Source organism: Esox lucius, chromosome 20 (assembly GCF_011004845.1).
Source record: "Esox lucius isolate fEsoLuc1 chromosome 20, fEsoLuc1.pri, whole genome shotgun sequence".
NCBI classification, from domain to species: Eukaryota; Metazoa; Chordata; class Actinopteri; order Esociformes; family Esocidae; genus Esox; species Esox lucius.
This window is the reverse complement of record NC_047588.1, coordinates 14,915,438-15,037,333: the sequence shown is the minus strand read 5'-3', so window position 1 is coordinate 15,037,333 and position 121,896 is coordinate 14,915,438. Positions and strand designations below refer to the sequence as shown.

General features: G+C 40.6%; 6 protein-coding genes across 23 annotated transcripts; 4 read left to right on the top strand and 2 right to left on the bottom strand.

Annotated features, from left to right (window-relative positions):
* The first annotated feature begins 12,621 nt into the window (after positions 1-12,621).
* On the top strand, positions 12,622-15,076 carry s100a1 (S100 calcium binding protein A1). 3 transcript variants are annotated; one of them, XM_010901591.4, is made up of 3 exons: positions 12,622-12,824; positions 14,256-14,413; positions 14,676-15,076. In XM_010901591.4, exons 2-3 carry the CDS (start codon positions 14,273-14,275, stop codon positions 14,823-14,825), a joined length of 291 nt encoding a protein of 96 aa, XP_010899893.1. In that variant the 5' UTR covers positions 12,622-12,824; positions 14,256-14,272; the 3' UTR covers positions 14,826-15,076. The 3 variants fall into 3 exon arrangements, with proteins under 3 accessions (XP_010899893.1, XP_010899894.1, XP_010899895.1); XM_010901592.4 differs by having other exon boundaries at positions 12,622-12,882; XM_010901593.5 differs by lacking the exon at positions 12,622-12,824 and adding an exon at positions 13,014-13,147.
* A 3,883-nt stretch (positions 15,077-18,959) lies between these two features.
* Positions 18,960-30,309, bottom strand: rrnad1 (ribosomal RNA adenine dimethylase domain containing 1). 9 transcript variants are annotated; one of them, XM_010901589.5, is made up of 9 exons: positions 30,252-30,309; positions 29,236-29,382; positions 27,321-27,439; positions 27,019-27,235; positions 22,296-22,358; positions 20,852-20,986; positions 19,806-20,719; positions 19,407-19,591; positions 18,960-19,278 (listed from the first exon to the last, which is right to left on the bottom strand). In XM_010901589.5, exons 2-9 carry the CDS (start codon positions 29,335-29,337, stop codon positions 19,166-19,168), a joined length of 1,848 nt encoding a protein of 615 aa, XP_010899891.2. In that variant the 5' UTR covers positions 29,338-29,382; positions 30,252-30,309; the 3' UTR covers positions 18,960-19,165. The 9 variants fall into 9 exon arrangements, with proteins under 9 accessions (XP_010899891.2, XP_019896880.2, XP_019896879.2 ...); XM_020041321.3 differs by having other exon boundaries at positions 29,236-29,359; positions 30,242-30,256; XM_020041320.3 differs by lacking the exon at positions 30,252-30,309 and adding an exon at positions 29,751-30,212 and having other exon boundaries at positions 29,236-29,359.
* On the top strand, positions 30,285-38,084 carry isg20l2 (interferon stimulated exonuclease gene 20-like 2). The gene is made up of 4 exons (XM_010901590.4): positions 30,285-30,367; positions 35,370-36,234; positions 37,197-37,397; positions 37,553-38,084. The coding sequence occupies exons 2-4, from the start codon at positions 35,530-35,532 to the stop codon at positions 37,664-37,666; spliced, it is 1,020 nt and encodes a 339-aa protein (XP_010899892.1). The 5' UTR covers positions 30,285-30,367; positions 35,370-35,529; the 3' UTR covers positions 37,667-38,084.
* A 14,331-nt stretch (positions 38,085-52,415) lies between these two features.
* On the top strand, positions 52,416-76,937 carry bcan (brevican). 8 transcript variants are annotated; one of them, XM_010901581.4, is made up of 17 exons: positions 52,416-52,921; positions 53,318-53,442; positions 54,681-54,774; positions 55,365-55,456; positions 60,518-60,597; positions 60,971-61,357; positions 65,587-65,761; positions 65,989-66,116; positions 66,194-66,487; positions 66,617-67,399; positions 67,663-68,799; positions 70,938-71,045; positions 71,184-71,342; positions 75,278-75,360; positions 75,598-75,742; positions 75,834-76,016; positions 76,181-76,937. In XM_010901581.4, the coding sequence occupies exons 4-17, from the start codon at positions 55,434-55,436 to the stop codon at positions 76,309-76,311; spliced, it is 3,816 nt and encodes a 1,271-aa protein (XP_010899883.2). In that variant the 5' UTR covers positions 52,416-52,921; positions 53,318-53,442; positions 54,681-54,774; positions 55,365-55,433; the 3' UTR covers positions 76,312-76,937. The 8 variants fall into 8 exon arrangements, with proteins under 8 accessions (XP_010899883.2, XP_019897107.2, XP_019897106.2 ...); XM_020041548.3 differs by lacking the exon at positions 53,318-53,442 and having other exon boundaries at positions 52,416-52,788; XM_020041547.3 differs by lacking the exon at positions 53,318-53,442.
* A 98-nt stretch (positions 76,938-77,035) lies between these two features.
* On the bottom strand, positions 77,036-82,571 carry hapln2 (hyaluronan and proteoglycan link protein 2). Its single transcript, XM_010901578.3, has 6 exons — positions 82,261-82,571; positions 82,046-82,150; positions 81,603-81,959; positions 81,365-81,481; positions 79,894-80,076; positions 77,036-79,385 (listed from the first exon to the last, which is right to left on the bottom strand). The coding sequence occupies exons 2-6, from the start codon at positions 82,122-82,124 to the stop codon at positions 79,108-79,110; spliced, it is 1,014 nt and encodes a 337-aa protein (XP_010899880.1). The 5' UTR covers positions 82,125-82,150; positions 82,261-82,571; the 3' UTR covers positions 77,036-79,107.
* A 13,599-nt stretch (positions 82,572-96,170) lies between these two features.
* rhbg (Rh family, B glycoprotein) lies at positions 96,171-115,690 on the top strand. The gene is made up of 10 exons (XM_010901577.5): positions 96,171-96,532; positions 102,604-102,790; positions 105,208-105,358; positions 105,642-105,789; positions 106,209-106,375; positions 108,987-109,124; positions 110,031-110,164; positions 110,381-110,502; positions 111,227-111,300; positions 111,714-115,690. The coding sequence occupies exons 1-10, from the start codon at positions 96,346-96,348 to the stop codon at positions 111,789-111,791; spliced, it is 1,386 nt and encodes a 461-aa protein (XP_010899879.2). The 5' UTR covers positions 96,171-96,345; the 3' UTR covers positions 111,792-115,690.
* The last annotated feature ends 6,206 nt before the right edge of the window (positions 115,691-121,896 follow it).

Here is a 121,896-nt window from a genome sequence, read left to right as displayed (position 1 = left end):
AAATCTCTGGGAGAATGAAATCACGTCACCATCACACCACCAATATTCCCAACAGTGGTTTGGGGGTGGTTGGGGGTTTGGGGGATGTTGCAAGATTGGAGAAGGATCCATCTGGAAATAAGCATAATGGGAGGAGCTAATATCATTGTATAACCATACTGCATGAAATACTGTGTATTTCGGAGGTTTGGAAGTCGGTTGTTCTGGAGACCAACATGGATTGGTTGCTCTGAAGATCAGCACGGCTTTATGACGTCAATAAAGTCTACTTTTTAATTCACAAACTCCTGAATTGTTTGAAAATGTTGGCTGGAAAAAGGGGAAACATTTTCCACAGCAACACCAGCACCAACACAAGATCTATATGGTCTAACACCCATATACAGTTCTATCCTTCCTTGATTTTAGCTGCCTCCGTGCCCTCCAACCTACCCAGTGAGCAATCGATGGCGGCCTGCCAGCTTTTGCTGCTTTTCTCCTGATCTCAATTTGCATAAGCTAATTTGCATCTTAGGCGGCTTTCCACCAGCGGCCCGACTGCTTTACGCTGGCAGCTAGCCGCCAAAGAGAGGATGTGCGCTGTGATCTGCTGTATATGCTTGTGTTGCCATTTTCTTCCAGCAGAGATGCTATATTTGTATCCTTTTTATTCTTGAACTGATTATTTGTATTAACTTTATTTTAATATTGTTAAATCTTAGTTTACAGAACTTTGGTCAACATTAGTAAATATAATTTTCCCCCCCGAACTAATGGCTCAACTACTCGCCTATAGCCTCGACTTTAATTGCTTCATGGGGGACAGGTCTTTACTGTGTTTAAACACCACCGTGTCTGTAGATGGCACTGTAGTGAATGTGAATTGCACGTAAGGCAAAACAATCACCATTTTGCAAGCTTGGAATCCCACGTTCTAGTAAAACTGGATCATTTTAGTGACTTGGTTTTTTAAGACTCGTTCAGGGAAAGGTAAATCAATTTTTCAAAGGGAGTTAGGTATATGCTCTGAATTGGACAATAAAACATGTGGATTATGACATTGTTTTACTACAATGTGATGTACTTCTGAAACAAACAAAAATAATTTTGGACATTGGACTGAAGATTATTGAACGGCGAGTCACCTACGTAGCAATGGTGAGTTCTGTTCTGCGTTATTATAAATAACTAAGTGTTTATCAATTCCAAGTACGCTAAGAACGTACTTGTGTCCTTGAGAAGAACCTTCTTGCCAAGCGTCCTTGCGAGAATGGTCTTGCAAGAACGCGAGGACACAGAACACACCCACCTAGATTGAGATGCATGTGTACTTAGCTATTGCACAATACCGTATGCTTTTCCTGCTCTCCATACATCTTGAAATTAATTCTGGGATATCAGATGCGTTCTCGCTGAACAAGTAACCAACCCATACAGCCTCGATAAAAAAGCTGCCGTTTTTTTAAACCTCTTTTCTAAACATTGCTTTCAAGTCATGACGTTTTCTATAGTTCTGTTCCCGGAGGAGGATGACTTTGTGGCAGTAGTTCCACGCCTGTGGCTCAAAAGTGGACTTTTCTACTGGCCACCGCAAAGCATCACCAGCAGGAAGTCCTTCAGCCACGACAAGTTTGCCAGAACTTGTTCACCACCTGAAGACACCTGGGAGGTTGTCCCTTACAAGCTCATCAAGCATACAGGTGAATTTGAAAACGTAATAACAATTAAAAAATTGGAATGAAAATATGTTTTGCAGGGTAAATGCTTACAAAACCTTAACTTTTCCTCGACACGTGAGAGACCGGATGTGTGTATTGCCAGAGGAGCGAAAATCGTTCTAGTGTGGGCCCCTACTACCCCAAGGACGCTCATCTAAACCACAATACCCTGTGGATTGCAGCCCTGGAGGTATGTGAATTACACGTTGATCTCATAATTACTGCAATGTTTACTTGGTTCCACCATATTTACCTGTTCACCAACTTATGTTTATTTTTAGGATGGAGCAAGCACAGTACACCAAGGCACCAGAGAGGTACTCCACGCCACCATGTGGAGGACTGCTACATAGCTATGTTTGGGCTCATTCACTTAACCCAGATGCTTAACTTGTTATTAAAGCTTGTTATTAAATGTTGCTTCCAATTTTATTTGTCAATTTAAATTTATTTTTAAGGGCAAGAAGGCAGAGGTTGGGGTACCTTTTAGCTCTGCACATGAAGGTAAGAATGAACATTTTGGCAGACACTGTGATTTGAGTTCTGATAGTAAAATAACCAGATATTTAGGACTGAATAATTAACTCTGTCTTTACTTTCAGAAAATTTGGAGAAGATCAAGCGACTGACTGAAGAGAAGGTCGAGCTGAGGGCACAGCTGGCTCTACAATCAGGTAAAAACAGGACTATAGTTACTCTAGCATCTTGTCTTCATGAAACTGCATTTGTCTGAACACGTGCCCTTTACTAAAATGCATTACTGTACAGCCTTTCAGAAATGACATGTATATGGCAGTTTTGTTTATTTCACAATTAAGCTATTGATATTTCATTGGGCTGTTTAGCTTCTGATAAACGTCTGACTGAAGAGAATGTCAAGCTGAGGGCACAGGTGGCTCTACAATTAGGTAAAAACAAGAATATAGTTGAGCTAGCATGTTGCTCAACTAAATTTCATTTGTCTTGAATGTCATGCAATACTCAAAATCATGTCAGACCATTTAAGCACAATATCTGATTGCTGTATTACAGGAACCATAAGGAAGAATCCTTCCAACCGGGATGCCACTGATGAGGCTGTCCAGAACCAGGTGCCCAGGTACCACAAAGGGGCAGTTGAACATGCAGGTGGGAGAAGATGTTGCGGCGGTACAAGGGACCTGCCATGAATATGAATGACATCTCCAGCACAACCAATATTGCTGCTAATCTACAGTACTTTTTATATATATGTTTTTTTTAAATGTTTTTTTAACTGCTGCTATGTACAGTGTTATGTGTATGATTGCATTATACTCTTAATATATTTAAAGCTGTGTGTGAATGTTCTTAATTCTGACTGTAGGCAGGAACATCATAAAGACAGGTTTATAACTGATAATTGAACGCAGACTATAATAATTAATATTGTTAGTTGATTACTGATGCCATGAAGAAAATATGAAAACAAGCACGGAGCCGCTGCCTTTGCCGGAGTAAAAAGAATCATGGACGATTAACAATTGGTTTTATACTTTGGAAAATGTCACACTGCAACTGTACCACTGGCCTGAAAACATTCATGCCTGCCCAAGATTTTAAACCTTCCTTCACAGGTTTCCTGTATCTTGGACTATTATCATTATCAATCTCTGATCCTCAATACTTATTTACTTTTCCACTTCTCTGACCATCATTGTACTTCTTGTACCCACTTCTCTTCTCCCACATTTCACTTCTCTTTCCCTGCTTTCCACCTCTCCTATCCTTCGTTTCACGTGCCTTGTCCTTCGTCTCATTTGCTTTGTCCCTCGTTTCACTGTCTGGACTGTGGTACTGTTTCTGTCCCTATTCTATTAGTTAGTTACTCATTTTCTGGGTTGTTTCCGTGGTATGAATGTATCTAATTTCTCACTGGTCATTTTCCTGTCCCATACTTTTCCCCAAATTTTCCCTTTAATTTCTACAACACCTTTTTCTCTAATAGTTGTTGGATGGGCCATAACAAAATAGTTACATTTTAGTTTTGACTTCCCGCTCCATTTAGACCTTATGTGTAACATCCAAATACATGGCAAAGTCTGAATTTAACTGGGAAGTTACTCCCTAGTCTTCTCCCTTCACATGGCACATTGTCCTTTTGTTGTTATTGTCAGTTGACGTTTTGACCCAAAGGCCTCTGCCTTAGTCTTGGTGTTGTAAATACTTTAACAGAAACTCAGTCCCATCTTCTTTTGTAGTGAGCCACTCTGTGCCTAGGATCTGTTGCTGTTCTGCCTCACCTTTGATGAGTTCCAAACATAACAAGGTCAGGCCTTCCGCCATCTCCCCCAAAGAAATGTTCATGAATCAGGTTCTGGAACTAAGAAAGTGCCAAAGGGAAAAATTGCAACATTACATTACCAACATTACAGTGAGAAGAGATTGAGATTGTGTAAGGAAGACCAGGTCCGTAACCTTGTGAACAAGACTATCTAATGCTGCAATAAATAATTGAATTACTCTCTCCCTTGACAACCGGGTATGCGATTATTATTGGAAAAGAGCTGAGCCATGTGCGACTGGATTACTGCAGGCAGCAGCGCATGTTTTTGACCCTGATGAAACCAGTGATACTTTGACTCATAAGCAGTGTGACCAAAAGTGTGCCTTGATACAACCCAGCAATACATTATAATGGGCATATCAAACACTCCTATTATAAACCAGGTACCATCAACAGAATAGTAAAAAAAACATTCCTGTTGTAAAGTTATACAACCCAACTCTCAGACAATCAATATTTAAGACTCAAGCACTTCAACCAGTCAGCACTCAGGAGCCAAACTATCTGGTTAACAGCTGTGTAAGTACATTGATGTTACATTCGTAACGTGACGTTTCCGTTGCCGGGGACAACACGGAGAAGTCAAAACAGTGGCTCTGTGAGGTGTTTAGATCAGTGTTAGTATTGGTGCATGTTGCTGGCTGGAAAGCACCAGTGGGCGTAGCCAAGGCCCAGTGAGACACGGGTGCTGGCCGTCTTAAATGGAAAGTCTGAGCCTTTGGTGTAAAACACTGGGGTGAGTCTCAGTGAAAAGTAAAGCCTTGTTATAGTGGCCCTCGGGTCCGTGGGGTGGTGTGTCATCTCTACTTACCTTGATAATTTCTTCGTAGGTGAGGAACATGTTGTATTTGTCCTGGTTGTGGTGCCATCCTCTGACATGATCACATAGTGTTTCAGTTCTAACACATTGACACATGGCATATTTGTGGGAAAAATGCATTAAGGCTGGCCTGTGGCACCCCTTGTGGAGGAATCGGGTCAGGTATCTGTGTGGATAATATACCTGGTCTGTATTTTTATTGTGCCTTAAATGTAACGCACACATGAAGTGTATGCATCCATAAGTATTACACATGAATTGTAGGTATTGATAGGTTTTACACTGGTCAGATATTTTGTCTGCCATGTTGTTATATATCTCTTATTCCTTACAACCCTATAGGGAGGCACATATGAGACACCTGTCAGGTCAATCAGAATACTGGTTTATTTTAAGGACATTTTTATAGTGGTCATTAGAGTTAGCATAAAGGGCTAAAAGGCTTTGTGAAGTCATTGTTCAGTCGACTTTTGATAGCACATTTTTACAGTAACTAGTTTCATTATCAGCCCTGTTCAGAAGTATGGCCTAGAGTCTGAATATTAACTGGCGAGTAATTCCGATGTACGGTTCAGGAGAATAAGAGTTGTAAATGCATTTATTACCATTAGCTTGTGTTGAAAATTGACAGATTTCTGTCAGCTGCCATTTTGCCGTCTTTTGAGATATCAACCAACAAATGCACCTGGTCTTATATCTGGATGCACAATTAATATGAAGTGCATGGGTTATTGTTTCAATAAAGAATTGCACACATGCACATTGTGCATACATATATTGTACAGTAGTCAGCCATTTTGTCCACCATTTTGCAAGTTATCTCTTATTCCTGAAACAATTTAAAGGAGGCATGTATAAGACCAAAGGACAAGTCAATTGGATTTAGAAGATTTTTATACCTTTGGACAATTTTCATTATTCTACCGGAGAAACCCTAATTATGTTAAAAAAAATTCTCAGGATATAGGCTACTTATTAAACTGGCAACATTTACAAGTCACCAGTAGATGACACCCTTTTACATTTACTGGCGACTTAAGGCTTAGAGTTGAGGATTAGGCTAAAATGTATAGTCGGGCACAGTTAGAAATGTAATTACTTTTAGGATTTCTTTTGTACTTTTAGGAAATATGGTTACTTTCTGTTATTGTGAAATGAGAAGGCTGTTGAAAGTCCCTACCATAGACTGGAAAAGGCTGGTCATCCCTGTCACTCACCTTCACTGTCCTGTGGTCATTATTGTAGTCACTAAGATATGCTTTGTTCATCTTACCATTTTCAACATTTACAACAATATAAAATATTTCACAAAATAAGCATATTTTCATTGTAAATATGTGATGCATTTCATTTTCACTTCAACATTATAGAATATTTTCTTTAGCTCAATAACAAAAATGTTTTATCACACTTTGTAATACAACAAAATGTTCAAGAGGGTGAATAGGTATGCAATCCACTGTGACTCAAATGCTCAAAATGCTTTTTTTATTCAGTATACAGCAATACATGGTATCATATTGTTTCTTTTGGAATTCGGCCATAGTGGATATCTTCTGAGGGAAAGTTTATCTTCTGAGGGAAAGTTTATCTTCTGAGGGAAAGTTTATCCACCAACAATCCACTGGACTACCCGAATAATCAAAACAAGTTCAACTAACAGACTGAAGTAGTATAGAATATTTACAATGAAGGTGTGTTATTTATCTTTGTGTACCATAAGAGACATTCATTGCATGAAGAGCAATGAACAAACATACAAAAAAGCTGGGTTCAATAATGTGGGATGGACCAGCATGTACCAGCTGGTTTACCAGCATATCAACATCACCAGCATTAACTGGCCACCAGGGTCCAGTTGCTCAAAAGTTACCCACCTGTGCGTGGCTGTGGTCCAGTGGTAACACTCCTAGCTCCATGCACATATGTGGCTCCCCCAGGAGACCAGGGTTGCTTACCTGTCTTCATTATTCACCTTTGTGTCTCAACTTTACCCATCTCCCTCTGATTCCTACTGTCAATAAAAACCTTCCAAAGATAAAACTGAGGGGAGAGTTTCCAAAAATATTTATCCATCAAGAGTACACCTATTGGGTGGGGAGCATAGAAACGCATAAAAAAAAACCCGAATTCATTCTTTAATCGGAGAACGAGACAATTTAGTTAATGATTGCATACATTGTATGAGATTCTCACAGTTGGTTCTCATGCTTCCCTGCACAGTAAGAAGAGATGTCGGCTTCAGTTTCCCACATGAAAGGGAAAGGTGAGTGCTATTTTTCCGGGTCACTCAGGTCGACATTTAAAGTGAGATTACCTCTCAAACACTTGCACTCCACAGAGTCTGCTTTTGTGGCATTGACAAAGCCAGTCTATTGGCTTCCAAAAGATATATTTTGTCTAATCTAGAGAAGGAAATTAGGACAAGGTTTTATGTAAAGTAAAAGGAATAGGAAGTAAAAATGTATGAATGAAGTCTATATACTGATGATACAGTTACCACATTGTTACATGCAGACTTCACCTGTGCCAGTGCATAATATAAACCACGGCTCATCAGACATTATCACTTATTCTGCAAATATAAATGTAAATGTTAGTATTTGTCTTATCTTCCACAGCCCTAGTAACATTAACATGTCTTGAATAAGTACATATGGGTGGACGCAGCACGTCTGTGTGGATGGCTCATTTATTGGTAGCAGCTTATTTGAATGCAGGTGATATATGATGTGGGATGTAGGAGACCAATTCTATGCCACGTCAGCTTATCTTTGGTGCTCAACAAGGGACGACGGTGGAAGAGAGAAATCAGGGAACATACTAGGCTTGCCTTATATCTCAGACTATATTCCCATATTTCTGGGATCCTGTGTGATTATATGCCTAAAAAGCCTGGTTTGAATACAATTGCTTATGAAGAGACAGCTGTTGGACATCCACTCCACAAACATTGGACAGTGTTGAGCCAATTTACACCACACTCTCGCAAAATTCACGAACTGTCAGAATAAAGTGATCAGGGTTACAATCCAAACCGCAATACTCCAGCTAGAGCTTTATAGCTTTATAATTTTTCTCATTGTTTGTTTTGATTTGTGATTGTGTAATGATGAGCAACACACTCAAATAGGTTTGTCAGTTGCTAATGCTTTCCTTTGGATAATTTGTCCCATATTTCCTTCCAAAAAACAGCTGAGCACAAGGAGAGTGTGTTTCAACTAGATTTGAACATTACAAGTGAAGTTACTGGGGCTTGCTTCAATGCTTTCAAAATATGTTGCAGGTGATAGAGAAAGACTTCAAAGTAGAATAGCAGAAAAGTACAGAAAAAGACACAAAAGGACCACTGACGCTATAGTCTCTATGTTGAATGGTTCAAAAGATACTGTTAGAGGGTTATTCATTCTTGTCCACCTGGTTATGCAGGTGTTTCTGATTCAGGACACAGTCCATCTGTACTTATTGACCTGTTAGTCATCTGAACATGTAAAAACATTGATATGGCTCAACAAGGTCATATAGCAAATCTTCAAATCTTCACCCGGCAAAGCCAAAAGAAGACAGTCCACCTCTCTGAATCCTGCTCCTCTCTACGTTTCTTCCTATATGTATCAACCCTAATAGGAAATGTTTCCTAGCAACTAAGCATCAGTTCTTATTGCTTGCTATTTGGGGTTTCAGGCTGGTTATCTCTATACGCATCTTGACAACTGATGATGTAAAAAAGGCTTATACTACAATTCATTTAATTTGATTTGACATTAGACCGTGGCACTGTGCAGTGAAGCACTGGCCATTATTGTTGTTATTAGTATATTACATTTCGTTATATCCAATTTGTGATCAAGGAGCTCCTTGATCACAGCAACTCTCAGTGGACTGGGGCAGTCAATGTCAAGATATGTGTTGGTTATTCTGGTTATTATCAAGCTGCTGGCTCAACCAAGTAGTCTACAGAAACATAAGGAACATAAGGATAGTTGTGAGAAACATGGTGGGGGAAAACTGAGGTAAGGCAAGGAAAAAAACTGAGATTTATTGAAATTCAAGGTTATGTCGCAGCGTGAGTTAGGCTATCAACCATTGCTTATTTTAGCGTTTCAGCTGGCTCAAGTTGGGGTAAAAATCCTGCTTTGGAAAGGCAACTCAATTACATTTTCGTCATCTTTTTTTCTTATGTATAATCTGTAAAGTGTTTTTGTTTCTGGAATCAAACTAGAAGAGGTGTTGGGATCATGAGCATTTTTAAACAAAAGATGACACAGACTCAGCTTTAATAACCTTATCAATAAACATGAAGTAGTTTAAATGTTTGCAATGTTATAACGCTTAACAAGCTGGACAGTACAGGTGCTGGTCATAAAATTAGAATATCATCAAAAAGTTGATTTATTTCAGTAATTCCATTCAAAAAGTGAAACTTGAATATTGTGAAAAGGTTCAATATTGAAGACACCTGGTGCCACACTCTAATCAGCTAATTAACCCAAAACACCTGCAAAGGCCTTTAAAAGGTCTCTCAGTCTAGTTCTGTAGGCAACACAATCATGGGGAAGACTGCTGACTTGACAGCTGTCCAAAAGACGACCATTGACACCTTGCACAAGGAGGGCAAGACACAAAAGGTCATAGCTCAAGAGGCTGGCTGTGCACAGAGCTCTGTGTCCAAGCACATTAATAGAGAGGCGAAGGGAAGGAAAAGATTTGGTAGAAAAAAGTGTACAAGCAATAGGGATAACCGCACCCTAGAGAGGATTGTGAAACAAAACCCATTTGTGGGGGAGATTCACAAAGAGTGGACTGCAGCTGGAGTCAGTGCTTCAAGAACCACCACGCACAGACGTATGCAAGACATGGGTTTCAGCTGTCGCATTCCTTGTGTCAAGCCACTCTTGAACAAGACACAGTGTCAGAAGCGTCTCGCCTGGGCTAAAGACAAAAAGGACCAGACTGCTGCTGAGTTATGTTCTCTGATGAAAGTACATTTTGCATTTCCTTTGGAAATCAAGGTCCCAGAGTCTGGAGGAAGAGAGGAGAGGCACAGAATCCACGTTGCTTGAAGTCCAGTGTAATGTTTCCACAGTCAGTGATGGTTTGGGGTGCCATGTCATCTGCTGGTGTTGGTCCACTGAGTTTTCTGAGGTCCAAGGTCAACGCAGCCGTCTACCAGGAAGTTTTAGAGCACTTCAAGCTTCCTGCTGCTGACCAAATTTATGGAGATTTTATTTTCCAACAGGACTTGGCACCTGCACATAGTGCCAAAGCTACCAGTACCTGGTTTAAGGACCATGGTATCCCTGTTCTTAATTGTCCAGCAAACTTGCCTGACCCTAACCCTACAGAAAATCTATGCGGTATTGTGAAGAGGAAGATGCGATACGCCAGACCCAACAATGCAGAAGAGCTGAAGGCCACTATCAGAGTAACCTGAGCAGTGCCACAGACTGATCGACTCCATGCCACACTGCATTGCTGCAGTAATTCAGGCAAAAGGAGCTCCAACTAAGTATTTAGTGCTGTACATGCTCATACTTTTCATGTTCATACTTTTCAGTTTGACAACATTTCTAAAAATCCTTTTTTTGTATTGGTCTTAAGTCATATTCAAATTTTCTGAGATACTAAAATTGGGATTTTCATTAGTTGTCAATTATAATCATCACAATTAAAAGAAATAAACATTTGAAATACACTCACCTAAAGGATTATTAGGAACACCTGTTCAATTTCTCATTAATGCAATTATCTAATCAACCAATCACATGGCAGTTGCTACAATGCATTTAGGGGTGTGGTCCTGGTCAAGACAATCTCCTGAACTCCAAACTGAATGTCAGAATGGGAAAGAAAGGTGATTTAAGAAATGTTAAGCGTGGCATGGTTGTTGGTGCCAGATGGGCCGGTCTGAGTATTTCACAATCTGCTCAGTTACTGGGATTTTTACGCACAACCATTTCTAGGGTTTACAAAGAATGGTGTGAAAAGGGAAAAACATCCAGTATGCGGCAGTCCTGTGGGCGAAAATGCCTTGTTGATGCTAGAGGTCAGAGGAGAATGGGCCGACTGAGTCAAGCTGATAGAAGAGCAACTTTGACTGAAATAACCACTTGTTACAACCGAGGTATGCAGCAAAGCATTTGTGAAGCCACAACACGCACAACCTTGAGGCGGATGGGCTACAACAGCAGAAGACCCCACCTGGTACCACTCATCACCACTACAAATAGGAAAAAGAGGCTACAATTTGCACAAGCTCACCAAAATTGGACAGTTGAAGACTGGAAGAATGTTGCCTGGTCTGATGAGTCTCGATTTCTGTTGAGACATTCAGATGGTAGAGTCAGAATTTGGTGTAAACAGAATGAGAACATGGATCCATCATGCCTTGTTACCACTGTACAGGCTGGTGGTGGTGGTGTAATGGTGTGGGGGATGTTTTCTTGGCACACTTTAGGCCCCTTAGTGCCAATTGGGCATTGTTTAAATGCCACAGCCTACCTGAGCACTGTTTCTGACCATGTCCATCCCTTTATGACCACCATGTACCCATCCTCTGATGGCTACTTCCAGCAGGATAATGCAACATGTCACAAAGCTCGAATCATTTCAAATTGGTTTCTTGAACATGACAATGAGTTCACTGTACTGAAATGTACAGTCACCAGATCTCAACCCAATAGAGCATCTTTGGGATGTGGTGGAACGGGAGCTTCGTGCCCTGGATGTGCATCCCACAAATCTCCATCAACTACAAGATGCTATCCTATCAATATGGGCCAACATTTCTAAAGAATGTTTTCAGCACCTTGTTGAATCAATGCCACGTAGAATTAAGGCAGTTCTGAAGGCGAAAGGGGGTCAAACACAGTTTTAGTATGGTGTTCCTAATAATCCTTTTGGTGAGTGTCTATCAGTCTGTGTGTAATGAATGAATATAATATACAAGTTTCACTTTTTGAATGGAATTACTGAAATAAGCAGATGACATGGCACCCCAAACGATCACTGACTGTGGAAACGTTACACTGGACTTCAAGCAACGTGGATTTAGTGCTTCTCCTCTCTTTCTCCAGACTCGGGACCTTGAGTTCCAAAGGAAATGCAAAATGTACTTTAATCAGAGAACATAACTCAGCAGCAGTCCAGTCCTTTGTCTTTATCCCAGACGAGACACTTCTGACGCTGTCTCTTGTTCAAGAGTGGCTTGACACAAGGAATGCGACAGCTGAAACCCATGTCTTGCATACGTCTGTGCGTAGTGGTTCTTGAAGTACTGACTCCAGCTGCAGTCCACTCTTTGTGAATCTCCCCCACATTTTTGAATGGGTTTTGTTTCACAATCCTCTCTAGGGTGCGGTTATCCCTATTGCTTGTATACTTCCTTCCCTTCGCCTCTCTATTAATGTACTTGGACACAGAGCTCTGTTAACAGCCAGCCTCTTTAGCTATGACCTTTTGTGTCTTGCCCTCCCTGTGCAAGGTGTCAATGGTCGTCTTTTGGACAGCTGTCAAGTCAGCAGCCTTCCCCATGATTGTGTTGCCTATCGAACTAGACTGAGAGACCTTTTAAAGGCCTTTGCAGGTGTTTTGGGTTAATTAGCTGATTAGAGTGTGGCACCAGGTGTCTTCAATATTGAACCTTTTCACAATATTCAAGTTTCACTTTTGAATGGAATTACTGAAATAAATCAACTTTTTGATGATATTCTAATTTTATGACCAGCACCTGTATATTAGCTGTGAGAAATGTATTTGGTGTAGAAACGTGGTATTTCCCATTTTCCCATTTCCAACATTTCCAACTGAAACCTATATGAAAGATGTTTTATGATTCACCTTCATGTACATGCTTATGCTTATCTCGTCATTTATTTGCAGTATCTGTGGTAACATTTACATACCAGAACAGTTTCGCACTCTCAATTCATTAGTTTTGTCATTTGCATCCGTGATGTTGGTTTCACCGGAGGGAGGCGTCCATTTCAATTCTGTCACACAGGTGAGACGCATAAAACAGGTCAGAACCACCTCTTCTCAGTTTTGTCATCTACGTTGAGGTGAGTAGTGGTTCTTGTGTTCAGTACACTTTTTACACGATAACTTGTACTTATTCCCATTGAGTATATTTAGGGCTACTGTTATATTAGCCAGGTTTCCATTGAGCAGGGTTTATTTTACGAAAGCAGAAATGTGCCATGGAAACGATGTCGGAGAAGATGGTTCTGGTGGTCTTTTGATTGGAAGTGTAGGCTATTTTTTTAAGTGTTTGATCAAGGAATCGCATGGGCATCACCTGGCAATAACACCACTCCGCATTTAATTGTAAGGGCCTAATCCATTGTTGGCTAATCAACTAAAGTTTAGTTTTTAATACTAGTATTCTTGATACTCAAAAATGCCTGAATGGCTTAACATTGGCATTTTGTTTCACAAAATATAAGTGATGTAAATGTACATTATCTGTATTGCATCAGTGTAAGTTACACAATAGTTGTGACAATCAATTGTGTAATTTCCTAACTATCCATGCTAGCCATCTAAAACATTTCTCGTGTGTTTGGGGCATACATGATGTGGTCTCAACTGCGCAGTAGGCTATTACATGATGGAAACACACGTTTCTCAAATTAATGGAAACGCTTTTGTTTGGCGTTACTTAAATATTTCTGTTGCATGTTGTGTGGGCTGCCAGTCAAGCAATAACGTTAAACAATTAAAAAAATGTACGCTTGAATCCAAATCGTTAACATTATTTTATACGGATTTTGTTGGTGTTTGCGCATTATTTCATTGCCTAATTTGAGCCGTCCGGTTCAGAGTAGCTGCACTCATCACATGCGCACATTTTTGATGTGTCTCTGGTGATGAGTATCCTCCAGTCGTGCAGGGCTGAAACTTTTTTTTTTTCCTTTTTCTCCCTGCTACTTTATTTCACACACCTGGTGTCCCAGGACTGAATATGTCCCTGACGAGTAGTGTTTCAGTCCTAGTGGGCAGTTAAACAGCTTTGCTCTATGGCTTGAAAATGAGAAATCCTATTGAACATTCCAACTTTGCTCACTGTTTTGAGCTGAGGCTGTTGTGCTGTAGGCAATGAACAGGGCATCTCACAAGCAGTGAGGTATACTTTACCAATTAAAAACTTAATGCAGTCTCCTTTCACCTCATGAAACTCCTCCCACCAGATTAGCCTGGCCCAGATGATTAACTCACCCAATGGTTACACTGTTGGGTTGTTTTAGTTTTTTCTTACCTCTGCAATCAAAATGACTTTAATTCAAGTTGTTTGAGCCTAATGATAACATTTTAAACTATCTATAATCAGTTCCTGTACCTCAGTCTAGGTCTAGACCCACAACTTGGTGTACACTGACAGTGTAATTTCCAAATGGACAAGAACCACACATAAAATGGTTTGCATTTTTCCAAGGCACTGCAGTAAAGAAAATGGTTTCCCAACTCGAGAGTGCAATGGAGGGGCTAATTCGAGTTTTCCACTCGTACTCCTCCAAAGAAGGGGACAAGTACAAACTGAGCAAAGTCGAGCTGAAGAATCTGTTGCAAGGTGAACTGAGTGACTTCCTGGCGGTGAGTCCTATTTCTGCCCAGAGGGATGGGGTTTCAGTATGAAGGTACTTCTGGATGTACACTGCCACAACATAAAACATGAATTTTAACATTGACAATTGGGACTCAGTCTTTGAGAGAGCGTTATTTTGGATACATTGTAATAGAACGGAAATGGTGCCCGTCTTAAACATTTCAGATCTGAATGTTTTCAGTATAATGGTGTGATCTTCCTTTTGTGCAGTTTTGCCAATTTAATGAACTATTTCAATTTCACCTGCAGGCAAGTAAGGACCCTATGGTAGTGGAGAAAATCATGAACGATCTGGATGAGAACAGAGATGGTGAGGTGGACTTCCAGGAGTTTGTTATCCTGGTTGCTGCTCTGACAGTGGCCTGTAACGAGTTCTTTGTTGAAGCACTGAAAGAATGAGTGACACGTCTGGGACTTGACCTTCCTGTTTGTCATTCACTGTCAAGAAAACAAACAGCCTTTAATTTAAATTGTGTAACTCATGACTATCATTTTGCTACTTGTTGACTGAAGGATGCTTCATTATATAGGCATGTAATGGTTGTAAAATGATTGCATTTAATCCTGTGAGGGTGTGGAGATCTCAGTGTAGAAACTTGTTTATTTGGCTCTGGTCAGATCAATAAAGATGACATGTGATTTTCATCCTTGCTGTGTTTCCAGGACAATTTTCTGTAATTTCTTTTGCATGTGAGATTTGAAGCCATCAGGTGGAAGAACATTTTTTACCTTGTTGATGACTGCAAGAAGCATTGTCACACTGTGGTACTGGTTAAATTGGTAAACATTTTCACCTGGCCTAAATTGCTACCACACTTGTTTTTGCACAGTGGATCCACACAATTTACAAAATAACTAAATATACTCTGCAGATGTGTCATTCTTAATTACAACTGCTAGTTAGTGTACAAAATGAACATTTGGGCAAATCAAATGTAGGTGATTGGACTTAAGACACAATGTGCTGGTGAAACAAATTTTTATATAGCTAGACAAGATAAACCTTGAGTCAAGTCCATAAGTGAAACTACTTCAGATCCAGTCTTCATTAAAAGCAAGTGGGAGAACTACTTAAGGCTTGACACTACACACATTGGCAACTTAATACTAGTCTGGATGCCTTTAATTATGTAACGGTCACTTGTCCTGCAGTCATTTGTGTTAAATACCCCCTGTAACACTAACCTATGCAATGTGTGGTGCAGAGATTGTAACATTGAAGCCTTTCTGTTGGTTTGAATTTGACTAATGTACAAAAAATGCTAATTATGTAGATGAGCGACAGCTGGCAATTTTAAACACTTGGGCCTGTAATACAGAGGGCTTCAGAAGGCTGAATAAATCAAACTGCAAATAGAATGTTTCAGGTTACGATGCTGTGACCTACGTACACCTGGGGGAGGGAACCCAACAACCCACCATGTGATCTCTCTGTGGAGTGGTGGGAAAAGGTATGGGGTCATAGTGTAATCAAGTATGACACAAGCACTGTTACTTTATTCCAAACAAATGGGGAATAGGGGCTGGATGGAACCAAATCAAAGAAACCCCTCTCCTATCTTACCTGCCTATCCACTACTTGCCTAACTTCAAGTGCCAAACGGCATGCTAACTAAAATACAGAAGGTGGTCTGCCCAGGGGCCTGTTGCACAAAACCAGGATAAGGGATTAAGCCGGGATATCCAAGTTATTCTGGATTAATTTATCTTTGACTTGGTTGCACATTTCACTGATAAACACAATTGCGTCAAAGGTTTTACTTGTGTAGTTGTAATGATTACATTTTGTATTCTCAGGTGAATTCTTTGCTGTTCTGCTGGGATACATGGGTTATGCCTGTGAGACATAACTTCTCACTCCCCTTGCAGACCCTCAGACAGCAGCACAACAAGGATACAATCTTGCCCATGCAAGAACAAGGACCCGAATTGAGATGGCATTTGGCCTTCTCAGGTCACGATTTCAGTGTCTCCACCACCTGAGGGTCACCCCTGACAGGGCCTGTGACATTACTGTAGCCTGCACGGTCCAACACAATATTGCCTGTCTGAGAAAGGAAAGGGGTCCAGCAGTGGCACCAGGAGATTGAGTGGGACAATGCAGCTATATTCCCAGATGACATTAATGGCAGGCTGTTCAGAGACCAATACATTATTTCAGATGAGTGATTTCATTGTCTTGTCCTTCTCCAATAAAGGATTGTTTGTGTTTCTCCTTAATTAGGCCTAATGTTTTATTCGATATTATAATAGCTTACTTTGGTTTCATAACCTCAATTTTCATCTCACCTCACTGAGCTAATAACTTTGCATAGTGTAGTGTACATTCATCACACAGGGAACACCACAATGCTTCTTAAGCTTTTTATTTTAGTGCTGTCACTTGTCAGTTTGGAGCTTGGGAGAGAGAAAGAAAAACATGATTAATACATTGTTTTACAGATGAGCTAACAGTGGGGATTGAAGTCACTTATTTTCTAGTTCCTGGATTTTCCTCAGTGTTCTATTCTTGATTTCCAAGGTCCAGATCCTGGAGAGTCCTTTTACTTACAGCAATCTGTGCATCTGCCAGCTCTATTTACTTGTTCAGATGTCATGTATACCTACATCTTAGTTTGTGAATTCTGTAAACCACCCATTGATTAGCACAGCAGGAATTGTGCATAATTCAGATTTCCATTAGGCCATACTTACTATGTTGCCAGGCTGGCTGTCATACTGTACTGCGTCTGGATCCTGTTACATACAGATCCTTCCATCACAGGCCTTCCTTGGTTCAAATCAAGGGACATTTCCTCAGCTGGGGGGGAAGTCTGCAGCTAATAAGCATATTAAAAGCAATTAAAACAGTGTACAACTTTTCTAGAAAGAAGATATTTTTAAATCCTTACGCATTCAGTCGGCCCGATATTGTCTGCCAGGCTTTTTCTCTCAGTTTAATAACAGCCGCCGTATTTCCTTTTCTGCATATTATATGCTTTACCTCCTCATAACTTTCCATAATTAGTTGCTGCTCCTCGGGTGAAAAATATGCCGCACGCGTCTTCTCCATCTCTGAATCTGTGATCGATACCGTGGTCTATTTAAGAACGCCGTGGACGTGCACTTATCCTGAATATCTACACCTGGCTTGACGTCGCTTCACCTTCTCATCCTGGCTCGGCAAACGTGCAACCGATTGAGCCGCGATGAGCGGATCACGCTAAGTCAAGCTGTGCTTTTTCAGTTATCCTGGATTTCTTCATTCTACTTTTGTGCAACAGGCCCCTGGTCTTACCTAATGTGTATAAATAACAATACAGGTAATGTATACCCACAGTTCCTTGCCTACACACTCCCAATGTGCTCCCCTTCCCCCCAGATGCAATTGAAAAAAGGTATTACACAAATATAGCAGTAGGTAACAATAAACAACACTACTTCCTATTTTTTCCTATGACACCTAACACAAAGCTCACACAGATAGTAACCGCAAACAACACAGGATACAAGGGGGAGTTGATAAAGGACACTGGCTTTTATCAGGCTGGGGAAGGAGAGGGTGGCTGCAGGAACCCAGCTGGGGGGGGGGCTAGAGCTCCAATCAGTGGCAGGGCCAAACAATCAGCTGCTCCAGGGATCCTGAAACAGACACAGAAACAAAGCCCACACACATACGAACACACAGCAACACAGAAACAAAGCCCGCACACATACGAACACACAGCAACACAGAAACAAAGCCCGCACACATACGAACACACAGCAACACAGAAACAAAGCCTGCACACATACGAACACACAGCAACACAGAAACAAAGCCCACACACATACAAACACACAGCAACACAGAAACAAAGCCCGCACACATACGAACACACAGCAACACAGAAACAAAGCCCGCACACATACGAACACACAGCAACACAGAAACAAAGCCCGCACACATACGAACACACAGCAACACAGAAACAAAGCCCACACACATACAAACACACAGCAACACAGAAACAAAGCCTGCACACATACGAACACACCGCAACACAGAAACAAAGCCTGCACACATACGAACACACAGCAACACAGAAACAAAGCCTGCACACATACGAACACACAGCAACACAGAAACAAAGCCCGCACACATACAAACACACAGCAACACAGAAACAAAGCCTGCACACATACAAACACACCGCAACACAGAAACAAAGCCTGCACACATACAAACACACCGCAACACAGAAACACAGCCTGCACACATACAAACACACCGCAACACAGAAACTGGGGAACATAACTAATTCAGTTTTCCTCTAATAATTACTCACTAATTACTACAGCTGATAGGCTCAAACAAATTATGATCCCAATTGGTCTACTTGTTTAATGCCACCAATGTCCACAGGAGCATGCTGTCATAATCTAGACTGATCACCATTTAGTTAGACTGATCACCATTTAAGATACTTGTGATTAGAGCTATTTTACAGTGATGTATGTGTCAATCCCTGATAATGAACAACGCCTTGAAAAAACAACAGTCATGAAACGTGCTTTGAAAATAACTATCCTTTATTTCTGACAAATTGGGACAGAAAAGGGGTACATTCTCTTTTTAAAATGCTTGTCCAAACATATGAAAAAGCAATTGCATTAAAAATGTCTTATGTAATGAAATAATTTACATTTAAACTCAATTTGTTGAGCATTAATGAGGAACTGAGTGAACAACAGGACTTGTGGTTTTATAGAATCCTTGGTTAAGAGAGCGTCCTCTCAGTCTCTTTGTCCCTTGTGGGCTTCATAGCCATCAGCACGAGGTTACGGGGAGAGAAGGCAGGGTCAAAGAGTGGCACCAGTTGACTGTCTAGACCTACACCAGAGAGAGAGAGAGTCGTTAAATGGTTTGGTGAAACAAGCTATAACATCTTTCATATGAATACAATAACACAAGCTGAGCCCATAAACAGTCTTTCTCTATGTGTCCATCAATTTCTCCACCTTTTTCCTGCAGGTACAGCATCCTGTCCAGTAGTACCAGTGTCTCCACCACCGGTGCCAGAAGCAGAGCCAGGCTGAAGTAGACCACCACACGGCCCTCCTGCCTCAGCATGGCCTCCACTCTGTCCGCGTCCAGGGGAAGGTCAGGGGGCAGGCCGACGCGAGGCAGACCCAGACGGGCATACCTGAGTACATGGAGGTCGGGGAGGGGTATATGATGAGGGACCGTCTTTCTAATACCAAGCGAGGAACTAGCCTTTTCATTCTAAAAATTGTACCGGCAAAATTATTCATTACACACAAGAACAAAAGGAATAAGAAAAGGATTGTTTTCCTCATAACAAAGAGAACTGCTGCCTGATGAGACCATAGGAGTTATAGACTATTGGAAACACTCACTCTGTAAATGAAAGTAGATGTGCTTTCTTTATTGTCTGCACTCCCACCCTGCGCAGCTCCGGCTGGGCCTCCCGGATGACCGTCTCCAGGGCTGCACGATAACAGTGTGTCCTCAGCGAGGCACTTTCCTCCCGCAGCCGCTGCATATACTCCTCTATGGCGTGACAGGCCCCCTCCCGCGCCTTATAAGACAGCTGGTGTCCTGGCAACCCCTGGACCCAGGAGCTCATTGGATAACCGTACTCAGAGTGAAACGTCTCATTGGTGGCCAGAGGATTGATGGGAGGGGCTATGAGGCCGGGGGGGTTCGGGTTCTCGCTGGTGGTGATCTTCATGTAGCAGCACGCCACTGACGTAATGCCACGCACGTGAGGGCAGCTGGAAAAGTGGCGAAGGAGGGTGGCACTGAGGTCCCCGCAGGCATGGAGGCCCGTTAGGACAAAATCTGGACATGCCTGCCCATTATCCGCCGGGCACACGACCCCTCCTGTAGACAAACTCCCTCGGCAAACTGGGTAGGCATATGGATCCTGTCCAGCTTCATTCTTGCACAGACGTTTTGGAAGAGAGAGAGCACCGGGTTGGGCTGCCAGAGATACGGCTATTTCCGGGGGGGATGTAGGGTTGTCACCATTAAAACCAGTCGTTTTGATATTGTCTTTGAGTGGCAGACTGGCAGACCGGCCGATGTCTGCGGTGGACTCAGTCTGGCCTGTGTGCTGCTGTAGCTGGTCAACTACTGTCACAGGCTCCCGTTGTCTCTTTTTACTGACTCCAGGCATCTGACCATCACAGCAAAATGTACCACTTCCTACTTGTTTGACAAAGTCTTCCCATGATGCTTTTGGGTTCACCCAGCCAGCCACATGGCAGGGGGAGGGGCCAGATGTAGAAAGCTGAGATCCATTCTGAAACTGTCAGCAGTAAATAAATTATTGCATTGCTAACTAACAATACACACCAAATTGCTTAACTCCCATCTGGATGGTCTGAGACAATTAAAAAAAGTTTTATGCACTCCACTACAGAGCAATATGGAGCTTTACCTTTTGCCTCTCTTTCTCCAGTGTCCAAAGAAGCTGTCCATCAAATTTGGATGCCATTGAAACTAGAGTAGGATCAGCCTCAATTCCAGTCACAGAAAGGCCAAGCCCAAATGACAAGAAACGAGTCAAATGACCCTGGGAACAACAGCAGTTTTAGATAAAACAATAATGAACATAAATTAAAATTTTTCATAACCTACATGTTAAAGATGTACTATGTTTTAGTTGGACAATGTACATAATGCAGGAGATGGATTTTCATTGAGGACCAAAAGCAACACCAAATGTCAGATAGGACCTAACGTGTTCAGATCATGACTTCTGTACAGCGCCACAGCAAAAACTGTCTGGCTTGTTTTCAAATCTTAATTACCCTTTGTTGTCCAACAGTTACAGTAAATATCACTTTGACAAATTAAATGTTTACACTAATATTTCTGATATTGTTTTAATGTTTATGTCTTTGAATTGTGGAATGGGCAATAGCTCCCATGAGCAGAAGCCATATAATGGAAACAAAACATTTATCAGTTGGTGGCAGAGCTGACAACATTTTGGTTGAGAACCTCATGAACAGATTTTTGTGAGTAGCTTGCAAATTGTGCATTAATTTGAAAGGCAACATAAAAAAATGCTTTAACGTATTTAAATATTAGAGTACTATTAAGAGTATTTGTATGTAGGCTACATGAAAAATAGAACACATAAGTAAATATAGTACTCAAAAAAATTAAGAGAACACGTAATCATCACTGTATAACACCAAGTCAATTAAACTTCAGTCTCAAGAGCATGGAGGAAACCAGGAGACCAGGAGACAGGCCGTTACACGAGGAGAGCTGGACATGACCGTAGAAGGGCATTAGCCCAGCAGCAGGACCGGTAACTGTCAGAAACAGACTCCATGAGGGTCCTGGCACCCTGACTGCTTGTTAGGTACAGAGTTGAAATCCTCAGACCCATCGCCAGACCTTATGCTGGGGCAGTGGTCCCTGGGTTCCTCAGGGTGCAGGACAATGCCCAGCCTCATGTGGCCAGACTGTAGGCAGTTTCTGGATTTCGAAGGCATTGAAGCCATTGACTGACCCTCACGTTCCCCAGACCTGAATCCAATTGAGAACCTATGGAACGTTATGTATCGTGTTTCCGATGCCGCCAAGTAGTGCCATAGACTGCCCAAGTAGTTGCCATAGGTTCCATTGACCGTTGTTATGTCATTTTGTTCTCAACAAGTTACACAATGTACAGTAAAGATTTTGATCCTTAATATATGCCCATCTTTGTGTTCCCTTAATTTTTTTGAGCTCTGTAGCAGAAACTGTTGACCTGGTTTATACAGGTTGATGAGATGTGTCATTCCAGACTTCACCCACCCTATTATTGAACACATTATTAGATTTAAGTGCAATATTGTACAATGAATCTGGATAGATCATTAGATTACCTGTCCTGAACCCACATCCACCACACTATTGCAGTCTGTCAGGTCACAAAGACGCCTCACCAACTGGGGAAATAAATAATCACCATCAACAAGCAAGTCAAGCTTACTCTAACCCTTTACAGAGGATGCAAATTAAGTTAACCAAACAAATTCATGTAATGACAGAAAATATACACTACAGTTGTGGTCAAGTTTGCATATCCTGGCAGAAATTATGACATTTTTGCATTGATTTTGAAAATATAACTGATCATGTAAAAAAAAATCTTATTTAAGGATAGTGATCATACAAAGCCATTTATTATCACATAGTTGGCTCCTTTTTAAATCATAATGATCACAGAAATCACCCAAATGGCCCTGATCAATGTTTGGCCTTGTTAAGAGACACACAAGGTGAATCACACAGCTTAAAATGGCAATTAAAGGTGAATTTCCCACATCTGTGGCTTTTTAAATTGCAATTAGTATCTGTGCATAAATAGTCAATCAGTTTTTAGCTCACACGTAGATGCACTGAGCAGGCTAGATACTGAGCCATGGGGAGCAGAAAAGAACCGTCAAAAGACCTGCGTAACAATGTAATGTAACTTTATAAAGATGGAAAAGGATATAAAAAGATATCCAAAGCCTTGCAAATGCCAGTCAGTACTGTTCAATCTTAAACGTGAGGTTCATGCAAGACGACCAAAGACTTTCCATGACCTGGAGGCATTTTGCCAAGGCGAATGGGCAGCTATGCTACGCCACCTGCGAGAATTCAGGGCTTCATAGACAACTACTACAAAACACTGCATGCTGTCATTGATGCTAAAGGGGGCAATACACCGTATTAAGAGCTAAGGGAATGCAGACTTTTGAACAGGGGTCAGTTCAAGTTTTTCTTTGTTGTTTTGTTTTATGATTGTGCCATTCTGTTATAACCTACAGTTAAATATGAATCCCATAAGAAATAAAAGGCGTGTTTTGCCTGCTCATATATTTGACCAATTCTCCAAGTGTATGCAAACTTTTGAGCACAACTGTATATTTATTGGCAAACAGTTAAATGTGATTAAGTCTATTAATAGTTTATAGCAAGGGTCTTTAACCCTTGAAGCCAGCTCCACTATGTATATTTCATTGCAATCTCCAAATCAGTAGGGATATGAAATTAATTAACCCGAGTGTAAACAGGTGTGGTTTTTGGAATGACTGTTTTGAAACTGTGTGAATAGAAGTTTAATGAAATCCGTTCACTTTGAGGGCGGTCACTAGGAGTTTGAAACACGCATGCAAAAGGAAATTAGAAAGAGCAGGTTTGTCAAGACAGTCAACAAATAGAGCTAGTTATTTGATAATAGTCATAGAACAGTAATTTGAGTTATACAGAAAACAATTTCTAATGTTGGATAGCTAGTTATTTGAGAGACATACAAATGAGTAGGTAATTTGAGAAGGAGACAACATAATTATTAAGAGTGATGCTTAGCTAAGTTCTTGGAAAGGGCAATGGAGAATAGCGGGGAAAGGAGTTGGCTCCATTGTTTGGGAACATTTCGACCTGGAATCCCCTAATAAGGTAATGTGCTAAATCAATAGGCTATTATTACTGAATTAGATGTGCCATATTTGGTTCAAATGGGGTTTGAGCAAATACTTCATTCTGTAGGTTTTAGCCTACTGTCTTGTCTTAGGTCCAGTGCTTGCGGTAACCTGAATATCATTTTGCATACAACAATAACATCACAATTGAGGCATCTTAGGTCTAAGCACCCACATTCGTATTAATCCTGTAGATCTTGGACCGGTTTTTCCATTTATCTTTTGTATTTACATTATGAGCATACATCATGCAAACTAAATTGCATTATGTTCTTTTCTCTTATCATATTCGGGTCCAGAAAACAAGATCTGGGTTTGGCCCATGCAAGGATGATTTTCATGGATTCCCAAACATTTTCTGTTGGTTAAGGATCAAGGATTCAGGGCTTTGGTTAAACCTCTGGACCCCATACATCTTACCAAGTGCAAAGACCAGGAAATTACTGGAAAAGTGAGTAGCATGGTCACAGATGGCGCATCAAATATGGTGGCCTGTGTAAATTCTTTACAAATCAGACATGTACACTGCTTTGCACACACACTCAACGTGGTGGTAAAGAAGGACATGGATTCAATCCCTGAACAGGAGGACATCCATACTCAAGACACAAGACTGTGTTACTTCAGGTCCAGCACCATAGCCAAGGACAAGCTGCCAGAAATTGTGGTGGCCTCAACAGAACACATATAAGAAGTTGATTCACAATGGAACAGCACCTTCTCCAGGTTCCAACATCTGTATGAGCAGAGAGAGCCAGTAGGAGCCATCCTCCCCACTCTCAAAACATCCTCCCCACTCTGTATTTCTAAATCAGAATTTCAAGGCCTTTGTTGCTGAAGTGTTGCCACAAGCACGTTCCCTAACACTGTAACAAAAGTCATATTACACTTCATCTCTCCCATGTAGTACAAGTTTTCTGTCCACCAAAATAGCCATGCTTCATCAACTTCAGTATCCATTTCAGTCAAAACATTTCTATGAATTCGCTTAACCACCTAGGTAGTATTAGTACTATGTTAATTAATATATACACACATTAATGTATTTGTAACTGAAGGCCACACTATATTTGAACAGTCTATATGAGAACAGAAGTTGTGGATACATTGGGTGGAATTGTTTTTTAATGTTATTTATGTAGTCATTATACACATTGCTAAGGTCTGTGTCCAGGCCCTCTGCAATCTGTCATGCCTAAAAAGGTCTACACAGGAACATCCTAAAGTTAATACTATTCTTGAAGCTTCAGTACTTGGGCGGCTTAGATGCAAGGTGGACCAAGGTGGACCAGTTTAAACACACAAACTGGAGTTTGTTTCCCACGCAAGCCACCCTTGACTCCCATTCGGACATTGAAACATGTGCTTCCTCCGTTCTGGATTACATCAACATCTGCATCAACTATGTCACCCCACAAACAAATAAAGCCCTTCCCCAATCAGAAATTGTGGATGAACAGAGAGGTCCGACAACTGCTAAAGGCACGCATCGCTGCTTTCAGATCCAGCGCTGTGGAGGCCTAGAGCTCATCCCGAGCCAACTGGAAAAGGCGCATCAAGATGGCTAAAAACGACCACAAATGCAGATTGAGGAGCACTTCAACAACAAACCCTGATGCAAAAAATTTGAAGAAGCAGAGGAATATATAAAGAGATACTTTTGGTCTACCCTGCTGCAAAACTGGGTTGAACAGGTTGATATGGTTACTATGGTTGCAATATCTCAAGTTTGGTACGAGATATTCACATACTTTTTAGCTACATGAATCGGAAAAACTATAGGTACATAAAGCTGTTTGTGTCTGGTTCAGAAAGTACTTTATATTGGAGCGTTTTTTGAAAAATAGGGGGAAATCCTGTTGCTATGGTTACTCTGGTTGCAGTATCTCCTGTTTGGAAAGAGATATTTACATATTCTTTTCTGATTTAAATAGCTGAGAAGTAGAGGAATATATTAAATATATTTTTTGTCCATCTTACTGGGAAAGTGGATTAATCAGCAGCAGTTTGGAAATATTGCTAAAAAACTGGTTGCTATAGTTACTGCAGTTGTAAAATCTTGTTTGGTAAAAGTGAGTGAAATGTTTTTCACAATAATATTTTTTGAGTGAATCTTCAATCTTTTCAATTTTCTGTAAGTAGTTCAGAAAGGTGTAAAAGTAGATGGTTTGGGAGAACTTTTACTTAGAATGCTGGAGTGTGAACAATGGAACCTTCAAATTTCTGAAGAAATCCCATTCATGTCAATGAAGTTTCAAAAGTTTAATATTGTTAAAAGATTATAAAAAAGTTGTAAACAAGCAACTTAATCCAGACCAGTCTACATGTTTTTAAAGTTTCAATGAAGTGTCTGTCTTAAACGGTGTAGGAGGATTAGGGTTCTAAAGAAAAATAATAAGTAGTATGTCGAAGAAATAACCTGGGGTGTTTTGCTGCGCAAGTCCCAGTAATAAAAATATATATGTCAAAGAACTAACCTTGGGCTATTTGCAGTGCAGGCCCCAGTAAATATCTAAAACTGGAGTAAAATAACTGTAACAAACAAGGAATGGCGGGACGCTCGAGCAGTGGCACTTCTGCGCATGCAGAGTTTACAATGTGTACGCCTTCTGGTATTGTGGGCAGAAATGCTGGGATTGGGAAATTCTGATGTTTCTTTAAAGATCTTCTACTGACCCCAGGAATGTGACAAATATTCAATATGTGGCTTTCGGTGTGGTGGAAAGTAATGACATTGTAAGCAAGGTATAGTCGTAGCAATGAAAACGGGAGTTTAACTTTTCCGGTTGTAGTTAGGTAAGATCGTTACCAAACTGGTACGTCAATTGTTACATTGTCAGTACGTTGTGTAATTACGTTGCTGCGACATCCTGAGCAGGTAACAAAGATTACAAAATGTGGATATGCAATTACCTTCAGATAATATTGCCACAATGTTGTGAGAAGGTAATGTCATGACGTTACCAATCCATTCCATTGTGGTTGGTCGTGGTACGTAAAGTGTTTGCTGGGTAGGAGCCTACAACTGAAAAGTGTATCTGAATATGTATTAGGGGAAATGTTGTATATTCACATCCATATAAAGTTCTATTCATGCAAAAAAGTATATACATATGAAAAGTAGTATGAACATCCATACTGTGCCCAGCCTCTGGATCTCATGCTGTTTCTTGGGTTTTACATGTTTCCTGAATATGTGTCCAAGCAGTGAGCTCTGACTCTGGTTCTCCAGGAACTCCTCTGACTTCACTGTATCCACATCATGTCCCCGCTTTCTTTGGGGTTTCCTGGGGAATGCCAGAGCATGCGCTGTAGCCCGGAAAGACAATAGCGAGAGAGGCCATACACAGGAGTAGCTGAAATAAAAATAAAATGTTATCTTCAATATTTTACAATAGAATAAAACTCAAACATTAACAAATACCCAAGGATTACGAATACCTTCTATTCACATTCCATCTGTCCAACAGGAGGTCAGCTATTTGTGGGGGTGTCAGGTCACTGATGACCTGTTGCCATTTGACAGGCAATGTGTCCCATAGATTCTCACTGAAAAATTCCTAGAGAGGGACAAATCCTAATCAGTTACCATGAAGTAAAAGAGTACAAAAAAAATCACAATTTAATCCAGGGATCAATGCTTCAATAGCAGCATTTTCAGACAGCCCTATTCTGATCTTCTTGGTATTTATAGAATTAGAACCACCCTCCTTCACAAAGTATGTTACACATTACACTCTTTGAACTTAATGTTGTAATGGTGCTGCTAGTGGTAACAAGCAAGTAGAGACAGAATACATAACCTACACAAAAATATATAATTATTGACATAGCGCTAAAAATAGAGATGAGCAATGAATATAATACATGTACTTCAGGTTAATGTACATATCTGAGGTATGAAAATACTATATCTAGATGCAGGGAGATGAATAGTGTTTAGTGCAGCCATTTCATTTATAGTGTGGAGGGGGTCTTATTGTGGTGAGCATAGTCTTATTAGTCTCTCTGGGATAGATGCTGACATGCAGAGGGCCAGTCTGGGAAAATAAAAATGTTGGATGGCAGGATTTTTTGGGTCATGTTTGACCTCTACTGCTTGCCTGCCTGGGGATCATTTTTGGAACACGGTAGGGAGGTGCCAATGAGGATCCTTCCTGTTTGCTTCCTTTCCTTGGAATCAGGCACAACCTCAGTGGAGGGAGGGTGGCAGCCACTGACCAATTCAGCAGACCAGACCAGGTATTACAGTTTACAACCACACCTGACAAGGTCCAAAACCAGGCAGTAATGGAAGAGGTAAGGATGGACTCGGTCTGGCTTTACGCATCAATCTTACCCTCACTGGGAGGTAGTGTATTTCAGCTGCTGCACAGCACACGTCAACTGATGTGCCTTTCTGGTGTTTGCTGTAATGAGCTTGTGAGAGCTGATGGTCACTAGGAAGCTGTTAACCAAACTAACAACTTGAGCATTCATTCTTGTGGGAGTTTCCTGATAACTACCACCTCCACGGTTTTGTCGGTGTTCCACAACTTGTACTCCGCACCATCAGTGAAGAGACGAACCAGCGTTTTGACAATTGCAAACCTGAGTATATTGAAAGATATGGTTGTTGATGTAGAGTAAGGGAGAGAGTGATTCAGTGCCATGAGTGCCAAAAGTCTGAAATATCCTTACCAATTGTCACATATTGCATCCTGTTGATCAGGTAATCACTCACAAATTAACCTGTTTAGCTGACTATATAGTGCAGTATATATTGGAGAGTATATATTGCAGTAGTTCTCAAATGGTGGTGTTGAATGCAAAGTTCACAAACTATCTTGGCATGTGTTTTTTAATTGCAAAGATGTTTGAGGATCTAGGGAAATGCCATGTTGACAGCATTGTCCACAGACCTCTTGGCTCTTTAGGTAACTGCAGTAGGTGAAAGGAGACAGTGGTGGAATTGAGAAGAGACAGGAAAAGGTGCTCTAACATTTTCATAGTGAATTAGGTGGGGGCTAAAGGTCTGTAGCTTTTCAGGAAGGACACCTGTTTTTTGGGGGGAATGTTAAGATGATTAAGCGCCTGAAACAGATTGAGCACACTTTTCTAGTAACAGACAGATGTGATGGGTCAAAAGACCAATTAGTAGAGAGAAAATATCACAATGGGGCTGCCTGTACAAACCTTTTATATACAGTCTATGGTACAAACACAGCCAATGAGAATTGATCTGACTGGTAGCTTATACATACAGTGATTTCAACTTTCCCATAGATGCTGAAATTAAAGTCGCTACACCCAATGGCTATGGATTGGGGTAGATGCTAAAAATAGTTAACGGTGGACTTAACACTTTGATACGTACAATTATGTAGGAATCGGAGATGTGTTTGTATGTTGACAGAAAATGTGTAAGATTTCTTGCCAACTCTCTTTGCTGCTCTGCTGAAAGTGTCGGTAAGGACATCCTTAGACTGTCACACCGGCATCTGCTTAAAAAACAGTTTACTCCCTGTGAACATCAAACATCAACATTAGGTTATTTCAACTTTGTTAAACAGTTTCGGTATGTTGACCTAGCTAGCTATGAAACTGAAGCGCATTTTCATCAATGTATGGACCACTAAACACATGCTGGATGGTGAGGCCATACACAGTGCATTCACACATTCGGTCTTCCATTCGTCCGAGTTAGCCCTTCCCCAATGTACTGTCTGTAGCTAGTTTTGTGGTTAGCCGGCAACAGTAGCATATCAAAAAAAGCTATGCTTATTTCTAAGGTATGTGATAAATAACTCGGCATCATAGTTTAGGTCACCATCTGGAAGGATGTCAGCGACATTTGACAACTTACAAAAAGACAACAGCTGCACTAATTACCAATGGAGCTGCGTTGTAGCTATTAAGGTGGTTCGAAGCCACGGACTGATGGTTCGAAGACTACCTTCACCCGATATTTACAGTAGCACGCGAAAAATAACGGACTCAAGTGAAAGACCCGAATCCGTTCCACCCCAACTGTACACGTCATCAAGTTGTTTACTGGTCGCATCCCAACAGATACATTTTGAAAGGAGATGGAGGGACTTTTCCTATTCCTTTTACAATTTCATGTCCCAATAAATTGTGGACATGTTGTCATACGGAGTCTCACGCGTGCCAAGCTAATCGACACGAAATCCCATGTAGAAACGAAAAGCAATTGTCGCGCATGTTATTTATAAATAAGTAATGTTACAGTTAAATGGTACTACAAAGAACAGATTAGAGGTATCGCGAAGGCTATTTTGTCAAATCTCTGCTGAGCGGGAGGGTTACGTTACATTAAAGTGTTTGTATTAAAATCTCCTACATATTATAACACATCTGACCTTAACTCACCGTCACAACCGGTCACAACCACCAATGATGACCCCTGAACCGGAAGTATTCAACTTTTGTTCAATACATTGGTGACAGGGCTGCTAAGGAAGTGGGGAGCATGGCGCTCTCTTAAGGTCAGTATTTATTTAGTTGTATAACACTGGTTTATGCGTGCAAATGCCAGTATAAAATATGAATGCAGACGTCCAGTTAGGTCTGAAGAAAACTTTCCATCCTAGCTAATATATTAATCGCTGTTTGAAAAAGCTTAGCATCAGGACTAGGAAGCATTACTGTACACTAGCTAATTAACTAGCAAGCTAAAAAGCCAACATTAAGTGATTGGCAGAACGACGCTCCACCGAAACAGTGACACCATTGAAAGATTTGTGTCGAGGATATATGAAACGCTTGAAGCATTTACTCGACAGTGACATCTGCTGGAAGTTTTTCTATGTCGAGTGGTTCTGTTACTTGGACAGACTATCGAACCTACGTTTTCGCCTATATTCGTCCAAAACTGTTTAATAGGCTCTGTGCACAAGCGTATGAACGAACTTCCGCTTTAGCCAGATGTCGGCATATCATTTTCCGGTTTACTTAAGGCGATCTCCCGCGTCGCGCAAAATTTCAGTTTTTAGATGTCTCCAAGACCTGCCTAAAATAAGCATTAGTGATGTCCATCGAATTGTTGATGCCTGGTCCCCTGCTCCAACAAGCAAGCGGAACAAGGGATTCAAACTCTACCAAACTCTACGTATGAAGTTATATGCACAGCTACTAGGGTAAGTAGTTTACTGTGGTATGCCGGCCGGCTATCGGCTAAGTGTAGTATTAGGCAGGAAAATAAAACGCATAAAAATTCACCCTAGCCTCAAAAACGGCAAAAGAACGCTGGCTGAGCTGGAACGCTAGCGCGTCCCCATAGCAAGTGAATTGCAACGAACATTCGTTCGGCCTTTTTCTAACCTGAATGAAGCTTAAAATTCAGTAGCCTCAAAAGCACCAAAACAGGTTTACTTCCTCTTTTATTTTATTACCTTAACCTCATTTCCATAGACTGTAAAAAAAAAATGGACAACGCCCCTTCGCTCTTTTCCATTGGTGAAAACTGAAGCCGCCAGTGTCCCGATATGGCGCTGACATCTTGGACTTGCGTCTGCGCAGATAGCGATCTTGGGACCAGTTCTGCGCAGTAGTTATGCGCAGTAGCGAGCAGGAAGTAAAGCCGTGAAATCAACGGCCGCACCCCTGTGCCCCGCCCTCACTCTCCCTCGCAGAATGCGCATACCGTAATCAATCGCAAGCACACGGGGCACTGTTTTGGAAGTGGAGTCCTGCTCCTGTGAACTCTGTCTGCTCCGTTCCACTCCAACCTCATTAAAATACGATATTTTATAGCCTAACTTACATAATGTTTAACCTTAATTTAGAATAGGCCTAATACAAAAATAATTGGTAACTTCTAGCTAACGATCACCTGCTAGCTATTAACATGGCTATTAACGAGGCTTGTTGTCTTTTAGCTAACGTTACCTAGCCCATTACATTTATTTACTAATTAAATAGCTTATAAATGTAACTTACCGAAAAAAATTCTAAGATCGATTGGAAATGCCAGATCGGTTAGCACAATCTACTGCAGAACAACCCATTATGTCTGTGTGAAATTATATCAATTATAGAAATTTAGAGATTCAATTTAAAGCTCCAATCTCCTTAGTCCTCCGAAGATCGCGAAAAAAGCCTGTTGGCGCTTCAGTGGCTCCTCGGCTCAGATAGCTGTCAATCACGACGTCACACCACTGTTTTTAGAGCATTAAATAACTAACTAAAAACCAACTTATTTTAAAAACAAACTCTTGAATTTACATTAGCGTGATACAAATAACAGTAAATGACAGAAACCAGCTTCGGAAAAAATATATTTGAAGGGTAATTTAATTGTTTAGTTGGTCTCGCGTCCCATTGAATAACATGGGAGGCGGGGTTTATGACCTATACTGGGACCACTCACCAGGGGGCGATTGAGACGTTTTGGCTTCACTTTTCAGGGCTTGTGCGGCACGCTTGTTCATTTCACAACAAAACTGAAAAATAACAACTGGCATAGGAAGTAAACATCTGGTCCTATATGGTATTAATTACGTGGAAGTATATAAAAAAATTGCCTTTTCTGACTATTTCTAGTCTAGCGTTTGAAGTCATTGAATGGCGCAAGCCATATTTTATTAAAAAGAAGACATTCTCCTGATTAAAATGATGCCCCACTTGTACATTGAAACTTAAATGAGTCACTTAGATTATATTTCTTTTTTTTCTCTCCATACAAAAGCATCACTCATCTTTGTTGTGAGTTCACTAATGCGGATGAGTATTAGTAAGTAAACCGGAAACTGCAATACCGACTTCTAGACAAAAGCGGAAGTTCGTCACTACGCTGGTGCACAGAGTCTATTAGCTATACTTTATTTAGGATTTGTGCACGACCTTGGAAATGGAAACGTATTCTTTCAGTATATTTCCACAATTACGTTTTCACTGATACGCCTCGGAATCATGCCAAATACTTAAAAACATTTATAAATTGTGCCTATTGTGCATTTGAAAAAATACATGCCAATACTTATGTCATGCAATAAATTGCAAATGAATTACTTAAAAATCATACAATGTGATTTTCTGGATTTTTGTGTTAGATTCCGTCACTCACAGTTGAAGAGTACCTATGATAAAAATCTGACTTCTACATTCTTTGTAAGTGGGAAAACCTGCAAAATCGGCAGTGTATCACATACTTGTTCTCCTCACTATACGTTATAGGAAGCCTAAAAAAAAAAAAAAGGAAAAAAAGGAAAAAGCCATACAGTTATAGATGTAGATGTAAATTTTATTTTGCAATGTTTTTGTGAGCTGTGTGATCTTAGCTCGTGGGACTACGGATGGAAATTAGCCCTTGGCTATAATCCGGCATTTTTACATGCATGTACTCCATGTCTTGTTCATTAACATGCACTGTCCCAATCAAATAAAAGTAACATATTATTTGCTATTTGTGGTGGAAGAAAACTTGAGAAACGTTACTCAGTTTAATACAGTGGTTAATGGTGTCTAACGAAATATTTAAACTTGATGTAATGTTAATGCTTAACAAAATTATATATTGTCAAGAGGCTATACCAACATCCGGCAAATGTATAGCTCGGTGATCTAGTGTTTAAAGACAGCCTTTCACGTGGGCGACCCGGGTTTGAATCTCGGGATAGCAACAACAATCAACACTTTTTTTACGGGCTGCCTGGACTAGGCTTGCCTGGTTTCTTGTTTTGGCACCGAGCCTCAGAACACTTTGTCTTGAGGCAGTATGGGGCATGAGAGCTGAGCAGCCCATCACTACCAACAATAAACGAAAGCTAGCTCGAAGTCTCCTTTAAAGTGGAAATAAGACGTCTGGTTTATTTCTAAATATACAACTTGACATTTTGCTGGCAAAGGTTTACAATACACTGATTACACATACTGTATATATGTGTCTGAAAGACCTAACACAATACAGGTGCTGGTCATAAAATTAGAATATCATCAAAAAGTTGATTTATTTCAGTAATTCCATTCAAAAAGTGAAACTTGTATATTATATTCATTCATTACACACAGACTGATATTTCAAATGTTTATTCCTTTTAATTGTGATGATTATAACTGACCACTAATGAAAATCCCAAATTCAGTATCTCAGAAAATTAGAATATTACTTAAGACCAATACAAAAAAAAGTTTTTTTTGAAATGTTTGAAAAAGAAATCTGCATCTCCATAAAGTTGGTCAGCAGCAGGAAGCTCTTAAACGTCCTGGTAGACGGCTGTGTTGACCTTGGACCTCAGAAAACACAGTGGACCAACACCAACAGATGACATGGCATCCCAAACCATCACTGACTGTGGAAACTTTACACTGGCCTTCAAGCAAAGTGGATTCTGTGCCTCTCTTCTCTTTCTCCAGACTCTGGGACCTGCGGTTATCCCTATTGCTTGTACACTTTTTTTCTACCAAATCTTTTCCTTCCCTTCACCTCTCTATTAATGTGCTTGGACACAGAGCTCTGTGAACAGCCAGCCTCTTTAGCAATGACCTTTTGTGTCTTGACCTCCTTGTGCAAGGTGTCAATGGTCGTCTTTTGGACAGTTTTCAAGTCAGCAGTCTTCCCCATGATTGTGTTGCCTACAAAACTAGACTGAGAGAGCTTTTAAAGGCCTTTGCAGGTGTTTTGGGTTAATTAGCTGATTAGAGTGTGGCACCAGGTGTCTTCAATTTTGAACCTTTTCACATTATTCAAATTTTCTGAGAAACTGAATTTGGGTTTTTCATTAGTTCTCAGTTATAATCATAAAAATTAAAAGAAATAAACACTTGAAATATATCAGTCTGTGTGGAATGAATGTATACATTATACAAATGTCACCTTTTGAATGGAATTACTGAAATAAATCAACTTTTTGATGATATTCTAATTTTATGACCAGCACCTGTATATTTTTGCATGGTCACTAGCAGGGAAGGGTTTTGTATAACGAGTAGTAGGAGCAGCTGGCCAACTTAATCTCCAGAATTATTTTTTACAGACAAATTAAAGGAGATACATTTAAATAAGGCCTTTATGCACTTCATTAACCAGACTTTAATATCCCTGCTCTGTGTAGTTCCCGAAGGACTGTTCTTGCTGACACAGTCTGACCACGTCCTACATTGACATTCTCAGTCACCTGGAGATGCTCTTCTGTTTTTCCTTACATATCACCGTAATGCACAAACAGGAATGTGTGGTTTAGACCACAACTTCCGGCCCTGTTTATTGATGTCTTTCCCATAGATCTAAATGCAGATGTATCTGTAGTCACTGTTCCTATTGTTACACAAGCCAGTTGAGCAGGCTTTGTGTCTGAAGCTCCTGGCCCCATAAAGAACCCTCTTTTAAACTCACTTTAATTTTGTCATGCTGTACATCTGTATGGAAGCATCTGTCTTTTTGTTCCTGCACTCATTTATAAAAAACAATGTCCTATAATTTGTCACCCATCTGTATATATTCCTGAGATATTTGTTGCTTGGTTAACTGATGTTAATCTTTTTGTACAGGTGTCAACACTACTTATGTGATGTCAATACAATCTGGTCAAAACAAATATATTTTAACCAAGTCTTGTGCAGACAATAATGCTATGTCCTGTTGAAGGGACATCACTAGTTTTAGTCGAAGACAATACCCAGCCACAGCTGAGGAAAATTCCCCTACAACATGTCAGACATAATGTTAAACCTTGACACTTCTGGCAGCACTGGAACCTGTAAGGACTCATTAGGAAACAACAAACACAAGGTGTTCATCAAAAGGCGACGCTACTTGGAGAAAAAGGGTTACCTCAACAAGAAGCAGAACCAGCAAAATCACAGAAAGAGAAATACCCACCACGGGCCATCTCCATGGCATGATGGGGCCAGTCACTCAGCTCAAAACAGCACCACACACAAAATCTCTGCTCGGTCGCAAAACTCACACAGCAAAAGCTCAAATGGCGTACTTAGTTCAGAGCATGCTACAGCCTCTCATCCCAAGTTGGTATCTTCTGCAAGCAGCTCCTCATCCTTGACCATCACTGTGAAGAGTTCTTGCAGTCCTGGGCAAAATACTGCAACCTCCCCTCAGGGGGAACAATCCCCACCCTCCAAGACTGTTGCCTTTTCTGCCCCAATACTGGGTAGTTCAGACCCTCTTTGTAACCCACTGAAGTACCTTGCCATGGACTGTGAGATGGTCGGGACCGGCCCTAAGGGTCGCAACAGTGAGCTTGCGCGTTGTAGTATTGTCTCCTATAATGGAGACGTTGTGTATGACCGGTACATCAAACCCACCAACCCTGTCACTGACTACCGGACCCGTTGGAGTGGCATCTCCTGGCATCAGCTGGTCAAGGCCATGCCATTTCAACACGCCAGGAAAGAGGTATGCAGTTGCCTGTTGGAGAATTTTGCAGAAATGTTTCTCTCCGTGTAACTTTAAACTAGAGTTATAATCCTTAATTTATAAAAAGAACAAAGTCATCATCAGTTTGGTAAAAAGCTGAGGGTTGGATCGGGAATTCAGAGACAAAGCTATGGATTCAAAGACTGTTGTGACATTTGCTGAAATTGTGTATATATTCTCTTTTTTAATTTGTAACTTTTCCCTAGGGGATAAATAAATTCCAGGCATAATTTACAGATGTTTTCAGCTACTCAACTACATGTAAAACAGACTACATTCTATGTTGGATTAATGGTTGACTTAGTGCAAAAGAAAACGGTCAAATGTATTTTTCCATTCATCAAATAGCAGGTGCACCATGCATTTGTTGGATGTTGGAATTATGTTGTGAGTAGACAAACCAAGGTAGCCAACAGAACCACCTTTTAAAGTGCTTGTTTGACAACCTAATTCCACCCTGTTCCTGGGGAGCGATTGTCCTGAAATTAGTAGAATCAGGTTTACTAGATGAGCCTTCTACAGAACCTTTAGGACATAAGTTCTCCAGGAGCAGGATAGGGCAGCCCGGATTTTAATGAAATCCCTATGACTGGTTGATGTCACACTGCAATGTAATACAGCTATTCCAAATCTTGAATAGGCCCATGGGTGTCATAGGCTACTAAAATAATAGGAGTTATGTAATTCAGTGATTATCCTCCAAAGAAAGAAAGGTAATCTACTTTCACCCTGAGAAAAACAGGCTTTTATTTAGTTTTCTTGATTAGGTAAGACAGTTTATCTAAGGTCATTTAGCTTTAATATATTATATACAGTGTGTCATTAATATAATATCCAGAAAGTGATAGCAACTCATTAAGTTATGAGATTATTCTGTTTTGATGTTCACTCTATTAACATTGCTATGATATTGTTTGATCATTTGTTTATTTCCCCTGTAGATACTGAAGATCCTGGCAGGGAAGGTTGTGATTGGGCATGCTGTCCACAATGATTTTAAGTCCCTAAGTTACAGTCACCCTGCTGTATTGACTCGGGACACCTCCCGCATCCCCCTTCTCAACCAAAAGGCCGGCTTCCTAGAGAACGAAGTTGCTTCTCTGAAGAGACTCACCAAGGCCCTGTTCAACCGCAACATCCAGGTGAGAAGAGACTACTGACTGAATCAGGATTGTTTGGATTATAAACGGTCAGAGGTGTCCTTTCTTGTCTCTGCAAAAGTAATAGGCTAATAAACCTGTTACTGCAAATCCTTGTGTTATTTTCTAGTAACAAGTGTTCCCCTTTGTTTATTTAGACTGGGAAGAAAGGGCACTCATCTGTGGAGGATGCAAAAGCCACCATGGAACTATACAAAGTTGTGGAGGTGGATTGGGAGAGGACCTTGGCATCCAAACAACAAAGCCAGTGAGAGTGTATGGACTGAACTGTTATGGATGCTTCTTGTTCATGGTTGTTTGACATTCAGATTGAAAATTCTATTGGGTCTTCCACTGTTCATCACAGCCATTTTGGTCTCTTTTTGTACTTTGTTTTAAAAACAGTTGCTTTGGGCTTGCATTTGATGATTTTATGGTAGCCTCTGCCACAAGAGGGCTGTTTATTTCAGACATTTCAATTTTTAACCTTCAATGAACTGAAAATTAAGCATAGAATTGTCTCAAGTTCATTTCAGACATTTCAATTCTTTGTTAAAATGAGCATATCTCAGTAGATCCTGTACATGTCAACTTTTAAGGGAGAAAATACATAGAGGGAATTTCTTTTAAACATGCATTGTAGTGGCAAAAATTGAGAGAAAAAAATAAATAACAGTTGCAAAGTATTAAGCCTGCATCCCTTTTATGTATTTATTTTTCTGTCACAGGTATGTTTGTCTTTAGACTTTAAATTGAAAAGATGTTTCCAGTGTCTTTCCAAAGGGCTGTTGGGAAAGTAGATTGTGGACCAAGATACCATTCAACACAATGATAGACTGTCTACTGCACCAGTAGTCAATTAAACACCATGCCTTGACAAATAACCAAATTAGTTGTGATGTTCCACTAGTAGGCATATATTTTTCAAGAAACAATAACAATTTTCTGTTTCAACATTTGATATACTGTCTTTGTAGTGTTTTCTATTGAATATAGCATTTAAATTATTTCCACATCACTGCATTCAGTTTCTCTTTCATTTTACACAGCGTCCCAAAGTTTTTGGAAATGGGACTGTATCATTTCCCTGACCTGACACAGACACTAAAGGCAAGGCTTGGTGTGTTTAGTGAGTCTGGTTTGTGAGGGATAGCTGTATAATTTATGTGCTAGTTTCAAATTCGCAGCAGAGAAATACAACTGACTTGCTCTTTACAACAGACACTGCCAGAGGCTACACCAAGGGGGAACAGTGTTGAGAATGCAATCTTCCTAGACCAGGGGTATCCAAACAGTTCCACTGAGGGCCGAGTGTCTGCAGGTTTAGTTTTTTCCTATAAATTGGTTCCCACTTCACACCTAAACAACCAGGTGATGGTAGAAACTAACCAATTAGTGACCTAATTAGTCAATCAAGTACAAAGTGAGAGCGAAAACCTGCAATCCTAGACACAACCAGATAACAGAGGGTGTATTTAACTCATGGTCCAGAACTCACCTGGGCAGGAGAGGGTAGAACTGGGGCCTCTCTTAATGGGCCCTACAGCGCTGAAGTATAACTCTACAGTCCACTCTGTGAAAAGGTTCAGCAGCAACAACCTAAATAAATGTGATTTACAGTGCTGCATTGGTATTAGAGCAGTCAAAAAAAACAGTAGACCATTTCTAAATAGTGACAACATTTTTAGAATATGCAAAGTATAACATGTCAGTAAACACCAAGAAATATTAATACAGTGAACACTAAGAAAATCCTTTTAAAACATCAGTATGTCTGTGGCCTTGTAATTCTTTCAAGTGATCCTTTGGTCAGTTCTTACAGGATTTGCCATATCTCTTGTTTTGGCTTTTACTGCGTTTTCTGTTTTCAACTTGCCCACAGTGTATTCAAATGTCTTCATGAGATTTCTTCTACCTCAAATATATATAACTTACAAGAATTTGTTGTGCATTTGTATTATGGATTTTCCTGAAACATGGCATTGGTGACTTTCACATCTGCAAAGGCACAATTAATGCTGAACAATACAGTGCGGTCAGGAATTAGTTGTACAAAAATAGTGTATGAAACATCTAGGAATTGCAACCATTGTCCCCTTTATTTCAGGGGCTCAAATGTAATTGGACAAATTAACACAATCAGATATAAAATGTTCATTTTTAATACTTTGTTGAGACTCCTTTGCAGGCAATGACTGCTTGAAGTCTGGAAGGCATGGACATCCCCAAACCTCCTTTGTTGTGCTTTGCCTTTACTGGAGCTGTCTTCAGTTGTTTGTTCGTGGGTCTTTCTGCCTTACGTTTTGTCTTCAGCAAGTGAAATGCATGCTCAATTGGGTTGAGATCAGATGATTGACTCTGCCATCTCAGAATATTCCACTTTTTTGCCTGAAAAACTCCTGGGTTGCATGTTTTGGGTCATTGTCCATCTGTAAAGTGAAGCGCCGTCCAATCAACTTAGCTGAATTTGGCTGAATCTGAGCAGACAATATATTCCTATACACTTCAGAATTCATCCAGCTGCTTCTATCTTCTGTCACATCATCAATAAACACTAATGACCCAGTGCCATTGGAAGCCATGTATGCCCATGCCATAATAGTAGCTCCAACATGTTTTACAGATGATGTGGTATACTTAGGATCATTTCTGGTAGAATCCATGATTCTCTCGTCTTTTCACTTGATGAAAAAGTTAGTTATAGTTGCCTTTATTGATATCAATGTTATTGTATCAATGTCATTCACAAATGAAAGAAAAAATGCTTAAACTGAGAAAATGTATCACTTTAAGGGAAAAATAAGTTGATTTTAAATTTCATGGCATCAACACATCTCAAAATAGTTGGGACAAAGCCATGTTTACCACTGTGTGGTATCCCCTCTTCTTTTTATAACAGACTGCAAACGTCTGGGGACTGAGGAGACAAGTTGCTCAAGTTTATAAATAGGAATATTGTACCATTCTTGTCTAATACAGGCTTCTAGTTGCTCAACTGTCTTAGGTCTTCTTTGTCGCACCTTCCTCTTTATGATGCAACAAATGTTTTCTATGGGTGAAAGATCTGGACTGTAGGCTGGCCATTTCAGTACCCGGATCCTTCTTCTATGCAGCCATGACATTGTAATTGATGCAGTATGTGGTCTGGCATTGTCATGTTGGAAAATGCAAGGTCTTCCCTGAAAGAGACGACGTCTGGATGGGAACATATGTTGTTCTAGAACTTGGATATAACTGTCAGCATTGATGGTGCCTTTCCAGATGTGTAGGCTGCCCATGCCACACGCACTCATGCAACCCCATACCATCAGAGATGCAGGCTTCTGAACTGAGCACTGATAACAACTTGGGTTGTCCTTGTCCTCTTTAGTCTGGATGACATGGCGTCCCAGTTTTCCTAAATGAACTTCAAATTTTGATTTGTCTGACCACTTTGCCACAGTCCATTTTAAATGATCCTTGGCCCAGAGAAAACGCCTGCGCTTTTGGATCCTAACCCTAACCCATTCCTTTTTTACTCACAATTTGTACAGTGTCCCAACTTTTTTGGAATCGGGTTTGTATATAGTTTTGCCATGAAAGAAAAAAATATGTTCTTATGCCATGAAATAAAATAGCTCTTGCAGAATTGCTAGCAATTGCTCAATTCCATTGACTATTCCAGTAAGTTAGTAGATACCGGGAAAGCTTATACGCTAATACGCTGTAAAAAGGCCAGTGGCAAACGCCACACATAGACGCTATTTATGGTGAAGCTGAACTTAGTAAGAAACGTTAGTCAGTTTAACACTATCAATGTCGTTCACAAATGGCCAATTAACTATTCAAAAAGGGATTATTCAGGATATGGACAAGAGGCTATACTGACACCTGACAAATGTGCAGGTCTGTGGTGTAGTGGTAAATGACATCCTGCTTCACGGGGGTGACCTGGGTTCGAATCTTGAGGTGGTAACGCTTTCTATTGCGGACCGGCTGAACAAGGCTTGCCTGGTTTCTTGTTCTTCAAATCATCCTGGTACAGGTTGATCTTAGTTTCATCTGTCCAAAGAATGCTGTTCCAGAACTGGGCTGGCTTTTTTTGTTGATGATGTTTTTAGAAGTCTAATCTGGCCTTTCTAATCTTAAGGCTTATGAATGGTTTGCACCTTGTGGTGAACCTTCTGTATTTGTTCTCATGAAGTCTTCTCTTTATAGTAGACTTGGATAATTATATGCCTACCTCCTGGCGAGTGTTCTTCACTTGGCTGGATGTTGTGAAGGGGTTTTTCTTTACAATGGAAAGGATCCTATGGTCTTCTGTGGACGTCCAGGCATTTTTGTGTTGCAGAGGTCACCAGTGTGCTCTTTTTTCCTCACAATGTGCCAAACTGCTGATTTGGCCACTTCTAATGTTCCTGCTATCTCTCTGATGGAATGCTATCTCTCTTGATGAAGAAATTATGAAGGAATAGCCCACACCTGTACATGAAACAGCTTTTGAGTCAATTGTCCAATTACTTTCGGTCCCTTGAAAATGAGGGGGCTACGTTATAAAGGGCTGTAATTCCTAAACCCTTCTTCCAATTTGGATGTGAATACCCTGAAATTAAACCTGAGAGACTGCACTTTAAGCCCATATTCATTATTTAACTGTAACTGAATATATTGTGGTAAACAGCCAAAAAAACAAAACTTGTGTCAGTGTCCAACTTCTGTACCTAACTGTATACAGATTTTGGTGCAATATATGCTGCCATCCAGACATCGTCTTTTTCAGAGAAAGCCTTGCTTATTTCAGCAAGACGATGCCAAACCACATTCTGCACGTATTACAACTGCATGGCTCCATAGTAAAATAGTCCAGGTGTTAAACTGTCCTGCCTGCAGTCCAGACCTGTCACTCATTGAAAACATTTGGCACATTATGAAATGAAAAATACGACAACGCCGACACTGAACTGTTGAGCAGTTGAAATCCAAAATCAATCAATCAAGAATGGGAAAACATCTCACTTTCAAAACTACAGCAATTGGTCTCCTCAGTTCCCAAATGCTTACAGAGTGTTGTTAAAAGAAGAGGTGATGTAACACAGTGGTTAACATGCCCCTGTCCCAACTTTTTTTAAACATGTTCCTGGCATCAAATTCAAAATGGGCATGTATTTTTCCAAAAACAGTAACATTTCTCAGTTTCAACATTTGATATGTTGTCTTAGTACTATTTTCTATTATATATGAGGATAAATTATATGCACATCATTGCACTCTGTTTTTATTTGCGTTTTATGCACCCTCAACATTTGTGGGAACATTGTTGTAAACGCAGGTAACATTTCTATACTCTTGTGTCCCTTTCTAGACATTTCTTTTATTGTAGTGTCATTTTCCTGCCTTAATTTGAAGTTCTTCACACAATCATAATTTACTTATTTCTATTTCTTCTTATGGAACACTGTGAGTTCAGACCAAAGCCAAGCAACACCAAACTCTGTATGGATTTCACCCATGGTATCCGTGTGCTTCTCACTCAGCATCAGGTGGTAGACTGATTGAAGGCCCTGCAATAGACTAATTACCTATCCATGGTTACAGTAATTAGAGAGGGTCCTGCTACTTGGGTTCATTCTGGAACACACAAGCCAAGACATGGATACTTGTTCTATTATTAGTGTCACTACTTGATCTAAATCCATCTTTTTTTCTCATCTCACTGGCAATAGTTATTTTGAATTGATACTCCAACCTTTCTTTTGAATACTCCTACTCTTCCCACTTGGATCCTATTTTCCAAAAACTGGTACAGTGTAGAAAGTAAAGATAAAATCCCTCGGAAAAGCCCCATTCACATGACATTTTTGGAGCTTCTTCTGAAAGGTTTCACTGGGTCAGCTAGATCCTCACAGAGAATCTTTCTGTTCTGGTATCCTCAAAGCTAGAAACCATAAACCACAGTATGGACACTGTGCCAGGACACCTAACAACTAAATCCAAGACATTACACCTTCTTGCCAGTTTGTAGGCTTACCACCGATTATGAGGGCACACCGCTCCATGCCAATCATCCCGGCTGCCACCCATTCACTGGTTATGTGGACCTTTTTGGTTTGCTAATGTGGAAATGTCTCATACATAGTCAATTTTCCTTTGACTTGATTGAGCCCGTTCTGCCACGAAAGGCCTGTAGGTGGCATTGCAATAGGTAACTGCATTATGTTGAGAAATGTTGTATTGGGTGTGTTAAGTATTGTAAATACCACCCTTTCAATTATGTTATATTTTCCTGTGTTATATAGTGGGACTTAAATATATTTCATTGGGATTTTTTTGCGGTTGAGCTACAATACACAAAATATTTTATAATTTGAAAGTGGAAATTAAAGCTAGTGACTAACTCTTCAGGAAACATACATTGGTTACATAGACTGTGTGAAATAATAGAGGCTGGCATAATTTTTATTATACTTTTCCATTGTCTCAATATAAGTCTAGATCTGAATATTCTGTTTTAAATTAGCTTTTTGAAATCTTTTTAAAGCCTCATAAAGACCTTCAGTGATTAAACATTACACAATAAGACAATCAGACATGGAAAGTTTTTAAGCACTGTCAAGGTAATAATAATGCTTTGTATTTCCTAGGCAATATTTTTAGGATTTCACCTCGGTCACAAAAACGTGTCTAAATAATTGTACGTCTGGAGGATTACCAAGGAAATCAAAAGCACACCACAATTCTATTTTAAAGATGTTTGTGCCCAAAGTTTCCTTTTAGTTCAAGGTACAGTATATGGATCTTTAATTAATAGAGCCAATGCAGCTCTCCTAGTCAGCTTTCTGTCATCCCTGTCACCAGGAATGCAGCCCAATAGAGACTTCCCTCCCTGTGGGTTCTCAGTACCTGTGTTGACCATCTGCCCCATGCCTATATGTTAAATTCCTCCACAGCCTGCCATTCTGCCGCAACTGTCAGCTGAGCACAGCTACGTACAAAGCTGCATTCACCCTCCCCTTCAAGGTTTCTCACTCAGCACTACTGTTAGACTACACCTTCTCCGTCCTGTCTGTTTCCACCATTGGTCCTTTGAAATATTTCTGGGTTGCCAGTGTCCCCCCTCTGTCCACATGTCGTGAGCCTATCAGACATGAATCATCACACTGACTTCTGCAGTCTGTCTACTAGACAGCAAGGTACTGATCCCAAATATACTATTGGGGAAGACCTGGTGACTGCATACGCCACTCAGGTGAACTGAATTTGACCAGAAATGTTGTATCCGCTCTTCAGGTGTATAGGGAAAGGTGAATACTGTAGAGGACCACAACTGATGACTTGTGACATGGTTATTTTCTGCAGAGATTTTTTCAGAAACACTGAACACATGCAACCACTTCTGAAGAAAAAAAGTGTTTTTGTACAGTGACATTTAAGCAAAGTGGGATTAAGATAGGTGTAAGCAATCCATACACAAGAGCAATAAAATTATAAGACATCTTTAAAATGTATTTAAGCCTTAGATCAGCGGTTTGCACCAGGATGGAAACTTTAAGTAAAATGAATGATAAGAAATGTTCTATTTTACTTACAATGGATATAAAAAGTCCACACACCCCTGTTAAAATGCCAGGTTTTTGTGATGTAAAAGAATGAGACAAAGATAAATCATGTCAGAACCTTTTCCACTTTTAATGTGACCTATAATGTGAACAATTCAATTGAAAAATGTAAAATAAAAACCTTATTGCATAAGTGTGCACACCCTCTTATAACTGGGGATGTGGCTGTGTTCAGAATTAACCAATCACATTCAAACTCATGTTTAATAAGAGTCATTACACACCTGCCATCATTTAAAGTGACTCTGATTAATAAAAAATAAAGTTCAGCTGTTCTAGTAGGATTTTCCAGATTTTTTTTTTGTTGGATCTCAGAGCAAAAGCCATGGTCTGCCGAGAGCTTCCAAAGCATCATAGGAATCTCATTGTTGAAAGGTATCAGTCAGGAGACAAAATTATTTCCAAAGCATTAGATATACCATGGAACACAGTGAAGAAATGTGGAGAAAACATCAAGTGGAGAAAATATGGCACAACAGAGACATTACCAAGAACTGACAGTCATCATCAAGTGGAGAAAATATGGCACAACAGAGACATTACCAAGAACTGGACGCCTATGTGTTATGGTCTGATGAAACCAAGGTTGAACTTTTTGGCCATAATTCCAAAAGGTATGTTTGGCGCAAAAACAACACTGCACATCACCCAAAGAACACCATACCCACAGTAAAGCATGGAGGTGGCAGCATCATGCTTTGGGGCTGTTTTTCTTCAGCTGGAATTGGGGCCTTAGTCAGGGGCGAGGGAATTATGAACAGTTCCAAATACCAGGAAATGTTGGCACAAAACCTTCAGGCGTCCATTAGAAAGCAGAAGATGAAGAGGAAGTTCACCTTTCAGCATGACAACGACCCAAAGCAGACATCCAAATCCACAAAAGCATGTTTTCACCAGAACAAGAATAACGTTTTGGAGTGGCCCAGCCAGAGCCCAGACCTGAATCCAATTAAACATCTGTGGGGTGATCTGAAGAGGGCTGTGCACAGGAGATGTCCTCGCAATCTGACACATTTGGAGCGCTTTTGCAAAGAACAATGGGCAAATATTGCCACGTCAAGATGTGCCATGCTAATAGACTCCTACCCAACTGAGTTCTGTAACAAAATCAATAGGTGCTTCAACAAAGTATAAGTTTAAGGGTGTGCACAGTTATGCAACCAGGTTATTGTGAGTTTTTTATTTTTCCCCCTCAAAGATTTCAGTTTGATTTTCAATTGAATTGTTCAAGTTATACATCAAATTGTCACACCCTGATGTGTTTCACCTGTTGTCTTGTCCCCACCCCTCACCAGGTGTTCCCGGTTCCCTATTAGCCCTGTGTATTTAAACCCTGTTCTCTGTTCGGCAGTTGCCAGATCGTCTTGTCTCGTACTGTCGTTTCCAGCGTTCTATGTGTGCTTCTTCCATTCTACCCGTCCTTCCATTCCCTGGATTACGACCCTTGCCTGTTTTTCGGATTACGAGCCTGCCTGCCCTCCCCTGTACCTCCGACCATCTGATCTTCCAATAACGACCCCTGTCTGTCCACCACTACGAGCCTGCCCACTCCCTGTTTGTTCAATAAACACTTTGGACCGCCCTCCTCTGCCTCTGTGTCCGCATTTGGGTCCCCACTCGTTCACCGTCGTGTCACACATTAAAGGTGAAAAAGTTCTGTCATGATTTATCTTTGTCTCATTCTTTTACATCACAAGAACTTGACATTTTAAAAGGGGTGTGTAGACTTTTTATATACACTGTACATCTTTTTCATAAAATAAAGACTCCACATTGCACTTAAAAATACAGTCTTACTAAAGTATTAAAACCCCTGACTAATTCTCTCATATTACTGAGAATATATAAAAACATCCTCAGTAATATGACAGAATTATTGAATATTATAAATAATACATTAGAATTTTGTTTTGTTAGATATTTTAAAAAACTGAAATGCAAAATCAATTATTTTAAAGTGATTGTAAGAATAACTTTTTTTTTATATGTTGCTTGGATTAGCTTTCAGAATCACAGTCCCATCTTTTGCTGCAATAAGTGCTTTAATTCTTTCTAGGCTAGATATTTTCCAGCTGTGCACAGTTATGGAGTGATTTTGACCCATTATTGGCAGATTTGCTCCAGGTTGTTGAGGTTGGATAGACAATACCTTTGGAAAGCAAATTTTAAATAGTGTCACAAATTAGGCTTTTGACTAGGCCGGTGTAGAACATTCCCCGTTAGTCCTTGAAAAACCCCAACGTTGCTTTGGTTATGTGCTTGGGATTGGTGTCCTAATGAAAGATGAATTTTCTTCTGATTTCTTTCCTTCTCTTGCAGTATTTCCCTGTGATTTGCTCCATCCATTCTTCCTACAATATTGACAAGATGTCCAATAATGAGAACCATCCCCACAGCATGATGCTGCTACCACCATACTTTACTGTAGTGATGGTTTGTCTTGAGGGTAGAATGTTAGGTTGGTGCCACGCACAGCACTTACATTTTGGTCCAGAAATCTTGGTCTCATTTGATCTATATCCACTCACATGATTTCTGGCAAACTCCCAATGGTGCTGTTTGAGTAAAGGCTCATTTTTCCCCGCTGTCCCGTACAGGCCAGTGTTATGCAGAGCTCTTGATATGGTTGACTGCTGCCCCATTACTCCACTCCCAGACACTGAACTCTGTAGCTCTTTTACAGTGATTGTTGGCCATTATCTGGCATCTCTCACAAGTCTCCTTTTTGGTTTTTGGTCTGAATTTTCCTTCAGATTCAAAGCCAACAAAAATCCTTTAACAGTGGGGGTTTTATCCAGATAATGTAACTGTGACTTTAATGGTTCACAAGTGGAGGCCAGTGGTAAGGTGTAATTGTCTCTGGGCCCCTCCCAGCTAGGGGTAGTGATGAGTTCTACAGGAAATTTGCGCAACTCAATCACTGGCTGAAAACGTCAGGAGGAGTCGCAGAAGGTAGATTTTGTAGATAACTGGCTCCATCCTGGCTGGAGTGGTGCTTTTCTTTTATCTAGGAACATTGACAGGAGTATCACTCCTATAGCCTCACCATGAGATAGGGTGCAGGTCAGGCCGCTAGCCAGACATAGTGAAGTCTGTTGATAACATAGCCAGAGTAGTTAGTACAGTTTTATCTATTGCCACTGTGACTCGTTCCAGGCTGAGAAACATTAAACAAGGTAGTGCTAACAATAACAACATTATTAAGATAAAGCCTTCCTCCACCTCAAATAAAAATGACTGCATCACCTCGCATCTCAAAATGGGACTCCTAAATGTTAGATCCCTTGCTCCAAAGGCAGTTGCAGTAAATTAATTAATCTCTGATCATAAACTAGATGTTATTGGCTTTTGTGAAATGTGTCTAAAGCCTGATGAATTCACTGCCCTAAATGAGGCCTCTCCTCCTGGCTATACTAGTGATCATATCCCCTGTGCATCCCGAAAAGGAGGGGGTGTTGCTAATATTTATGACAGTAAATATACATTTACTCTCAAACACATCACTGGTTTTCATTCTTTTGAAGTTTTACTCATGAAAGTTAAGCAGGCTGAAAAATCTTTTACAAAGCTACTATTTACAGGCCCCCCGGACCATAAACAATGTTCCTCAGTGAGTTTCCAGAATTCTTGTCTTACCTTGTAGTCATGTCAGATAGTATTCCATTTATTTGGCAATTTCAATATTCATATGGAAAAGGCAAATGACACTCTTCAAAAGGCCTTTAAAGACATAATTGACTCAATGGGTTTTATCCAACATGTCTCAGGTCCAACACACTGCCACAATCATTCCTTAGATTTAGTCCTGTCATGAGAAATAGATATTGTAGATCTAATCATTTCCCCCCAAAGTCCTGGAATATCGGATCACTGTCTTATTACATTTACTGTTAAAACAAGAAATCCACTTGCTCCGCAAACAATGAGTTTCAAAAGCTGTACTATAAATTCTTGGACTACAAATAGATTTCTTGATATTCTTACAAGTTCGCTCATCAACGACAGAGTAAATAAATCCGCAAACAAACAAATCAAGGATCTAAACTCAACACTGCGAAATACTTTAGAAATGGTTGCACCACTAAAAACAAAACAAAAGAGCACTCAAGCAAGCCTCCAGAAAATTGGAGCGAAAGTGGCGCTCCACCAAGTTGGAAGTATTCAAACTAGCCTGCATAGATAGTACACTACAATACCGAAAAGCACTCACATCTGCTCGATCAGCTTATTTCTCCAACCTGATTGAGGTGAACAAAAACAATCCAAAATTTCAGTTCGATACAGTTGCAAAGTTAACAAAAAAGCAACGCTCAACAAGTGAAGTGGGTCTTCACTTTAGCTGTAATGAATACATGAACTGCTTTGATGAAAATATTAATCAATATTAGAAAACAAATAACTGACTCCTTAAATAGTTATAGTCCCCAAAATCTCAGTTGTCCTGAGAATGTCCTGAATCTCCCTGACCAGGTGTCAATGGGGACACTTGAATTTTCTGATCCCGCATCACTCGTCACATTCACACATTTTGTAATGAGTTCTAAACCCACAGCTAGACCCTATTCCAACAAAATTAGTTAAGGAGCTTTTTCCTGTGCTAGGTCAGCCAATGTTGAACATAATAAATTAATCCCTTTCCTCCGGATGTGTACCAAACTCACTAGAAATTGCGGAAATTAAGCCTCTTGTTAAAAAAAATCTAGATCCTGACATATTAAACAATTATAGGCCAATATCAAACCTACCGTTCCTCTCAAAAATCTTAGAAAAATGTGTTTCCCAACAACTGAATACCTTCCTGAAGACAAATAACATTTATGAAATGCTCCAGCCCGGTTTCAGACCCCATCATAGTACTGAGACTGCACTCGTGAAGGTAACAAATGACCTTCGAATGGCCTCAGACAAAGGTTCACATCGGTCCTGTTGCTTCTTGATCTTAGTGCTGCTTTTGACACTATTGAATACTCCCTTCTCTTAGAGAGACTGGAAACCCATATTGGGCTACGTGGACATGTTCTAGCCTGGTTTAAATCTTATTTATCTGAAAGATATCAGTTCGTATGTGTGGATGGCATATCCTCTGACAAATCAAATGTCCTTTATGGTGTTCCTCAAGGCTTGATTCTGGGCCCATTATTGTTCTCACTATATATGCTGCCTCCGGGTGATGTAATCCGAAATCACAATGTCAATTTTCACTGTTATGCTGATGACACAAAGTTATATATTTCAATGAAGCATGGAGAAGCCCCAAAATTAGCTACTTTCGAAGCATGCATTTCAGATATTAGGAAGTGGATGACAGAGACCTTCTTGCTTTTAAACTCAAGAAAAACAGAAATGCTGCATGGTTGTATCCCAAAAAACTGTAAGAAACCTTGGCGTTACCCTTGACCCTGACGTCTCCTTTGATGAACATATAAAATATGTGTCAAGAGTTGCTTATTTTCATCTTCGAGACATTGTAAAAATCAGAAACTTTCTATCAAAAACGTATGCAGAATAACTAATATATGCTTTTGTTACTTCTAGATTAGATTACTGCAATGCTCTTCTTTCCGGTCAATAAATAAACTTAAATTAGTGCTGCACACGGCTGCTAGAATCCTAACTAGAACAGATTACTCCTGTACTAGTCTCTTTACACTGGCTGCCTGTTAGGGTTAGGGCAGATTTTAAGGTTTTATGGTTAACCTATAAATCAATACATGGACTTGCTCCTACTTACCTCGCTGAAATGATCCAGCCATACATACCTACACGTAACCTACAATCGCAAGATGCAGGCCTTTTAATTGTACCTAGAATCTCTAAATAAACAGCCGGAGGCGGTTTATGATTAGGTGTTGCCTGCCCCAGGGGCGTGAAAGTGACCAGAAGGCTTGATACTGTCCACCCTTACTGTCTTGCCAGGTGGGCTCTCATCGCCATTGGGATGCCCTCCCTACAATGCCTCTCAGGGGCGGAGTCACTGGCTTGTTGTTGTCTCTCTGTTGCGCACTTGTGCAATTGGGCTGTACTCTGCTGGCAATACTCTGCCCTCATTCAGGGTGGTAGCTGTTGGTGTCCTTTTGGTTGATGCTTGGCAATGTGGGTGGATAGATTTCCTGCCTGTGGGGCCCTGTCCGGGGCATCCCCCAGATAGGGCCACAGTGTCGCTGGACCCCCCTGTCTCAGCCCCAAGGTCTTACGCTGCTATATTATTGTGCTGGGGGAGTAGGGTCAGTTCTCCTTCTCTGCTTTAAATCCTTGTAGATCTAAGGAATGCATTTTCTAAATTGTCCCTGTCTCCTGCCGTTTTAAACTTCGGAGGACATGAGGTCCTGGCCCACACCTGAGGAGTAGCTGGCTTGAAAGACCCGTTGCTGTCCCTGTCCAAGGTCCTCCTGGTTGTGTTGCAGATCAAGACGATACCTGTGCTGACACCTCCCCCTCCCCCGTGTTGTCCCCGTCCTTGTCCATCTGGTCTTGCTTCCGACCTGGACTTAGTTTAAATAGACTCTGAACTCAGCCCACATGCATTTATTAATTATTACAATTTGTACTCTTAATATACTTACCCGGCACAGTTAGAAGAGGACTGGTCACCCCTCTGAGCCTGGGTCCTCTATAGGTTTCTTCCTAAATTTTGGCCTTCTAAGGGAGTTTTTCCTAGCCACTGAAATTCAACACTACTGTTGTTTGCTCCTTGGGTGTTTTGTAAAAGCACTTTCTGACAACGGCTGATGTAAAAAGGGCTTAATACATTTGATTGATTGATTAAGGTGATTGTTTCTTTCACCTGTGTCAACTAGGTTCATGCAAGAAACATATTTCTTTTTTTATCTTACAAATATATCACAACATAAAACCAATGTCTCAGGTTTTCTAAAATGTCAAACAGAACAAAATGTCAATGAAATCATTTGTTATTCAGTAATATAAGAGAAATGTGACAGAGTAACCCTTGAGGATGACATGAATTTTACCTTGTAAAAGATCTCAATTCACTGACCACATTATTTCCTTTTGCAATTAAGCATACACTTCTGTAATAATTTGAGCCAAAAGAAAAATGGGAAAATGTCATGTTTTCTATTGGCTTGATTAAATATTTTCTTGGATCCGGGGCCTTGGTGGCAAAAAGGTTGAGAAGCTTCCTTACACAACTTAAATGTCAAACAACAGATCTCTTGCTAGATAGATGGTAAGTAAAATAATCTGCCGTTCTGTCCTTGAGCAAGACAGCAATCCTATAGCTCCTCTAAATGGTTCTGGATATAAGCCTCTAATTTTGTTCTGATAAAAGCACGTTTATACGTTTGAAAAAACGCATTTTCGCGATTGAGACAGTACTGCATCATTGGTAAGCACTTACGCATGACTGTTCTCGAGCTCCTTAAAATATCCCAAATAGCAACGTCTTGGGAAAAAAAACACTTTTAATTGTTTTTATTGTAGAGCTCTATCTGCGATGCTGTTTGTGGGACTCGATAATGGACATCCAGCATAGATTTTGTGTTGACTGAACTAGAATTTCAACTTCAGATATTACCTTTGTATTTTCCCGCATAGTAATTTCGTCTACCTCCATCCTTGTGGGGGGTTGATTATTTATTTAATAAACGTCGATATCTTTCTATAGCATCCTTGTCCCCCACCCCCTTTCTTCACCATCCCACAAATTCCTAGTCGGAGGGGAAAAGTAGGCTGTATTTTGTTCTGCGTAAATCTCTGCCCCTTCTCTTCCAATTCCTCTTTACCTTGCTTCCTTCGCTGGCGGACGGAGCTCAAGTCGACACCTTGTTCAATGAAACGTAAGCTACCTGACAACCATTTGATTAAGTTCTTGCAAATTTGGCTGAATAATAAAAATACAAGTTGCACCTGTCGAGTCCACTTCAAGGACAAAGATAAACAAAGGATACCTTTGAGCGACGCTTAAACGAGGTATGTGATGGATGTGTAGCCCATAGGTACACTTTTTAGCACGTGCTTGATACATACTAGGCTTGTCATTTTTCTGTCAGAATAAAATGTTGTGGGCCCACACTTTTCTAACTCTTTGCTCAGTAGCCTACATTTTGCTTAACTGAGATGGTTAATTACAATGTGTCATATTTTGAGCAAACTAAAGATAGAAAATGCATATCACATATTTGTAGCGATAAATACAAAATTATAATTATTTTGGTTTACTTTTACTTCTATTATGCAGGTGACACCAATATTTCATGGACGTTTATTTTTATGTTAAGTCATTTGTTTCCCTTCAACATAAATACCATTAACCTTATCTTGGTATTAGTCTAGTAAAAATTTAAATCCTTGTCATTCCCGATCTAGTCCACATCTATTTCCCATTAAGAGCCTCGTGTATAAGGACGTGGGCGTGTGTGCACGCTCATTTTGGCGAAGACAGGGAGTGGCAAGAAGTGGAATACCATCAACACAAATTTCAAGTATTAAATGTATGCTTATTTTAAAAAATGAAAAAAATAAAATAAATATATATATTAGATGCATCTGCCACAGTGCTGTAATGTTTTCACATTTCAAATGAATTTGTTATTGTGTACTTGCAAAGAAATACAAGTATGAGATATGGGGCATGGGATGTACAGCACATTGTCATTATACCAGTAGAAATAAACCTTGTATCGTAAGCAAAATTGACTATACATGGACATTCTGTAACCAGGGATTATGTTAATGTACGATGTGTGAAACCTACTCGTCAGGCTTAAGGTAGGTGTCCACTTTTGCGACACTCAAATGCTGTCACTTGAGCAAGGAGTGTCACGTGTTTTTGAAGCAGATGTTTCAGGTGTCTGCCTGTAATTTGCCAAAGGTGGTGGCAATACTCAATAAACTAATGGCAGCATGCTTTACATTGACAGTAAACCAGTGGCATTGTTGAACATATTGATTTATACATACACATCTTGTTGGAATGGAATGAAAAGCCATTCTATCAATAAGTATTTCAGTGGGCTAATACAGAGATTTTTTGTGAAACAGCAAGACACCTTTTAACTTTGTCAACAAACCATGCACTTTTACATGGAGAAGTAGAATTGTTTTCAAATCCTAGAATCAGATTATTTTGTATTTGCATCTGAAAGAGCCTTAACCCCCACTCCCCCCACCAAGCTCATTGTGGCCCCTGGATGTACTCATCACTATGGTCTCAGGATTAGACAACCACAATGCACTCCCTGATATATGACGAGAGGTGTGGTGAGCAGCTCAAGTGGGCTGTATGGAATAGTTATAGAGAGAGGCCAGGGGAGGGCTGTCCCCCCTCTCTCAAGGAAAGAAACTAATTATATATGTACAGTACTGTGCAAAAGTCTTAGGAACCTGAACGTCGAACTAAGGCTGTTTTTTGGGTAGTAAGCATTTTAAATAAAATAAGCATTAAGGCACGAGAGGGTGTGGCCAATATACTCATGCTAATACGTATTAGTTGCCCAAATCTGGTGTCGGGTAGGATCCTGTTTTGCCTTCATCTGAGAGGGGTTATTTAAATTTGTGGCTGGTCTGTCAGCTTCACTGAGTCTGGCCCTGACCTCTGGCCCCTGGTGTTTTTCGCCCAGAGACTTTCTGCATACTGGAAAGACTGTAGTGTGTGAAATTTCCAGGTTGTTAGCTTTTTCTGAGATCCAAAGTGACTTGTCATACGTTAATACCATTTCCGTGTTTTTAGTCCCAGCAGAAATCAAATCCTGCAACGTTGGTTTTGGCAGTATCAACTCAACCATCTGAGCCACACCATTATCCTGATCTCTTCCAGTAGGAAAGTATGGAATCAAGGTTATCCTTCTCAACTGATAAAAATCTATACTTTAATGACTGGAATGTACCGTGAGAAATAAATGCCATTTGTTATGTTTAATTAACCCTGCAAATTCATTTCTATTGCAAATGAGAGGTGTCTAAATAGGTCATTGCACCATCTTTGTGTTGTTGACTGAGGAAAGTAGACAGATTTGGTGTATTGTTGTGAGAGTTGCCAGTTTGCCATGACAGTCTCCTTTAAGCCCTTAAAGCGATCAGCTGCCCTGCATTTTTGCCTAATCCGCCTGTGGCACAGTCTACAATTATGTCAAGGCCCCCACCCTCCATCCATCTCCATGAGTCAGTCAATTTGGCTGGCATGGCTAACAGCTACTGCTAAAGCTGAATGGCTAATGTCCGTTCGTGCTAATGTCCCTCAGCTGGTCCTTCTCCTTTGTACGGCCCTGTTGGAGTGGGACTGCTGAATCACACTTAAACTTCCTCCCTGCCCTTCCAACTGAACACTCTCTGTCTTTCTTGCTGCACTCAGTGCACTCTACACTTATGGGCCACCATCTCTCTCTCCCATAACCCCTTTCTTTGTCTTTCTCAGCCACTAACACCCCACGTTTTGCTTCCTGTCAGTCTGTGCCTGTGAAGGAGGTATGGGTTGCCCCTAGAGATGGGCAGATGGAGTCATTTGAGGTAATGCCAGCCAGGATTGGAGGGTGGGCGTGTTTGTGGGGTGGAACAAGGCTTGGGAGTGGAGGAATGGATGAAGGCAGAGTGACCGTGTTGGTGCTTGCTGTCATTTCCATAAAAGAAAATGGGAAATTATTGGGTAATTTCCCAAAAAATTCTGCTCTTTGCATCCCTGAAAATTGAAATTGTGCACCAATGTTAAATATTAAATGTCGGTTATACTATTTAAAGTGCCCTTTAATATAGAGCACATTGATAATTCAATAAACAAAGACATGCTAAATTGCCATAAGTCTATGTACAGACTATTGAAAATTTCAAACCAAATTAATTCCAAAATGTCTTGAAGTGTTCAACTATCCATGTATTTCCCTACTTCCATACTTATTACTAGCGATTTAGTAAAGGTCAATCCTGTTAAATGAACTGAAATCTTGTTTTAATATGGACAAAATGTTTGACAAGTTTGGGAAAAGGAATGCAATGCATATCAATGTTTTCTGCTTCTATAGTTCATTATAGGACTGTGGAGGATTGAATGGAGGCTAATGAGGAATTCACCAAAAAAGACTTCATTTTCCTAGACGCCAGAGCACAGACAATTAGAGAGGGATTTCAGGGGATATCAGAATTCTGCTCACACTTGAGAGCTCCCAAAGTCTGACTCATGCCAGCTGGATTACTCCAAGGACACAGACAGTCACTCTCTAACACATTCTAGTTGACTGAAACTAAAAGACACTAAGCTCCTTCCTATCAACACATAGACCTGGGTTCAAATACTATTTCAAATACCTATGCATACGCTGTACATGCCAAAACCTTCCAAATTGGGTTTATAAATACATTTCAATATTCTACTACTTGCTCTTTATATACTTTATTTTTCAAGATATATCTATAAGTATTTAAATAACCTAGCTTTTAAAGAAGAGGTCATTTGCTAGAAAGTACAAGTATCTGCAGAGTTATAGAGATATTGTAGACAGAAAGAGAGAAATTGCAACATGTACCAGAGTGATTGCAAGTGAAAAGTGTGAATGTGAAGAGAAAAGGAACTGCCTAAGATCCACAGCGTCACCTTAATTGTGAAATATTTTGGAGGAGGTGTTATGGTTTGGGGATGTATGGCTGCTACTGGAACTGACTCACTTGTCTTCATTGATGATGTAACTGCTTACAGCAGCAGCGAAATAAATGCATACCTAAGAAAATGTAGGACTTCATCAAATGTGAACTACATGTACAGTGGGGAGAACAAGTATTTGATACACTGCTGATTTTGCAGGTTTTCTTACTTACAAAGCATGTAGAGGTCTGTAATAAAAATCCAGAAAATCACATTGTATGATTTTTAAATAATACATTTGCATTTTATAGCATGACATAAGTATTTGATCACCTACCAACCAGTAAGAATTCCGGCTCTCACAGACCTGTTAGTTTTTCTTTAAGAAGCCCTCCTGTTCTCCACTCATTACCTGTATTAACTGCACCTGTTTGAACTCATTACCTGTATAAAAGACACCTGTCCACACACTCAATCAAACAGACTCCAACCTCTCCACAATGGCCAAAACCAGAGAGCTGTGCAAGGACATCAGGGATAAAATTGTAGACGTGCACAAGGCTGGGATGGGCTACAGGACAATAGGCAAGCAGCTTGGTGAGAAGGCAACAACTGTTGGTGCAATTATTAGAAAATGGAAGAAGTTCAAGAAGATGGTCAATCTCCCTCGGTCTGGGGCTCCATGCAAGGTCTCACCTCGTGGGGCATCAATGATCTTGAGGAAGGTGATGGATCAGCCGAGAACTACAAGGCAGGACCTGATCAATGACCTGAAGAGAGCTGGGACCACAGTCTCGAAGAAAACCATTAGTAACACACTACGCCATCATGGATTAAAGTCATGCAGCGCACGCAAGGTGCATACGCAAGTGCATGTCCAGGCCTGTCTGAAGTTTGCCAATGACCATCTGGATGATCCAGGGGATGAATGGGAGAAGGTCATGTGGTCTGATGAGACAAAAATAGAGCTTTTTGGTCTAAACTCCACTCGCTGTGTATGGAGGAAGAAGGATGAATACAACCCCAAGAACACCATCCCAACCGTGAAGCATGGAGGTGGAAACATCATTCTTTGGGGATGCTTTTCTTTAAAGGGGACAGGACGACTGTAAGAGCATTGAAGATGGGTCGTGGCTGGGTCTTCCAGCATGACAACGACCCGAAACGCACAGCCAGGGCAACTAAGGAGTGGCTTTATAAGAAGCATCTCAAGGCCCTGGAGTGGCCTAGCCAGTCTCCAGACCTGAACCCAATAGAAAGTCTTTGGAGGGAGCTGAAAGTCCGTATTGCCCAGCGACAGCCCCGAAACCTGAAGGATCTGTAGAAGGTCTGTATGGAGGAGTAGGCCAAAATCCCTGCTGCAGTGTGTGTAAACCTGGTCAAGAACTACAGGAAACGTATGATCTCTGTAATTGCAAACAAAGCTTTCTGTACCAAATATTAAGTTCTGCTTTTCTAATGTATCAAATATTTATATCATGCAATAAAATGCATGATGTGCATTTAAAAATCATACAATGTGATTTTCTGGATTTTTGTTTTAGATTCTGTAACTGTTGAAGAGTACCTATGATAAAAAGTACAGACTTCTACATGCTTTGTAAGTGAGAAAACCTGCAAAATCGGCAGTGTATCAAATACTTGTTCTCCCCACTGTAGGTGAACTAGTAATTTAACTTAAATTTGTGGTAGCTTGGTGGTAGTTGAACCATACTTAAATATTGCTAATGTTTTGAGTAGTTATCAGATTTTTGGCCATGTAGTGGTGTTGTGAACTTAAGGTACTAAACAAATTTATGCATAAAAAGAAAAGGGAATTACATTTTAAGTTCTGTGTTAGTGAGATGGGGTTTGGGATTTCATTGTAAAAGGAATATTCCCGCTCTCTATTGATTCACACACTATCTACACACGCCATATATTGCCTTGTTTTTTAGGTGCAATAGACCAAACAAAATATTAAGCTTTTGTAGCAGGTCATGTGTGTGCTGGTAAAGCTTTGGTGAACTTGTTTTTGTTTTCATCAGACCTAACACATTTTTATAAAGAAATTAAATGGCAATATTAAAATGGCCTCATTTTTGACTGGTGAAATGTTTTACCAGTAAAATCACAAGGCAAATAATGATGTGTTTTGGTAGAATAGCCTGCTTAATGTGCACATTTAAACAGTTTGTGTTTAATTAAACACAAAATCTGTCAACACTGGCTCCATTGGAATCTGTTTTTGTAGTTGTTAAAAATGTGTGACGTAATTTGGACTTATATTCCCCTAAAATGCTTTGATGCTGTGAACTAGTTTTTCAAAGGAAAATTTTGGTTAGTAAACTATATTTTCTTAAGGGTAGCATTTATTGTAGCTTAACTACTTCCAGTGTAAAGTAATTGGTAGCTTGTTAAACTATATTTTCATAGTAGCTTCCCCAACCCTGAGAACACCTAATACAGTGCTGATGTGTGAGCCATAGTTTTTACCTCTTAAGAGTTTGATGTGATTGGCAAAATATGTCCATTTGCAACTGTTTATTAATTTACCCTGATGTTGATGAATGGCTCTATGCATACATTCATATACAGTCATGGCCAAAGGTATTGGCAGCCTTGCACTTTAAATAATGCAACATTTCTCCTAGAAAACTGTTGAAAGTCATCTCTTCACGTATGCTTATACTGTATGCATTTCTGTGGTATTGGATTTAAACAAAACCAAACAATTTTTATTATTTACTAAATCTTAGCTTATTTCACAAACAAATTCTAAAATGGATTGGACAATATTATTGGCACCCTCTAGCAGTTTAATTTGTACCCATCTGTGGTGAGTTAGGTAGGTTCTTGCAATATGAAAATCTCATGAAAGTCCTATGAAAGTTCTATTAACCTATTTAAGAACAGAAAATTACTCTCCTGTTTTGTCCACTGTGTGTACCACAACGAAAAGAAATTCTCTGAGGTCAGACCCAAGATTGTAGCCAAGAATGGACTCTTATGTGCCAATTTCCACCATACATGTTGTTCAAAGCCCAAGCCACTATAGCCAACCCCCTTGATGTGACCACAAGAGAACATTTGATAGAGAATTGTGGCAAAAGATTGTTTAAATGGTGGAGAGGGCACCTCAATTGACAGCCACACAGATTCCAGATGTCCTTCAGAAACAAGATACACTTTCAAGTCTCACCATCCGTCACCAACTGAATGAAAGGGGGTGGGATTGTAGGAGACACAGGAGGATGCCACTGCTAGGAGACAAGAAACCTCAGCTGCAATTTGCCAAAACAAACCTGATCATGCCACAGTTCTTCTAGGACAATCTCCTGTGGAAAGATGAGACCAAATTAGAGCTTTTAGGTAAAGCACACCATGTGTTTACAGAAAACAAAAATTAAACCTTTAAAGAAAAGAACACCTTCCGCACAGTCAAACACGGAGGAGGTTCTGTGATGTCTTGGGGTTGCTTTACTCCCTCTGGCACTGGGCGCCTTAAACATGTGCGTGACATGTGGCCAGCAATGATTACAGATCTAAATCCTATTGAAATCCTGTTGAGAGATCTGAAAACATCAGTTGGAAGTCTCCCTTCAAGAGTTTGGCAAAATTGCTAGTGAAGAGGTGCAGATGGAGACCATTTCAACTTAATTTCAGAGACAGTGTGAGCTATTTAAAATTATGTTAGCCCACGACTGTACATCCAGTTCACATCAAAAAAGGAGGGCTGCTGTGTTTACATCCTTTAAATCCACAACATTTCCACACCTCCACATTTGGGTTTACAACCAGAGGGACTGCACTGCTGCTTGACCCTGTGTTGGTCTCAGCTGTGTGTGAGAGACTGCAGCGGGAGCCACTAAGAGAGATATTGAGGGAGTCCACATGATTCCTTTGCCTCTTTCAATGTCTTTAGTATGCTTTTTCATTTGTCCATTTAACATTTCAATATATTGCCACTGTCTGTGGGTGTCTCTACCCATCCTCTCTTTTCTGTCTTACTGCAGATCAGAGATGCTGCTGTCTATGTTACTGTGTGCCATCTATCCACTGGTGCTGCCTTCGTCCTCTCCCAGCCAAGCCTCAGGTGCAGGAAGTCCACTCTCAGTGTCTATAATGACACTTATTTCATTATCTCTGGACATTGACATCTAAGGGCAGTGGGGCACTTTTGTCTTTGTTTTTGCTTCACACACTCTAAATCGTTAAAAAGAATATGAGTGTAACAGCATGGTTAGCCGGTATGTCCAGGGGCTCAGTGCACGCGCCTGTATGTAGTTACAGCACTTCTACCAAGACCATTAACTGCACCCTCAGAAGCCCTGTTGCCCACCCCACACACAATAAACACACAACAAACACGCAACAAACACACAACAAACACATACCAATTGTGTTCACAATGATTTGTTTTATTGTACGACGTTAGAAATGTAATCCTTTGGATCTGCACTCTCTAGATGACTCCAAACTTCTACAGGTGACCATCCCTGCGAAACCACACATGTCAGCAATCTTGGGGGGCTCTCTCACCCTGCCATGCCTGGTGTCTCTGTCCCACCCTCCCCCGAACACCAACGGACGGCACGCAGTGCTAACCCTTCCCCGGGTCAAGTGGAGTGTGCTGTCCCAGGGGCACGAAGCTGAGATCCTGGTGGCTCGAGGGGACAGGGTGAAAGTCAGTGAAACCTACAAGGACCGAGCCTCCCTGCTCCATTATGCCTCCTCCCCAGCTGACCTCACCCTGAGGCTGGAGGGCTTGCAGTACAATGACTCTGGCTTCTACCGCTGCGAGGTTCAGCAGGGCCTGGAGGATGCTGCCGATGTGGTTCCGGTCAAGGTCAAAGGTGAGGCCAAACTTATGGCATTTAAAACTCAGAAGTACACATACCAGGGTGTGCGTCTCAGGCAGTGAGTTATTCAGAATGGATTTAGTCACAGGTTGACTTTAAGGGAAATACTGTAGAATGTCCTACAAACGAGAGCAATGACACTGCCTGTACATTAGCAATACAATTCTTCATTAGGTAACCGAGTTCATTGCAAAAGTATTAAAATCTCTGACCAATTAAAAATTTTTACTGAATTACAAATGGTGCAATGACATGTTATTCTGTTAGATATTTTATTTTGAAACACTGACACTCAAAATCTATTATTGTTAGGTGACAATGCTTTTATGTTGGCAAATAAAATGTGGAAATATGTTGGTTGTCTAATGAATATTCCACCCCTGTGTTGCGGAAGCTCCCAGTTTACACTGACAGAAGAAATTGCCCTTATCAGGACATTTACCGTACTATTAGCATCCAGCCATGATCCATTAACGTTGCTGTCACATTTTCTGGATAAAAACTAGTCTGTTTAAGGATCATTGGTCTGGCTGTGAAACGGAAGGAAAATTACGACTAAAGTGCATTCAACAGAAATTAGAGATACAAATGCATAAATAAGGAAAAGGGTACAAAACATATCCAAGTTATATCCAAATTCCCGTGTGCACAGGAGCTTTATCACACCACCCAGGCACCTCCAAAAAAGCTCACAGAAGAAGCTGACTTGATCGAGAAGCCACTGAAAGGCTAAAATCACTTTTAAAGAGTTACTGAGGTCAGTTGAAGGGAGTGGAAGAATGGTCCACTTTTCAACCATATCAAGAGCATGAAACTGGCCTGTATTGGAAAGTGGTAAGAAAGAAGCAGTAAATCAAACATCTAAAAGCATTAAAAGGACCCAGCATTAAAATCAAACATCTAAAAGCATTCAAAAGACCCAGCAGCTATGGAGGAAAAGTTTTTGTGTTCAGATGCGACCAAGAGCTTAAAACACTATGTGTGGTGCAAACCTAACACTGCCCCTACCCCAACATACTCTCTCTACAGTTTAGTATGGTGGTGGCAGCATCATGCTGTGATGATGCTTCTTATCAGCAGGGATCTTTGGAGGAAATTCTCCTTTCAGCAGGACACAATACAAAGTCAATGTCCTGATATCATTACCCTTGAAAATCCGTGACATTGTTATTGCGGTACTTAAGCATAAACTTGAATGACCTAAGGTCTGCAAATAATATTTGTATAAACTACATATTTCAGTATAGATTTTCCTATAAATATTTCCATGTTCAGAGACTAACCTTGTTGTATCTAATGGAAACCAATCCTTTGTCCTGTAATTAATTATTTCTCTTGTCTTACATGGAGGCCCATCCAACCGTTTTTAAAAATACAATGATGAGTCCCAAATCTATCCCCAGGTATAAATTGAAGGGCACAGTAGCAGACAGCATTTAATTGTTTAAATGTAGAAGCTGTGGCTTGCATATAGATTGTATCGCCTTAGTCTGAGGCAGACATAAATGCGGTATGGACCATTTCTTTTTTAATATAAAAAGAATGACAGGCTCTATTACCATAAAGGGATCCAATCTTGATTTTCATTTTCTTTTACTAGATCAGTAACGTGTGTTTTAAATTTATTAAAGGGAATTTGTATGTGTTCTATCCAGGGTGGTACTTTTTGAAGATTAATCAAATCTCTCAAGTGACTGAGACTTTCATGTATTTTTTTTTAGCATCAACACTAATTTATGATCTAAAAGGGACTTCTGTAATGCTTCTAAGTCAGATTGTAAGTTGACAAAGGCTTGGTTCATAGATGGTGCAGTGGAATACAGTATTTTATCATCAACACAAAAATCTATGTTACAATGTTTCACAGTATCACCAATGTAATTTATAAACAGCATGAACAACAGAGGACCTTACATTTAACCCCTGGGGTAAAACTTCACTTACTTAAATAAAGTCAGATTTGACCCCTTCGGTCACAATAGGCTGTGTTATTACTAAGAAGACTTGAAACCACAAGTAAGCATGCAATTATATCAGTTTGCTAATTAAAAGGGAATGATCAACTGTGTCGAAGGCCATAGACAGGTCAATAAACAGGGCAACACAAATAATCTTTCACACAAAATATCACTTACAACCAGTGTTGTTACAGTCATAGTGCTGTATCCTGGTCTAAAACGTGTTTGATACATTTTGAAAATACAACAATTATCATTCTGAAAATATGGTAACTTTGTATTCATCAGATATTCTAGAATCTTTGCTAGACAGGATATTTTTAAGATTGAGCGGTAATCGTTTGATGGGATGTCCGCTCATATGAAGTGGGTGAACATGAACAGCTTTCAGTAGTTTTGGAATAACTCCAGCGTTTTATAAATACGAGCCACTAAGCCAGCAGTAAATGGTGCTGTACATGCAAGTAAACCTGGCTCCAAATGATCTGCCCCAGTGGACCACCTTGTATCTACATCTATCAAGGCTTTGAGGACTTAATCTACTATAAACTGGTGAAAACAGAAACATTGGGCATGTTTTTGAGAGAGATCCTGTGCCATTTCAACATCTGCACCTGTTTTCTCCTACCGGGGGCTGGAACAGATGTTCTTTGAAATAGCTGAAATAGTGTTGATTTAATGCATCAGTATTAAGATCTCTATGAGTAATGGAAACAATGGTTCTATTAATATGTTGTGGAAAATAACTATGTTTTGGCAAAGAGCAGTTTTCCAAATGTTTCTGGATTACCGTTACAATCAGATGTATTTACATAGATTTCTGATTACATTTTTGGAGTTGATTTATTTTATTATTATTAACTTTTTATTAAATACCAAACAGAACAAAATGTCAGTGTACTATTTGCAATTAATTAATATTAGAGAATTGGTGAGTGGTTTGAATAGTTTTGCAAGACACATTGTACATTCTTCTGACATCTTACTGCGCAACCAAAATAGATTATGCACTAATAGAATTCTATTTCCAAAAAAATTGTGACTCTGTGTAAAATGCAAATTAAAACAGAATGCAATGATGTGCAAACATTTATCTCTATATTTAATTGAAAATAGTACAAAGGCAACATATCAAATTTTGGGACAGGGCATATTTACCAGTGTGTTGCATCACCTCTTTTAACAATACTGCGTAAGCGTTTGGGAACTGAGGAGACCAACTGCAGTAGTTTTGAAAGTGAAATGTTTTCCCATTCTTGCTTGATAAAGGATTTTGACAGTTCGGGGTCTCCTTATTCAGGGTCATGTTTTTTTGTTTATTTTTACTACATGCCATGCTGTTGTAATACAGACTGAAAGTGGTTTGGCATTGACTTACTGAAATAAGCAAGGCCTTCCCTGAAAAAGATGTTGTCTGGGTGGCAGCATATTTTGCTCAAAAACCTATTGTTCAGCATTAATGATGCCTTCACATATGTGCAGGTCACCCATGCCATGTGCACTAATGCACCCCCATACCATCATGGATGCTGGCTTTTGAACTGTGCACTGATAAAAAGACAGATGGTCCCTCTCCTCTTTAATCCAGAGGATGAAGCATCCATGATTCCCAAAAATAATTTCACATTTTTATTCATCTGACAATAGGACTGTTTTCCACTTCGCCTCAATCCATCTTAAATGAGCTTGGGCCAAGCGAATATTGGTTTTCAGCCTTGTCCTTTTGCATACAGAGATTTCTCTTTTAATGATAATAATAAGTATTTTTCAAATTTTTACGCTGAGAAACGTTATTCTTAAATTGATTTTATTCACTCGTGAAGTCTTTCACAGAGTGGTGAACCCATCCTCACTTCTGACACACCCATCCTCTCTGGAATTATCTTTTAAATAAAACCAATCATGTTACTGACCTGTTGCCAATTGACCTAATTAGTTGTGTGATATTCCACAAGGTTTATTTTTTTTGCATTACACAACTTTTCTCAGTCTTTTTGCCTCTATTTTTTAAATGTGTTACTGAATTCAAAATTCTAAGCTGGAATATATTTTTTCAAGAAAGAAATAACATTTCTCAGTTTCAACATTTGATATGTTGTCTATGTACTATTTTCTATTTAATATAGGATTTAAATTATTTGCACATCATTGTATTCTGTTTTTATCTACATTCTACGCAGCGTCCCAACTTTATAAATCAGAAAAAGTTCATGCTTGTGAATTTAGCTTTAGTTCCATAAAAAGCCCTGACTGAACTTTCAACAGGAGTGGTGTTCCACTATCGAGACGCTTCAAGTCGCTATGCCTTTACGTTTGAGCGGGCCCGAGAAGCCTGTGAGGAAATAGGGGCTCAAATCGCCACCCCAGAGCAACTCATGGCAGCCTACCACAGCGGATACGAGCAATGTGATGCAGGCTGGCTCTCAGACCACTCGGTAAGGTAAGGACCAGGCACAAAGACAACATTTTCTCTACCAACACTGATCAACAACATAACATAACTTTAAAAAAAATTCTGGATAGAAGCATTGGTGAAATGACTTAAGTATACATGTAAAATATCTAAAGACCACAGAATTGTGTCATCCACTTTAATAGACTTCCTTTATATCTATAAAAGTTGTATAACACTATAACACTCCATAGTATTAATACTCTTCTCCACAGGTATCCCATCCAGATGCCACGAGAGGGATGTTTTGGAGACATGGACGGGAATCCTGGAGTGAGAAACTATGGGCTGCTAGAGCCTGATGAGCTGTATGATGTATACTGTTATGTGGAGAACATAGAGGGTAAGAAAATTGAACATAGAGGGTACTTCCTTGGTTTTACTAAGTGCAGGTTATCACACAACCTGACTTCTCTACAGGGGAAGTTTTCCATGGCTCTGACCCCCAACGTTTCACCCTATGGGAAGCTAAGGCCTACTGTCTGGCTCAAGGAGCGGAACTTGCGACTACAGGTCAGCTTTATGCGGCCTGGAATGACGGACTGAATGCCTGCAGCCCCGGGTGGTTGGCGGATGGGAGTGTACGCTACCCCATCGTCACACCAAGGGAGCGTTGCGGCGGAGGCGAGCCTGGGGTCAGGACTGTGTATCGCCATTTGAACCAGACAGGTTTTCCTGAAGCACACACTCGCCACGACACTTACTGCTACAGAGGTAAGTGCATTCGAAGTCATAAATATAAATTCTATTTTGGGGTTCATTAGTGGCATTCTTTCAACAGTTCCTACTGGAGTCTAGGTTCTTCTCAGGCATAGTTTTAGTAATTGTCCTTACATCTGACAGGCTACAGCAACACTCATACTGAATCTCCCCAGGACTACCTGGCAACAGAGCCAGAGGACATCGGCCAGGACATTGTGATTCCATCTGAGCCTCTGGAGGAGTCCAGCTTGGCTCAGGTGACAGAACAGGTCTCCCTGAATGCCATCCCAGATCCAGATGAGCAGTACACATCAGAGCACATAGAGAAGCTGGGATTTGTTGCTGGGGAGCTGTTCCCAAATCAGCCTGAGGAGGTGCTGGGACCAGTTGAGGGCCAGGATCCCACTGTTGTCTATCATGAAGAGCTACCCTTTCCGGTTGAATCCCAAGAGCCAGTCACCCCCACATTCATCCCTCATGACCTTGAGCCCTCAGAGGGAACCTGGCAGCCGGTGGTCAGCAATTCAAAATCCAATCGACCTGCTCTCGTGGAGGCAACGACTGACTCCAAATACCCAGTCACATCCTCTGTCCAGCTGAATGAAAGCCCAACAGTGTACAAATTTCCTCCTGAGAAAACTGATGAATCTGGCGAGGGCCAGTCTGGGCAAGTCACAGACGCGGACCCAGTCAACCCAAGCCCCTCTTCTGACGAGTCCATCAGGCCTGAGGAAGCCATTGCTGGGGGTATCGAGGAGACGTCGGTTTTTTCCACAGAGCGGTTCACTGACCAGTCCACCACCCAGGCTCCATACTGGTACAGCACAGCTGAATACCGCCTGACTAACTCCGTGGACCACACTGCCAGCATCCTTCAGTCTGAGGAGCATATCCCATCACTGGAGTCATTGTTCATCCAGACAGGTGAGACAGGCTCTGTTACAGAGTCAGGAGACCTGGTCACTCTAAGCCCAGTCGGGATGGACCCTTATCAGCTGATCCCAACCACTAAACATGTTGAGACCATTGACAAGATGTATTGTGCTTAAGGGGTAATGTGCACAAGATTTCAGTTCAGTAAACTTAAAAATTAAATCCAAGCATGCATGATTATATTTTTAAAGAAAGTGTGGGCAGGCTGACCTAACTATAGGTTTGAATAATGTTTGTGATCTGTTTCCTGGCAGCTTATGATCCCACTCAGCAACAGTCAGGGATCTATGAGGAAATACCTGACATCACCCTCTTGACATCTTCCATACCAATAGCCAACCCCACCCCAACACAGCGGTCCGTGGAAATGGAGGCCAGCTCCCCGGGAGACCTCATAACCTACATCCCAGAATCCAGTTTTCCATCTGGGTTTAATCCCCTGGAGGAAAAGCTTGAGAAGGTTGAGCAAGAAGGTTTGGGTGAAATCCCAGAAGTTGTCTCCACTGCTACCCCAGAGACAACTTCTGGAGAGAAAGGGAGTGGAGATGAACAGAGTGGCCAAGACAGAGTGGAGTCAGGCTCTGGCATAGACTCAAGTTCAGGCTTAGACATTGTCTCAGGCTCCGGCTCAGGTTCTGCATTTGGTTCAAGCTCAGGCCAGGAAGTTTCAAGCTCAGGGTCAGCCTCGGGCTTAGGGTCAGACTGGGGGTCAGGGTCAGACTGGGGCTCAGGGTCAGATTGGGGCTCAGGGTCAGATTCGGGCTCAGGATTAGATGCAAGCTCAGGGTCAGACGCAAATTCAGGGTCTGACTCTGGCTCAGGTTCAGATTTGGGCTCAGGGTCAGACTCTGGCTCAGACTTGGGTTCAGGTTCAGACTCAGGGTTAGGCTCAGACTCAGGCTCTGCATTAGGCATAGATTTAGGTGAGGAGCCTTTTAAATCTGCTGAAGGATCAGGGGTGTCTCCTACACAAAGCTCAGCCATCCTTGAACCAGAATTCCCATACTTGAATGAAACTTCCTCATCTATCAATGGCGCAACCATCAACGGTACAGAAGAAAGTGAACCGGAATCGAGCACAGAAGTGCCTTCTACGGAAATGGGGATCAAGCTGCTCCCTGACACGTCCCAGACCCCGCTGGCAACGCCCACTGTGCCCCAGGAGTCTCGTGCAGATGAAGATCTGTTGTACGGTGGGTTGACCTTAGACACTGAGGACTCTATCAGTCCCCACACTGAAGAGCCTGAGAAGACCCCCAGCCCGACCCCCACCATAGAGGTCAATGATGACCACACCACGACAACAGTGCCCTTATATCCAGACGCCGTTGATGAGGAGGAACTGACTGCCGCTCCTAGTATTTCCAGCGTGACATCTAGAAATATTTCAGGTAGGACTCAATGCAACTTGAACCGATGACAACAGTGTGGAAGGCATGATAATGCCAAACATATATACATTTTGAACTATATAACCCTAATCCTAAGGAAGGTGTTCCTCACTCAAAACTTTCCTTTTCAACTTTTTTGGAAAGGAAAGTAAAAGGTGCAGTAGTCTCTTAATTTTTTCCGGAGCTATATATGAGGCAGTCAGTGGTCATAGCCCACCATTACACAGCCCATTATCCTCCAATAAGAAAGATTTATCCTACAAAGTACCCTTGTAAGATAAGTTCCGACCTACGGTCCATGGGCCTATTCATAGAACCTATGACAGTCACATGGACATCTCCTATCAGGAGGTATGGACGGGATGTTTGAGTAGGGTGTGTGGGGCCAGTAACGGGCATCACATCCTATCTATTGTCCTATGTTCAGAGTTAGTCAGCACTTATGTGTTGTGTTAAGTTCCTCATTCCCATATTCTATCAACAGCACTCCATTTTATTTGAATGAAACCCAAATGTTGAAAAGAAAATTGCTTGCCAACGGGGAACTACATTACAAAGTAAGTGGTTCAAATCCTGAATGCTGATTGGTTGAAAGCTGTGGTATAATTAAGCAACAAGGGACAAGGTTTTGTGGTATATGTCCAGTTTACCACTGCTAAGAGCTGTTCTTAGGCAGGTGGTATGTATTTGGCAATATACCACAAACCTCTGAGATGCCTTAGTGGAATTATAAACTGGTTACCAACGCAATTAGAGCTTTAAAAAGTGCTATGTCATGCTCGTTGTATATACATGGATATCTTCCATCCATCCATCATCTTCTGCTTATCCGGGGCCGGGTCGCGGGGGCAGCAGTCTAAGCAGGGATGCCCAGACTTCCTTAATTCTACGTGGCATTGATTCAACAAGGTGCTGAAAGCATTCTTTAGAAATGTTGGGCCATATTGATAGGATAGCATCTTGCAGTTGATGGAGATTTGTGGGATGCACATCCAGGGCACGAAGCTCCCGTTCCACCACATCCCAAAGATGCTCTATTGGGTTGAGATCTGGTGACTGTACATTTCAGTACAGTGAACTCATTGTCATGTTCAAGAAACCAATTTGAAATGATTCAAGCTTTGTGACATGGTGCATTATCCTGCTGGAAGTAGCCATCAGAGGATGGGTACATGGGGGTCATAAAGGGATGGACATGGTCAGAAACAATGCTCAGGTAGGCTGTGGCATTTAAATGATGCCCAATTGGCACTAAGGGGCCTAAAGTGTGCCAAGAAAACATCCCCCACACCATTACACCACCACCACCAGCCTGCACAGTGGTAACAAGGCATGATGGATCCATGTTCTCAATCTGTTTACGCCAAATTCTGACTCTACCATCTGAATGTCTCAACAGAAATCGAGACTCATCAGACCAGGCAGCATTCTTCCAGTCTTCAACTGTCCAATTTTGGTGAGATCGTGCAAATTGTAGCCTCTTTTTCCTATTTGTAGTGGAGATGAGTGGGACCCGGTGGGGTCTTCTGCTGTTGTAGCCCATCCGCCTCAAGGTTGTGTGTGTTGTGGCTTCACAAATGCTTTGCTGCATACCTCGGTTGTAACGAGTGGTTATTTCAGTCAAAGTTGCTCTTCTATCAGCTTGAATCAGTCGGCCCATTCTCCTCTGACCTCTAGCATCAACAAGGCATTTTTGCCCACAGGACTGCCGCATACTGGATGTTTTTCCCTTTTCACACCATTCTTTGTAAACCCTAGAAATGGTTGTGCGTGAAAATCCCAGTAACTGAGCAGATTGTGAAATACTCAGACCGGCCCGTCTGGCACCAACAACCATGCCACGCTCAAAATTGCTTAAATCACCTTTCCCATTCTGACATTCAGTTTGGAGTTCAGAAGATTGTCTTGACCAGGACCACACCCCTAAATGCATTGAAGCAACTGCCATGTGATTGGTTGATAAGATAATTGCATTAATGAGAAATTGAACAGGTGTTCCTAATAATCCTTTAGGTGAGTATATTACCAATTCTCCAAGGCTATGCAATCTTTTGAGCACAACTGTATTTGAGCTATTGTATTATTGTTATAAGTGCATTGGCTTTATTGCTTGGTTGCCCCTGTCTTTTGTGTTTCAGATGCCTGCCTAAAGAATCCTTGTTCCAATGGGGGAACTTGTGTCGACAGTGGGTCTTCCACCAAGTGCCTTTGTCTGCCTACTTATCGAGGAGACGTGTGCCAGACAGGTACAATAATTCCTACCCTGGTTAGGAACATACAGTATTAACAAGACACAATACCACGTTTAGTTATTTACTAAAAAGAATGTCAAACATATTTTTGTCTACTGTGTGTGCTTCTCAACTCACTTTGTTCCTATTCAGATCTGGAGGCGTGTGAGCTGGGCTGGGAAAAGTTCATGGGTTTCTGTTACCGACACTTCAGCCAGCGTCAGGGCTGGGAGGTGGCAGAGCAGCAGTGTCGTGTTTATGGTGCCCATCTAGTCTCAGTCATGACCCCCGAGGAACAGGACTACATCAATGGTACAGCAGACCTCAAAACATAGAGTTACAGCTGTAATAACCACTGCCTGACAGGGGTACAACATGAGGAATGAGGTACAAAACACTATGGGGTTTGTTATCGCATCCACGCATGGACACACTATGAAGTCAGGCCTTTCAAGCCCAATGATGTCTTCTCGGTGGTACAATCAAAATTCGGGCATCAGTCTCTAATTCAGAACCACTTTTTAACACACCTAGATGGCACCGGGCCAGCAGGGAGTCATACCTTGTATCTGTTAATACAGTCCTAACCTAACAATGCCTTTCACTCGGTCAATCAGCATGGCACATTATAAGGACATACAGTCACATCCCTAGCTTGCCCAGTGGGCACTGAAACAAATGGCCCATGGATGCCTACCCAAGGGATACTGTCTTGCATAAAACACATACATTAGTCAACCACACTTTCCTCTCCACACCACGAAAGAAGAGCGATAGGGGGCCTAGACATTAAGGAGAAAAATACCCATTGAGGCGTCCTGTGACAGTAGTTTGGGATTCCTCTTTGGGGCCACTGCCGAGCTGCACGATAAGCATCACCCGACATTGAACTGCTCGCATCCTAACAGCCGATGAGGAATGACAGCTATGGTAGGAGCCATCAACCTCAATGGATGGATACGTATGCTAAAATGCACAATCGTACCCAGATGAATCTGCACATATAAACAGACGTGGTTCCACACTTCCTGTTGAAAACCCAGGAACGGAACACATTGAGACTAAGTCACGTTGAACTGGAATTTATAATCCCTTGTTACTGTTCTCATCTTCCTGGGTGAAAATGTGTGCCATTGGTCACAACAGGCAAAAATACCCACCACGAGGGCAGTTTTGAATTGGTTTTTTAACAGTTTCTAATGTATTTTGTCATATCTACTGCTCTTGACAAACAAGTGACTGACAGTGGAGAAGGGGCTTTATTTATTGGGCTCGCATATTTGCATAACCCTTTTAAAACCTGTCACTGTGGGAGCTTGGGTGGAAAGTGAATGCTTGGACTGTGCGGGGCAAACTGGCTTGGCCAAGCCACTGGAGGGTGCTGTTGCCTTGAGTGTGCAGGAGAGGAATGGACATATGTCCAAGGAACCTTGGCTGCTGTTTCTTTGCTCTCAAACTGAGCCTACAGCGATTTAATCGCTTAGCGCATTTAGGGACATCTAGGAATCTTTGCCTGTCTCGCTTCTGTACTGGAATGCAAGCCGTGATTATATCACCTGGAAGGGGGCACTTCCGATGGGCTGGAGCCCTCTTCGGCCTTAGAGGATGTGATTGAATAATGTGTACAGGTGTGGATGCAGTGAGACAACATACCCTACAATGTGTTTTACTGAATATCTACAAACATTAGAAACATTTATAAATGTATTTGTTTAAACAACTTTGAACTTCTTTCATGTCTTTCATGTGGAACCCCCCCGTCTCAGTTCCAAGGTGTTACGCTGCTATATGATTGTGCTGGGGGATATGAGGGATGTACTACTAACTTTTCTCAGTCTCCTCCAGTTTAAAATTTTAGGAGATGAGGTCCTGGTCCACACCTGCGGATTACCTGGTTTGGGGGGCCCATTGCTGTCCCTGTCCTTCAATCAATCAATCAATCAAATTTATTTATAAAGCCATTTTTACAACAGCAGTTGTCACAAAGTGCTTTACAGAGACCCCTGGCCTTAAACCCCAAGGAGCAAACAACAGTAGTGTTAAATTTCAGTGGCTAGGAAAAACTCCCTAAGGTCGAATTTTAGGAAGAAACCTAGAGAGGACCCAGGCTCAGAGGGGTGACCAGTCCTCTTCTGGCTGTGCCGGGTGAGATATTAAGAGTCCAATTGGAATAAATACATTTCTCTGGGCTAAATCCAGAGTCTATTTGATTTTAGACTAGGTCAGAAGTATGACCAGGTGGACAAGGACAGGGACAGCAACGGGCCCCCCAAACCAGGTAATCTGCAGGTGTGGACCAGGACCTCATCTCCTTCTAAAATGTAAAACTGGAGGAAACTGAGAAAAGTTAGTAGTACATCCCTCATATCCCCCAGCACAATAATATAGCAGCGTAACACCTTGGAACTGAGACGGGGGGGGTCCGGTGACACTGTGGCCCTACCCGGGGGAGGCCCCGGACAGGACCCAACAGGCAGGAAATCAATCCAACCACATTGCCAGGCATCAACCAAAGGGACACCCACCAACCGCAACCCCCCTGAATGAGGGCCGAGTATTGCTAGCGGCGTACAGCCCAATTGCACAAGTGCGCAACAGAGAGTCAACAACAAGCCAGTGACTCTTCCCCCGAAAGGCATTGGAGGGAGGGCATCCCAGTGGCGACGAGAGCCCACCTGGCAAGACAGCAAGGGTGGACAGTATCAAGCCTACTGGTCACCTTCACGCCCCCGAGCCAGGCTACACCTAATTATAAACCGTGCTGTAGAGATGAGTTTTTAGTAGACACTTGAAAGTTTGCACTGAGTTTGCATTTCTAACCTTAATTGGCAAATCATTCCACAGGAGTGGAGCTCTATGAGAAAAGGCCCTGCCGCCAACTGTTTGTTTAGAAATTCTAGGTACAATTAAAAGGCCTGCATCTTGCAATCTAAGGTTACGTGTAGGTATGTATGGCTGGATCATTTCAGCCAGGTGAGTAGGAGCAAGTCCATGTATTGATTTATAGGTTAAGAGTAAAACCTTAAAATCAGCCCTAACCCTAACAGGCAGCCAATGTAAGGATGCCAGGACAGGAGTAATGTGTTCAAATTTTTTAGTTCTAGTTAGGATTCTAGCAGCCGTGTACAGGACTAATTGAAGTTTATTTATTAATTTGTCTGGATAACCAGAGAGAAGAGAATTGCAGTAATCTAATCTAGAAGTAACGAAAGCATGGATTAATTTTTCTGCATCAGTTTTTGATAGAAAGTTTCTAATTTTTGCGATGTTTCGAAGATGAAAATAAGCAACTCTTGAGACTGTCCTTGTCCACCAGGTCATACTTCTGACCTAGTCTAAAATCAAATAGACTCTGGATTTAGCCCAGAGAAATGTATTTATTATTCCAATTGGACTCTTAATATCTCACCCGGCACAGCCAGAAGAGGACTGGTCACCCCTCTGAGCCTGGGTCCTCTCTAGGTTTCTTCCTAAAATTCGACCTTAGGGAGTTTTTCCTAGCCACTGAAATTCAACATTACTGTTGTTTGCTCCTTGGGGTTTAAGGCCGGGTGTCTCTGTAAAGCACTTTGTGACAACTGCTGTTGTAAAAAAGGGCTTTATAAATACATTTGATTGATTGATTGAACCTGCCATTCACCGTTAAACACCGTAGGGCCAGTGTTAGTACTTTGTCTGGAAAGATGGAGATTATCTAATATTCATAGGCTTAGTGCTTTTCAAGCTTTATTTTCCCATTTCCCCATTTGGATCTCAAGATTTGTTTCTCAATCCTGCGATGATTTGCCAGACTATTTAAGTCAGAAAGATGTAAGATTTGAAATGCATCAAGGAAGATCACGCAGTACTGTAATGTTGTATGATCTTCTGTGTAACAAAATACAATGTAATCGATTTTTTTCCCTGGTGTAATTTACTGCCCAGGCCTGTACACTCACTTCTAATGGAATCCAAAGTAGGCAGAACACAAACACATTTCTGAGGACCAATTGAAAGTTAGAGCCAGATTTGCAGAAAGCATGCAGAAAAAGTGAATTCAACAGAATTTTGTGGCTATATGGAGGTTACTCACCTGATCCTGGTTCTATTTAACGAGTAATGTTTTTCATATGCTCTCACAAATTAATTTGAAATACTTTGCCTTAGGTTTTTCCAGTGGTTAGTAGTTTTACACCATTGTAGGTAAGCTAACGTTTGCATGCATAAAATACGGTGAGCTTTCTCTATCTCTCTCCCTGTCTCTTTAGATCAGTACAGAGATTACCAGTGGACAGGTCTGAATGACAGAACCATAGAAGGGGACTTCCGCTGGTCCGACGGAAATCCTCTGGTGAGTCTCACGTGGTCTGTCTTCCCTTCCAATATAATTTCAGTTTAGTTCGTTCATAAACATAATCGTATGCATAAGTAAACTGGGATTGAACAGATCATCCTCATTTATGTTTAATAATATCTAAAGCCAAAATGACCTGATATGTAACCCTCCCATTCTGCTGCTCTGCTGAACCTGACCTAACCATAGTAAAACTCCCCCTGTTTCGGCATCCTCTGCATCTTTCTCTGCCAGCTCTATGAGAACTGGTACCGGGGCCAGCCTGACAGTTACTTCCTTTCTGGAGAGGACTGTGTGGTGATGGTGTGGCATGATGGAGGCCGCTGGAGTGATGTGCCCTGCAACTACCACCTCTCCTACACCTGCAAGAAGGGCCCTTGTGAGTACGCAACCACCAGCACCACCGCGGTGTAGCGTACCAGTAGTCCATGGTTTTAATATTTCCATGTCCACCTGCATTCTCTCTTTAGCTTCTTGTGGCCAGCCCCCTGTCGTCGCCAATGCCAATGTGTTTGGTAAGATTCACCTGCGCTATGAGACCAACTCCAAGGTGCGCTACTACTGTGAAGATGGATTCCTTCAGACGCATAATCCCGTCATTAAGTGCCTACCCAACGGCCAATGGGAGGAAGCTTTGATCACCTGTCACCCGGGTGAGGACAGGCATTTATTCTATTGACTGGCACAAATAAACAAAAGTCGGATAAAATGATCGTTTATTGAATGTACGATGTGTCTCTGATGTTGTGTTTGTATTATACTGTTTAGTTATTTTGTCCTGGTACTGAAGTGATGAATGAACCTGCTGTATTTCCAGCCCTGAATGTCTCGGCAGAGGAAGAGCAGCAGCTCATGAAGCCCAGCTATAAGGACGAGGAGGTTGAGGTGGTGGACACAGCCACAGAGAAAGCCACTCCAGGATTTTGGGATATTAAGTGGAACTTCTAAGCTCATCGAACAGAATATGACCCTTCCTTCTGCCCTGTTGCATTGTATCTTGGGTTCTACTGAAAGACTGTCCTACTTTGTCCTCTGAACAAGGTGGAGCCTTTTTTCATTTTCTCGTTGATGATGAGTCACTACATTCCGGTCGCCAGCTCTTTCCTGAATTATGTTCATTTAGAACGTCAATAGACTTGACGCTACTCAGACTTACAATTAGAGTACACCCAAACATAAGGCCACAGTTTGAGGAATACAACACAATTTGCGCAGTATGATTTGTCTTTGTAATGAGCTTTAAAATGGTCCTATCAATCATCGGGGTGGTTGATTGACGAGTGTAGTACAATATACTCTACTATGACAATGTTGTGTTGCTTTATTTGACTGTCAGAGGAACCGACATCAGCGTACTGCTGCTAAGAGTAAAGCTTCTTGTACAGACGGTCTGCCTGCCCCACACTGAACCAGTGGTCCTCTGCTCTACAACACATGAGCTGCCTCCTTGACAACAATCTGACTGTTCTACAAAGCTCAAACAGTCCATTTGGATAGCCCTATTGGTGACTTTTCAAGCTAGCTGTGGAAGAGGATTTCTGTATGTTCTTAATTCCGTTACATTAGGAATATACTGCACCATTTGTAATTATTGGGACATTGAAACATTTTGTCTTACCTTTTTTCCTGTAGTCTTAAAGTTTAACTTTGAAATCAAACAATAACTGTCATGTTAAAGTGTAGAATATCTGCTTTTATTGAAGGGTGTTTGTGTACATATTGGTTTCACCATTTAAAAATTACAAAACTTTGTATAAATAGTCACCCTTTCAGGCAAAAATTAATGTATGTAATTGTAAGTAACTGTGACCCATTGCCCCACCAGGCACTGGTTATCTTCCCTGGTGATGCTCTGCCAGGCCTGTACTGCAGCCATTCTTAGATGTTTGATATGCTTTTTTTGCCTTAAGTCTTATATTCAGCAAATAAGACAGCATGTACAATAGGATTTAAATCTGGATATACATTTCTCCAGGACAATTTTGTCTTATCTGTCCACAAGTCCTTCGTCCAGAACTCTGCAGGCTCCTTAAGGAAATTTTTTGCAAACTATAACCTCCCTGTTCTGGTTTTGAGACTAATTAGTGCTTTGCACCTTGCAGTATAGCTTCTGTAGCGTAGAACCCCCTATAATCAGCATATCCAACAGCAGTTTTGAAATATATCTCCTTGTGCAGAATAATCCTTTCAGCAGGTTGTCAATGTTTTGTGATAACTATTGACATAAAAATGTTAGCTAGTGTGTCATCGAAAAGCATTTCTGAAATTTCTGTGATAATATTGTTATTTTCAAAAGAAATGATGTTGGCTACATACATTTAGTAGTCTTTACTGTTAATTATGGTCAGCATTCTGTTTTAGCTGGGTCTCTGATAAATATTGTGATTATTATTATTATTAATAATATATATGATTTTCCTGTATCACTCATTGACTTTAACTGACAACGATTTGGTCCTCCTGACACCAACAGGAGACCCCAGAGGCAAAACCTAAAGTCAAGACTAGAGACTGACAGCTTGACATAAATTGTGTTGAAACACACCTGACTAACTAGTAAAAACATTGAACCTAATACTTTGTTTTTTTTAAAAGGGGGACTATGTATATATTGTTTGATTTCATTGTTTGATTTCAAATCCAAACTTTTTGACTTTGCCAAAAGCAGGAAAAATGCAATGCTGTCCCAATAGTAGCACAGGGCACTGTATAGAATGACACTGATGCCTGTATTCTGTTTTGATGGCGGGTTTTAGTAAAGTGCCCCTAAATCTCAACTTCAGCTGGTCTGACAAACTGAAAACAATCCCCTTATCAGTCTATATCTTCTAAATTCCTTCAACCCATTACATTTTCCAAACATGTCCTGCTATCTGGTGCTTTGTTTTTCAGGTGTCTTATAGTAGTTAAAGCCATTACACGCTTTAAAATACTTTGGACATAGGCAGAGTCCAACGTTTGTTATCTATATTCTCTCTTAACAACGTAATCACTAAGAACGTGAAAGTAAAAATGTCAACACTGGTGTTAAAAAATTTAATTTTGTGGGTAATGTGTCGATAATACATCAATAAAGTCAATGTCTTAGATCCAGTGAAAGCACTACTGTATGTTAATATTGTTTGTAAGTAATAAAATAATGCTAATTTTAAAACTAATATTTTTACTATTATCTACAAATAGATAATAAAATGAATGGGTTATAATGTATTATCTATGTGAATATGATTTTAATTTCATTATATTTTAATGCTATTTCTAAATTACTCTTAATTTATTGTATTAGAGATGTAATTATTTTGTGTATTTTCTTACATTCTTCTATTTCATACTCTTATATCAACTAAGAAGCTACAATAACTTTGAACTTGTTGTTGCATATTAACACTTTTGTTACATTTCAACAATGCTTCTTAGATAACCACGATCACAAAATAAATGTTACCAAAATGCAGTAAGCCACATACCGTAGCTGTTACCTGTATGTACCTCATAAAAGTACCAAGTTTTGTTGATGTGATGGCAAAAGCCATCTTTGAGGTTACCTGCAATACCACGCTGCAGTAATGCAAAGCAGCACATTTTTGCTTGTATATTTTGGTGTTGTTTAGAAACCAGTTCCCAGCCTTTTCATCACGGGACTCTGCAAGACTTCGACGCTGAGGCCTGTTGGGGTCTCTAGTCTCCACAACGTTGCAGAGTCTAGCTTTTGAAGTAGGCCCCACATGCTATGGTCTCAGGGAGCTACCTGTAACAATAGGCTCCATAGAAACGCAGGGTCTTGTTGGGATACCCGAAAGTGCGCACCCCAGCCTCTACAGTACCGCCACAGTGCTTTCTAGGGGTGGTAATAGGGAAGCGCACACTGCCATCCCTTAACCAACCTCCATCGCATTGGTCATAGCCCAGGAGATGCCAGGCTGAATAAAGCTGGCCGACCAGAGCTAAAACTGCTTCGTCATCCTTACATGCCTCCACTGCTTCCCCAAATGTGAGGGGCCCACCAACAAAAAACACAATACCTGGAAGAGAGAAAAGGAAAAACACAAATGATTCAACCTGCCACGGCATTAAGCGTTTTGGTGAGTTTAAAAAGCTCTCACAACAATATTGTTACAGTTATTTGAGCAAATAATGGTGCCATATGATAATGAACATTTCTACTGAGGTTTCCTTTTATGATTACAATGGACTTTCTTATGCCACTAAAGGGCAGCTAGACATGTTTACAATTGGGTCTGAACAACAGCCTTGATTGTCCATCTCCTCTCCTCTCTGGACCATTAAAAAGCCCACTCCCCTAGCCAAATGTCACCCTGTTGCTATGGATTAAACACAACTGTCTATTACCAGTGCAAATCTAATTGATCAGATCCATATTGATGTTAGTGTTTATCTTTATTAAATACATTTAAAATGGACTAAGTCACTTTCAATTTAACAAATTCAATGGAGCATGGGAATTTTTAAATGCATTTGGTACAAAGATCCCACATATCTTTTCAAAGCAAATAAACTCATTTAGCTGACCTGTGGAAATAGAGGTGAAGCAGAAGGCGTCAAAGTGGTCTCGGATCCTGTCCCGGGGGCCATAGCTGCGAATGCCAGGCAGCAGTTTCCCCCCGCATTCTGCCCGTGGTTGCAGAATGGGGTATTGGACTGTCCCATCCATGAGCCATCCAGCGTTACACCAATCCAGCCCTTCTGTCCAGGCTGCACAGGGAGAATGTAATACTTAGTGAAAGTTAGCCGGCACAGAAAAGGTTTTCCCTCGACTGCACAAGAATGGGTTCTTTATGGACTTGTTGGTTTTCATTGAAGCACCCAGAGAGAAAAAGTTTCTTTTGAAGAAAAATATTTCCCAGCATGCTCTATGGCAGAATACATTTTAATAATAGCAATGTTTTGCATATTTCCTTTGTTAACATGTTTAGGGGTCTGGCCGAACTCCAGGTATCATAAAAAGAACAAAAACGTAAATACTGAATAGCAGATAGGCTTATAATATCAACCCTATGAATGCAAACAAATGAATATGATTAGGACAAAACAAGCCTATTAAAACAACATAAGATAGATGAAGAGGGGAACATGTTGATATTGCTCAACTTCTGTGGATTAAACTCATATGTAGAAATTAAGCAATGCCATTTTACAGCCCCCAAAAGGCAATGAAAGCTACACAGCCCACTTATAACTTGGAAATGTCAACGAATTCAGCATCTTCTTGTAATAGCAGACTTTGAACTTCTGTGGATCCTATTATACCAAATCAATTAAGCAATGCCAGCCTACCATAAACACATTTCCCATTCATATTTACAAGCATGAAAGCACTAACATACTAAGAAAAAACATATGGAACAAAACCTACTGATATGGAATTACAGCATATTGAATTGTGATGACATAATGCTACACCACAATGCAGCAGACAGTGGCTAGAAAAGTTCACCTTTGGCTGGGTCTGTAAATATTGAAGGGGTTGATGACACATGCACTGATAGCGTGAATCTCACTGGAGAAAAGCATCCTATCAAGCCTTGTCTCAGTATGGGTAACCTTTTACCTGATTTTGCCTGTCCTTTCCTTGATGCAGAATAATGCACCGAGACTTAATGCTTTCTGTTAGCTATTCCTAGAGGTTATTGTGAATATTTCATGTATGGTATGGTTGATAGTTAACCTATTGCAGATCTAGCAAACAAACCACCAAACACTGTTTTCATTTTGTGGATAGAAGACAGGATGAAGGGTTGACTAGCAGACTTTATTTACCTTACTTATGTGCACAGAAAAGCATAGTGCACAAGGGAAGTACCAAAACTTGATAGACTAGACATTTGCCCAAAATGGAAGAAATTATATTCTCAAACCTGCTAAATGGTGAGCTTAACAGAAAAACACAATACCCCCATGTGGGTCCAATAAATGAAAATGTGCCCCATCAACTGTCCCTAAGCTGTCAATGTTTTGCTGACTGAACATGAATATTGAATACCTTTGTACAGCTGTTTGAATGAGGCCAACGTGCCGTCCTGTTCAGCACAAGCCTCTTTAGCTTCCTGGTAGTTGAATTTGTAGCGGCCATTTTTGCTCTGATATGGAAACACCATACCTAAAAGTTTATGAGGACATTTAGTCCCACAATATATCAAAAATCAAGATTTTCAATTATTAACACAAGAATATTTTCATGTGGATGCAAAGCAATGTGGTATCCTGTCCAGGGTCACAACCTTCTATCCTCAATGTAATGATGACGCTCTCATCCTCGACTCCGTTGATCAGCTCACAGCGGTAACTGCCTTCATCGTCCAGTTCCAGGTTGCTTAGCCGTAGTGAAGCATCCATGGCATGAGCCTTTCTAAGTGAAGCTCTTTGCCCTAGCAGGCCATATGGTTTGTGGGCTTGACCATTTGTGATCATCACAATGTTCTCAGATCCATGACTATGGGTTTCCAGTTTGGTCCATTTCACTTTGTACTGGTTAGGTTTGGATTGTAGCACACATGGCAAGGTGGCATTTCCTCCCCGCTGGCCAATTACTTCAGCATACACAGGTGGCTCAAGCAGGTACTTCAGCGTCTTTGGTCCTGAGGAAATTAGAACCGCCTTTTTAAAATCTCCTGAGTCCAATAAGCCAAAACAACTTGTGTACTCAGAAAATGATGGAGCATACCTTGTCCATTTGGGAGATAAATAGCTGACGTCACACTGAAACAAATCGCTGCTAGCATTAAATTAGCAGCACTGTTCATAATGAAACAAATCGCCTTCCCTGTCCCTGCAAAACAAAAACATTATATGATTTTGAATATTTGTCGTTAAACTCTGTAAATAACCCAAAGCCAGTTCACCTCCACAGATGCAGAGAGACAATCCAAAAGCTCTCACCTTGAGTACTTGATGAAATTCAGATGGATGTTTCTTTTAAGAGTGAGAACTCTTTGAGGGTTGTTCAACCAAACATGACAGCTTTCTGTTGGTGGGATAGTTCACCAGCAAATGATCTCCACTTCTCTTTTACTCTGAGTCCCTCTCTGACACTGCAATCCCTCTGACCCCAAAGCTCTCTCTCTCTCCCAGTTCCACCCTCTCTGCCTCAGACAAGTGCTCATATGTCCCAGGCCGTGGTGGACAGTGCTGGACAGAGTTGTTGTCCTTTCTGCTCCAGATGTTAATGAGGCTGTGATGTGTGACAGGATGCTATTGTATCCCTCTGCCCCCACCCATGGCTTGTCAAAACTGGAGCAAGACTGAACGGATGTTTTCACTGGGTTTGAGCCTTATATGTGTTTATGTCAGGTAATTGTGTGATAAAAGGTAACAGAGAGAATGTGATCTGTTTTAGCCTAAGTAGAGTCTAGTATGGTGTGGGTGCAACAAACACAATATATAAATGTCATCATGAAGGTAAACGTGTTAATCCTCGATGCCTGGGATTTTCAGCAGCAAAATCAAATAGCTCGACTGGTTATCTTCAAGGCTTGTTGTTGGCAAATCTGCCTGTATGCTGAGATCCTGGACATCTTGTTATAGACTACAGAGCACTAAGGCAAAGGGGAAGCTGTGTTCACATTGTTTCCTCAGCCCTTTTCGCCCCAGACACAAGGGCAACATTGTGATTTCCGTGGTTCCTTATCCACCCAAAGACAACAGGCAATAGCAAGCGCACAAACCGAAAGAGGAGGGAAAAATTTAATAATAGGATTCTTCCACTTCCACTGTTCCTTCTCCATTGTGCTCAGCCATCAATGGAACTCTTTCTGGGTCTTCAGTTCACAGCAATTAGTATTCACCAGGACACGTTTAGGTGACAACTTTCCCATCTTTCCCGTCTCTATTTCTTTCTATCCAACGGTCTCATTCTCTCACTCAACAAAGTTTAACCCCACTTGTTGGTTGCTCTTGTTCTTTGCTATTCTGGACCAGCTCTCAACATTGACCAAACAGGCAGACACTTCTAGGGCCCCAGGCCAAAATTCTGATTACTGTATCAACAGCTTTTTTCTCAACTAACTAATGGTGCCTCCATTAACTATGTCAGCTAACAATTTATATATTTGTTGTTGACTATTTAACTTGCTGCTACCCTAATCAATCTGTCAGAATACTGACCGGCACATATCCAGTGTCCCTGACCTCCAGGAACCCCCCCCCCCAATTGTTTTTAATTAATTTAATTAGTCTCCCTCAGGTTATTTTAGCATTGAAAAAGTGATGGCAAACAAAAATATTTTAGCAGGGAAGGCTTTAAAATGTACTATATTTCTGTCAGAGTTTACGTTGTAGTGAATAAGCAGGCCAGCTAGGTTCCTTTATGATGTCACACTTGTAAACATTTCCTAGCATGGCATCTGGTATACTTTGGCATCCTCAGTTTCGATGGGGTAAAGTGAAGTTTCACCTGACATTTGACATGTGTACTACCAAAACTCAATATTTTGTCCGTGAGTTAATTGGTCGTCGATCCATTGGTAATGTCTCAGGGTTTTAGTAGGGAGATCGTGCTTCTCTTCCTCATTCAATACAGACGAGTGAAGGCAAGAGCTGCACGTGTGTTTTTTCTTCTCCCGTTACTATTCCCTTGTTTAAGGGCGCAACACAAGCATACATTCCGTTCCTATAGCAAGTCCCTAATTGTGAACCCACGGTCCCCCATCACCTCATCTCCAGCAAACAAATGGTTGAGAAAACCCGAGTTCTGTATTATGAACTTATCGCTCCATTTTCCACCATAAGCCTCTGAAATGAACATAACCATTCCTGATGGAGCAGTTGCAACTAGATATTTTACAGTATTACTGGCATAGTAGTGACTGTGAGATGCAGTTAATGAGTCCAGATGTTTTGCCTTCTGCCACATACTCTCTATGCAGTCAATAACGCATGTTCTGTTTAAAAAAGTATCCTGAAAAACCTGTGGCATCGTCTCACGAGACAGCCATGAAATGAGATCCTCTGAGTGCTCAGCAATGACATCTATACAGAATTTCAATGTTTTACTGACCTGACCGGGTGACCTTTTGAAGCCTCTTGCTAAATCAGCTATAACAAAGTTTCATTAGTGTCAACAGAATTTGGTCTACAACTGGCATTGTTGACGATGTGGGGGCAAAACATTGTAAGCAAGACACAAGAGTGTTGAATTCTAGTAGTGGAATCCCTGTGTACCGCAGACAGTCTGCATCATCTTTCAACAGTGACCTCTCGGGCTGGTGCAGTTGCAATGCCACGTGATGACAGGTGTGGTCTTGGGAGTAGGTGTGGTCCTCCATTGATGGGTCTGACCACTGTGTTTGGGCATCATGGAATGTCTTTGAAATAGGCCCTGGCTCCTCTGAATCCTCCGCCACACCAGGCTCACACCAGGCAAGTGATAATTTAGTTGAATATGAATATAGATGATTAGTTCCTGAGATTATTTGTCAAAGATCTCGGAAAACAAATACACTAATTAATGATACTTTCAAAAACATTTTAAACAATGTTTTGGGGGGATTTTTTAAGTTTACGTTTTTGAGTCAATATTTTTTTCGCTTCATTGTCATTTGGGAGGCAGTGGAAACTGTACCATCTCTGACAGGAACATTATGGTTTTAGGTTTATGGTTGAAGCACTCCAATTTAAGCCAACCATTAAGTTCTGTCTGGTTGTATGTACAACCACGAACAGCATATGTTATCCGTAACACTGCAAAATCGAGCAAGTGAATATAATAATATTGCGTATCCAACTTAGCAAGTTTCTAAATCCAAAAACACTGCTAGTCAACTCAGTACTTCACAAATTTCACCGGAAGTGCCCCCCATAATCGTTTCTCCAGTAACCTCCTCAGGTAACTTGTGGGTACTAGCAAACGTGAGTTACAGTTTTGTAAACAAAGCTGGTTGCCGGAGAAATCCTCCTCGCAGACAGTTTTGCATCGGTTTACTAGTAGCTGATAAAACGTGCTGGCATTTTATAGTAGTTTATAGAAGTTTATACTTGCGTGAACCCACTATTATCGGTACAGCCAAAAGCAGTTTTGAAACATATCTTCTTGTACTGAGTAATCATTTGATCAAGTTGTCAATGTTTAGTGATTATTAGTGACATACAAATATTAACTAGCATGTCATTAATTAGCATTTCTGAAATGTCAGTGGAAATATTCATATTTTCATTTAGTTGGTTAACGACGTGGCAAAGAAAATACGACCCCTTATTATCGACAACCTTACTATTTTATTCAATAATGTTTTATTTCCTTTTTATTTGTTTTACAAATGACAAATTACAACCTTTTGTCAGTGTGTTTTAGCTACATTTCATGCTTTCTGATTCACGGTTTGCAACTTGTCGATTTTTTATTTTTTTTTCATTCTCTAAAAAAGATATTTAACCTCCATACATCTCTATAAAAAATAATAGTGGGCTTGCTGAAAGGGTATATTTAATAGCAAAATGTACCCTTTTTTCCCAGGGCATTTACATTTTGAACTACATTTTGAGAGGATTTAGTTCTCCAACTGCTAGAAACGGACGATAATAGGGGGTGGCCGTTAATATGGGGATTTTAACTAGCTAACGTGGGCTACAATTTTGTAAAAAAAGCCGGTTGCCAGATAAATCCTCCTTGCAGACAGATTTGTCGGTTTACCAGCAGCTAATACAACTTGTTGGAATTTGTCTTTGAGCTATAGTCTATACCAGTTAACATGAGCTACAGTTTTGGAAACAAAACCTGTTGCCAGATAAATCCTCCTTGCAGACATATTTGCGTTGTTTACTAGCAGATAATACAACTTGCTGGCGTTTGAGCTCGTAGTCTATACTAGCTATTGTGAGCTACAATTTTGTAAACAAAGCCAGTTACAGATATAGCCTCCTCACAGACAGATTCATCCGCGTGCCAGCTGCTTATACATTTTTCAGGAAGAATAAACAGCGATAACCATTGATACAGTGTTCGTTTTGGCACAAATTGTTTTCAGAGAACATTCAGAGACTTATGTCAATATACGCTGGCCTTCCCGTTTTGGAAAACCAAATATATCGTATATTTTCGAATGCTATATCGGTTGCCCCGTTCACTTCCATTGTAGCCCGGAGATAGGCTTCCTTTAAAAAAATAAAAACTGTAAAAAAGGCCACATCAGAAAAAAGGCCACAGATTCAAAAATAGCTAACTTTTGCTTTAATATTTCTGTTTTATATATTTTTTTTTTGTAGAACTCTAATGTCATGGGAAAATATATTTTATGTTTGGGGTGGGGGAGGGGATTTTTTTTTTTCACCTTTCCGAGTGAGTTACTGTGATCAAACACATTTACAAGTAACTTGCCAAACACTATAACGTGCAGTTGTTAAAATGTTTTTTTTACCCTCAGACTTTCTAACGTCCTTTAGTACAATGTCAACATATATTCTGACTCAAGTGTAGGCATGCTTTGACGTTTATTTAAATGTGTAGCTCCTACCAACATGGGTCATGGGAATCATTGATATTATAGTCAGTGGAACTATTTATATATTGTAAGCTTAATAACAATGAATGAACAAGTCCTCTCTCATTGTTTTCTAACTCATTTTCTATATTTGACAAGACATTTTAGTGTATTTTAGCCTTCCACTTCTAGAAGTGTGAGAAGGTATGGTAGGATTATAAAGTAAAAATAAAGTCTATGAACTTAATCAACGTTACATTTTAAATTGTTTCGATGTCAGTTGAGATGAAGATTTAAAATGACCTTTTTTTCCCTCTGTCGATATTGTGATAACAGAGCAGGTTTGGCATACCAACCCAGCAGCCCTGATGTAGTATCAGTTTTCTGTGATCACCAGTGCATGACCATGTTGACGAAAGTTGTGGCCCACATCACGGGGTCATGACCGTTTTTTGCAGTGACAAAGGCATGCATTTCGGATATTTGGTCATTCCAAAATATGCCTTTTCCTTAAGTGCTACATTATTACAGTATTTCATAGAAGTTTTTTCAGTTTCCTAAAAAAGACCATCTACTCCTCGTTATACAAGTAGAAAGTTATACAAGTTGAAAAAGTAGTCTATAAGTAGAACACTTTTATTTATAAAAATCCTATATGTACAGACATTTATGGCTCAGTCAGCTGAGGCTTGATTACATTTTAGTCTCAGATTGTTATTGATAACGATATGAATGTTCCTTCCTATACAGCTACAAGTCAGCACAAGACAATTCTGTGTCAGTCCCAGTGATTATCTTTTCTGATGTTTACAGAAAGGAGAAAATATTTCTCATGAAAGGTATTCTATTTACAGTACCTCCCATAGAGAGTGAAACATATATGTAACTAAATTTGCCCTGTTTAAAATGTTCGCTTTTCAGTTGTGGAAGGTGAACCAAATTATTAACAACAATTATCAATCTTTTTTCAGCGATCAGTGCTTGCCAAAATGAAAGGATAGTTTTGGCAAGCTTGGATAAGGTATTACTAGTATGCTGTACAGTATATGAGCACATGATGTTCAAAAGTGCTGTAATGCCACATTATGTAGTTACAGTGTCAAACTTGAGGAGCCAGTGCATAACTGACAGTAGAGTGTAGCCCTTTTGACTGTTTACCTTAGTATGGGCCATTGCCACTCAGTATATTCAAATTGTAACAGAACATATGTAAAACCAAAATCTTTTGGCATTTTAATATGCTTTTCATTTTGAGTCATCCCAATGCCAACATGAGATACTGTTGCAAAATAATGTTCCTAAGTGCCAGCATAAACTAGTGACATTATGCGTCAGAGAGTTTTTAACCTACTGTAGATTTTCTGGTTTTGAAGGGAATGGCTTTGGGATCGTTTATGGACAAAAAGTACTTCAAGTACTACAAATCGTGGCAAAGGTAGTCCATCTTAACAACTGAAGGCCATGTAGGTGTCTTGATGAGTGCCTTCCTAATTTATTCACAGACATTCTAAATGCCTTTTTACTATTCCAGGTGTTCCGCTATCCAGAATCAGTCCCAGCCATAGTACTCTAAATAATAATTCTGCTCCATGATACCGACAGAGATGTCAGAGTATAAACGTTCACATTTCAAAATAATTAAAAATGTTCACATTGCATTATATCATCCTGTAAAATGAAAAAGAAAAATGTACATTCTTTCTGTGTTCTTTATCTTCATTATTGATGTCATTGGTTAACTTTAAGCCTGTGGATTTTTTGGGGGGCTGGACTATGATCTATTCATGTTTAGGGTACTTTGTGCTTTGCCAACATTGGAGACTAAAGTAAACATGGAGACTAAAGTAAACCTACAGCACAGTAGTGCTGTAGGTCAGTAGGGTGATTCACATGTAAATAAAGGACAACCAAGACAGGAAATCCAAGAGGCAAAATGTATAACTTCAATTGGGCAAAGAAATGTTTAGAGTATAACTAGCTAATTAGCAAATGTATAACTAAAAAATCCAATGCTAGCAGATTTTGAGTGGATAGCAAACAAACTAAAGTTATTGCTTTCCTCTGTTTATAATTGTGTAATATGTGTAATATGTCACTTAGTGTATACAGGTGGGTTTAAAATATTACTTTTAATTCATGATGTAAGTGGCAAACATTGACTGAGGTGTTGTGCTTGCTAGCTCACTAGAGTTTTAGGGTTAGCTAAGTGTCTAAGTATGATGTGATTTAGTATTTGTGATGATTGCATTGCAAGTCAACCGTCTATATGGTTAGCTGATGCTCCCACATTTGTATTGCAGTTATAACATTCTATAATGGGAGACACGTTGTACTTTTATTGATACACTTATGAGATGGTAAGCGGTTTTGTACATGGCAAGGGAAAAGAGCAAGGAGATTTTCCTTACTTTTATTATTTTTCCTTGCTTTCTTCCAAATCTGATGTTTGAGTGGAAAATCTGAATATGGTACTGTGATGGCTGCTCCGCGAAATTTCCCATTTATAAACCGTAGCTTATACACGGATTTCAACCACAGCAGTTAATACACAAGTTTACATTTTTAAAACCGTTTCCACCAACAAACTTTTTCACAGATGATTGCTTGAAAACGTAGAGGTCTCAGAAACTAATGTAGCAAATATGATATAATTAGCATTACAGGGTTTTTTTCTTCAAAAAAAAAATTTTTTGGTTGCGCCCTATGGCAGATGCTTAATATTAATGTACAATGTGTGTGTGAGTCATAATTCTATGGGCAAATTGGGTTTATATATGGGTGTGGTTAATATTCAGGTTTTTATACACAAAGCTATGAAATGAATGGTGTGGTTTATACATGATGCAGGCTATGAACGGGGAACTGCGGTATCTAGATAATATATTGATGTGCTACTGGCTGTACTAGGCACGTACCTCTTCTATGTTTCTAACAACTCAGGAAATGGCTACTTAAAGCCAGTATAGCAAATATTGTGCCCATTTCCTATCTAATGCAATGTTAGAAAATGTCATCAAAAAGCAATAGTTCTGTGTGTCTATGTGTGTGTGTATGTGTATTTAATGTTCTGTGTGGGTTTCATGTTGTAGCTGTAACCCATTTTTATTGATATTACAAAGAGATTACTTGAGTGTGTATATTAGGCTAAGAGAAACAGTAAGAGTAAGGAAAGTGTGAACCTGTCCCAAGTCCCACCTTTCACTGGGCCTTAATAAAAAGTGCTGGGAGAGTGGCTTTTCCAGGTCTAGTATATGGCCTGAAGATATACAGTACCAGTCAAAAGTTTGAACAAACCTACTTATTCAAGGGTATTTCTACTAATTTCCAAATCGTAGGATAATCATGAAGACATCCAAACTATGAAATAACATATGCAATCATGTACTAATCAAAGCAGGTGTTAAACAGATCACAATACATGTCTAAAAAGTAGCCAACCTTTGCCTTGATGACAGCTTTGCAATCTTCATTTAAGGTTGCAAAGCTGTCTATTTGACATCTATGAATGATGGTCATCAAAAGTTATAAAAACCAGGCCGGTATGTTAAAAAAAAACATGGCTGCTAGGGCTAGATGGGACATATTGCTGCCAGGTCGATTAGAAGCCGCGGATATCCTTTACTTATTTTATGAATTTGCTGTGTACTTTGAGTTTGCTGTGTATTTTATGAATTTGCTGTGTACTCCCCTCTGTTTTCCTGTGTTCGGCAGTTTCCTGAGTTGACTGTTTAACCTATTTTCCTTCTGTTAGTTTACCGGGCACTATACATATCACTTTATCCATCTTTATTTTTATGTTCTCATATTATTTTTATATATTTTTTATCTCTAACAAACATATGCCTAATCCAACTGGTTTTACCATTTACAAGAATATGTTTCCTAAGAATCCTTCTTGGCGGTGCTTGCTGTCTGTATGAACACATGACGACAAATGATTCATCATCTCCTTCCTTGTATGCCCACATACTGAACAATGTTCAATGAATGGTGGTTGTTGATATGAACTAGTCAATATAATCTAGTATATAGTCCATTCATTTAATTATAATTTTTTACCTGTTATTGGATTGAAAATTCATTATGCTTTCTTTCAATATGCATAGCTAGCCAGTTGGCTACAAAAGTTAATAGTCCCACAAAACTATTGGAAACAACCAAACTACTAATTTATAATACATGAGTAAATGGGCATTGGAAGCTTTTTACATGAACTCACTGACCATAGAAAACCCCTTCTAATTCACTGAAATCTTACTTTTGCTATTCAAAATGCTTTCAGAATGTGCCCCACTTTAAGTTTGTATACAGTTGGTGATGTTGGTTCAAACAACATTCCACAGACACCATCAAAATATATACATCAGAAGAATCTCCCTAATACTGTAGCTCTCCCTTACGTGACAAATGTCAAACTGCAGAGGGCCCACTACTTAACTGCTTTGTTCTCTAACCTGGATAGCTACATGGGGGTATTTCAGAAAGCAGGGTTAACATAATCTGAGTTGAAACCACAACTCTAGGTTGACTGATTCTGAGCTGTCAAACAGAGTTGATGGTTTCAGAACAGGTGGTAACAATTAGTTTAGTCAACTTTGAGTTAAGTTAACCCTGAGTAAAGCATGTGCATGAGGAGATTAAAAAGTCCTCATCAATGGAACGCAGATAATGGGATTCTTCATGGCAACAGGAGAAAAAGGTATTGGACCCCGTACTTCCTCCCAGTGGAGTTAGATATATTAATGAATGCACATGCAGAATATGAGTATACAGCTCCAGAAGAATTAAGAGACCACTGCACCTTTTTCTTTCCTTTCCAAAAAGCAAAACACAGATGCTTATGTGAAGTGAGGTCGGTAGACTGTAGAATATCATTCATCTGCATAAGTTGTACTAGTCCTAGTGCCTTAACTTAGAGCTGGGTATTAGAGCTGAGAAGACTCCTGCCCAAAGACGTCTCTTCAGGAACAATAGATAAAGGATCAGCTCTTCAGTAAATGTTTTTCGCTTTCCATTTCAGTTTTTGAGACCTATCTTCCTGGTCAACTGATGGTTGGGTAAGATGTGACTTTTGGTAAGATGTGCTATTTTGCTATACAGATCAGAGCTCGTGATTGGCTCATACAGGACCAGCTCAAGTGAGACACCTACAGATTGGCTTGTAAAAGCTACAGTATTGTCCTTCATAATCATGAGCCTTCTAACAAATACTTTACTAAATAGTTATTTTGCCTTTCACAACCTTGGTACAACAGCACAGCATCTGTAACTCTATTAGATAGACCTTCTTATTGTGGTAGCTGATTTGCTGTGATTCCCCTTCAGTCAAGACATTCTAGATGTGAGGTATGGCGAGATGCTCTTTTTTTTTTGGTCATCACTGTTATTTCAGACCTGTGGCTTGGGGGTCCCTGTCCCCACATGTCACTCTCTGTAAACCCTTAACAGATTAATGCTGATGAGAAAATACTGGATAACCCTGAAGATTCTCAGTCTAGTTGGCTGTGGGGCACATGTGCTCACCATGTGACTGTCACACAGGTAGAGATCAGAGATAGGGATCTCTGGTTGGGAATGTTAACTTATTGCTTTATCTCTTTGTTGCCCCTGGAGCCTTTGTGCTGCACACACTCTGCTTTGGCAACAGGATGCGTACCATTGGTGCAGATGCACAGCACTTCAATGTATATGTGTGCATGTAAGTACAGGTCAGAAAAAGCCTTTTGACACCGTTATGAATGCATGAATCTGAATGTTTTCAAGTGCTCCACTTTTGGGTTCCATGTAGGATCCCCTGTGGAAAAGGTTCTATGTTAAACCACATTAGGGGTTTTTAAAGGAGTCTCATATGGTGACAACAGAAGAACTGCTTTGGAAGCCTTTTTTTGTAACAGTGTAGAAACTGTACATTTACAATAAGCAGCGGAACAAGATTTCATGAATAGGATGTACAATGTACTGACAGACATTTCAGTGTGAATGGAGCTTAACGCTGGTTAAAATGTCATGTTTTTTCATAACAAACAAGCTTTTAAAATAAAAAATAAAATGTTGTGTATGATGAATTGGGGAAAGCTCTCCTTGGTTCCAACCTGAAAACAATGACCAGAAACGGTCAAAATGTGTCAATGCTTTGACAACTTTTATATTTTCCAGATCTATGCTACACACTGTTCTCAGGGGTGTACAAAGAATTTCTTGAACGTCATGGTTTTGTTTTTGCTCTGACATGCATTGTGAAATATGGGACTATATAGACAGATGTGTGTTCTTCTGAATCATGTTAAATCAATTGAATTTCCCAATGGTGGACTCAATCAAGTATGACATTTTCAGGTTTCCAAAATGTACTCTTATTACTGTTGGAATGTATACTATACACCAGGGATATTCAATTCAGGTCCTAGAGACATCACAAGGATGTGACATAAGATGAAGAATAAGGTTTGTCATGCAAGTTCTGAATTCTAATGAATTTGTTATTTGTTGTCATAATTCGACACACATTTCAGGTAACATAACAGACAGGTCTTCTCTTGTATAAATCTGATGATGGTCCTGTCCCATGTCCCATCAGCCCTGTTATACTTTTTTTATCTGTAAATCCCTGGAACCAGCATGCCAGTGGAGTGACGAGGGAACAACCCCTGCACGCATATGTGGGTTCCAGTGCTGCTGTTGTAATCCTACTGTTGACTGCAAGGGTGGGAGTGTCATATCATGTGTTGAAGCTGGTATCTGTGGTAGAACAGAGATTTAGATTATTGTTACTAAGTCTGACACCCACAGCATAGTAAATAGCAACAATGATGAGGTTTGTACAAGGAAAGGCATCTGGATTACGAACAGTCATGTGTGTGCTGGAATTGCAGGAACCTGTGGCATCTCACCAATATCTCACTGATTACCCTGATTCTTTCATACCCCTCAGACATGGATACCCAGTATGTAGCATACTCTACATACTGGGTATCCTGGGGAAACACTGTAGATCTAAGAACTAGCAACTCTGCATTAAGAGGCTGATAGCCAGTGCAGTACATAAGGGAATGACCACGTGGTGTTTGTTCTTGATGTTTTGATATTACTAAAACATCACTGCTGACCTCTTCAACCCAGGTCCTCAGCTGTTCCAAAAATTCCTCCTCTGGCAGGTGAGCACTATACGTCAATCATAATCAAAATCATGCCAAATTAACAGTAAGGTCCTATTCATACAAATAATAATTTTTACTACATCATTTCAGTGTAAATAACACATAATATGGAAATATACATTTATCTTAACATTTGCAATGGGAATGTATTGCACTAACATATCTTTGCGATTGTTGAAAAACGTATGCGTGGAACACTTTAGTGCCTTTTTTGCACCCACGGTATATTTTCTGTAATTTAAACTTGTGTAAACAAGCTATTCTGATTAGATCCTATATTTCCCTATGACTCGTTTTACTGGGGTAAGTCAGGAAACTTAATCATGTCCACAAGCCAAAATGACCATGTTTTCAAATCCCTCAAAGCTGTTATTCTCAGTGAGGCCTAGTCTGGTTAAATAAAGGTTAATTAACAAAAAAATATATAATAACCCTGATCTAATCAACATTATTATTCAGGAATTTATTGATCAGACACGATTCCATATTAACAGTTTTCAGGTAGCTTTGCTAGTTGTACCACAGAACTAGAATATAATCCACATGGAGTTCTCTGGTGGAATGCTGATGAGTGTCATTTCTATTGCTGGAATAGTTTTGGGGAAAGTACGGTTCCAAGAGGCACACACATTATCAAATATTACTACACAAGGGGCCCAAGTTTTGATTCCCTCACCAAACATGTTACCTCTCCAATGTAATACAATATATATTTGGCAGTAAAGCAAACAGGCAATAATCAAGTCATGAATGTACTGGATAAGGACCCCACATGTTCTCTGGAGTTTGACCGAGAGCTGTTCATATCCATATTGGTTGATATTCATATTGGTTATGAACCATTCAATGTTAAAACCCATTCAATGTTAAAACCTTAGTCTTGTAGTTCCACTAGTCAGGATATCATGATTTACAATGTTGAATGCCTCATAGCGGGCACAATTCAAAGAAATATCTCCAATCCACCTTATTCCTTACTTGGTCAATTAAGTAGAGTAGGCAAGTGGAATGGGAAAATGTCTTATCAGGTGTCTTGGAATTCCTGAACCTGTGGGGTGGAGTGGAACTCAGTTGTTTAGAAGGGATGATTGATGATGCAGATGTGCCCTGTAGCTCACCTTGTCACAGTACTGTGTGGAGGAAGATTAGTGTGGGAAAGACCATTTAAAACACTGAATAATACTTGGGGCAGTTACATGAGTATAGATCTGTAATGGTTATCAATCATAATCTGCCTTGAATGAACTCATTGTTTTGTGGATGTGTAGCAACTGTTAGATCGAGTGCATTACATTCTGACGCAGCAATGGTACAGTATTCCATCCATCGTAATTAGTTCTTGGTTTTCATAACTTGCATTTAAATTCACTGTCACTGACAGAATTTAAAGGAATTTGACTTTAACCTATCATTCTCGTATGCCGTAAGCTAGACAGACATTGATAGATTTATAGATAGGACTTGACGCCAATGGTCTGAAGTGGTAATAGTGAGATTTGCTAAACCAAATAAGCATTCCTTCCAGGTGCCCTTCTCTGAAGTCAAGGGTAGGTTCCAGTGATTAAGAAGAAAGATAGAAGACCTGTTGAGTGCAGGCTTCTATCATGCTTTAAAGGAGCAAGACATGCACAAACCTGCCTTCATCCCTTTTCCTCCCCTAAACAGGAGTCCCACCCACCCACACATCCTGAACCCCTGGTCACAAGATTCAGTTGGGGCTGTCCAAACATCTCCATGATGGTTGTGTGTCCTATGGCACTTCTTCCCACCTGGTTGCACAAACCATTCCGATCATGAGATGGTTTTTCCCCTATGCTTTTGTTTTGTCTCACTTTGAGGCGTCAAGAGGTACTGTGGAGACCGTGCTTATCTTTCACAGAAGCAAAATGTAACTGTTAGATCCTGTGCGTGTGGATACTTGACTTTCTGCATGCTTGTGGTTGTGTTTTTGTCTAGAAGTCTGTACAGTAGTTAACCAGTAGTTAAACCTCTGACTGTGGGACTTGAACGATCACCAAATGTTTGATTGTAGATAAGGCACAAGAAGGCGATAAAATAAATGAATGAAGGTTTTCCTTCTCTATGACCCGAGATGATTAACTAATCGTTTTAAGGACTCCCAACTCATTCCAGATCACCCAAAAAGCCTCTGATTGGGCACATACAGAAAAAAGGGGCGTGAACAATTGCAACAAAAGCGACTAAATGAGTCTGACTAACTTACGTGCCAGTTTCTGTCCTCCTCTCTGCGTTCATTCCTGTTCTCTCATCTCAGGACTGCAGCCAACACTGCCTGTGCGTGTGTGAGAGTGAGTCTGTGTGTGTGTGTTGTTGTGAGTTGGACATCTAAGGCCAGAGAACACAGCCATAAGATCACTCAAGAAACCACTGCCATGGCAGCCACGGTGACCAACTTGCGGCTGAAGCTGCCCGTTGCCTGCATCATCCTGGAGGTGATCATCATCATCCTCTTCGGCACGTTAGTGCAGTACGACAGTGATGTGGATGCCAAGCAATGGCATAAGAAGATCAATAATGGCACCTCCAACTACGACAATGAATTCTACTACCGGTACCCAAGTGAGTGACCACAGGGAGAGGGTTGGGAGGATACAGCGGAAATGGATGAGCTTGACCATGACCACTTTGCCAATGTGAAGTGGACAAGAGGGATTGAAATTGTTAATGTCTTCCTTTGTTGGAGTTTGTGCTTGTATAAATTGTTAATTTATTTCCTAATTAGAACAGTGTTTAGGTGACAATTATTTTCAGGTGAACTGTTTCCACTTTTGGTGACCATGCATTCTACTTCACTAATAGATACCAAATTGATACCAGATTGGTAAAACATTTTGTGATGCTGTAGAGCAGTGGTATTCAATACGCTCCCTCAAAGCAAGTCCCACTCCATTTCTGAATTGCAACCCCTTAATCAGGGACTTATTTAGACCTGGGACATCAGGTGGGTGCAAGTAATGATGAGGTAGAAGAGAAAACCAGCTGGCTGGAGTTGAACATCCTGGTGTATAGTATACATGCCAACAGTCATAAGGGGAAATTTTGGAAACCTGAAAATGTCATACTTTTTTCGGATGGAAAGACAGTGGGAAAACTGGGTTGAGAGTTTTGCTGAAATAGCAGTGGGTCAGAACCAAAACCATGCTGCTGCCCATTCCTCTAGACCATCCTGGGTCACCTGACTTCTGATTCAAACCTGTAGTTTCTTGTAATTGTCTGTCACAGTTAATTAGGTTCTCTGCAAAACTCTCATAGGCTGCTAAGAAGAGCAAAAGTTTAAACCATTTGTAGTGGGAGTATAAAGGAACTTTGAACTCTGAATAGGTTATAGCAGGTCTGTTGATTATGACTATGTCTGTCAGTCACTAGTGGGCGAGGCACTGCTTTTCCTCATCTCAATTTGGTAACGTCACATTAATCTGTAATGGTATGCAAACGGGAAACTGCGGTGGAGAGCTGGTTAAGATAATGAGTCTGTAAAATTCCTAGGGCTAATGCAAACTTCACATCATCGATCATCGCTTGCACACACACAAGAATGGAGTCCTAGATTTCTCTGGACATATTTTCGTAACATGATACCTTCACAAAATGCTGTTTTGCTTGGAGGTGTGTTTGCATGGATGTGTGTTTTTTTCTATACATTTGTAATGAAATCAAAGAAGAGTCACCATAATACCAAATTGCTTCAACCAGACTACCATTTTCACTAGTTGCCAAGAGGATAGTTTCTCTTCTGCTTTAGGTGGCCGAAAAGATTTGGCCCTTAAATCCAGCTTTATTATCAAGAGCATTTTCTATTTAATCACCAGAGCTGAACTTCCGGACATATATAATGCACCTGGCAATTCATACTCCTTCCATCCCTTTCTCACTGGTGTGTCTATCATTGTGATGAGTGTTGAGGGGGACGGAGGTTACAAAGCGGATAGCAAAGTGATTAATTGCATCTACCTTATGGATAAGATGTTTAGCACCCTACTGTACCCTACTGTTCAAAAGTTTGGGGTCACTTAGAAATGTCCTTGTTTTCCATGAAATCATACATTAAATGTGACTGAATATGAAATATAGCTAAATTAATAGGCATTATAGTCATTGACAAGGTTAGAAATAATTAAGTTTAATTGAAATAATAATTGTATCCTTCAAACTTTGCTTTCATCAAAGAATCCTCCGTTTGCAGCAATTGCAGCCAAACATTTCACCCATGCCTCCTGAAACACCTACCACAATTTGAATTGGCTTGATGGGTACTTACATGCCTTAACATCAAGCTCCGCCCACAACATCTCAATGTGGTTGAGATCTGTTGACTGTGCTGGCCACTCCATTATAGACAGAATACCAGCTGACTCCTTATTACCTAAATAGTTCTTGCATAGTTTGGAGCTGTGCTCTGGGTCATTGACCTGTTGGAGGAGGAAATTGGCTACAGCCAAGCACCATCCACAGGGTATGGCATGGTGTTGCAAAATGTAGAGAATTCCTTCTTTGAGATCACTTTTACCCTGTACAAGTCTCCCACTTTACCACCACCAAAGCACCCCCAGACCATCATATTGCCTAAGCCATGCTTTACAGATGGCATCAAGCACTCCTCCAGCATCTTTTCATTTGGTCTGCATCTCACAGATATTGTTCTTTGTGTTCTGAACACCTTAAACATACATCTGTCTGTCCATAACCAATTTTTCCAATCTTCCTCTGTTCTGTGTCTGTTCTTTTGCCCATCTTAATCTTTTATTTTTATTGGCCAGACTTCCTGAAAGGCCGACATCCCAAAGTCTCCACTTCACTGTTGACGTTGACACTGATGTTTTGCAGGTACTAATTAATAAAGCTTGAGAGGCGTCTGATTCTCAAACTAGACACTGTAATGTATTTGTCCTTATGCTCAGTTGTGCTCTTGGGCCTCCAACTCTTTCTATTCTGGTTAGAACCAGTTTGCCCTGTTCTGTGAAGGGAGTAGTACAAAGTGTCATATAAGAGCTTCTGTTTCGTAACAATTTTTCATAAGGAATAGCCAAGAAACTGCATTTCTCAGACCAATAATAGACGGATGAGTGATGGAATAGCCAAGAAATAGCATTTATCAGACCAATAATAGACTGATGAGGTTCAGAAGAAAGTTCTTTGTTTCTGCCCATTTTGAGCCTGTAATAGAAACCACAAATGCTGATTCTCCAGATACTCAACTAGTCTAAAGAAGGCCAGTTTAACTGCTTCTTTAGTCAGCACAACAGTTTTCAGCTGTGCTAACATAATTGCAACATGGTTTTCTAATGATCAAATAGCTTTTTTATATAACTTGGATTTGCAAACACAATGTGCCATTGGAACACAGGACAGATGGTTGCTGATAACGGGCCCCTGTAGATATTAAATTAATAATCAGCCTTTTCCAGCTAAAATTGACATTTACAACGTTAACAATGTCCACACTGTATTTATGATGAATTTGATTTAATTTTAATAGACAAAAAATGGCTTTTCTTTCAAAAACCAGTGACCCAAAACATTTGAAGGATATTGTGTCCTTAGCAACATGTGAGAAGGATGCAGGATGGCTAAATTAGAAACCCATTCTGGATTTGATTTTAGAATGCTGGGGGACAATCTCAGTATTGATTGAGTTAACAGTCAAGCTGAATTCCAAGTTAACTGTCAGTGTTGGATACTCCAACTCCAAGTTTCATCTAGATCAAGGATGTTTACGGGCAAGGATGTTGCAGAAGGCTTCTCTTAGAAAGCAGACATTTTGTTTGTTTCGTATTAAGGACAATTCAGCATAGTAATATTGTATGTTTTTACAACTATGTTGAAGGGTGGCCAGCCCAGAGTTCAGTAAGGGGCCAGTTGTCAGCATAAATGTCGATAAGGGAGTTATCAGCAGCAAGGGCAACATCCTTCATGTAAACAAAATAATGGGTTGGCCCGAGAGTAGAACCTTGAGAGAGGCCCATGGAGATCAGGGCTGCAGGGCCTTTACATACTGACTGCACAAAACACTATGAGATGAAGACTTTGAAGATTATGAAGACTAGGAGAAATAAACATTTGTTGTACAGTCGTAGAAATATGCAGGAGTATGGCTTCTTTTTATGTAGTCACCTCATTACTGTCCAGTTAATTAAAGGTGAGATAGAAGCTACTAAATGAGACAGAAATGGGCACTAGGGATGGAATATTAGGAAAACAGTTGAGTGAAAGCAGAAAATAGAAGGGTGATGGGATGTAAAGGTTTTGTGCTTGAATTAAACACCAAACAATATATTATGTTTCATTTTCCAGAAAATTAGAGCATTTTGTAACATATATTGTAGTCATCCTGTCAAAACACATTCTCTGTATAACAAATAGAAAAAAACAGAACATATTAGCCCCAGGAGTCCCAGCCATGTCAACCAAACTGACAAAGAACAGGATTTATATTGAATTGCATCATGAGCTCAGTTCTACTTTCATCACCACCAGGATCCAGAGGAGAAGAGTTTTAAACAATATCATGGATGTCCAGTATGCCTCCATTTGTCTATATATAAGTTTAATTGGGGTTATGTGTCTCCATTCCCATCCCTCAGCTGTGTACACTAACAAAGGAGACTGTAAACTATCTGATATTATGCAGAAGTGTGTCACAAACAAAGACCAGAGTTGCATACCAGATAATAGAAAAGCAGACATTTCTGAAATGTACATTAGTTCAAAAACTTCCAAAACAACTCACAGAGTGACTGCTTTTTTTTCATTAAGCGCTCTTGCATTAAATCATACCTGTTTGTATTCAGTTAATCTCCGAGGTTGTGACAGTTCACAACTGGGCCTCCAACCTAAGCAGGTGCAACTGCTGAGGCATTTAGCTCCAGATTCCTGTTCTTCCCCTAAGCTATGTACACTGACTGAGTATACACGAGAGGACACAAACCGGTTTGAGGTGAAATGTTCAAGTTTAAAACAGGGTGGACACTGAATGAAATGGACACATACGACACACCCACATGCTGGCGTTGCCAACCAACAACAAGTGTTGTATTCAATACTCAATACCAGGGGAATTTTTCCATACTTGATACCCAGTATTCTTTATTCAATATCAGCTGTTCTTTATGTTGATTTACCCAAATGTAGAGCCACTATTACTGCACTAAAGTAGTAAATCAATCAATTCCCACATTTGGGGTGTTTCAAGTCTCTAGCAGTTTATTCCTGGGCGGTTTGTCAGCAGGGGGCGAAGAGCATGACATCTGTGGCAGGCAGACAGTTCATTCTCCATTCAAGGCTTCTCGTTAGCTCATTGACCACTCGTCTGTAGCAATTTACTGACTGCTGAACAAGATGAAGTTGTTAACCCTTAACTTGATCAGTGCAGAATTACTCCTTAGATTAGCTGATCCATTGGCTTGCCATCCATTACAGTCCTCCTAAATAGTTGGGAGGCAAGAAAACACATTGTTATTCCCATCATTGTGGCATTTGCTTTTGTGACAAGATCCATTTAAGATAAATAGCTGCCTATGACTAAAACAGTGCAAAATGGACATTTTCATTGGCCGGTTATGCTGGTTTGCCCCCCCCCCCCCCCGCATCCATTCCCCAGGTCATTGCTGTAAATTAGTTCTCAGTCCACTTACCTGGTAAAATGACAGTAAGTAAATTTACTAGAGTCTGACAAACACCGTAAAATAAATTATATTGATGGGAAGAACACACAATCAAGAAAGCACGTTTATTAATATACCACAATTCATACATACAAGCAATTCAATGTGCTTCACAAAGAAAGAAAGGAAGTATGAATAACAGAATGTGATGTCACGACTTTAGAAACATCTACACAAACAGGCAAATGATAAGTGTTCCATTTATATTTCTGTGCTTTTTGAATCCTACACACTGGGAAAAAACTGGTTCCTTCATGGAACCAGAAAGGTTTCCCCCCGCAGCCGAATAACCTTTTTTTTTGATGTACTTGGGCCACATGGACACTGGGGAGTCAGGGAGCTGGGCCATGCCAATATTCTGCATATTAATGATCAGTTGCCGAGCAATGAGACAAAAAGATCTTGTCTCCTCTTCCCAGTGTGGGGTGGATGAATACGGCCGGTGTTGTCTGGATGAATACGGCCGGTGTACAGAGGGAGGTCTAGTGGGCCGGGTTAGCAGGCTGAATGGAGCTGTGGGGTAACTTCTCTGTCTCCTATGTAGGCCAACTCAGGGTCCCAAAGCACTCTGTCCCTCTCAATTAGAGTCACAACATCATTAGGTAAAAAGGCGTCTTGGTAGCTACCAGAACTACATTTAGCATACTGTCAATTTGGATTCTGCTATATAAATGTAATAAGACGGATTTACTTTCATCTGTAACGGGAATGGATTTATGAGAACCCACAACATGTATTTATGTAGTGACAGTGTGCATCAACATATTCAATGGATCTACATTAAGAAAAAGGTACTATGGGGTTTCTGGTTTCTTAACTCTGGTTTCAGAGAGCAACTTTTGGTTTACACCCAAAAATGTCCTACCTTGAACCAAAAAGCGTTATCCTTGGAACCAGTAATAGGGTTGACGAAAAATGCACCTAATTGGTTTTCTGAGAGTTCATTCTGTGTTCTCTTCCTTTGTGAAGGCTTCCAGGATGTGCATGTGATGATCTTCATCGGCTTTGGTTTTCTCATGACATTCCTGCAGCGCTATGGCTTCAGTAGTGTCGGCTTCAACTTCCTAATCGCAGCCTTCTCCCTTCAATGGGCAACCCTCATGCAGGGTTTCTTCCACGGTATGCACGGGGGAAAGATCCACATTGGAATTGAGAGGTAGGCCACACTCACACTAACCTCCATGTTTCTGGAAGATAACTCCAGTCGACACGTGGTCTGTCCAACAGGTTCATCAACGGCTATCAGCAGCACATTGCTCCCTTAAGAGTAACTACTTAATCAATGCAATATTGACATTATCCCATCCTTGCTTAGCCAAGTTGGCTTAAAAAGCCAAACTTTATAACAAAATCTTAATATTCATTTTCTGATATAATGTCCCTCCATGTCTAGCCAGTTTAACACTAAACATGTTTGTCTTGCATTGAACTTCTCGAAACCTTCCCCCAAAAATCTCAAAACTGCAATTTTGGCTAACTTGACAGATTTGCAGCTCTGGAAAAGAGACCACTCCTATTTTTTTTTTAGCAGCATCTCTACATGTATGGCAGCCATTCCATTCCAGTGTCTGTTAAATTCCAACACAGGCACACCTCATTTCACTTAATGAGGTACCGATTAGGTGATTACCTGAACCAAATATAATTTAATTAGGAAAAGTATAAAAAAAAACACTGCTGTGGTCAGCACTATCCTCTTGCAATAGGACCAGCTGGATGGTGAAAACAGTGCAAGTAGTACCTCAAAGGAAATTTGAATAAAGAAAATACTATTCAGCATGACAAAAGAGTTGAAAAGAGAAGCTTTCAGTGAGGAAAAGGGTTCAATTCTGTCTTTACTGGCAGAGGGATACAGTAAGCGTCAGGTTGCTTCCATCCTTAACAATTTAAAGATGGTGGTTCAAAAGAACAAGGTCAAGCAACAGACATTGGGGACAACAAAGCTACAGACTGGCAGAGGGCGAAAACGACTGTCCACTAACCAAGATGACTGTCAACTCATTCGAATGTCACTCAACAACTGTAGGATGACATCAAGTGACCTACAAAAAGAATGGCAAACAGCCACTGGGACGAGGACATTTCGAAACAGGCCTGAACTCGTGCAAAGCTAGAAAAAAGCCCTTCATCAATGAGCAGCAAAGAAGAGCCAGGCTGAAGTTTGCAAAAGACCATAAGGATTGGACCGTAGAGGAATGGAGTAAGGTCATCTTCTCTGACGAGTTTGTCTTTGTGAAAGACGCATGAATCAAGTACAAGGTTATGCTGGAAGAACACCTGCTTCCTTCTGCTCTGACAATGTTCCCCAACTCTGAGAATTGGTTATTCCAGCAGGTCAATGCTCCATGCCACACATCCAGGTCAATCAAGGTGTGGATTGAGGACCACCAGATCAAGGCTCTGTTATGGCCAGACCTGAACCCCATTGAAAACCTCAACCAAGAGAAAGATGGATGGTCACAAGCTACTTAAATTTTTGTGCCAGGAGTGGCATAAAGTCACCCAATAGCAATGTGACAGACTGTTGAAGAGCATGCCAAGACACTTGAAAGCTGTGATTAGCAATCAGGGTTATTCCACCAAATATTGATTTCTGAACTCTTCCTAAGTTAAAATATTAGTATTTCGTTGTTGAAAAATATATGTTAAATTGTTTTCTTTGCATTATTTGAGGTCTGAAAACAATGCATATTTTTTGGTGTTTTAAACCGGTATTATCTACTGGTCAAATAAATATTCTAAATGGGAATTTGGGTGTAATGTTGTCAGTAGTTAATAGAATATAGCGAACTGTTCATTTTACTCAAACACATACCTATGAATAGTAAAACCAGAGAAATGTTTTGCAGTGGTCTCAATGTTTTCCAGAGCTGTATACAGAAATGTATAATTTACAAGAATAACATATATAGTTTCTATCAGTTATTCTTCTGTGAAACCTTTCTGTAAAATGAAGAGCAACACAGCACCAATTGTTAGGCTGGTACATTTTACTCTCACTACGGGCTCAATTTAAGAACCAGATTTTCAATCAAAAATGTAAATATATATACATTGGGCATTTTTCTTTCAGACTATATGTTTTTTCTTCTGATGTTAAATAACTTTGTAACAGGACTAAACTAACATCAAATGTAATTGTTTGCATGTAAATTATTATTTTAAGAGTGAAGCACATATTAAAGGTCATACACTAACAAAACTGTATTGAAATCTACAATGTTTTTGGGATCCAATCCTATTTCATGGCCAGTGTACTTTTTCTTATACGCTAATGACATCGAAAAGTGACCGCTGACAAAGAAATAAGTATCCTTCAATGTGTTCTGTTTAAGTACCTCTCTTGCTAGAGAAAAGAGTGTATCTCATAATAAACAGTGTCAGAAAAGGTTGGAGTGTATCTCATAATAAACAGTGTCAGAAAAGGTTGGAGTGTTTGTCCGCCCGGCACTAACAATAAACACACCAGCAGATATAGGGGATGTGTACACTTGTCAAGGAGGTGTGTGTGTATTATGATGTTGCCCAAAATAACCCCTATCATTAATAGCTGTGTGTTTGTCCCTTCTGCAGTATGATCAATGCTGACTTCTGCACCGGAGCAGTGCTCATCTCGTTTGGCGCCGTCTTGGGGAAAACTAGTCCTGTCCAGCTGCTGGTCATGGCTGTGATTGAAGTCACCCTGTTCTCTATCAATGAGTATGTTGTGCTTTCTGTTCTGGAGGTGAGTGTGGTTACATTAAACTTACACTGTTTGTCTCCCAGCCCCTTTCTTTCCAGTGAGAACCCTTTCAACTGGAATCAGAAGGTTAACACCCCACATGGACAGCTGCTTAACTCTTTCTCACATCAGTATCAGTTAAAAAATAAATATAACGATCAACCATTTTCAAGACCTTAGTTTTTAGATAGTGCACACTCCTATTAGGCTTCTCTTAAAATGTGCATAATCTAAAATTCCACTAACCTCCTTACACCCATTAAACAAGATCATTTCCATCCTTTAGGCTAAGGATGCTGGTGGCTCAATGACAATCCACACATTTGGAGCTTACTTTGGCCTGATGGTGACTCGTGTTCTATACCGCCCCAACCTAGACAAGAGCCAACATAAGAACTGCTCTGTCTACAACTCTGACCTGTTTGCCATGATTGGTAAGAATACCTCCAGCTCATGAAAGTAAAAAGCCGGTACATTCAAAATTAAACAAGCCACCGACAATATGATTTCAGCCAGGGGTGTAGAATTAGGGGGGGAACACCCCCAATGTTACCGACAGGTGAAAAGAGTGAAAATCCTGGGATCCATTGACCAGGACCTTCCCAATAAACAATACAAACCTACGCTGTTGGTTTCAACTCTCAGACAGTTACAATTACTGTATTCTTCACAAGTATAACAAATTGACCTTAGTTGTGTGCTGATAGTTTTGACAGTATATTGCGTGACAATAGGCATTCATCTCATTATAAGTGTATAGTATATAGACCTCCCCAAGTCAAAGCCTTGTCATTAAAGCTTACATTATATACTGGTATGCTGATAGGCTTGCATATTCTTCCTGTCTCCTTAGGTACCATCTTCTTGTGGATGTTTTGGCCCAGCTTCAACTCTGCTGTGACGGCTCACGGAGATGACCAGCACCGTACAGCCATGAACACCTACTACTCCCTGGCTGCCTGCACATTGGCCACCTATGGTCTGTCTTCAGTAGTGGCCCATGATGGAAAGCTTGATATGGTGAGGGGATTGGGATAGAGTTGAGACTCATGGGGGCTGAGATGGATTTATGGGGACAGAACCAGGATTTAGACTAGTAGGGGAATTCAATTGCTAAATGTGGTCAATCTTGCCTGACAGCATGAAGCAGAAGTCAGTGTTATGGACTTTGAGTTGAAATAAAAGGTTCTCCCACTGTTGGCTATCATCACCATCTGAGTTTATATAGTCGTGGCCAAAAGTATTGGCACCCTTGCTCTTCATTAAAATAACAATTTCTCCTTGTCTGATTTTAAGCAGGTGATTATCCTATACCTCAGAACTGAACTCAACTGTGGTGTGTTGTACAAACCCCTTTCCAAAAAGGTCACAAGGCTGTGTAAAATGTAAAGACAAACAGAATGCAATGGTGTGCAAATTATTCAAACCCTGTATTCCATAGAAAATAGTACAAAAACAACATATCAAATGTTGAAACTGAGGAATGCTGTATATATATAGCCACTTCAAATTTGATGCCAGCAACACGTTTAAAAAAAGCTGGGACAGGGGCAACAAAAGACTGGAAAAGTTGTGTAATGCTAAAAAACAAAACCATCTCACAACTAATTAGGTTAATTGGCAACAGGTTAGTAACATGACTGGATATAAAAAAAGCATCTCAGAGAGATGAGTCTTTGAGAATTAAAGATGGGGAGGGGTTCACAGTTATAAACAGTTTTATTTTAGGCTTACTATAACGTTGCTAATGAAGGTTGTAACTAGTGAAGTTTTTGTCTTTCCTAACCCACAAAGCCTGCACGGATGCATACTTCGAAAATCCACAGTTTAAAAGCCTGCATCTGTGATGATATGGGGGTGCATTCGTGCACATGGCATTGGTGACATGCACATCTGTGGAGGCAACATTAATGCTGAAATATATCTATTATTATGCAAATTCATAATGAATGATAAGTTTTTGCACCGTTTGTAAAATATGATACGTTTGTCTGGCCTTTGTATCATATTATATGTTGTAATTGCATTTGTGAAATATGTTATGTTTTAGCCCATTCGTAATGTATTATATGTTTTGGTAGAGCATTGTAATGTAACCTAACATACTGTAACATAACATCACACAAAATCGGGGGCCATGGATTCACGTAAAATAGTCTGCGTAGTCCCCTGAGACATCGTTGCAACCAAACAAGAATGGGATAACATTTCACTTTCAAAACTACGGCAATTGGTCTCTTCAGCTCCCAAACGCTAACAGAGTGTTGTTAAAAGTAGAGGTGATGCAACACAGTGGTAAACATGCCCCTGTCCCAACTTTTTTAAACAATTTGCTGGCATCAAATTCAAAATGGGCATGCATTTTTCCAAAAACCAAAACATTTCTCAGTTTCAACATTTGATAATGTTGTCTTCGTACAGTACTATTTCCAATTAAACATAGGGATAATTGATTTGCTCATAATTGCATTTTGTTTTTATTCGCATTTAACGCAGCATTCCAACTTTTTCGGAAACAGGGTTGTATTTGCCTGCAGTATAAAAATCCCTTAAACTGTTTCAATAGAGACATTTACTAGTTTTCCTGTTTTGTTTCACTGCGTGCACCACAATGAGTTTGGGGAAAAGATTTGTCTGAGGAGGTCAAACATAAGACTGTAGCCTAGCATGGACAATTTCAAGGCTACAAGTCCATCTCCAGAAACACCTTCTCCACAGTCAAACATGGAGGTGGTTCTGGAATGGTTTGGGATTGATTTGTTCAATCTGTGGCTCTGTGCCTTGAATGTCTACATAGGATCACATAATCAGGAGAAAACCAAGGCATTTTGGAGTGCAATGTCAAACCCAGTTTCTAAAAGGTCATGAGGAATTTGGTCCTGAAACAAAATCAAATGGTTTGTGTTATTAAAAGTGAAATTGTGGAATTGTGGAGACCAAATACTTTGGCAACATGAATTATTTGAAGAAAGTGCAAGGGTGCCAATATTTTGGAATACATATTGAAATGAAACAATAATTCCTATATCCTGATTGACAAACTCTGAATTATTATAAGGTATTTTTGCAAACTAGACGAGGTCAAGAATTTCAACAAACAATGTAAGATTCAGGAATGGCAAATCAGTTGGAAACTATTTCATAGACGGGCACTTGAAGCACCTCACCATACTCTGCCTATCGAGATATGCTGTCATGTGAGACAATTCGGTTTCTATGTTCCTTGAAGGTCTTTTGTGTCCTGAATCTCATGCTGAAATCTAGCTGGCAAATTCCTGTTTAGATGGCAATCTGACATGTTCGTTTCTTTATGATAGAGGAGTCAGTCACCGTACCAAATGACCTGGAGATGGTAGGACCTTTCTAATCGGCAGTGCAGATCTCATAGTTGGTGAAAACATGGTGTCGACAGCATACCATAACTATCTGCGTGTAATCTAACTCTACTCGCATGCTTCCCCCAACTTGGCATGGTGGTGAACTTTACACAAGGAATGTTTGTTTGGAGATAGTTCAGTATATGTCATGTGCACTGTGCACATGACAACAATAGCAATAAGATTTGAGAATAGACTGAAAGTCTGCTGTTTCAAACACCATTTAAATACATGTGCCTCTCTCTTCTCTTAAGGTGCACATCCAGAACGCTGCCCTGGCTGGTGGGGTTGCAGTGGGAACTGCTGGTGAAATGATGCTTACACCTTTTGGTTCCATGATAGTGGGCTTCCTGGCAGGAACTATCTCCGTGCTGGGCTACAAATTCCTCACGGTAAGGTCAACTTGTCATTGCCAAGGCAGTGTACAGATATTAGAGCTGTGGAAGACATGCAGAATTGGTTTAACAGCTCTCATATGTGTAACAATGATTACACTGCTCTGAAATCTCAATAAACTATTCTGCAGTCATTGATTTAATTAAGGCAATTGAATATGAGTATGAATATACGTATGTGTATAATTGTGATTTGTATTGAGCTCATTGTGTTGGCTGCATATTACTGGAGGACTAATTTATTTGTGCCTGTCACCTGTTCCAGCAGGGACAAGCCATTCAATTCACCTTCATGAATTCAATGTGGCCTGCAATTAGATGGTAGCCACCTTCTATATAATTAATTGTCTAATCCCTCCACATGACCCAATTTGAGTTGTGATAAAACAACCAACCAGGTTGTCAGAAGGATTCACCCAAGACATTGGAAGTATAAGACAGTTGACAAAAAAAATTATGTAATGGTGGATATTTATTTTGGGATCCATTCTTGTATATATCTGATGACCGTTTCATTTCCTAGAAGGTTCGTTCAGTCCTCGTTAACCCTCCTCACCATGTTGCCCATTGTCGAATGATGACAGAGGACTGTAGCAAACCACATTTTTCCAAAGCCATAGAAAGGTTTGGAATGTCATCGATACAACAGAAATAAAGCCATTCATGTATGGCCTCAAAGACACGAACCGACGTCCATTTATAGTGATTAGCCGATCCTTGGGAAAATATGACCGTTCATGTTGTCAACAGACCCAGAGTATCTATTTACATCATAAACAGTGGTGTTAATAAACACGTCCGTTTATATGTATCGGATGCTTTTTGAAGGACATGAGGGTGCTAATGGGGCAAGACACCAGGCACACAAGCACCCGGACTCATGGTTGTGTACTGTGTCCACAGCCGGTCCTGGAGAGCAAGCTGAAGATCCAGGACACGTGTGGGGTCCACAACCTGCACGGCATGCCTGGAGTCCTGGGAGCAATCGTGGGGGCAATCACTGCCTCTGTGGCCTCCATGGATGTCTATGGAGACGGGTTAGTTGCTGTAACAGTGCAGAAATAATACTGTCCCTTTTTCCACCAACGCCTTGTTGGTAGGAAAAGGTACGAAAGCTTTGCCAATGACAAATTGGAAAAGTGCACCCTCTTCTGGTTGAACGGTGAAGTGCCCTCTGTTGCATAATGTACTGTTGGATGGACGGGGAGTTCTCACAACAGTTCTGTTAACCTTCACTGCGTTTTCTGTTGCAGGATGGATGATGTGTTCCCCGGCATCCACTCAGGTCAAATCAGCGCCTCGAACCAAGGTGTACAACAGGCCATCTCTCTGGCGGTGACCCTGGGCATAGCCCTCCTGGGTGGTCTTCTCACCGGTGAGCATATGGAGTAGCTAGATGATTCGGGGAGGGGTGTGTGTCATAGGTTTGTGGCTGTGTGTGTCTGTGTCATATGTCGTGTATCTCTGTCACTGTGTCATATGTCTTGTATCTCTGTCACTGTGTCATATGTCTTGTATCTCTGTCACTGTGTCATATGTCTTGTATCTCTGTGTCACTGTGTCATATGTCTTGTCTCTCTGTGTCACTGTGTCATATGTCTTGTCTTTCTGTTTCACTGTGTTATATGTCTTGTCTCTCTGTCTCACTGTGTCATGTCCTGTATCTCTGTTTCACTGTGTCATGTCTTGTATCTCTGTGTCACTGTGTCATGTCTTGTCTCTCTGTCTCACTGTGTCATGTCCTGTATCTCTGTTTCACTGTGTCATGTCTTGTATCTCTGTGTCACTGTGTCATGTCTTGTATCTCTTTCTCACTGTGTCATATGTCCTGTATCTCTATTTCACTGTGTCTTGTCTTGTATCTCTGTCTCACTGTGTCATGTCTTGTATCTCTGTCTCACTGTGTCATGTCTTGTATCTCTGTCTCACTGTGTCATATGTCCTGTATCTCTATTTCACTGTGTCATGTCTTGTATCTCTGTCTTACTGTGTCATGTCTTGTATCTCTGTCTCACTGTGTCATGTCTTGTATCTCTGTCTCACTGTGTCATGTCTTGTATCTCTGTATCACTGTATCAACATATATAATTTTCATGCAGGTTTCATTCTGAAGCTGCCCATCTATGCTACTCCTCCTGACACCATTTGCTTTGAGGATTCAATCTACTGGGAGGTAGGTGTAGCTACTACACCCTGTCACTGTGTACAAAGAGAATAGTGTTTGTGTGACATTTCAGGGCCCTAAAAAGACTTACGAGACTCCCAACGGTATTATGGACCTTGGCTAACGTTGTTTAATATTTTGTGTGGCCACAAGGTGTCATGCTTGCATTTACTTTCCCCAATGTCCGCACGGTATGAGGGTATGAAAGCTTAGCTAGTCACCCTCGAAACACCAGGTGGTGCAATAAACACACATACTCCAGTATAATCTCAGAGTATAATCTCTATTGATAAAAAAACCCAAAAGATTTTAGCTAGGAATGTGATGAAAGTAGCTCGGCAATAGGCAATAGTTAAATTGTTATGAGTAGATATGAGTCCAAAGAAAACATCACTATGTCTTTATTTATTTCTGTCTCTCAGGTGCCTGGTGAGGAGGACTCACACGAGGAGCTTACTCATGTCCGGACAGCAGAGGAGGAGGAAAAGATCAACGCATAAACACACACACACACACACCAGCAGTTTCAAACTCCCCATGCATAGCAGATTGTATTCATCCAGCCAGGATGGCAGCTCATGGTGCTTGTTTCTGTATGTCCATTTGACATTCATGACTTTCAACATCACTCTTAAAGATGCAGTCTGCAATGTGTGTGAAAGGGATGTTGTCAAACCAAAACGGCTCCCCGGAAACTGTGTACTATGTCATGTGTGTGCCATTTCGTGCAAAGGTTTCATGGATTATTTAGTTAATTGCAAAAGTAACAGACTATATTCTTAAAGATGTTCAATAGTTACATACCAGTAGTCTTATGGCTAAAAACTGTTTTATCCAAGGATCTGTTTTTTTCAAAGGATATGGTTAGGGCATGTCAGCATGTTTAAAGGTGCACTCCAGTCACGTGTTCATCCATCTGAAATCTCTATCCAGCTGAAAACTCCCACCTTGCAAACAAAGCATTGGTCCAGAAGACTGATAGTTATTGTATCAGTGTCAACCACGAATGGCGTAGTGGTTAACGACAGTCTTTCATGCAGGTTCGAATCATGAGTGACATCTGATTCTAACCTATTGAAACAGAGAGAGCAGTGCATCCCCCTCCTGAAATGTCCTATTGCACAGCTGAACCTCATTTTGATTGGGACTCTGATTGTTGACGATGTTTGACTTAGGTGAAATCTGTGAAAAAAGAGGTGAAATCTGTGAAAAAACCTTTTAAAAAGCAATTTCAGTGGGGTGTTCATGTGACCGGAGTGGACCTTTACAAAATATATGAAGTCACCTGAAATCAACTCCAAATTTAATGATGTATATTTTTCAGACATTTTATACTTTCCTGGAAATTGTTGAAAGATACAAGAGAGTGTTTCTGCATTAAGAGCAGTAGTTTAGATTCAAACCATTGCTTTTAAAGCTGGACCACCCTACACAACTCAATTCATTATTTCTTCCATTGAGTTTTTAAGCTACTACTGGCTAATGAAAGCCGATTTGTATTGGCTGTTAAAAGGAAACTGGGTCTGTGGCCTAAGGTGTGCTAGAGCACATCCATTGCACATGAAACCCTGCAGTAGTGGTTTGAATCTGTCCCCCAGCTTCTTTATCACACTCTATCCTGTTAAGCATAAAATGACAATAATACACCTACAGTACAAGAAAACTAAACCATGGATTACAGTTTATTTTGGCCAGCAGACTACTTTAAGGAGTGAGACAACACTATAGTTGTCCTTTTGTCAGTTTGCCAATGAAAAGCATGCTTGTATTGTGAGGAAGTGTTTCACCCTCGGTAGCCCATATTGTGTTTACACCATACATTATTTCCAAGCCAATCCTCCAAGTGGCATGGGTTATGGTCAGTCCACTGCAATACCTCTTACCTGCTGCCTCATGTTATGGCCACTAGATGATGCTATGGATCTATGTGACACAACACTGTAGTCTGAGAATTTGGATAAGTGAAACCTGTTTGATGATGCAAAATGACTGTTGATTGGTTTGTTTTCTCACCTTTTCCACTTGTCTTCAAGAGATGTTACATGCACCAAGAGGTTAAGGGAATTACATGTTTAACCATTTGTTACTATTATTTGACTGAAAGGGAAAGAAACATTTGCAGTAGGCCTAGCTATCTAGCTATGTGTTGTAAGTCATATATTCAAAACAAAGAAATGTATCCCTCACATGTAATTAAACTAGTGTGCTGATGTTTTCAATAATAGACAATCACTTCAGATGCAAGTCTTAGAAATTGAAAATATTTCAGAAAAACAAAAATATATTTTGTCTTCAGGGACAAGTTACATATTCTTCTATTTTATGTTATACAATTAATTGGGTGTGGTTTTATTCAGTTATGCTCAATGATGGGTATTTTACAGAAGTCTTTAGACAACATAACATGTGTTATAACTCAGATAACTAGCTTTCCAACTACAGACAACCCCCTACATCAAATGTATATTATGCTCTAGCAGAAAACGTTTGCTTAGCTTTTCGTTTGAACACGGTTATATATTATTTTATCACTGCTCTTTGGACATTTGGAGTTGTAGATATGAGTCTAATGTGATAATAGGCTATTGATTTCTGTAAGGTCTCAGGAAACGTTGGCTTATTTGAAAAATAATAATTCAAGTACTTATGTAGCCTATTATTAAGATGTTTCTGAAGACAATAATAAATCAAACTGCATCTCGTTTTGATGAAAGACATGCCTGGAAACGTATAATCCTCTCACAAGGCGCCAGCAATCACAACCGAAGGGTTAATACCCTAACTCCAGATGGGCGTTTCCCTGTATAATACGCAATTAACAGTAGTCCCAACAGTTTCACTTGCTGTGATATAAAAACCCAAGGAAGCGTTTGTGTTGGTTAAAACGGTCTTATTAGGCGGTCGGAGCCGGTTTGTGTTAATGCGAGGTGGCGGTAAAGGTTTTGGTTAAGCAGCAGCGTCTTTAATTCTGATGTCCCTATATTTGATGGTGGGATACCACGAAGTGAACAGGCATCGTCGTCTTTTCCCAGGAAGGAGAGGATATGTGGACAGCTGTTTACTGAATAGGCGCTAATGCTGAAGTACTTAATTGAGCTTTATTAGACCAATTAAAAAGAAAAAAAGTAATAATGATGATTGCGGCAGACTATTATTCCATTCTCCACGGTTTTTAGGCTGGTTTACCAGAAAATTATTGTTGCATATGCACATGCTAATCGCGATTAGCCCAATGACATTGCACCGATGTCACAAGGTTCTGAATAGATGCATAGGCTATATAGCCTATCTGTGATTAAACTACTGTGAGATATATATATATATATATGTATAATGTTACTCTATATCAGGGTCTTAGAAATAATACAAAGAATAATAATAGTAAAAAATTACTATATCTATGCAAGCTTGGAAGATTTATCAATAATTTATCAATACCATAACGGTTATTGGAGACATTTGGACATAGTAAGGGGAATGGACAATTGAGTAAGATCGTGTCATGTCTTTTGACAATTGCCTACAAGTCTGGGTGAATTATATTGAGACCCTTAGAGGTCACAGGTCCAACATCTTATTAATAGTACTTGTGTTGTGTAGCTTGCAACTAAAAGTAAATAGCCAAATATTAGCTAACGTTTGGTTTATGTTATTTTGCCTGAGAGACAAGTTAATTACACTTAAACACATTAGTGTTAGGCAAAAACACATGTCTCATCTACAAAGCGTGTGATTAATCTTTATGGACTACTTACCTTACAGGGATTTGAACATGTTCATGGTGTCATCTGCAATGGCCGAGTGAAAATAATGTATTACTGTTTTTTTAGTGTCAGCACCTGTGAAAGATTTATTTTTTAATGTTGTCGATTTATGTTTTATGTTGTCGATACAGAGTAACAAATTAAAATCCCTAGATGGTAAGTAGAGTCCATAGAGATTATACAAATGTCTTTGTCAACAAGAAACATGTTTTTTTCAAGCACTAATTCGTTTCAATGTAACTTCTCTCTCAGGCAAAATGGCCCTTCCGCAACTAAACGTTAGCTACTATTTAGCTATGGACATTAAGTTGCAGGACTAAGCTATGTGTTGTGATGCCAATACCAGTGAATTCTATATGTGTAATTGCATGCCAGTAAAGGAACACAAGAACACTTGCATATTGCAATCTCCAGTAAGGGCCTATAGAGGAGTGACCTGCTTGGGACGGATATACTCTTAGATGTGGTTTGTGCTGACTACATACAGGAAGTTGTTATAGGATAAGAGATTTGGTCACTTGACTTGGGAGAAATTGTTTTGGTGCTCGAAGAGTGCTCACTTAAATGTCCTCCTAGAAACGGGCTTACTCTGTGAATGTGAAATCAAATAAATGTCACTTTTCATGTGGCTTTCATTTCTGCCCCACCATGTTCAACACTACCTTGACATCTACTTTGGTAGTGTGTATGCCAAGAAGTCCATAAACACTTGCTCTTGAAACTAGTTGAGCATGAAGATCATTAATGGAATTATATGGAATAAAGCGTGAACACATTGATGCAGTCACTTGTGCAATTACCTTAGTAGTTAACAAATATATTTTTGTTCAGCTCAGTAAAATAAGTGTAAGCCTTTAATGAAAATTAATTAAAATACATTTCAATATTCTTGAATGTTCATGAATAAGGACATTAGAGATACCCTTTTTGGAGTAACGTCCTAATAAGAAAAGGTCTTGAGAGGTACTCTGGTTGAGCACTATGCAGTAACGACGACTCCCAGGGACACCAGAACAACTGAAACCAACAAAGCCATTTATTACACACTCCCTGTGAAAGAGAGTGGCACGCTGGACACAAGAGGAACAAAAGAACTGACCAACCCCCCTTTTGCCCCACCACGTCCCCACCCACACCTAGTGACACTACCACATTGTGGAGGTGTGTGACCTCGGGGTCACTGGAGGTCAAGAGAGGTTAGCATTCATTTCCAGTTAATTGAGTGGATTCATTCAAGGAATGTGGCTCACTATGGGGCTAAATTGGCTCTGCTAATAGAGGAAGCCATTAGAAAGTCATGACGTTAGTCTCTCCATCCTATCCCAATAACACCACAAGCACACAGGCATCAACACACACGGGTTTACAAACACACACATACTCATGGATCGTTCAACCCATCTCTTTCTGAGAGACATTTTCTGAGTGAAACTGTCAGGGTATCAAAATTCCTGGAATGTTCAATACATTTTCCCCCCATATCCCAGTTAGAATATTCCTGAAATCATGAAAGAATAGTATGGAAATCCAGAATTCTCCCACCAGGATTTATAGTGTGGTAGAAAAAGTTCCAGGATATTGCCACTGCTAGAACTGCTGAAATTATGAGATCAGTGGCATTACATTGATTTCTGACTTTTCTGATTCTGATGTGCTGGGGGATTGGGTCAGTTCTCCTTCCCCACTAAGTTCTCCTTCTCCACTATAAATCGTTGTTGATATGAGGAATGCATTTTCTGAATTTTCCCAGTCTCCTCCAGTTTTAAACTTTAGGAGGACATAAGGTCCTGGTCCACACCTGCGGAGTACCTGGTTTGGGGGCCCGTTGATGTCCCTGTCCCTGTCCAACTGGTCATACTTTTGACCTAGTCTAAATTTAAATAGACTCTGGATTTAGCCCAGATAAATGAATTAATTATTCCAATTGGACTCTTGATATCTCACCCGGCACAGCCTGATGAGGACTGGTCACCCCTCTGAGCCTGGGTCCTCTCTAGGTTTCTTCCTAAAATTCGGCCTTCTTAGGGAGCTTTTCCTAGCCACTGAAATTCAACACTACTGTTGTTTGCTCCTTGGGGTTTAAGACCGGGTGTCTCTGTAAAACCACTTTGTGACAACTGCTGTTGTAAAAAGGGCTTTATAAATAAATGTGATTGATTGATTGAATGAGTTTTTCCCCCTCATTCAAAGCTTAGGAGTCAATCAGGTTAAAAGTAAGGCCCTACTTAAAAGGTACAACAGGAGAGCCCTAAATGGGATTTCTATTCTCTCAAAGGGTCATGACAGTATTCCTTAAGCCCACTGCACTGTAGTGGATTAAAATCAGATAACTCTTACAGGTCCACTCTGACCTTTGACCCCCCCCCCCGTCTGAGTTCTACAGTTGTAGGAGATCTGGACTGTGAGATGTGAGTTGATGAATAAGAATATGACAAGTGAAGATTGCTATAATATTATTATGAAATAATAATGCTTGTTGTCAGCACAGTACATCAGGAGAATACATTTAGCACTATATGAACTGAAAGCTAACGCAGGCCAATGCTAAGTGTCCAGTATTTGTATTTGCCTTGGGGGAACCGGACACCACTTCTCCTACCACCATACCCATCACTAATTCGGTGTCACCCGTGGAAAAATAAAAGTGAAGAAGAGGATACAATCGAGAGAAAACAGGAGAGCGAGACGAAAGACGCGGTGGGGTGCGTGTGGAGGGGTGCATGGGTCGGGGGGCATTCCTTAATTAACGAGTAACTAATCTCAACCAAATTATTAACCGGGTCATGGATGTGACGAAACGGGTGGATAAAAGGTGAGAGGGACTGAAACGAGAGAGAGGAATGCAAAGTGATGGCACCAAGTCCCTCCCATGGGAATGTTATCCCTCTCCTTTCCCCATAACCCCTCCCAACCTTCTCTTTTCTCCTCTGTGCCACCATCACAAACAGTCTTTGTGGCTCCCAAACCTTTATCGGATGCCAATTTGCATTAAGGCAACAAGCAACAACACTTTCTTGTGTGATGGGACAGCAGCTGCACCTCCCCTCACGGACACCCACAGCATTTCCTCTTGTTTAAAGACCCCCCGAATGCATTTACACACACACACGCACACACACACATGCTCACATGCACACACTCGAACTAACACACAGGATTCTGCTTATTTTCCAATTCTCTGAACGTACACGCATACAAGCACACACACACACATTTGGCCAATGCCTTTGACCCTTTATAAACATTCGCACAGCTTACATACATACAGAATTTGATATTGGCACTTGTGAACACTCGCACTTGATGCACACATACACACGCATACACATGCACACACACACACACACAGCTCATTTTGAGCATAATTAAAACAGGAGGTTTCCCACAATACTCTTTTGTCTTAGGGGAGAGATGAAGGAGGTGGGGACCGGGCCGCAGCATATTAATTAGGAGTCTGGAGTGTGAAAGTGAATCAGGCGTACTAAACAGATGACATACTGGGACAAATACGGCACTACTTCCTCTCTGTTCTCCCACGGTAGCGCAGGGATACCGATTGCACCGAGTGGCGACAGCGAGGAGCCCCATGGCATGCTGCCAGCTGTTAGATATTAGCAGCAGGCATTGTGAGAATGAATTTTTCAGCCATGAACAATGAATGCGTGGCGCCGCGTAGAAGCCACTGGGCTGGATGTGTAAGTCAGTACAACCTCTGAGCACTAGGTGGCATCGTGTAGGCATCCCACGCCAGCATCTGGTTCGCTCTTCGTGGTCTGACTGGCATCATCGTTGCTGTGCGAGTCTGTAAGTGAATAAACACGTTGAGGTTGGATTTCATATACAGTGTTTGTGGATATGGAGTGAATGTATGATTATTTATATACATACATTCAAGACCTCATATGATTCCAAGACAACAGCCAGTAAACATTTGGTCTCCGTTTTTGAGTCTCACAAGCATGAAGAATTATCAGACAGCACAAGTTGAACAAAAATTACACATTGCAATTGATTGTACCCTACACTAATGAATTGTGTAACTAAATGACATCACTGAAATACATTCATCTCTTTAATGACAAAATGTTCTGCCTGTTCATTCTGTTGATTCCAGTCCCACCACATCTGTCTGGCCATTTGTATCACCACAGAAAGCGTTGTTGACCGGCTTTCCCACCATTCAGGACTTGTATGAAGACATGTCAGGTGTAATAAATCATTAACAACAGAGTAGTGAACCGTCGACAGGCCATGCAGTGGTGCAGACCTCTAAAATCCTCTATTTTTATTTCGAAGGGCCATCCCAACTCTACATGGGCAGTCAGAACCTCAAGGACTATCTGATTGATCTCTGTATCTACCTTTCTTTCTGTGGCACCTTGGTACAATATCCCAGTGTTTTATTTCAATCTAATTCAGTCTGGTGTTAATCCCTCCATCATCCAAAAAAAGAAGCCAGTGCTTTTTTGCTTGCTTTTTCTCCTTTTCTTTATTCCTCTCCCTATCTCTGTCGCTCATTCTCACCCTCTCTTCCTCCCTCCCACAACCCATCTCTCGCTTTCCCTCCCTTTCCCCCTCTCACAGCCTTCCCCTTGCCCTTCTCTTTCTTCCACTTCCTTGTGGGGTATTGCAGCCTGTGTCTGGATCTCCGCTCCTGGCACCCGGTTCTGAGCGGCCGGCTCTGCGTGTGAGGAGGAAACTGTGTATGAGTAAACGAGTGCCCACTCCTGCCCCCGGACCCACAATGGGCCCTTTCTTCCATCTCAATGGGCTCCATTAAAGCGGGGCCCTTTGCCTCTAGAGGGGATGTCGGGCTTCCCGACGTGGCACACAGAGATGGCCATTAGAGGCAGGAAGCCGTGGGCGAGGCTATACAAGAGGTGCCAGGGTGAGGGGGCAAGCGGGTAGAGGCAACGTTTGTGTAGGACACAGAGAGAAAAAGACACAATCGCCCACTCACACAAAGGCTTGCGAGCAAGCTTGCAGATACTGTAAACACACACACGTCTGCTTGCAAAACTTCGGGAGCGCACAGAAATCCAAAGAGGACTGGGTTACACAAGCCTTTATACAACTTTCTATGCTTGCCCCCTATACATATTGCTATCACAAACCACCATCCCATACATTTGTATTATCGCCATGGGCCATTTTCGCGGACAAAGATTCATTAACTGATAAAAAAAAGTGTCACTTTTTTAGTCCGGGATTCGGAATAACCTGTGTCCGCGAAACCGGCCCCTTTCGAAAGTTCAGGACAACAGAATCTGAGTAGCGCGTGAAGCGCGTCCGTTATTTTACAAAGATAACGCAGAATGGATATCAGATGCCACGAGGTAGGTGGCACGCTGTGACAGACGACTATTAGCGCTGGTCTGGTGTGAAAGGGTTCCTGCTGGCCTTCTCAAGACCTTCTGACGAGGCTCCACGGGACGGCCGGTGAAGGGCTCACGCCGGCGGTGGTCGTGAGAGCAGGTGGGGCGGCGGTTTGTTAGGGTGTGTGTGCCTATGTGTGCTCAAGGGAGGGCGTGGAGGGGGGCCGCAGGGATGGACAACATCCAGTGATCTAATGACGACCCAACTTCTGAGTGGTGTGGAACAGAGCGGCTCCCTTTACACCGGGCCAATTAACTCCCAGGGTGGGGACAGTTGATGGACAAGTCTATTATTAGCATCTTAGGGACGCTGCGGTGACTAGAATAAATCAAAGAAGAAAATTCCTGAAGGAAACGGCGAATACGAAGTGAATGCGCGTGATATGGTTCATCGACTCAATTGTTCGATATGTGGCTTTCCTTCTCCGGTCTCCTTATAGGCAGGAATACACCACAACTGGCTGCGTAGGGTCCTCTGGGCACATTCAATTATGTCTCTGTGGAAAGAAAAAAATCTTCATTCAAATAAATAAATCAAAGCACTATTCATCAATTACCTCAAATAGTTCCAATGGGCATAATAGTTCTTAGGCATCCCCCCCCCCCCACCAGCCCCCCTCCGCCACTGATAGTTCTACCTTTGTGTCTAAGGCGAGCTTGCTTGCACATTGATTGGGCTCCATTTCATACACATTTGCATATTACAAAGAGTCTAGCAGATCATTATGGTAGCAGGGTCTATGTACTATCATGTTGGGATAGTCCTGAATTATCCATATTTGAGGGAAAACACTGATTGGTTTATACACTAGTAAAACATATATTTTTCATTTAAATTACTTCAATCATAATTAGCATATAAAAATAGCATAATAAGGAATACAAATAATATATAATTCAAACAAAGATAATTCAATATTTCTAAATGACTACAACAAAATGATCAAGACATAGTGGATTGTACAAGACAGAGTAAATTTTACATGACCAACTGTCTTAATATCTAAACCTACATCAGATGGTATAATTTTGGAATCAAACTTTGATAAATGGTTCAGCAACTTCTAAAGAATGCATTCTCACTTCTAATGACCAAGTTAGGTCTCAATCCGTTATATGCAGTTTGTAAATGGAACATCTCGTTATGACAGTCTTGTCTTGGGTACAGGAAATAGACCTTCATACCAGAATGAGCACACTGGGATGCCTATGCTTTTTAGAATTAAAAGTGTGTGGGCGCGGGATGAATATAGTAAACAAACAAACTGTGTACATATTTCTACTGGGAGTTTGAATAACAGCCTTATTCTTAATCTCAGTAATGTGGATGCAAGACATTTTAACATTAAAATGTGTGAAATCTTAATGTAAATTAGTAAATGCCACCAGTAAGGTTATACTGAAGCCTACTTAAGCATTATGGTATTCTATTTAAAACATTCAATTCTGTGGCGATAATAATAAAC

Coding starts and splice junctions, on each gene's coding strand:
- bcan (XM_020041548.3), top strand. CDS start 55,434: ATGGGCAGATGGAGTCATTTGAG. Junction 61,358..65,586: donor GGTTCCGGTCAAGGTCAAAG/GTGAGGCCAAAC, acceptor AACTTTCAACAG/GAGTGGTGTTCCACTATCGA. Junction 66,117..66,193: donor TTATGTGGAGAACATAGAGG/GTAAGAAAATTG, acceptor ACTTCTCTACAG/GGGAAGTTTTCCATGGCTCT.
- hapln2 (XM_010901578.3), bottom strand. CDS start 82,124: ATGAACAGTGCTGCTAATTTAATGCTAGCAGCGATTTGTTTCAGTGTG. Junction 81,482..81,602: donor CATTACATTGAGGATAGAAG/GTTGTGACCCTG, acceptor ATAAACTTTTAG/GTATGGTGTTTCCATATCAG. Junction 79,386..79,893: donor CTTCACCTCTATTTCCACAG/GTCAGCTAAATG, acceptor TCTCTCTTCCAG/GTATTGTGTTTTTTGTTGGT.
- s100a1 (XM_010901591.4), top strand. CDS start 14,273: ATGGTTTCCCAACTCGAGAGTGCAATGGAGGGGCTAATTCGAGTTTTC. Junction 14,414..14,675: donor AACTGAGTGACTTCCTGGCG/GTGAGTCCTATT, acceptor TTTCACCTGCAG/GCAAGTAAGGACCCTATGGT.
- isg20l2 (XM_010901590.4), top strand. CDS start 35,530: ATGTCAGACATAATGTTAAACCTTGACACTTCTGGCAGCACTGGAACC. Junction 36,235..37,196: donor TTCAACACGCCAGGAAAGAG/GTATGCAGTTGC, acceptor TTTCCCCTGTAG/ATACTGAAGATCCTGGCAGG. Junction 37,398..37,552: donor TGTTCAACCGCAACATCCAG/GTGAGAAGAGAC, acceptor TTGTTTATTTAG/ACTGGGAAGAAAGGGCACTC.
- rhbg (XM_010901577.5), top strand. CDS start 96,346: ATGGCAGCCACGGTGACCAACTTGCGGCTGAAGCTGCCCGTTGCCTGC. Junction 105,790..106,208: donor TGACCTGTTTGCCATGATTG/GTAAGAATACCT, acceptor CTGTCTCCTTAG/GTACCATCTTCTTGTGGATG. Junction 111,301..111,713: donor AGGATTCAATCTACTGGGAG/GTAGGTGTAGCT, acceptor TCTGTCTCTCAG/GTGCCTGGTGAGGAGGACTC.
- rrnad1 (XM_010901589.5), bottom strand. CDS start 29,337: ATGTCCTTACCGACACTTTCAGCAGAGCAGCAAAGAGAGTTGGCAAGA. Junction 20,987..22,295: donor TGGATGTGGGTTCAGGACAG/GTAATCTAATGA, acceptor TGTTGTTCCCAG/GGTCATTTGACTCGTTTCTT. Junction 19,279..19,406: donor GCTGTACCTGCAGGAAAAAG/GTGGAGAAATTG, acceptor TCTCTGGTGTAG/GTCTAGACAGTCAACTGGTG.